This window comes from Pristiophorus japonicus, chromosome 4 (assembly GCF_044704955.1).
Source record: "Pristiophorus japonicus isolate sPriJap1 chromosome 4, sPriJap1.hap1, whole genome shotgun sequence".
NCBI lineage: Eukaryota > Metazoa > Chordata > Chondrichthyes > Pristiophoridae > Pristiophorus > Pristiophorus japonicus.
Window position 1 is genome coordinate 8,242,349 of NC_091980.1, and position 143,433 is coordinate 8,385,781.

Genomic DNA, 143,433 nt, shown 5'->3' on the forward strand with positions numbered 1-143,433 from the left:
AACTGCCCCCAAAGCAAGTACATCCTTTCGTAAATATGGAAACCAAAACTGCACGCAGTATTCCGGGTGTGGCCTCACCAATACCCTGTATAGCTGTAGCAAGACTTCCCTGCTTTTATACTCTATCCCCTTTGCAATAAAGGCCAAGATACTATTGGCCTTACTGATCACTTGCTGTACCTGCATACTATCCTTTTGTGTTTCATGTACAAGTACCCCCAGGTCCCGCTGTACTGCGGCACTTTGCAATCTTTCTCCATTTAAATAATTATTTGCTCTTTGATTTTTTTCTGCCAAAGTGCATGACCTCACACTTTCCAACATTATACTCCATCTGCCAAATTTTTGCCCACTCACTTAGCCTGTGTCCTTTTGCAGATTTTTTATGTCCTCGTCACACATTGCTTTTCCTCCCATCTTTGTATCGTCAACAAACTTGGCTCAAAGCCCATCAAGCCTCCGGCATTGCGGCACTCCCCTAGTACTGCCCCTCTGACAGTGCAGCAATCCCTCAGTATTGCCCCTTCGACAGTGCAGCACTCCCTCAGTACTGCCCCTCCGACAGTGCAGCACTCCCTCAGCACTGCCCCTCTGACAGTGCAGCACTCCCCCGGTTCTGCCCCTTCGACAGTGCAGCACTCCCCCAGTACTGCCCCTCCGACAGTGCAGCACTCCCTCAGTACTGCCCCTCTGACAGTGCAGCACTCCCCCAGTACTGCCCCTCCGACAGTGCAGCACTCCCTCAGTACTGACCCTCCAACAGTGCAGCACTCCCTCAATACTGCCCCTCTGACAGTGCAGCACTCACTCAGTACTGCCCCTCTGACAGTGCGGCGCTCCCTCAGTACTGCCCCTCCGACAGTGCGGCGCTCCCTCAGTACTGCCCCTCCGACAGTGCGGCGCTCCCTCAGTACTGCCCCTCTGACAGTGCGGCGCTCCCTCAGTACTGCCCCTCTGACAGTGCGGCGCTCCCTCAGTACTGCCCCTCCGACAGTGCGGCGCTCCCTCAGTACTGCCCCTCCGACAGTGCAGCACTCCCTCAGTACTGCCCCTCCGACAGTGCAGCACTCCCTCAGTACTGCCCCTCCGACAGTGCGGCGCTCCCTCAGTACTGTCCCTCCAACAGTGCAGCATTCCCTCAGCACTGCACTGGGGGTGTCAGCCTAGAATCATGTGCTCAAGTTCCTGGAGTGGGACATTGAACCTGCAATCTTCTGACTCAGAGGCGAGTGTGCTGCCCACTGAACCATGGCTGACAAGAAGGGGGACACGATCTTAAAATTAGAGCTAAGGTCGTTTAGGATTGAAATCAGGAAGCAATTTGTTTCATCTGACGGGTAGTGGAAATCTGAAAATCTCTCCGCTAAAATGCTGGGGGCCAATTGGAGCTTTGAAGACTGAGAACGACAGGATCTTATTAGGTATGGTTATCGAGGGGGTACGGAACAAAGACGGGTAAATGTAACTGAGGAACAGATCTAATTGAATGGCGGAACAGTCTCGAGGGGCTGAATGTGCTGCTCCTGTTCCCACGTTCCAATGTAATGGCAAGAGAAAGGCAATTTTGTTTTTGTCTTGCAAGATGTCCTGATCTTATACTGAACCCTTCCCCTACCCACCCACCCTAGAAGGGAAAATAGCGACTGGTACATGCTGTCCCCCCTGATACCGATTCTCACCCTGTGCCTTGACCATCGAGGAGTTACTGACTGCAAATGGAGGAACGAGTGACTGTTACTGGGCTAGAGTGGGCCAGTCATCGGCAGGATGGGCCGAATAGCCTCCTTCTGTGCTGGTATCTGATATCATAGAATCTTAGAAATTTACGGCACAGAAGGAGGCCATTCGGCCCATCGTGTCCACGCTGGCCAACCAAGAGCTACCCAGCCGAATCCCACTTTCCAACTCTCGGTCCGTAGCCCCGCAGGTTACGGCACTTCAGGTGCACATCCAAGTACTTTTTAAATGTGGTGAAGGTTTCTGCCTCTACCACCCTTTCAGGCCGTGAGTTCCAGACCCCCACCACCCTCTGGGTGTGAAGAAATTTCTCCTCAATTCCCCTCTAAACCTTCTACCAATTACCTAAGCCTTCTGGTTGTTGAACCCCGCTGCTAAGAGAAATAGGCCCTTTCTATCCACTCTATCCAGGATCCTCATAATTTTAGTAGTAATTGTAGATGGTGGAGAAGCTTTGTGGAGTCAGGAGGTGAGACACTCGTCGCAGAATACCCAGCCTCTGACCCTATGTGGCTGGTGCAGTTAAGTTTCTGGTCAGTGATGGCCCCCAGGATGTCGATGGTTGTTGCAACAGGCAGTCAACGTTTGCATGTGATCGGAGAGCAAATCTGTCGCACAGATGGGCAAATAAACGCTGCGTCTTCAGGCTCACAACTTAGACCCTGCAAATGCCTGCCACACAAACTGCTACAACTTGCTGTTTAGTACAAACGTTGTCAGAGGGATTGAAGGCCCACATCGCACATCTGTGGCAAATATGGCACTGTGTGCAATTAGCATTCAATCATCACCATCCCATTACTTGGTGATCAACATCACTAAAATAGGTTATCTGGGTCATTATCACATTGCTGTTTGTGGGAGCTTGCTATGCGCTAATTGGCTGCCGCGTTTCCCACATTACAACAGTGACTTCACTTCAAAACCTACTTCATTGGCTGTAAAACGCTTTGGGACGTCCTTAGGTCGTGAAAGGCGCTATATAAACGCAAGTCTTGCTTTTATTTATCGAGTCACAGAATGACACAGCACAGAAGGAAGCTATTTGGCCCATCATGCTTGTGTCGGCTCTTTGATCGAGTTCTCCAATTAGTCCCACTCCCCCCTGCTCTTCCCCCACAGCCCAACCAATTTTCCTTTTAAAGTATTTATCCCATTCCCGTTTGAAAGTTACTATTGAATCTGCTCCCACCGCCCTTTCAGGCAGCGCGTTCAAATCTCAACAACTCGCCGCGTAAATTAAAACATTCTCCTCCGATCAGCACTTTTGTGAATTATCTTAAACCTGTGTCCCTCTGGTTACCAACCCTCTGTCCAGACCCCTCATGATTTTGAACACCTCTGTCAAATTTTCTCTCAGCATTCTCTGCTCCAAGGAGAACAACCCCAGCTTCTCCATTCTCTCCCCGTAACTGAAGTCCCTCATCCCCTGGAACTGTTCTGGTAAACCTCCTCTGCACCCTCCCTAAGGCCTTCACATCCTTCCTACAGTGCGGGGCCCAGAATTGGACACAATACTCCAGCTGAGGCCTCGCCGGTGTTTTATACAGGTTTACAACAACACCTACTTAGAAACATAGAAACATAGAAAATAGGTGCAGGAGTAGGCCATTCGGCCCTTCGAGCCTGCACCACCATTCAATAAGATCATGGCTGATCATTCCCTCAGTACACCTTTCCTGCTTTCTCTCCATACCCCTTGATCCCTTTAGCCGTAAGGGCCATATCTAACTCCCTCTTGAATATATCCAATGAACTGGCATGAACAACTCTCTGCGGCAGGGAATTCCACAGGTTAACAACTCTCTGAGTGAAGAAGTTTCTCCTCATCTCAGTCCTAAATGGCTTACCCCTTATCCTTAGACTGTGACCTCTGATTCTGGACTTCCCCAACATCGGGAACATTCTTCCTGCATCTAACCTGTCCAGTCCCGTCAGAATTTTATACATTTCTATGAGATTCCCTCTCATCCTTCTAAACTCCAGTGTATAAGGGCCCAGTTGATCCAGTCTCTCCTCATATGTCAGTCCAGCCATCCCTGGAATCAGTCTGGTGAACCTTCGTTGCACTCCCTCAATAGCAAGAACGTCCATCCTCAGATTAGAAGACCAAAACTGAACACAATATTCCAATTATATAGCACCTTGAAATTATATAGCACCTTTAACGTAGAAAAAAGTCCCAAGGCCTTTCACAGGAGAGTCAGCAAACTAAATTTGACACAAAATTTTTTTTAAAGATTTGGATTTATATAGCGCTCACTAAATCACAGCCACTGGATGCCTCAAAGCACTTTACAGGCAATGAAGTACTGTCACTGAATGTAGGAAACGTGGCAACCAATTTGCACACAGCAAGCTCCCACAAACACCAATGTGATAATGACCAGATAATCTGTTTTCATTATGTTGATTGAGGGATAAATATTGGCCCCAGGATACCAGGGAGAACTCTCTAGCCCTTCTTCGAAATAGTGCCATGGGATCTTTTACGTCTACCTGAGAGCAGGCGGGGCCTCGGTTTAAAGTTTCATCCGAAAGACAGCACCTCCGACAGTGCAGCGCTCCCTCAGCACTGCCCTGGGAGTGTCAGCCTGGATTTATGTGCTCAAGTCCCTGGAGTGGGACTTGAACTCACAACCTTCTGACTCAGAGGCGAGGGAGAGAGAGCAGCCCACTGAGCCACAACTGTCACTGCATAAGGAGAAATTGTGACAGATGATCAAAAGCTTGGTCAAAGAGGTAGGTTTTAAGGAGTGTTTTAAAGAAGGAGAGAGAAGCAGAGAGACGGGGAGGTTTAGGGAGGGAATTCCAGAGTTTAGGGCCCAGGCAGCTGAACGCACGGCCAGCAATGCTGGAGTGATTGAAATCGGGGATGCTCAAGACACCAGAATTTGATGAGATCTCGGGGTGAGTTGTGGTGCTGGAGGAGATTACTGGGATAGGGAGGGGCAAGGCAATGGAGATATTTGAAAACAAGGATGAGAATGTTAAAATCGAGGCATTGCTTAACCGGGAGCCAATCAGCGAGCACAGTGGGTGATGGGTGAGCAGGACTTGGTGCGAGTTAGGACACGGGGCAGCGAGCACAGGGGGTGATGGGTGAGCGGGACTTGGTGCGAGTTAGGACACGGGGCAGCGAGCATAGGGGGTGATGGGTGAGCGGGACTTGGTGCGAGTTAGGACACGGGGCAGCGAGCACAGGGGGTGATGGGTGAGCGGGACTTGGTGCGAGTTAGGACACGGGGCAGCGAGCACAGGGGGTGATGGGTGAGCGGGATTTGGTGCGAGTTAGGACACGGGGCAGCGAGCACAGAGGGGTGATGGGTGAGCGGGACTGGATGCGAGTTAGGACACGGGGCAGCGAGCACAGGGGGTGATGAGTGAGCGGGACTTAATGCGAGTTAGGACACGGGGCAGCGAGCACAGGGGGTGATGGGTGAGCGGGACTAGATGCAAGTTGGGACACGGGGCAGTGAGCACAGGGGGCGATGGGTGAGTGGGACTCGGTGTGAGTTAGGACACGGGGCAGCAGAGCTTTGGAAGACCTCATGTTTGCGAAGGTTTAACATAATTTGTTTGCTTTTGGCCTCTATGCCTCTGTTTATGAAGCCCCAAGGATCCCATATGCTGTTTTAACAGACTTCTCAAAATAAGAACATAAGAAATAGGAGCAGGAGTCGGCCATTTGGCCCCTCGAGCCTGCTCCACCATTCAATACGATCATGGCTGATCTGACCTGATCAATTTGTTGTGCCACCTTCAAAGACTTGTGTACATACATCCTCTGGTCTCACTGTCCCTGCACCCGCTTTAAAATTGTACCTTTAATTTATAATGGGGGGAAAATTGGGGTCGGAGACGTCCTGCGTACGAACGCCTCCGTCCCAGAAAAAACCTACGAAAGTACCTGTTGGTCCCGGAGGAACGTAGGATCCCAGTCGGAGGCTGACATTCGCTGCGCAGCACACGGGGAGATACAGCGCACGGGGAGATACAACGCACGGGAGATACAGCGCACGGGGAGATACAGCGCAAGGGAAATACAGCACACGGGGAGATACAGCGCACGGGAGATACAGCGCACGGGGAGATACAGCGCACGGGAGATACAGCGCACGGGGAGATGCAGCGCACGGGAGATACAGCGCACGGGAGATACAACGCACGGGGAGATACAGCGCACGGGAGATACAACGCACGGGGAGATGTAGCGCACGGGAGATACAGCGCACGGGGAGATGCAGCGCACGGGAGATACAGCGCACGGGGAGATGCAGCGCACGGGAGATACAGCGCACGTGAGATACAGCGCACGGAGCCATACAGCGCACGGGAAGATACAGCGCATGGGGAGATACAGCGCACGGGAGATACAACGCACGGGGAGATATCTTTCAGGTGCATACGTACAAGCTGGAGTCATATGGGACTGGACCACCAATCACCATGCAGTATTCTCATTGATAAACATGGGAGCTCTGTTTGTCCGAGTCCCTATTACTATCGATGAGAATAACCCCCTAAAACACCCAAACACAGCACAACGAATCAATAAAGCACCTCACATATTTAACATTAATTGAAATTAAATGTAATGAAGTGTTTTAGAAACAAAAAATAATTTTTGGATTTTTTGTTAATGTGTTTTATATAGGGTTAAAAATAAACTTACTTTAATGGACGCGGTTTTGAATATAAAAATGAGTGTTTAAGTGTATTTTTTTACATGTTTTAAAACTCTTACGCTGGTAAAAGTAAGCTATGTGCCTGCTTTCACCAGGTGTAAGAGTTTGAAGGACATTTGCCCGGCATGTGTTGGGCAAATCTCCTGATCTCTCCCGCGCGGATGTCCTTCTCCCGGGGATGCGGAGGATCTGTGCGGTAAAACCTTGACCGGTCGGAGAAGCCGGCTTTCGGCGCGTGCGCCTCGCGCCCCCGAGAACCGTCCGCACTTCGTACAGACCCGGAGAGGCCGGAGACTTCGGCCGGTTGCCTCTCCTCGGTCTTCCGTCCACCGGGGGAAAGAAGGGAGCTGAGAATTTAGTTTCGGCCGTGAAACAAAAAACTCTCCTGGGCGGAGGCCTAAGCGGGAAACCATCTTGACTTTCACCAGCTCATCTCTTACCCCTTTGCTTTCAGGTGGCTGCACAGGAAGAGAAGGGGTGTGGCAGGAAAGAGGGGACAACTCGGATCGGACCCCACCGCACCTCCCCCCCGCCCCCCACCCCTGCGGAGCGACAGGCCAGCGGGAGAATGTGAGGGAATCCTGGGCCCCTCTCTCCGTCAGTGCCATCACACGCCTCCTTCGGCACTTCTGGCCGGGGCGGAGGTCCGCGTCGGGTGAGGACCGCACGCCATCGTCGCCGTGCCGTGCCAACCGGCGGACATCATTGGCCAGACTTGGAGCTTTGCCCTCTGTCGCGCGGGCTTCGGAGGTGGGGGGAGGGGGACGGCGGGGGGGGGGGGGGGCGGGGATCGGGGGAGGGGAGAAAAGCGTGACCCAGCGAGCTGAAACCTGAATAGTTGGATCGGCGCTTTACTATTTTCGGGGAGGGGGAGAAAAAGAGAGAAGCCGTTCCTCCGTTCGCTGGTCCCCTTGACGTGACTGGATCCGGCAGGCTGGTGAAAACATCAAGAAAATTAGTCAAACGCTGTTGTGGAAAGAAATTCTGGGACTTAATAAGCGGAAGTTTTGAAAGAGAAAAGACTCACACTCACACACACGCAGAATTTTCAATTGGGTTCTTGGGGGATAGAGACCTATTTTATTCAAACGCCGTTCCTTCCCTTTCCCGTCTCAACAGTTAGTCTCCGAAAGATACAGGAAGGAGAACCAACTCTTCTCGTTAAAGCAAAACCCCGAACCCGAAATCAAGTCGTTTCGAACAAGTAGGACTCAACTCTCCGCACTCCCTTTGAAGAAATGTTCTGACAAGGGGAAGCTGAACAGAGGCACGCATGTTAAAGATTAAAGTCAGTTTACGATTGCAAACACAGCGAGTGAGGAGGAACTTAATTCGTGCTTCAGGTCATCCGCTTGCAAGCCTCACGAAAGCCGAGGGGGAAACCCGACTCTCTGGGAAGCGGAGAGAGCCTTCGTTGTCCTAAGCGCCCCCCGCCCCCCCGGCACACTCACCAGATGCAGGTGGGCGCGGACGTGCGTTCCTGCGGTTACTTGGCGCGGGCCAGGGCCAGGTCGAGGCCCCGGTGGTCAACCGGGGAGGCCGGCCCACCTCCGTCCATCACCGACCAGCGCAGGCCGCACAACCACCTGGGCGGTTGGGAAGACCAGGAGCAATGCAAGGCCGGAGGCACGGGCGCGGACAGAGAGCATCACGTCAGCCCCTCTGGCAGTCCGTCGGACCAGCGCGCGCCGTGCCGTACGGAGCCAAGGGTCGCGGGGGAACTCGTGGCTCCAAAAGTCGTGCCACAAGTCCTCCCAGCTGAGGCAGCCCATCACAGACCAGCAAGTAAGCAGATTTACTATTACCCCTTCTTGGCCAACACTGAACTTTACAAGCTCATGGTATCATTTTATATTGTCGGTAAAAAACCCACAGGCCAGCTGCACTTATCGAATACTAGTACGTTCATAATAGAAGCCCCAGATCTGAATGTGAGCACATAATCCAGGTTGACACTCCCGGTGCAATTACTGAGGCAGCGCTGCACTGTCGGAGGGGCAGTACTGAGGGAGTGCCGCACTGTCGGAGGGGCAGTACTGAGGGAGTGCTGCACTGTCGGAGGGGCAGTACTGAAGGAGCGCTGCAATGTCGGAGGGGCAGTACTGAGGGACCGCCGCACTGTCGGAGGGGCAGTACTGAGGGAGCACCGCACTGTTGGAGGGGCAGTACTGAGGGAGCGCCGCACTGTCGGAGGGGGCAGTACTGAGGGAGCGCCGCACTGTCGGAGGGGCAGTACTGAGGCAGCGCTGCACTGTTGGAGGGGCAGTACTGAGGGAGCGCCGCACTGTCGGAGGGGCAGTACTGAGGGAGCGCCGCACTGTAGGAGGGGCAGTACTGAAGGAGCGCTGCAATGTCGGAGAGGCAGTACTGAGGGAGCACGTCACTCTGATCGAAGTTTTCAGGATATTAAAGGGAACAGATAGGGTAGTTAGAGAGAAACTATTCCCGCTGGTTGGGGAGTCTAAAACCAGGAGGCATCGTCTAAAAATTAGAGCCAGACCTTTCAGGAGTGAAATTAGGAAATACGTCTACACACACAGACTGGTAGAAGTTTGGAACTCAATTCTGCAAACGGCAATTGATGCCGGGTTAATTGTTAATTTTAAATCTGCGATTGATAGATTTCTGTTAACCAAAGGTATTGTGGGATATGGGCCAAAGGCGGGTCGATAGAGTTAGGTCGCAGATCAGCCGTGATCTCAGTGAATGGCAAAACAGGCTCGAGGGGCTGAATGGCCTCCTCCTGTTCCAATGTTCTTGTCGTCTGATCTGGCCTCAATTAGACAGCATTGGAGGTTACGTAGGAGGTGCTGGCTCACTGCTGACGTTTCTCGACAGATGTTCTGCGGCCTGTACTCGTCTTCATAGAATCATGGAAATCTGTGGCGCAGAAAGAGGCCTTGACCCTGAACCTGTCCCTGTCCCAAACAATAAACCTAATCGCAACACTGACCCCAACACTAATCCTAACCCTAACCCTAAACCTGACCCTAACCCTAACCCTGACCCTAACCCTGACCCTAACACTAACCCTGACCCTAAACCTGACCCTAAACCGAACCCTGACCTAACCCTAACCCTAAACCTGACCCTAACCCTAACCCTGACCCTAAACCTGACCCTAACCCTGACCCTAACACTAACCCTGACCCTAAACCGAACCCTGACCTAACCCTAACCCAAAACCTGGCCCTAACACTAACCCTGACCCTAAACCTGATCCTAATCCTAACCCTGACCCTAACCCCAATCCTGACCCGAACCCTAAACCTGACACGAACCCTAACCCTGACCCTAAACCTGACCCTAACCTTAACCCTGACCCTAACCCTAACCCTGACCCTGACCCTAAACCTAACCCTGACCCTAAACCTGACCCTAACACTAAACCTGACCCTAACCCTAACCCTGACCCTGACCCTGACCCGAAACCTAACCCTGACCCTAACTCTAAACCTGACCCTGACCCTGACCCTAAACCTAACCCTGACCCTAAACCTGACCCTAACCCGAACCCTGACCCTAAACCTGACCCTTAACCTGACCTAACCCCTAACCCTGACCCTGACCGTAAACCTGACCCTAACCCTAACCCTAACCCTAACCCTAACCCTGACCCTGACCCTAAACCTAACCCTGACCCAAACCCCAAACCTGACCCTGACCATAACCCAAACACTAACCCTAATCCTGATCCTAACCCTGACCCTGACCCTAACCCTAACCCTGACCCTGACCATAACCCAAACACTAACCCTAATCCTGATCCTAACCCTGACCCTGACCTTAACCCTGATCCTAACCCTGACCCTGACCTTAATTAACCCTGACACTAACCCTGACCCTGACCCTAACCCTGACCCTAACCCTGACCCTGACCTTAACCCTGACCCTAACCCTGACCCTGACCTTAACCCTGACCCTAACCCTAACCCTGACCCTGACCCTGACCCTAACCCTAACCCTGACCCTGACCCTAACCCAAACACTAACCCTAATCCTGATCCTAACCTTGACCCTGACCTGAACCCTGACCCTAACCCTGACCCTGACCTTAACCCTGATCCTAACCCTGACCCTGACCTTAACCCTGACCCTAACCCTAACCCTGACCCTAACCCTAACCCTGACCCTAACCCTGACCCTGACCTTAACCCTGACCCTGAACCTGACCCTGACTCTGACCCTAACCCTGACCCTAACCCTGACCCTGACCCTAACCCATCGCGTCTGTACTGGGATTGTGTTCGGAACAAACGTGTCACAGATTAGCCGCCAAGAGAGGAGGGAGATCTGGTTAAGTAAAAGGAAAGGAGTTTGATCCATCTCAAAGTCCGCCTTACCCCAGGAAGGACAGAACATGCTGCAATAATTGCTGCCCCTATTAGCGGAGAACGTCTACCTACGAGCTGCAGTGGTCGTTTGAACTCACGGTGTGCTGCATCGGTCCAACTCTCTCTAAATCAGGTCTTTTCCAATTGTATTTTTGAGGAAAGGATACGTTGCAGTTATATAGCGCCGAAGGCACTTTACAGCCAACGAAGTACTTTAGAAGTGTAGTCGCTGTTGTAATGCAAGGAAGACAGCAGCCAATTTTTGCACAGCAAGCTCCCACAAACAGCAATGTGATAAATGATCAGATAGTCTGTTTTTTGTGATGCTGTTTGAGGGATAAACATTGGTTCAGGACACCGGAGAGAACTCCCCCTTTTCTCCTCCGAAAGAGTGGATCATAGAATTTATCCCTTCAAATTCCCTTTTGAAAGTTGCTGTTGAATCTGCTCCCAACACCCTGAGGCAGCGGGTTCCAGATCTCAACAACTCACTGGTGCAATCAGCTTCAAAAACAACTTTCCAACAGGAAATTGGATAAATACGAGGCGGGGGGGGAAAATTAGCAGGGTTTTGGGGAAAGAGCAGGGTGGAGTGGGACAAATTGGGATGGGGGGATTGTCCTATGAGGAGAGATTGAGTAGACTAGGCCTATATTCTCTAGAGTTTGGAAGAATGAGAGGCGAACTCATTGAAACAGACACAATTCTTACAGGGCTTGACAGGGTAGATGCAGGGAGGATGTTTCCCCCCGGGCTGGGGAGTCTAGAACCAGGGGGCACAGTCTCAGAATAAGGGGTCGGCTATTTAGGACTGAGATGAGGAGGAATTTCTTCACTCAGAGGGTAGTGAATCTTTGGGATTCTCTGCCCCAGAGAGCTGTGGAGGCTCAGTCGTTGAGTATATTCAAGGCGGAGATCGATAGATCTTTGGACTCCAGGGGACTCGAGGGATATGGGGATCGGGCGGGAAAGTGGAGTTGAGGTCGAAGATCAGCCGTCATCGTATTGAATGGCGGAGCAGGCTCGAGGGGCCGAATGGCCGACTCCTGCTCCTAATTCTCAAGTTCTTAATTGGGATCGCTCTTTCAAAGAGCTGGCACAGGCCCGCTGGTCAGAATGGCCTCCTTCTTTGCTTTTGATATTCTGAACTTGTGACGTACCTTTTCGGGGCTTGGCTCCTGCGTGGGGTCAAAGGTCAGCTGCCTTTTCCTCTCGTGCTCCGTCTTTTAATCATTAAACTGGTCAACTAAAAAGATCGAAGCAGATAAACGTGCTCCACGGGCCACCGTTTATGACCCATGCTGCAAAGCCCGACTAAAGGTTGAAGGATCCATGCTCACAGCTTCAGGCTGGACATTTTTTATTTTAAAAGCAGGAGGCCCGGGTTTATCGTGGAAGAAATGAGAAAAGGTGAGATACGTCTAGAAACAATGGTCAGGTGACGATAAGCTTGGGTTTCGCAAATATGTAAAAAGAAAAAGACTTGCATTTAAATGGCGCTTTTCACGATCACCGGACGTCGCAAAGCACTTTACAGCCAATGAAGTACTTTTTGAAGTGTAGTCACTGTTGTAATGTAAGAAAGGCAGCAGCCAATTTGCGCACAGCAAGCTCCCACAAACAGCAATGTGATAATGACCTAGATAATCTGTTTTTTGTTATGTTGTTTGAAAGATAAATATTGGCCCTGGGATAAACACCCCTGCTCTTCTTTGAAATAATGGCAATGGGATATTTTAAGTCCACCTGAGAGAGCAGATGGGACCTCAGTTTAACGTCTCATCCGAAAGACGGCACCTCTGACAGTGAAGCACTCCCTCAGCACTGCACCGGGAGTGTCAGTCTAGATTTCTGTGCTCAAGTTCCCAGAGTGGGACTTGAACCCACAACCTGCTACCTCAGAGGCGAGAGTGCTGTCCATTGAGCCGCAGCAGGTAGGATGAAGGGAAAACTGAGAGACAGGAGGAATCACACAATTTTGGAGAGGAGACCGAGGGAGGGGAGGAGTCCCACAGTTTGGAGGGGAGACCGAGGGAGGGGAGGAGTCCCACAGTTTGGAGGGGAGACCGAGGGAGGGGAGGAGTCCCACAGTTTGGAGGGGAGATTAAGAGAGGGGAGGAGTCCCACAGTTTGGAGGGGAGATTAAGGGAGGGGAGGAGTCCCACAGTTTGGAGGGGAGACCGAGGGAGGGGAGGAGTCCCACAGTTTGGAGGGGAGACCGAGGGAGGGGAGGAGTCCCACAGTTTGGAGGGGAGATTAAGGGAGGGGAGGAGTCCCACAGTTTGGAGGGGAGACCGAGGGAGGGGAGGAGTCCCACAGTTTGGAGGGGAGACCGAGGGAGGGGAGGAGTCCCACAGTTTGGAGGGGAGATTGAGGGAGGGGAGGAGTCCCACAGTTTTGAAGTCCTGGCCAAGAATGAGTTGGGATGATGAATATTGATTGTCATACAGCGAGGGAGGGTGTGTTGGATGGGGCACTTGCAACTGAGGGGAATACGAGAGAGCAGGTGTGGAGAGGCTCAGTAGTAGTGATGAAGTAGAGACAAGTAGGGTTGGAATGTAAAGAGGATGGAGGCTAAGTTTGAAGGAAGGACTAGACAAAATGCTAAATCCTTCATTGTGTTGCAGTGAAATATTGTAGATTATTTTCAGGACAACGTTTCAACATTTCCACTTCATTTCTCGCTTATTTTTGCTTCAAGACCTCTTGCCCTGAGAGGCGATGCCAGCATGTCACGGCTTTGCCTTTGAATGTTTGCTTGTCCAGTGAATACCCTCCGCAAAGTGCCCCGCCTAGTGGCCTGGCAGAGAAGCAACCAGCAACCTCCCCACCAAGCCACCCAAACCCAACACACTTGGGTGAGTGTGTTACCACTGACCTAAGCTGACCCCTGGAGTATCGAAGAACGAGAAGTGAAGCGTATAAAATTCTGTAGAAGGATTGACAGGGTAGATGCAGGGAGGGTGTTTCCCCCCGGGCTGGGGAGTCTAGAACCAGGGATCACAGTCTCAGGAGAAGGGGTCGGCCATTTGGGACTGAAATGAGGAGAAATTTCTTCACTCGGAGGGTTGTGCATCTTTGGAATTCTCTGCCCCAGCGGGCTGTGGAGACTCAGTCGTTAAGCCTGAGATCGATAGATTTTTGGACTCTAGGGGAATCAAGGGATATGGGGATCGGGCGGGAAAGTGGAGTTGAGGTCGAAGATCAGCCATGATCTTATTGAATGGCGGAGCCGGCTCGAGGGGCTGTAGGGCCCACTCCTGCTCCCAATTCTTATCTTAAGATGGCCTGCAGATGTGTATTTTGTTTATTCATTCACAGGATATGGGCATTGCTGGCAAGGCCGGCACTTATAAGAAATAGGAGCAGGAGTAGAACATTTGGCCCCTCGAGCCTGCTCCGCCATTTAATACGATCATGGACTCAGCTCCACTTCCCTTCCCGCTCCCCATAACCCCTTATTCCCTTATTGGTTAAGAAACTGTCTATCTCTGTCTTAAATTTATTTAATGTCCCAGCTTCCACAGCTCTCTGAGGCAGTGACTTTCACAGATTTACAACCCTCCGAGAGAAGAAATTCCTCCTCATCTCAGTTTTAAATGGGCGCCCTCTTATTGCCCATCCCTAATTGCCCCTCGAGAAGGTGGTGGTGAGCCGCCTTCTTGAACCGCTGCAGTCCGTGTGGTGAAGGTGCTCCCACAGTGCCGTTAGGGAGGGAGTTCCAGGATTGTGACCCAGCGACGGTGAAGGAACGGCCGATATATTTCCAAGTCGGGATGGTGTGTGACTGGGAGGGGAACGTGGAGGTGGTGGTGTTCCCATGCGCCTGCTGCCCTCGTCCTTCTAGGTGGTAGAGGTCGTGGGTTTGGGAGGTGCTGCCGAAGAAGCCTTGGCGAGTTGCTGCAGTGCATCTTGTAGATGGTGCACACTGCAGCCAGGGGGCGCCGGTGGTGGGTCACACGGAGGCTGCGATTCGCTGCATGTTCACCTCTTCACTCCTGTTTTCTTTGGACAGCTGCGATGGTGGTTGCATTTTCCCCAACACTTTTCCCCTCCTGTCGTGCACGGGACCGAATCTAAAGCCAAAATCGCTTGTCCCATTACTCGGGGGGGTGTGGCGGAGATGGGGGGCTGCTGGCTGGGCACTGAGATGATTGTACTGAATAGGCTGATGTCCGCACACAGCGGCTTTGAACTCTCTGCCCTCCCTCTACACCCCCCCACCCCCCCCCTCCCCCTCCTCCCCCGCCCCCCCGGCCTGCTTTCTGAGGGTGAGCACTTGACCAGGAAGCCCATTCATCCATTGGGCGGTCAGGACCCCTCAAATACTTCCCCTGAAGGAACGCATTCTTCCCACAAACAAATTACCGACAGGGAGTTTCTGTAGTGTGCAGCTGAAGACGACATCTGTAACTAATTGAGGACACATCGGCTCAATGAGAATTCCAGCTGGTCTCTCCTCTCGGAAACCTCTTCATGTTAAACTGAAAGAGGCGGACGACTGACACGGCCCTGCTGTAACTCGTTAACAAACGTACCTACAGTAAGATGGAAACGCTTTAAAGAATATCAAACAATTTAATGAAAGAAAGACTTGCATTTCTATAGCGCCTTTCGCAACCTCAAGATGTCCCAAAGCGCTTTGCAGCAATGGTGGACGCTTTTGAAGTGTAGTCACTGTTGTAAATGTGGGAAACGCAGCAGCCAATGTGCGCACAGCAAGCTCCCACAAACAACAATGTGATAATGACCCAGATAATCTGTTTTAGACACCATGGAGAACTCCCCCCTTGCTCTTCTTCGAAATAGTGCCGTCCTCCAGTTGGTGTCTCATCCGAAAGACGGCACCTCTGACAACACATCTCATCCTCAGTGCTGCTCTGCGAGTGTCAGCCAGGATTTTGTGCTCAAGTCTCTGGTGAGAGAGAGTGCTGCCTGCTGAACCACTCGCTGGACAAATAAGTTGCTGCTAAATTCCCTATCGGATTTATTAGTGGCTATTTTTATATTTATGGCCCTTAGTCTGGTCTCCCCCACAAGTGCATGATCTTTATCAGGATACCACCATTGCCCCCACCCCCCACTCCCCACCACCTTTCCCCCCCACCCTTCCTCATCTTCTCTTTTCCAAAGAGAAGAGACCCAGCCTGTTCAATCATTCCTGATGGGTATGACCTCTCAATTCTGGTATCGTCCTTTGTAAATCTTCTCTGCACCCTCTCCATGCCTCTATACACTTTTTATAATATGGAGACCAGAACTGTGCACAGTGCTCCAAGTGGCATTTGGAAAAGCAAAATTTGGTCAGGCAGAGTCAGCATGGATTTATGAAGGGGAAGTCATGTTTGACAAATTTGCTGGAGTTCTTTGAGGATGTAATGAACAGAGTAGATAAAGGGGAACCAGTGGATGTGGACTTCCAGAAGGCATTTGACAAGGTGCCACATAAAAGGTTACTGCACAAGGTAAAAGTTCACGGGGTTGAGGGTAATATATTAGCATGGGTAGAGGATTGGCTAAATAACAGAGAACAGAGAGTCAGGATAAATAGTTAATTCTCGGGTTTACAAATAGTAACTAGTGTGGTGCCGCAGGGACCACAACTATTTACAATCTATATTAACGACTTGGAAGAAGGGACTGAGTGTAATTAGCCAAGTTTGCTGACGATACAAAGATGGGAGGAAAAGCAATGTGTGAGGAGGACACAAAACATCTGCAAAAGGACATAGACAGGCTAAGCGAGTGGGCAAAAAATTTGGCAGATGGAGTATAATGTTGGAAAGTGTGAGGTCATGCACTTTGGTAGAAAAAATCAAAGAGCAAGTTATTATTTAAATGGAGAAAGATCCCAAAGTGCCGCAGTACCGCGGGACCTGGGGGTACTTGTGCATGAAATACAAAAGGATAGTATACAGGTACAGCAAGTGATCAGGAAGGCCAATGGTATCTTGGCCTTTATTGCAAAGGGGATGGAGTATAAAAGCAGGGAAGTCTTGCTACAGCTATACAAGGTATTGGTGAGGCCACACCTGGAATACTGCGTGCAGTTTTGATTTCCATATTTACGAAAGGATATACTTGCTTTGGAGGCAGTTCGGAGAAGGTTCACTCGGTTGATTCCGGGGATGAGGGGGGTTGACTTATGAGGAAAGGTTGAGTAGGTTGAGCCTCAACTCATTGGAATTCAGAAGAATGAGAGGTGATCTTATCGAAATGTATAAGATTATGAGGGGGCTTGATAAGGTGGATGCAGAGAGGATGTTTCCACTGATGGGGGAGACTAGAACTAGAGGGCACGACCTTAGAATAAGGGGCCACCCATTTAAAACAGAGATGAGGAGAAATTTCTTCTCTCAGAGGGTTGTGGATCTGTGAAATTCGCTGCCTCAGAGAGCTGTGGAAGCTGGGTCATTGAATAAATTTAAGACAGAAATAGACAGTTTCTTAAACGATAAGGGAATAAAGGGGTTATGGGGAGCGGGCGGGGAAGTGGAGCTGAGTCCATGATCGGATCAGCCATAATCGTATTGAATGGTGGAGCAGGCTCGAGGGGCCGTATGGTCTATTCCTGCTCCTATTTCTTATGTTCTTATGTTAAGTGTGGTCTTAGCAATGTTCGATACAAGTTTAAAATAACATTGCTGCTTTTCAATTCCATCCCTCTAGAAATGAACCCCAGAGTTTTGTTTGCTTTTTTTTATTGGTGTTATTAACCTGCGTCACTGCATTTAATGATTTGTGTATCTCTACCCCGGGATCGCTCTGTTTCCCTACCCTATTTAGGTACTGATTTTCCAAGCGGTACTTGGCCTCCGTATACTTACTACCGAAATGTACCACCTCAAGCCGATCTATATTGAAGTTCATTCGTCAATCACACGCCCATTCTGCAAATTTATTCATGTCTTCCTGTATTTTGCTGCAGTCCTGCTCTGCATTGACGACAACCCAATTTGGTGTCATCCGCCAATTTAAAAATTGTACTTCCGATTCCGAAGTCCAAATTGTGTATGTAAATGGTGAGTAACAGTGGTCCCAGCAGCAATCCGTGAGAAAGACCATTTCCCAGCTGAATAACAATAACGGCATCGTGCACTTAGATAATCAACTTTCACGTAGCAAAATGTCCCAAGGTGCTTTACACAGCGATTATCAAAACAAAATTTGACACCGAGCCACATAAGGAGACGTCAGGGCACATGAACAAAAGCTTGGCCAAAGAGGTAGGTTTTAAGGAGCGTCTTAAAGGAGGAAAGAGAGGTAGAGAGGCGGAGAGGTTTAGGGAGAGAGTTCCAGAGCTTGGGGCCCAGGCAACAGAAGGCACGGCCACCGATGGTTGAGCGATTATAATCAGAGATGCTCAGGGGGACAGAATTAGAGGAGCGCAGAGATCTCGGGGGGTTGTGGGGCTGGAGGGGATTACAGAGATAGGGAGGGGCGAGGGCCACGGAGGGATTTGTAAACAAGGATGAGAATTTTCAAATCGGGGTGTTGCCTAAACAGAAGCCAATGTAGGTCAGCGAGCACAGAGGGTGATGGGTGAGTGGGACTTGGTGCGAATTAGGACATGGGGCAGCGAGTACAGGGGGTGATGGGTGAGCGGGACTTGGTGCGAGTTAGGACACGGGGGCAGCGAGCACAGGGGGCGATGGGTGAGCGGGACTTGGTGCGAATTAGGACATGGGGCAGCGAGTACAGGGGGTGATGGGTGAGTGAGGCTTGGTGCGAATTAGGACATGGGGCAGCGAGTACAGGGGGTGATGGGTGAGCGGGACTTGGTGCGAGTTAGGACACGGGGGCAGCGAGCACAGGGGGCGATGGGTGAGCCGGACTCGGTCCGAGTTAGGACACGGGGGCAGCGAACACAGGGGGTGATGGGTGAGCGGGACTTGGTGCGAGTTAGGACATGGGGCAGCGAGTACAGGGGGTGATGGGTGAGTGGGGCTTGGTGTGAATTAGGACATGGGGCAGCGAGTACAGGGGGTGATGGGTGAGCGGGACTTGGTGCGAGTAAGGACACGGGGGCAGCGAGCACAGGGGGCGATGGGTGAGCCGGACTCGGTCCGAGTTAGGACACGGGGGCAGCGAGCACAGGGGGTGATGGGTGAGCGGGACTTGGTGTGAGTTAGGACATGGGGCAGCGAGTACAGGGGGTGATGGGTGAGCGGGACTTGGTGCGAGTTAGGACACGGGGCAGTGAGCACAGGGGGTGATGGGTGAGCGGGACTTGATGTGAGTTAGGACACGGGGCAGTGAGCACAGGGGGTGATGGGTGAGCGGGACTTGGTGTGAGTTAGGACACGGGAGCAGTGAGCACAGGGGGTGATGGGTGAGCGGGACTCGGTGCGAGTTAGGACACTGGAGCAGTGAGCACAGGGGGTGATGGGTGAGCGGGACTTGGTGCGAGTTAGGACACGGGGCAGCGAGCACAGGGGGTGATGGGTGAGCGGGACTTGATGCGAGTTAGGACACGGGGCAGCGAGCACAGGGGTGATGGGTGAGTGGGACTCGGTGTGAGTTAGGACACTGGAGCAGCGAGCACAGTGGGTGATGGGTGAGCGGGACTTGGTGTGAGTTAGGACACTGGAGCAGCGAGCACAGGGGGTGATGGGTGAGTGGGACTTGGTGCGAGTTAGGACACTGGAGCAGTGAGCACAGTGGGTGATGGGTGAGCGGGACTTGATGCGAGTTAGGACACGGGGCAGCAAAGTGTTGAATGACCGCAGGGTAATGAAGGGTACTACTTGGGAGGCCAGCCAGGGGTGCGTTGGAATAATCAAGTCTAGAGGCAATAAAGGCATGGATGAGGGTTTCAGCAGCAGATGAGCCGAGGCTTATCTACTTCTATAAAATTTATTTGACTACCTTTGACCTCGGCTCTCTATTTGCTGTTTTCTAGCCAGCCTGCTATCCATGATAGCAAGACAAACATAATGTAGTCTCTTTAAAGAAAGAAAGAGAGAAAGACAGAAAGAAAGACTTGGATTTCTATAGCGCCTTTCACGACCACCGGACGTTCCAAAGTACTTTACAGCCAATGAAGTACTATTTGGAGTGTAGTCACTGTTGTAATGTGGGAAACGCAGCAGCCAATTTGCACACAGCCAGCTCCCACAGACAGCAATGTGATAATGACCCGATAATCTGCTGTCTGTATCATAAACTACGATCTCTTCATTACATTACAACAGTGACTACGCTTCAAAAAGTGTTCCTTTGGCTGTGAAGCGCTTGGGGACGTCCTGTGGTGAGGAAAGGCACTATAGAAATGCAGGTCCTCTTTCTCCTCCTTCCTTTAACAGTGGAAGTAATGAGAGCTCCTTACACGGTATGAACCTTTTTATACGAATCCAAGTTTACACAGGCCGTGCATTTTGTCCGCGGGCAGGAAACAAATAGAGCAACCTCGGGAAAATGACTTTGCCAGATGGGATTTTATGCTGCAGGAGAGCATTCCTTTTGAATTTTTCCGTCTTTATTGCGCCAAAAGCAGTTGAAAGGGTTGAGGGGTTGGATGGATTTAATGAGCGAGAGGAAGATAAGCTGCTGGGCTCTGACCCTGCCTCCCTGCTCCTTCGCTGCAAGAGATTGGGCAACCATTGTCCAGGTGAGTGTCAGCCGTGGCTCAGTGGGAAGCTCTCTCGCCTCTGTGTCAGGAGGTCGCAGGTTCGAGTCCCACTCCAGAGACCTGAGCACAAAATCCAGGCCGACACTCCCAGTGCAGCACTGAGGGAGCGCCGCACTGTCGGAGGGGCAGTACTGAGGGAGCGCCGCACTGTCGGAGGGGCAGTACTGAGGGAGCACCGCACTGTCGGAGGGGCAGTACTGAGGGAGCGCCGCACTGTCAGAGGGGCAGTACTGAGAGAGTGCCGCACTGTCGGAGGGGCAGTACTGAGGGAGCGCCGCACTGTCGGAGGGACAGTACTGAGGGAGCGCCGCACTGTCGGAGGGGCAGTACTGAGGGGGCGCCGCACTGTCGGAGGGGCAGTACTGAGGGAGCGCCGCACTGTCGGAGGGGCAGTACTGAGGGAGTGCCGCACTGTCGGAGGGGCAGTACTGAGGGAGCGCCGCACTGTCGGAGCGGCAGTACTGAGGGAGTACTGCACTGTCGGAGGGGCAATACTGAGGGAGCGCCGCACTGTCAGAGGGGCAATACTGAGGGAGTGCCGCACTGTCAGAGGGGCAGTACTGAAGGTGTGCCGCACTGTCGGAGGGGCAGTACTGAGGGTATGCTGCACTATCGGAGGGGCAGTACTGAGGGAGCGCCGCATTGTCGGAGGGGCAGTACTGAGGGAGTGCTGCACTGTCGGAGGGACAGTACTGAGGGAGTGCTGCACTGTCGGAGGGGCAGTACTGAGGGTATGCTGCACTATCGGAGGGGCAGTACTGAGGGAGCGCCGCATTGTCGGAGGGGCAGTACTGAGGGAGTGCTGCACTGTCGGAGGTGTTGTCTTTCAGAGGAGGCATCAATGCAAGACCCCTCTCTGTCCTCTCAGGTGGGTGTAAAAGATCCCACTGCTACTATTTCGAAGAGCAGGGGAGTTATCCTCGGGGCCAATATTTATCCTTTAACAGATTATCGGGTCATTATCACATTGCTGTGTGTGGGAGCTTGCTGTGCTGCCGTGTTTCCCATGTTACAACAGTGACTGCACTCCAAAAAAGTACTTCATTGGCTGTAAAGCGCTTTGGGAGCGCCTGAGGCCTTGAAGGGCGCTATATAAATGCAAGTCTTTCTTTCCTTAAGGGGCATGGTTCTGGTAGACTGTTTCACTGCCTGAAGGGAATAAATGGATTCAAAAACAACTCGGTGTGATACAACAATTCATCCCAAAGATGGCACAATGGGTATATTAGCATATGTGTCTTTAACGTAGTGAGATTAAAGGCACTTCACAGGAGTATTATGAGATAAAAATTTGACACCAAGCGCCATAAGTAGAAATTAACGCAGGTGACCAAAAACTTGGTCAAAAAGGTAGGTTTTAAGGAGCGTCTTGAAGGAGAAAAGAGAGGTAGAGAGGCGGAGAGGTTTAGGGAGGGAGTTCCAGAGCTTGGGGCCCAAGCACCAGAAGGCACGGCCACCAATGGTGGAGCGATTATAATCAGGGATGCTCAAGAGGGCAGAGTTAGAGGAGCACAGACATCTCGGGGGGTTGTGGAGCTGGAGGAGATTACAGAGATAGGGAGGGGGCGAGGGCCATGGAGGGATTTGTAAATAAGGATGAGAATTTTGAAATCAGGGTGTTGCTTAGCCGGGAGCCAGTGTAGGTCAGCGAGCACAGGGGGTGATGGGTGAGCAGGACTCGGTGTGAGTTAGGACACGGGGCAGCGAGCACAGGGGGTGATGGGTGAGCGGGACTCGGTGCGAGTTAGGACACGGGGCAGTGAGCACAGGGGGTGATGGGTGAGCAGGACTCGGTGCGAGTTAGGACACGGGGCAGCGAGCACAGGGGGTGATGGGTGAGCGGGACTCGGTGTGAGTTAGGACACGGGGCAGTGAGCACAGGGGGTGATGGGTGAGTGGGACTGGGTGTGAGTTAGGACACGGGGCAGCGAGCACAGGGGGTGATGGGTGAGCGGGACTTGGTGTGAGTTAGGACACGGGGCAGTGAGCACAGGGGGTGATGGGTGAGCGGGATGCGGTGCGAGTTAGGACACGGGGCAGCGAGCACAGGGGGTGATGGGTGAGTGGGACTTGGTGCGAGTTAGGACACAGGACAGCGAGCACAGGGGGTGATGGGTGAGCGGGACTTGGTGCGAGTTAGGACACGGGGCAGCGAGCACAGGGGGTGATGGGTGAGCAGGACTTGGTGCGTGTTAGGACACGGGGCAGCGAGCACAGGGGGTGATGGGTGAGCAGGACTTGGTGCGTGTTAGGACACGGGGCAACCGAGTTTTGGATCACCTCTAGTTTTCGTAGGTTAGAATGTGGGAGGCCAGCCAGGAGTGCGTTGGAATAGTCAAGTGTAGAGGTAACAAAAGCATGGATGAGGGCTTCAGCAGCGGATGAGCTGACGCAGAGTCGGAGATGGGCGATGTTACGGAGGTGGAAATAGGCGGTCTTAGTTATGCTGCGGATATGTGGTCGAAAGCTCATTTCAGGATCAAATGTGACACCCAGGTTGCGAACAGTCTGGTTCAGCCTCAGACAGAGGTTGGGGAGAGGGATGGAGTCAGTGGCTGGGGAACGGGGTTGTGACGGGAACCGAAAACAATGGCTTCGGTCCTCCCAATATTCAATTGGGGAAATGTTCTGCTTATCCAGAACTGGGTGTCGAACCATGGAGAGCAGAATATCTCATTAACAATGTGTATTTATATAGCGCCTTTAACATAGTAAAACCTCCCAAGGCGCTTCACAGGAGCGATTATCAAACAAAATTTGACATTAGAACATAAGAACATAAGAAATAGGAGCAGGAGTAGGCCATACGGCCCCTCGAGCCTGCTCCGCCATTCAATAAGATCATGGCTGATCCGATCATGGATTCAGATCCACTTCCCCGCCCACTCCCCTTAATCCCTTATCAGTTAAGAAACTGTCTCTCTCTGTCTTAAATTTATTCAATGACCCAGCTTCCATAGCTCTCTGAGGCAGCGAATTCCACAGATTTACAACCCTCTAAGAGAAGAAATTCCTCCTCATCTCTGTTTTAAATGGGCGGCCCCTTATTCTAAGATCATGCCCTCTAGTTCTAGTCTCCCCCATCAGTGGAAATATCCTCTCTTCATCCACCTTGTCAAGCCCCCTCATAATCTTATACGTTTCGATAAGATCACCTCTCATTCTTCTGAATTCCAATGAGTAGAGGCCCAACCTACTCAACCTTTCCTCATAAGTCAACCCCCTCATCTCCAGAATCAACCGAGTGAACCTTCTCTGAACTGCCTCCAAAGCAAGTATATCCTTTCGTAAATATGGAAACCAAAACTGCACGCAGTATTCCAGGTGTGGCCTCACCAATACCCTGTATCGCTGTAGCAAGACTTCCCTGCTTTTATACTCCATCCCCTTTGCAATAAAGGCCAAGATACTATTGGCCTTCCTGATCACTTGTTGTACCTGTGTACTAACCTTTTGTGTTTCATTCACAAGTACCCCCAGGTCCTACATAGGAAGATATTGCAGCAGGTAACCAAAAGCTTGGTCAGAGAGGCAGGATTTAAGGAGAAGAGAGGAGGCGGAGAGGTTTAGGGAGGGAATTCCAGAGCCTGGGGTCCAGGCAGCTGAAGGCACAGACACCCATGGAGGAGCGTAGGAAATCGGGGTGTTCGAGTGTCCAGAATCGGAGGAGCGCAGAGATCTCGGAGGATTGTCGTGCTGGAGGTGATAGGGAGGGGCGCGGCCATGGAGGGATTTGAAAACAAAGATAAGAATTTTAAAATTGAAACAGGAAACAAAAAGAGAGTAAGACCAAACCAAATAGAAGTGAAAGTTGAAAGTCAAGGCAATTATTGCAGGATTTTCTCAGAAATAAACCTAATACTTTTTTTTCTTAAAGCCACAAAAAAATACCCCCATAACTTCTTCATGACATGGTAGTGAGTCACATACAGTAACTGGAATTTCCAAGAAATATCCTTCAAGCGTTAAGACAGGTTGCACAATCTTTTTATTGATTTATTCGTTGACGGGATGTGGCGTCGCTGGCACTGCCGGCATTTATTGCCCATCCCTAAACTCTGAGAAGGTGGTGTGAGCCGCCTTCTTGAACCGCTGCAGTCCATGTGGGGAAGATGCTGACTTTGTCGTAGCGGTTCGATAACTGAGTGTCTCGCTGGGCCATTTCAGAAGGCAGTTCAGACTCAGCCACATTGCTGTGGGTCTGGAGTCACATATAGTCCAGACCGGGTAAGGACAGCAGATTTCCTTCCCTAAAGGGCCATTATTGAGCCAGATGGGTTTTTAACGACAGTCCGGTAGTTTCATGGTCAACTATTGCTGATTACTAGCTTTTTTCTTTAAATTCCAGATTTATTTAATCAACTGAATTTAAATTCCCCAGCTGCCGTGGTGGGATTTGAGCTCGGGTCTCTGGATTATTAGTTCAGGCCTCTGGATTCGTGGTCCAGTGACATAACCGCTATGCTACCTTGTCTCCTAACTTGCTTTCCTGTGAGTGTAGAAGGTTGAGTGGTGATCTGATCGAGGTGTTTAAGACGGTTAAAGGTTTCGATCGGGTAGATCGAGAGAGAAACTGTATCCTCTGGCAGGGGGCAGTCCAGAACAAGAGGGCCAGAACCTTAAAATTAGATCCAGGCCGTTCAGGGTGATGTCAGGAAGCACTTCTTCACACAAAGGGGGGTGGGATTCTGGAACTCTCTGCCCCAAAAGGCTGTGGATGCTAGTGGCAAAATGGAGCATTCAGGATTGAGATCGATATATGGTTGTAGGAATATAAGAATAAGGAAGTCTTGCTACAATTGTACAGGGCCACACCTGGAGTACTGTGCACAGTTTTGGTCTCCGTACCTAAGGAAGGATATACTTGTCTTGGAGGTGGTGCAACGGAGGTTCACTAGATTGATTCCTGGGATGGGAGGGCTGTCTTATGAGGAGAGATTGTGTAAAATGGTCCTATACTCTCTGGAGTTTAGAAGAATGAGAGGTGATCTCATTGAAACATACAAGATTCTGAGGGGGATTGACAGGGTAGATGCAGGGAGGGTGTTTCCCCCGGGCTGGGGAGTCTAGAACCAGGGGTCACAGTCTCAGGATAAGGGGGCGGCCATTTAGGACTGAGATGAGGAGGAATTTCTTCCCTCAGAGGGTTTTGAATCTTTGGAATTCTCTGCCCCAGGGGGCTGACGACGCTGAGTCATTGATTATATTCAAGGCTGAGATCGATAGATTTTTGGAGTCATGGGGAATCGAGGGATATGGAGATCGGGCGGGAAAGTGGAGTTGAGGTCGAAGATCAGCCGTGATCTTATTGAATGGCGGAGCAGGCTCGAGGGGCCATAGGGCCTACTCCTGCTCCTATTTCTTATGTTCTTAAGGTTACGAAGAAAGATAGAGCATAAGCGGGTAAATGGAGTTGAGGTGCAGGTCAGCCATGATCTAATTGGATGGTGGGACCGGCCCAAAGAGCTGCGTGGCTTCCTCCTGTTCCTATGGAGGAGCAGAGAGTGAGGGTAGGAGTAGATCAGTGAGGTAGCGGAACGACCGGAGATATGTGACATGTCTAATCATTTGTAAGATCTGGAACAAAAGCAGGGAGGTCCTGCTGCAACTGTACAGGGTATTGGTGAGGGCGCACCTGGAGTACTGCGTGCAGTTTTGGTCACCTTACTTAAGGAAGGATATACTAGCTTTGGAGGGGGTACGGAGACGATTCACTAGGCTGATTCCGGAGATGAGGGGGTTACCTTATGATGATAGATTGAGTAGACTGGGTCTTTACTCGTTGGAGTTCAGAAGGATGATGGGTGATCTTATAGAAACATTTAATATAATGAAAAGGATAGACAAGATAGAGGCAGAGAGGTTGTTTCCACTGGTCGGGGAGACTAGAACTAGGGGGCACAGCCTCAAAATATGGGGGAGACAATTTAAAACCGAGTTGAGAAGGAATTTCTTCTCCCAGAGGGTTGTGAATCTGTGGAATTCTCTGCCCAAGGAAGCAGTTGAGGCTAGCTCATTGAATGTATTCAAATCACAGATAGATAGATTTTTAACCAATAAGGGAATTAAGGGTTACGGGGAGCGGGCGGGTAAGTGGAGCTGAGTCCACGGCCAGATCAGCCATGACCTTGTTGAATGGCGGAGCAGGCTCGAGGGGCTAGATGGCCTACTCCTGTTCCTAATTCTTATGTTCTTATGGAACGCGCTGCCTGAAAGGGCGGTGGAACCAGATTCAGTAGAAACTTTCAAAAGAGAATTGGATAAATACTTGACGGGGAAAAATTTGCTGGGCTATGGGGAAGGAGCAGTGGGGAGTGGGACTAATTGGGCAGCTCTTTCACAGAGCCAGCACAGGCACGATGGGTTAAATGGCCCTCTTCTACGCTGTATCATTCTATGGTTCTGTATTACTCAGACAACCGGGTTTTTGGGGGAATTCTGCAGGCTAATTGTGTGTTACAAAGGGTGACCCCATTGTGCATAATTTCCCTGAAAGATCTGGAGTTTCATCAAAGTGGAACGAGCAAGTAAAGTCACAGCTTATCTAAGATGCAGCAGCCATTATCAGTATTATGTTCAGAATAAATCCACAGGACTATATCGCAAGCTCAAACTATTGTGACCTTGGCCTCTTTATTTCAGACTCTAGAGTGAGGAAGCAGCACGGTGAATCACCTGTTATACCTGCTTGCCCCAGGGTGCACAGATGACCCTTAGGTCTCCCACAGGTGTGTCCCCTGGTGGCAGGTCTTACATTTGGGTAAGGTCTACATACATACATAACGATCAAGGTACAGGAGAGATTTACTAGAATGGCTCCAGGTGTAATGTACGTACCGGTGACTCTGCTCACAGGTTGGTGGAGCTGTTGAGTTGGGAGTGGCTTAGCCAGTCACATGATGTTTGCAAGACTCAATAAAACCCCAGCCAGTTGGGTTTGGGGGATCCACGATAGGGCAGGTGGTTGTGAGCCTGGTGGATGAACTGGTAATGTATAGTGTGATTGTTAAACCTTTGTTAATAAACCAACTAGTTCTTAATAGCGATGTGTTGCTATGAATTCTTCAGCAAAGAATCCATGAAGCAAATACATTACAGGAGGGCTGAGGGAGTACAGTTACATTCATAGGCTGGAGAAGCTGGGGTTGTTCTCCTTAGAGCAGAGAAGGTTAAGAGGAGATTTGACAGCGGTGTTTAAAAACTTGAAGGACTTAGATACAGTAAATAAAGATAAACTTTTTCCAATGACTGAAGGTCGATAACCAGACGACACAGATTTAAGACGATTGGCAAAAGAACCAGAGGCGACATGAGGAAAAGCTTTTTACGCAGCGAGAGTTTAGGATCTGGAATGCACTGTCTGATAGGGCAGCAACCTTCAAAAGGGACCAGGATAAATACTTGAGGGAGAAAAAATTGCAGGGATATGGGGAAAGAGCGGGAGAGTGGGACTGACTGATTGCTATTCGAAAGGGCAGGCGCAGACTCGATGGGCCGAATGGCCTCCTTCTGTGTTGCACTGTTCTATAAGCCCTGTGCTCGCTGACCTACATTGGCTCCTGGTTAAGCAACACCCCGATTTCAAAATTCTCATCCTTGTTTTCAAATCCCTCCATGGCCCTCGCCCCCTCCCTATCTCTGTAACCTCCTCCAGCCCCACAACCCCCCGAGATGTCTGCGCTCCTCTAATTCTGCCCTCCTGAGCATCCCTGATTATAATCGCTCCACCATCGGTGGCCGTGTCTTCAGCTGCCTGGGCCCCAAGCTCTGAAACTCCCTCCCTAAACCTCTCCGCCTCTCTACCTCTCTCTCCTCCTTCAAGAAGCTCCTTAAAACCTCCCTCTCTGACCAAGCACTGCGCCAATTTCTACTTATGTGGCTCGGTGTCAAATTTTCATCGCATAATACTCCCGTGAAGCACCTTGGGACGTTTCACTACGTTGAAGGCGCTATATAAACACAAGTTGTTGTTGATTCTATGATCACAACCCAGGAGGTTAAGTCTTGACCAACAGGCCTACACTCCTGGATGAGATTGCGATCCGACTTCTCCCCCACTGCCTCAGGATTGGGATGGGACAACCCCCCTGAGAAAGACTTCCATTTATATAGCGCCTTCACAGCTTCAGGACGTCCCACAGCACTCAACAGCAATGAAGTGCTATTGATAAGTTTAGGCAAAGTTGGCATGCAGGATACGTGGCTGTAGAGCGCTATATAAATGCAATTTATTTCTTGCAATGGGTTAAAACCCATCTTGTCCAAAGTGTCGGGGCGAGCCGCACGGAGCAGTGAGATACCAGATTGAATGGCCAGGTCTGTGCTGCGTGTTCAGCTCGCGGCGGTGGCACTTTGGGTTAGGCCAGCTGGCGTTCCATTGCCTTGGTCACCATGCAGCGATCCCCAGCTACATGCGTGGGCACTGGGTGAGAGCACGGCCACAGGAACGTAGGAGCCTCTCGGCGATAAAAGACTAAGGGGGCCGAAATAGCCCACCGCTTGGAACGAGGTGCACCCACCGGTCTCGGTGTGTTCCGGCTGCCCCAAGCACTGCATAGGCCCAACTGCCGAAATTCAGCACCGCGGGGATTTTATCCGAGCGGGGTGCAGGTGGCCTGATCATGGGGGTGGAAGTGGGGGGGGAGTGGGACAGCGTGGCTGAGGCTGACAGTCATCAAGCTGGTGACATTGCTGGAGAAATACCACCAACGATGTCTCCGCAAGATCCTGCAAATCCCCGGGGAGGACAGACGCACCAACGTCAGCGTCCTCGACCAGGCCAACATCCCCAGCATCGAAGCGCTGACCACACTCGATCAGCTCCGCTGGGCAGGGCCACATTGTCCGCATGCCCAACACAAGGCTCCCAAAGCAAGCGCTCGACTCGGAACTCCTACACGGCAAGCGAGCCCCCAGGTGGGCAGCGGAAACGTTACAAGGACACCCTCAAAGCCTCCCTGATAAAGTGCAACAGCCCCACCGACACCTGGGAGTCCCTGGCCAAAGACCGCCCTAAGTGGAGGAAGTGCATCCGAGAGGGCGCTGAGCACCTCGAGTCTCGTCGCCGAGAGCGTGCAGAAACCAAGCGCAGGCAGCGGAAGGAGCGTGCGGCAAACCAGTCCCACCCTCCCCTTCCCTCAACCACTGTCTGTCCCATCTGTGACAGAGACTGTGGCTCTCGTATTGGACTGTTCAGCCACCTAAAGACTCATTTTAAGAATGGAAGCAAATCTTCCTCGATTCCGAGGGACTGCCTATGATGATGATGGCGCATCACAATGTCCCTGCCCTTCAGTTAATGGGGAGGGCCCGCTGTGAGCTCTGCATCCACTTTAATAACAAACACTGGGCCACCCGCGGCCTTAATTGTCAGACCGGCCTAAGCAGTCGGCCGACAAAAGAAAATAATAACACGGTGGCCGCGCAGCGCGCCCTTCCCTTTAAGGGCTGCCGCGCTGCCATGTACCGGCAGAAAAAGCTGCCGGGGTCACCGACCGGCGGTGGGGCTGCTCCCGCGGGGCGATACCGGGAAAGGGGCAATCTCCCGAGCGGCAGTTTTTGCGATGTTGGTCCCCGCCAGTCGGTGAAAGGTCAGCGTGCATAGGCTGAGGTGAGGAAACGGGCACAATGGTCCCGGGGACCGCTCCAAAACTCATGGAGGGCAATTTCCAAAAATGGCGGACCCACCCGCGGAGAGTCAGCGGCCATTCCGCGCCGCCCCGTGGCAGCCACATTCAGGGGTCAGAGGCCTTACCGGGACGGGCAATTTCGGCCCCGGGAGCATCCATTACACACAGTAAGGGTTGAATTCCCAAGAATTTTGAAGGTTGAGGGGTCCAATGATTGAATTTTTCACAATATTAAGGGGAACAGATTGGGTAAATATTTCTGCTGGTTGGGTATTCTAGGACTAGGGGTCATTGTCTAAAAATTAGAGCTTGGCCTTTCAGCTTTGAAATTAGGAAACACTTCTACACACAAAGGATAGTAGAAGTTTGGAACTCTCTTAAGAACATCAGAACATAAGAAATAGGAGCAGGAGTAGGCCATTCGGCCCCTCGAGCCTGCTCCGCCATTCAATAAGATCATGGCTGATCTGATCATGGACTCAGCTCCACTTCCCCGCCCACTCCCCCTAACCCTTTACTCCTTCATCGCTCAAATATCTGTCTACCTCCGCCTTAAATATATTCAATAACCCAGCCCCCACAGCTCTCTGGGCCAGAGAATTCCACAGGTTTACAACCCTCTGAGAAGTGAAATGCCTCCTCATCTCAGTTTTAAATGGGCGGCCCCTTAGTCTGAGACCGTCCCCAATAGCAGTTGGTGCTAGACCAATTGTTAATTTTAAATCTGAGATTGATAGATTTCTGTTAAACAAAGGCATTAAGGGATATCAGCCAAAGGCGGGTATATGGAGTTGAAATCACAGATCAGCCCTGATCTCATTGAATGATGAACAGGCTCAAGGGGCTGAATGGCCTCTCCCTTTTCCTAAGTCCCAATGTTCCAAGAGCCAGCTAGTTTGCCTTCTCATCATCATCATAGGCAGTCCCTCAGAATCAAGGAAGATGTAGTCCTTACTACTAGGGGGATCAAGGGGTATGGCGAGAAAGCAGGAATAGGGTACTGAATTTGCATATTCAGCCATGAACTCATTGAATGGCGGTGCAGGCTCGAAGGGCCGAATGGCCTACTCCTGCACCTATTTTCTATGTTTCTATGTTAAGACTTGCTTCCACTCTTAAAATGAGTCCTTAGGTGGCTGAACAGTCCAATACGAGAGCCACAATCCCTGTCACAGGTGGGACAGACAGTGGTTGAGGGAAGGGGAGGGTGGGACTGGTTTGCCGCACGCTCCTTCCGCTGCCTGTGCTTGGTTACTGCATGCTCTCGGCGACGAGACTCGAGGTGCTCAGCGCCCTCCCAGATGCTCTTCCTCCACTCAGGGCGGTCTTTGGCCAGGGACTCCCAGGTGTCGGTGGGGATGTTGCACTTTATCAGGGAGGCCTTGAGGGTGTCCCTGTAACGTTTCCTCTGCCCACCTTTGGCTTGTTACCAGCCTGGTAGTTACATGATACAGCGGTAATGGAGTTGCTGAATGATCGCGGCTATCGATCTCCGTCAATGGGTCTACAACAGACCCAGACATGAAGCAAGGAAAGCCCCCAATGGTGGTAACCTTCGGGAACCACAGGTATAAAGTCACCTGTTCCTCCCCAGCTCGCTACCCTCACCACACGTCACAGCTCACATTACTCACACACTGTATCCCACAGTGTTGTTTCCTGAAAGAAAGCATATCTAATTTGCATGTGAATGAATCAACACTAACTGCTTCCACCCTCTCCCGAGAGAGCCTATTCCACAGACTGAACTCTCGCTCACTGAAATATTATTTCCTTTGATTATTTCTGAATTAACACCCCTTCTAACACAGGCCGTGTCCTCTGGTTCTGCTGTTCACTTTTTTATTCGTTCCGGGATGTGGGCATCGCTGACAAGCCCGGCATTTATTGCCCATCCCTAATTGCCCCTTGAGAAGGTGGTGGTGAGCCGCCTTCTTGAACCGCTGCAGTCCGTGTGGTGAAGGTGCTCCCACAGTGCTGTTAGGGAGGGAGTTCCAGGATTGTGACCCAGCGACGGTGAAGGAACGGCCGATATATTTCCAAGTTGGGGTGGTGTGTGACTGGGAGGGGAACGTGGAGGTGGTGGTGTTCCCATGCGCCTGCTGCCCTTGTCCTTCTAGGCGGTAGAGGTCGCGGGTTTGGGAGGTGCTGCCGAAGAATAGACGAGGTCTGATCAAGGTGAAACAGCTTGTCACGGTCCACATTATCCAGTCCCTTTAGAATCCTAAAAACAGAATCACCTTACCACTCAAACTACTCTACTTCAATGAGAACATGTCCAACTTACATCATCAAACGTGACTCTGCTCAAAGACTCACTGACATAAGAAATAGGAGCAGGAGTTGTCCATTCGGCCCCTCGAACCTGCTCCGCCATTCAATAAGATCATGGCTGATCTTTGACCTCAACTCCACTTTCCTGCCCGATCCCCATATCTCTTGATTCCCCTAGAGCCCAAAAATTTATTGTCAAACTTTTAAACAATGGTCTCATAAGAACATAAGAATTAGGAGCAGGAGTAGGCCATTCAGCCCCTCGAGCCTGCTCCGCCATTCAATGAGATCATGGCTGATCTTCGACCTCAGCTCTACTTTCCTGCACTATTTCCTGCACTATCCCCATATCCCTTGATTCCCTTAGTATCCAAAAATCTAGCGATCCCTGTCTTGAATATACCCAATGACTGAGCCTCCACAGCCCTCTGGGGCAGAGAATTCCAAAGATTCACCACCCTCTGAGTGAAGAAATTCCTCCTCACCTCAGTCCTAAATGGCCGACCCCTTATCCTGAGACTGTGACCCCTGGTTCTATTCTCCTCAGCCCGGGGGAAACATCCTCCCTGCATCTACCCTGTCAAGCCCTGTGAGACATGGTTGAGGTCACGGTTTCAGGAGGACACTTGGCATGGATGAGAAACTGGAGGGGTTGCCTATTGATCGAATAGGAGACTTTCCCCTGTGCAATGAACGCTGGGATTGCTCCAGCTTTTTATTATTCGTTTACAGGATGTGGGCGTCGCTGGCTAGGCCGGCATTTATTGCCCATCCCCAACTGAGTGTCTCGCTGGGCCATTTCAGAGGGCAGCTAAGAGCCAACCACATTGCTGTGGGTCTGGAGTCACATATAGGCCCAGACCGGGTAAGGACGGCAGATTTCCTTCCCTAAAGGGCATTAGTGAACCAGATGGATTTTTACGACAATTTAATAGTTTCACGGTCACCATTACTGACACTAGCTATTTATTTAATTAACTGAATTTAAATTCCCCAGCTACCATGGTGGTATTTGCACTCGTGCCTTACTAACCCAGTAACATAACCACTATGTCACTGTTCCCTTAGCATGATTGACAAATCATAGAAAGAAAGACTTGCATTTATATAGCGCCTTTCACAACCATCACATGTCTCAAAGCGCTTTACAGCCAATGAAGTACTGTTGAAGTGTAGTCACTGGTGTATTGTGGGAAATGCAGCATCCAATTTGCGCACAGCAAGCTCCCACAAACAGCACTGTGATAATGACCAGATAATCTATTTTTGAGGGATAAATATTGGCCAGAGCACCGGGGATAACTCCACTGCTCTTCTTCGAAATAGAGTCCGTGGGATCTTTTACATCCACCTGAGAGAGCACACAAGGCCTCGGTTTAACGTCTCATCCGAAAGACGGCACCTCCGACAGTGCAGCGCTCCCTCAGCGCTGCACTGGGATTTTTGTGCTCTCTCAGTCTCTGGAGTGGGACATGAACCCACAACCTTCTGACTCAGAGGCGAGAGAGAGGGTGCTGCCCACTGAGCCACAGCTGACACTAGGAGAGTAGTCATGCATATATGGTGGCTTTTAAAGCTTAAATATGTCTGACTTGGGCTGAATGAGGCATAAGCTGAACACGTTTAACTGGGCTGAGCGGTGAACAGCATACTGGTGACCATGAAACCCGCTATATAAATCCAAGTCTTTCTTTTAGAACTGAATGTCGAAGTCTATCATATTATGGTCACCGTTTGCAAGCTGCTCAGTTACTGTCAGATTATTAATTAGTTTGTGACAACAAAAACAACAACGTGTATTTATATAGCGCCTTTAATGTAGTAAAATGCCCCAAGGCGCTATTATGAGACAAAACAAATAAATTTGACTCCAAGCCATGTAAGAAGAAATTAGGGCAGTGTTGGGCAAAGAAGTAGGTTTTAAGGAGCATCTTAAAGGAGGAGAGCGAGGTAGAGAGGTGGAGAGGTTTAGGGAGGGAGTTCCAGAGCTTGGGGACCAAGCAACAGAAGGCACGGCCACCGATGGTTGAGCGTTATAAGATTATAATCAGGGATGCTCAGGAGGGCAGAATTAGAGGAGCACAGACATCTCGGGCGGTTGTGGGGCTGGAGGACATTACAGAGATAGGGAGGGGCGAGGGCCATGGAGGGATTTGTAAAAAAGGATGAGAATTTCAAAATCGAGGCGTTGCTTAACTGGGAGCACCGGGGGTGATGGGTGAGTGGAACTTGGTGCGAGTTAGGACACGGGGCAGTGAGCACAGGGGGTGATGGGTGAGCGGGACTCGGTGCGAGTTAGGACACGGGACAGCGAGCACAGGGGGCGATGGGTGAGCAGGACTTGGTGCGAGTTAGGACACAGGGCAGTGAGCACAGGGGGCGATGGGTGAGCGGGACTTGGTTCAAGTTAGGACACGGGGCAGTGAGCACAGTGGGTGATGGGTGAGCGGGACTTGGTGTGAGTTAGGACACGGGGGCAGTGAGCACAGGGGGCGATGGGTGAGTGGGACTGGGTGTGAGTTAGGACACGGGGGCAGTGAGCACAGGGGGCGATGGGTGAGCGGACTTGGTGCGAGTTAGGACACGGGTCAGTGAGCACAGGGGGTGATGGGTGAGCGGGAGTTGGTGCGAGTTAGGACACGAGGCAGTGAGCACAGGGGGTGATGGGTGAGGGGGACTGGGTGTGAGTTAGGACACGGGAGCAGTGAGCACAGGGGGCGATGGGTGAGCGGACTTGGTGCGAGTTAGGACACGGGGCAGCGAACACATGGGGTGATGGGTGAGTGGGACTGGGTCTGAGTTAGGACACGGGGCAGTGAGTTCAGGAGGCGATGGGTGAGCGGGACTTGGTGTGAGTTAGGACACCGGGCAGTGAGCACAGGGGGTGATGGGTGAGCGGGACTCGGTGCGAGTTAGGACACAGGGCAGCGAGCACAGGGGGTGATGGGTGAGCGGGACTTGGTGTGAGTTAGGACACCGGGCAGCGAGCACAGGGTTGATGGTTGAGCGGAACTTGGTGCGAGTTAGGACACGGGGCAGCGAGTACAGGGGGTGATGGTTGAGCGGGACTCGGTGCGAGTTAGGACACAGGGCAGCGAGCACAGGGGGTGATGGGTGAGCGGGACTTGGTGTGAGTTAGGACACCGGGCAGCGAGCACAGGGTTGATGGTTGAGCGGGACTTGGTGCGAGTTAGGACACCGGGCAGCGAGTACAGGGGGTGATGGTTGAGCGGGACTTGGTGCGAGTTAGGACACAAAGGTTCAGAGATGATTTGATCGAGGTGTTCAAAAACATGAGTGGTCTGGACAGAGTAGAGAGAGAGAAACTGTTCCCATTGGTGGAAGGGTCGAGAACCAGAGGACACAGATTTAAGGCGATTGGCAGAAGAACCAAAGGCGACATGAGGAAAACGCTTTTTACGCAGCGAGTGGTTGGGATCTGGAATGCGCTGCCTGAGAGGGTGGTGGAGGCAGTCTCAATCGTGGCTTTCAAAAGGGGAATTGGATAAGTACCTGAGGGAAAATAATGTGCAGGGCTACGGGGAAAGGGCGGGGGGGAGTGGGACTGGCTGAGGTGCTCTTGCAGAGAGCCGGCACGGGCTCGACGGGCCGAATGGCCTCCTTCTGTGCTGTAACCATTCTCTGGCCCTGGGGACACTTGCCTGCTCTTCTCCGGTACAGTGACCGTGGGATCTTTTATATCCAACTAGGAGGGCGGACAAGGGCCTTGGTTTAACGTCTCATCTGACAGGCGACATGTCCGACAGTGCAGCGCTCCCTCAGCACTGCACTGGGAGTGTCAGCCTGGGTGATGGGCACGGGTCTCTGGAGTAGGGGGCCCGAAGCAGAGAAACGTATATATAAGAATATATAAGAAATAGGAGCAGGAGCAGGCCATACGGCCCCTCGAGCCTGCTCCGCCATTTATTAAGATCATGGCTGATCTTCGACCTCAACATCCACTTTCCTGCACTATCCCCATATCCCTTGATTCCCTTAATATTCAAAAATCTATCGATCTCTGTCTTGAATATACTCAAAGACTGAGCCTCCACAGCCCTCTGGGGCAGAGAATTCCAAAGATTCACCACCCTCTGAGTGAAGAAATTTCTCCTCATCTCAGTCCCAAATGGGCGACCACTGAGACTGTGACCCCTGGTTCTAGACTCCCCAGCCAGAGGAAACATCCTCCCTGCATCTACCCTGTCAAGCCCTGTAAGAATTTTGAATGTTTCCATGAGATCACCTCTCATTCTTCTAAACTCTAGAGAATATAGAAACATAGAAAATAGGTGCAGGAGCAGGCCATTCAGCCCTTCTAGCCTGCACCGCCATTCAATGAGTTCATGGCTGAACATGAAACTTCAGTACCCCCTTCCTGCTTTCTCGCCATAACCCTTGATCCCCCGAGTAGTAAGGACCACATCTAACTCCCTTTTGAATATATTTAGTGAATTGGCCTCAACTACTTTCTGTGGTAGAGAATTCCACAGGTTCACCACTCTCTGGGTGAAGAAGTTTCTCCTCATCTCGGTCCTAAATGGCTTACCCCTTATCCTCAGACTGTGACCCCTGGTTCTGGACTTCCCCAACATTGGAAACATTCTTTCTGCATCTAACCTGTCTAAACCCGTCAGAATTTATAGGCCTAGTCTGCTCAATCTCTCCTCATAGGATAATCCCCCCATCCCAGGAATTAGTCTGGTGAACCTTCGTTGCATTCCTTCAATGACAAGTATATCCTTCCTTAGGTAAGGAGACCAAAACTGTACACAATAATATAATATAATATACTCACCATAATATAATTGGCCCTTTATAATTGAGGAGATGGACATAAAGGGGATGTGGGGGTCGACTTATGAGGAAAGGTTGAGTAGATTAGGCCTCTACTCATTGGAATTCAGGTGACCTTATTGAAACGTATAAGATTATGAGGGGGCTTGACAAGGTGGATGCAGAGAGGATGTTTTCACTGATGGGGGAGACAAGAACTAGAGGGCATGATCTTAGAATAAGGGGCCGTCCATTGAAAACTGAGATGAGGAGGAATTTCTTCTTGTTATGTATGCAACACTATGTAACCAGCATTCTACCACCACCAGAGGGGGTATCTGTTGTAGTCCCAAGGGATCTCAGCATCCCTTGGGAGCACTGTATATAAGCCGGCCTCCTATGCTGTACCAACACTCTGGAGTAGAATAAAGAGACTAAGGTCACACTTAGTCACATCTGCAGTACTCAATCACATGGCTTTATTCAAGACCTAACACTTCTCTCAGAGGGTTGTAAATCTGTGGAGTTCGGTGCCTCACAGAGCTGTGGAAGCCGGGACATTGAATAAATTTAAGACAGTGATAGACAGTTTCTTAACCAATAAGGGAATAAGGGGTTATGGGGAGCGGGCGGGGAAGTGGAGCTGAGTCCATGATCAGATCAGCCATGATCGTATTGAATGGTGGAGCAGGCTCGATGGGCCGTATGGCCGACTCCTGCTCCTATTTCTTATGTTCTTAACAGATGAGGTCGTAAAGAGGGAGAGATATACGTGGAGCGAGAGAGAGAAAGGAGAAAGACGATCGCAGCTGCTAACTTGAGCCGTACGGCCTCATGTGACACTCACGGCGGCACTAATAGTAAACAGCGAGCTCCCTCATGGCCAGTTGGTGATTTACCCTGAGCGAGGAGCGTTGATGAGGAGAGAATCTTGGAGCAAATATATTCAACGGGCCACATGTGTCTCTTCTGACACAATGGTTCGATTTTCTCCCTGGCTCCGTCAGCCTGTCACTGGGGACGGGCTGGGAATTACAGGGATTTGTTCCTGTTAAACACGGGTCAGCGAAATGGCAACATTTTTGACTGTCAAACAAACAGGTCACATGCCCTGTATTTAGAAGGACGCAATTAAAGGGGCAGGGTCACGCGACACGTGGCTCGCAGTTAGCCGAGAAGTGAGTGATCTCGGGAGTGCTATTTTTACAGTCGTTCTTTTTATAAACATATAGAAGCAGGAGGAGGCTACACAGCCCCTCGAGCCCGCAACACCCTTGAATTAGATCCTGGCTGATCTGCACCTTAGCTCCAGCTACTCGCCTTTGCTCCTTAACTCTTAATACCCTTACCCGACAAAAATCTATCCTCTCACTTTTGGAATTTTCAACTGGCCCACAGTCTCAACAGCCCTTTGGGGAGAGAGAGAGCTCCCGGTTTCCTCTACCCTCTGTGTGAAGAAGTGTTTTCCCCTCATAACCCCTCAACGGCCTGGCTCTAATTTGAAGGTGATGGCCCCTTGTTCTGGACTCCCCCCTCCAGAGGAAACAGTTTCTCTCTATATCCTCCTGATCAAATCCTTTAATCGTCTTAAACACCTCAAGTAGATCATCCCTTAATCTTCTATACGAGAGGGAATACAAGTCTAGGTTGTGCAACTTGTCCTCATAATTCACGTGCCACCTCATGGCACCATAACGGTGATCAAGGGTGAGATTTATTTTTCTCCTCTGCCTAACTCAGGGAACTGAGGCTAATTGCAATGAATTACAGAATCCTACAGCACAGAGGAAGCCATTAGGTCCATTGTGCCTCTGCCTCCTCTTTGAAAAAGATGACCAATTTAATATCACACCCCAGCTTTTTCCCTATAACCCATAACCATCTACAAGGCACCAGTCAGGAGTGTGATGGAACACTCTCCACTTGCCTGGATGAGTGCAGCTCCAACAACACTTGAGAAGCTCGACACCATCCAGGACAAAGCAGCCCGCTTGATCGGCACCCCATCCACCACCTTCAACATTCCCTCCCTCCACCACCGGCGCCCCCTGGCTGCAGTGTGCACCATCTACAAGATGCACTGCAGCAACTCGCCAAGGCTTCTTCGGCAGCACCTCCCAAACCCGCGACCTCTACCACCTAGAAGGACAAGGGCAGCAGGCGCATGGGAACACCACCACCTCCACGTTCCCCTCCAAGTCACACACCATCCAGACGGGGAAATATATCGGCCGTTCCTTCATCGTCGCTGGGTCACAATCCTGGAACTCCCTCCCAAACAGCACTGTGGGAGCACCTTCACCACACGGACTGCAGCGGTTCAAGAAAGCAGCTCACCACCACCTTCTCAAGGGACGGGCAATAAATGCTGGTCTTGCCGGCAACGCCCACATCCTGTGAATGAATTTTTTAAAAACTAAAAATGAGTCCTCTTCTAGGAAGACAAAGGGCATGTTGTCCTTTATTGCAAGGGGGTTGGAGTATATGAGTAAGGACGTCTTGCTACAATTGTACATGGTGTAATCAAACCTGGAGTACTATGCACAGTTTATCTAAGGAAGGATATACTTGCCTCGGAGGTGGTGCACCAAAGGTTCACTAGACTGAGCCCTGGGATGAGAGGGCTGTCTTACGATGAGAGATTGTGTAGGATGGGCCCATACTCTCTGGAGTTTAGAAGAATGAGAGGTGATCTGATTGAAACATACAGGATTTTGAGGGGGATTGACAGGATAGATGCTGAGAGGATGTTTCCCCCGGGCTGGGGAGTCTAGAACCAGGGGTCACACAGTCTCAGGATAAGGGGTCGGCCATTTAGGACTGAGGTGAGGAGGAATTTCTTCACTCAGAGGGTGGTGAATCTTTGGAATTCTCTGCCCCAGAGGGCTGTGGAGGCTCAGTCTTTGAGTATATTCAAGGCTGAGATCGATAGATTTTTGGACTCTCGGGGAATCGAGGGATATGGGGATCGGGCGGGAAAGTGGAGTTGAGGTGAATGATCAGCCATGATCTCATTGAATGGTGGAGCAGGCTCGAGGGGCCGAATGGCCTGTTCCTGCTCCTATTTCTTATGTTCTTACATGTCCAATTGCCTTTTGAAAGTTCCTGTGGAATCGGATTGCCCAACCCTTTCAGGCACTGCGTTCCCGATCATAGTAACCCTCTGTGTGAAGATATTTCACATCCCACAAGCAGCTGAAATTAGCTAGCTCTACACACGCCAGTAATAAATCCTGACAGCTTGCGTGACCCTATCACTCAGTTGCACCAGTGAGCATATTGGTCACCTGTGGTTAATGGCCCTGGGCTAGTAACCCACAGTCCAGGAGTTCAAATCCCATCACGGCAAATTGTGAAAGTAACAAAAAACAATCGTGTGGGCTGGCACCAGAAATAAAATGTCCTTGAATATCTGCCATTGTCCTCGAAAATCCAACTGGCAACATTCACAAATGTCCTTCAGAAAGAAAGAACTTGCATTTAAATAGCGCCTTTCACTGGAATGTATTTAACCCCTTGTAACCTGCATGACATCTGACCACCAGAGGGCCTCCCTGTTGGAGTCCCAAGGGATCCCAGCATCCCTTGGGAGCACAGTATATAAGCAGGCCACCCACGAGGTGCCGACACTCTGGAGTCTCATTAAAAGAGCTAAGGTCACACTTGCTCATTGTACACAGGAGTCAGTCTGACCATTTATTATGAGTGTAACAGTCCCAAAGTGTTTCACAGCCAATTAAGTACTTTTCGAAGTGTAGTCACTGTTGCAATGTAGGAAACGCGGCAGCCAATGTTCGCACAGCAAGCTCCCACACACAGCAATGCGATAATGACCGGATAATCTGTTTGTTTTTTAATGATGTTCTGTTCCGCCACCTGAGAACTCACTTTTGGAGTGGAAGCAAGTCTTCCTCGATTTCGAGGGACTGCCGATGATGATGATTGAGGGATAAACAATGTCTCCAGCACACCAGGGGAGAAATCTCCTTGCTCTTCTGTATGACTCAGTTCCACATTTGTGCAAGCAGAACTGAAGCTTATTAACAAAAGTACCTACAGTTAGATGGACACTTGTTAAGGTGTAACACAATTTAATGAAACAAAGACTTGCATTCATACATCAGCCCAAGATGGCCCGAGCACTTTACAGTCAATGAAGTCCTTTGTGAAGTGTAGTCACTGTTGTATTGTGGGTAAGGCAGCCAATTTGCTCACAGCAAGCTCCCACACACATCAATGTGATTATAACCCGATAATCTGTTATGTTGATTGAGGGATAAATATTGGCCCCAGGACACTGGAGAGAACTCCCCCTGTTCTTCTTTAAAATAGTGGCTGTGGGATCTTTTACATCCACCTGAGAGAACAGACGGGGTCTCGGTTTAACATCCCATCCAAATTGAAGGCACCTCCGACAGTGCAGTGCTCCCTCAGTACCGCACCTCCGACAGTGCGGCGCTCCCTCATTACTGCTCCTCCGACATTGCGGCACTCCCTCAGTACTGCCCCTCCGACAGTGCGGCGCTCCCTCATTACTGCCCCTCCGACATTGCGGCACTCCCTCAGTACTGCCCCTCCGACAGTGCGGCGCTCCCTCAGCACTGCACCTCCGACAGTACAGCACTCCCTCAGCACCGCACCTCCGACAGTGCGGCACTCCCTCAGTACTGCCCCTCCGACAGTGCGGCACTCCCTCAGTACTGCCCCTCTGACAGTGCAGCGCTCCCTCAGCACTGCACCTCCAACAGTGCAGCACTCCCTCAGTACTGCCCCTCCGACAGTGCGGCACTCCCTCAGTACTGCCCCTCTGACAGTGCAGCGCTCCCTCAGCACTGCACCTCCAACAGTGCAGCACTCCCTCAGCACTGCCCCTCCGACTGTGCAGCACTCCCTCAGTACTTCCCCTCCGACAGTGCAGCACTCCCTCAGTACTGCCCCTCCGACAGTGCGGCGCTCCCTCAGTACTGCCCCTCCGACAGTGCAGCACTCCCTCAGTACTGCCCCTCCGACAGTGCAGCGCTCCCTCAGCACTGCACTGAGTGTGTCAGCCTAGATCTTTGTGCTCAAGTCTCTCTGGAGTGGGACTTGAACCCGCGATCTTCTGACTCAGAGGCGAGAGAGAGTACTGCCCACTGAACCACAGCTGATACCGTGACTCCATTTTGAAATTCTGGCAATGGTCAATCTCACACCCCAAGATGCCTTTCATGTAGGAACACGTCCAGCTCCCTTTTGAGTGGTTGTGAATGCTCACTCAGTTTACATCATCATAGGCGGTCCCTCGAATGAGGATGACTTGCTTCCACAAGAGTTCACAGATGTTTCGATGAAGGACTGGATGTTCCAGTCCTGAACTCCAGTTGAGGGGGTGGAAGATGCCTGTGCGTGGATTTTTTTAACGTGGGGTGACCGTTGCACACCAGCCACCACACGGACTTGACAGAGCGAGGTCTTGGTCCAGTGGCAAGGGTTAACCAGGACGACTGGAGACCTGCTCTGCTGCACGGGCCTAGTGCGCGCACATATCGCAGTGTGGGCTGGGCCCGTGCTGCCCCTGGGCCCTCGCCTCTCCTGGGCCCTGTATCCTTATTAACCGCACTTCCGTCACGATCCATCACTGCTCCTCCGTCACAAAACATTCGACACACCTCCGCCATGATCTCTCACCGCTCTTCCACCACAAAACATTGCAAGGCTGAGTCCTACCTCCTTTTGAAAGGCCCAGGAGCCTCTCAATTGTTCAAGATCAGTTTACCCATCATCCTCTCAGGCCAACTTGGAATGGGCAAGAAATGCAGCCACTTTCTGAGAATAGATTTATCATTCTCATTCTTGTGTTCAAATCCCCCCATGGCCTCGCCCCTCTCTATCTCTGTAATCTCCTCCAGCCCCACAACTCCCCGAAATATCTGCGCTCCTCTAATTCTGCCCTCCTGAGCATCCCCGATTATAATCGCTCCACCATCGGTGGCCGTGCCTTCAGCTGCCTAGGCCCCAAGCTCTGGAACTCCCTCCCTAAACCTCTCCGCCTCTCTCCCTCTCTTTCCTCCTTCGAGACGTTCCTTAAAACCTACCTCTGTGACTGTCATGTATTCACCTGTCGTTGTAACCCATGTATAAGCCGACCTAAGTTGTACACCTTGAGAACACTGACCACAGGGGGCGAACTTGTGGGAGACACTCCTAACCTGGACTTTCCGGTATAAAAGGGGAAGCTCCACCCACCGTTGGTCTCTTGAGGTCTCTTGGTGATCTTGTCTCAAGTATGGGCCTCATGTGCATTTATACTGTACAGTAAGGACATATTAGTGACCATGCTTTTGGTCACCTGCGCTAATTTCTTCTTCTATGGCTCGGTGTCAAATTTATCTGTTTTGTCTTATATCAGTGTAGTGAAGCATCTTGGGACATTTTGCTACATTAAAGGCGCTATATAAATACAAGTTGTTGTTGTTGTTGTTAAAACCTTTGACCAATCTATTGGTCACATGTTCTAATATCCCCTTATGTGCCTCGGTGGCACATTTTTTTTCATATTCGCTCCTGTGAAGCACCTTGGGACGTTTTCCTCAGTTAACTGTGCTATCTGTAAGTTGTAAAGTAAATAGTATTGTATTCACCCACCAGAACACGAGGTGGGACCAGATAACACTTTTAAAAGCTAAGACCAAAGTTTAAGCCTTTCTGCCCCTTGACATTCAACGGCATTACCATCGCCAAATCCCCCACCATCAACACCCTGGGGGTCACCATTGACCAGAAACTTAATTGGACCAGCCACATAACTACTGTGGTAACAAGAGCGGGTCAGAGGCTGGGTATTCTGCGGCGGGTGTCTCACCTCCTGACTCCCCAAAGCCTTTCCACCATCTACAAGGCACAAGTCAGGAGTGTGATGGAACACTCTCCACTGGCCTGGATGAGTTGCAGCTCCAACAACACTCAAAGAAGCTCGACACCATCCAGGACAAAGCAGCCCCGCTTGGTCAGCACCCCATCCACCACCTTCAACATTCACTCCCTCCACCACCGGCGCACCGTGTCTGCAGTGTGCACCATCTACAAGATGCACTGCAGCAACTCGCCAAGGCTTCTTCGGCAGCACCTCCCAAACCCACGGCCTCTACCACCTAGAAGGACAAGGGCAGCAGGCGCATGGGAACACCACCACCTCCACGTTCCCCTCCCAGTCACACACCATCCCGACTTGGAAATATATCGGCCGTTCCTTCATCGTCGCTGGGTCACAATCCTGGAACTCCCTCCCTAACAGCACTGTGGGAGCACCTTCACCACACGGACTGCAGCGGTTCAAGAAGGCGGCTCACCACCACCTTCTCAAGGGGCAATTAGGGACGGGCATTAAATGCCGGCCTTGCTAGCGACGCCCACATCCCCTGAATGCATTTTTTGAAAACTTGCTGCTTTAAGTACATAAGAACATAAGAATTAGGAGCAGGAGGAGGCCATTCGGCCCCTCGCGCCTGCTCTGCCATTCAATGAGATCATGTCTGATCTTCGACCTCAACTCCACTTTCCTGCACTATTCCCATATCCCTTGATTCTCTTAATATCGAAATGTCTTGAATATACTCAAAGACTGAGCTTCCACAGCCCTCTGGGGTAGAGAATTCCAAAGATTCACCACCCTCCGAGTGAAGAAATTTCTCCTCATCTCAGTCCTAAATGGCCGACCCCTTATCCTGAGACTGTGACCTCTGGTTCTCGACTCCCCAGCCCGGGGGGAAACATCCTCTCAGCATCTACCCTGTCAAGCCCTGTAAGAATGTTGTAAGTTTCAGGGCTGCCGCTGCAAGGTACAGTGCGAGCTGGTGCAGGAGGCCGACAGCAGCGAAGAGTGATGTCATCAAGGTCCAGGTCGGTGATTGGAGCGTGGGCAGGTACAGCAGGAGCGGCGAGGTCGGGGCGAAGGAGCAGGGAGAGATTGCAGAGCAATGTGATCGGGGCCCAGGAGAGGCGAGGGCCCAGGGGCAGCACGGGCCCAGCCCACACTGTGCGATATGTGTGCGCACTGGGTCCGTGCAGCAGAGCTGGTCTCCAGTCGTCCTGGTTAACCCTTGCCACTGGACCAAGACCTCGCTCTGTCAAGCCCCGTGTGGTGGCTGGTGTGCAACGGTCACCCCACGGTAAAAAAATCCACACACAGGCATCTTCCACCCTTCAACATGTAGTTCGGGATCTGGAATATTAGGTCCTTCATTGAACAGTTTGTGAACTCATCCCTTTTTGGTGTGGAAGCAAGTCATCCTCGATACGAGGGACCGCCTATAATGATGAGTCTACGCAATAGCTGGAGGAGGAGAGGAAGCCAGGCCATCAGTGGGGAAGGAAAGGTCCAGGTGCGGGGGAGGGGGGGGAGGAGATGGAGGCCCGATAGCCAGGTCCAGCCACCCAGTCGCCGCAGGAGGTCCAGTCGCTGGAGAAATACCAGCAACGATGTCTCCGCAAGATCCTACAAATCCCCTGGGAGGACAGATACACCAACGTTAGCATCCTCGACCAGGCCAACATCCCCAGCATCGCAGCACTGACCACACTCGATCAGCTCCGCTGGGCAGGGCAGCATTGTCCGCATGCCCCAGACACGAGACTCCCAAAGCAAGCGCTCTACTCCGAACTCGTCCATTGCAAGCGAGCCAAAGGCGGGCAGAGGAAACGTTACAGGGACACCCTCAAAGCCTCCCTGATAAAGTGCGACATCCCCACCGACACCTGGGAGTCCCTGGCCAAAGACCGCCCAAAGTGGAGGAAGTGCATCCGGGAGGGCGCTGAGCACCTCGACTCTCGTCGCCGAGAGCATGCAGAAACCAAGCGCAGGCAGCGGAAGGAGCGTGCGGCAAACCAGACTCCCCACCCACCCTTTCCCTCAACCACTGTCTGTCCCACCTGTGACAGGGACTGCGGTTCCCGTATTGGACTGTTCAGCCACCTAAGAACTCCTGCTAAGAGTGGAAGCAAGTCTTCCTCGATTCCGAGGGACTGCCTATCATGATGATGACTCAATCTCTCCACATAGGACAATCCCCCCATCCCAGGAATCAGTCTGGCGAACCTTCGCTGCACTCCCTCAATGGCAAGTATATCCTTCCTTCGGTAAGGAAACCAGAACTGTCAACACTTAAGAGGATGCGTGTAAGTTGGCGGGCACTATGACCCAGGAGAGGGGAATCCTTTCTGACTGGACTGGGTTGCAGGAGCCAGCTCTAAGCTCAGCACCGCTCTGTGCAATTCGCTGCTATTTAAACCCCTCCAGTGAGCTCATTCCGCTTTGCGGACAGTTAAAGATCGTTTGACAGACACATGCATTTGCTACCCGATATCTGATAGCGGGCTGGCACACACGAAAAAAGGCGTTGCAGTCCTTTACAGTTAAATTGCAGAAGAGCAGGGGGTAACTTTACAGTCTGGTCTCAGCTGTTGAGCAAACGGTAAGCGAAAGTATTCAAAGCATGAGAGTGAATAAGTAATCGTTATATTTTTTTTTAACTTTTCCACAAAGTCAGAGATTTTTGTTGTTGTTGGGGGGGGGAGCAGCGCAGATTTAAAAAGTAGAATTGTGTAATCGAAAAAAAACTGTCTGCGAAGTTAACAGAAAGTTTTGTATTTTGACCCAAACTAGAATGGGACTCAAACTGCTTAAAAATAAGTTCGAAAAAAGTTTTGAGAAAAGTTGAGTTGACCACGAGAGCCGTGCTCATTTGGGTTAAACATGTCAATAAATTTTAAGAGAGTGATTAAAACTCAGTTTCAGAATTCACGAGTTCCCTCCCAGATTATTGAGGTGGCACAGTGGAATTTAAATGGCTTTATTTTTAAAAGATAGTCGTATTCTGTGCTTTGCTGCACAGCCAGCAGCTGGGGTAATTCTCCAGAGAAATGGCGAGAGTGAATCTGATCCCGTTATTGTGTGTGTCCTCGAGACCTGTGTGTAGGTATTAAGAGTGGCGAGGTTGGAGATTTGACAGCTAACAGGTTAGTGGGATTATTGGCGTCAGGCTTGATGGCACTTAGTTCAATGTGAAGAACACCGGAGTCCAACTCTGAGCAGCTTCCGACAGCTGTGTTCAGCAGAATCCAGCGCCACCTCCTGACATGGTGACTCTTGCTGCAATGCTTCTGAGCAAGCCTTGCATTGATGTAGCGCCTTTCAGAGAAGAGTTCACGGGGTTGATTCTGGAGATGGAAGGGTAGTCTTGTGAAGAAAGGTTGATGGGTTATGGGGAGCAGGCGGGGAAGTGGAGTTGAGGCCAAAATCAGATCAGCCATCATCATCATCATCATCATCATCATAGGCAGTCCCTCGGAATCGAGGAAGACTTGCTTCCACTCCCAAAGTGAGTCCTTTGGTGGCTGAACAGAGAGCCACAGACCCTGTCACAGGTGGGACAGACATTCATCGAGGGAAGGGGGGCTGGTGGGGCTGGTTTGCCGCGCGCTCCTTCCGCTGCCTGCGTTTGGCCTTTTCACGCTCTTTGCGTCGAGACTCGAAGAGCTCAGCGCCCTCCCGGATGCACTTTCTCCACCTCGGGCGGTCTGCGGCAGGGTCTCCCAGGTGTCAGTGTTGATGTCGCACTTTACCAGAGAAGCTTTCAGGCTCGAGGCGGAGCAAGCTCGAGGGGCCAAACGGCCGACTCCTGTTCCTATTTCTTATGTTCCCATGAGCAGATTGGGCCTGTACGCATTGGTGTTGAGAAGAATGAGAGTTGATCTTAGTACATAAGATAAGTACACAAGAAATAGGAGCAGGAGTCGACCATACGGCCCCTTGAGCCTGCTCCGCCATTTAATACGATCATGGCTGATCCGATCATAGACTCGGGTCCACTTCCCTGCCCGCTCCCCATAACCCCTTAATCCCTTTTCAGTTAAGAAACTGTCTATTTCTGTCTTGAATTTATTCAATGAAATGTATAAGATTCTGAGGGAGCTGGACAGGGTGGATGCAGAGAGGATGTTTCCCCTCGTGGGGGAATCTAGAACTAGGGGGCATAGTTTCAGAATAAGGGGCCGCCCATTTAAAACTGAGATGAGGAGTAATTTCTTCTCTCAGAGGGTTGTAAATCTGTGGAATTCTCTGCCTCAGAGAGCTGTGGAGGCTGGGTCATTGAATATATTTAAGGCAGAGATAGACAGTTTATGAGCGATAAGGGAATCAAGGGTTATGGGGAGCGGGCAGGGAAGTGGAGTTGAGTCCATGATCAGATCAGTCATGATCTTATTGAATGGCAAAGCAGGCTCAAGGGGCCAAATGGCCGACTCCTGTAACTATTCGTTATGTTCTTATCTTGTGTTCACAGCCTCCGGATGTCCCTCATGATCATTTTAAATCAGAGATTGATAGCTTTCTGTTAACCAAAGGTATTAAGGAATTATGGGGTCAAAGGCGGGTATAGGGAGTTAGGTCACAGACCAGCCATGGTCTCACTGATTGGTGGAACAGGCTCGGGGCCGAATGGGCGCCTCCTGTTCCTATGTTCCAAAGCGCTTTACAGCCAATGAAGTACTTTTTGGAGTATAGTCAGCTATTGTAAGTGCAACAGCCAATTTGTGCACAGCAAGCTCCCACAAACAGCACTGTAGTAATGAGCCGAAAATCTGTTTTAGTGATGTTGGTTGAGGGCTATATATTTGCCAGGACACCGGGGTGAACTCCACCTGCTCTTCATCTTCGAAATAGTGCCTTGGGATCTTTTACGTCCACCTGAGAGGGCAGAGAGGGGCCTCGGTTTAACGTCTCATCCGAAAGACGGCACCTCCGGCAGTGCAGCACTCCCTCAGTATTGCAGTGGGATTGTCAGCCTGGATTTTGTGCTGAAGTCTCTGGAGTGGGGCTTGAACCCTTCTGACTCGGAGGCAAAAGCGTTACCCACTGAACCATGGCTGACGCCTTCCAACAGCTAGCTGTGCACAACCCTTCTCAAGTGACACTGAAGTCCAGCATTTATTGCCATCCCCCTAATTGCCCCTTGAGAAGGTGGTGGTGAGCCGCCTTCTTGAACCGCTGCAGTCCGTGTGGTGAAGGTGCTCCCACAGTGCTGTTAGGGAGGGAGTTCCAGGATTGTGACCCAGCGACGGTGAAGGAACGTCCGATACATTTCCAAGTCGGGATGGTGTGTGGTTTGGAGGGGAACGTGGAGGTGGTGGTGTTCCCATGCGCCTGCTGCCCTTGTCCTGCTAGACGGTAGAGGTCACGGGTTTGGGAGGTGCTGCCGAAGAAGCCTTGGCGAGTTGCTGCAGTGCATCTTGTAGATGGTGCACACTGCAGCCACGGTGCGCCGGTGGTGGAGGGAGTGAATGTTGAAGGTGGTGGATGGGGGGCCAATCAAGCGGGCTGCTTTGTCCTGGATGGTGTCGAGCTTCTCGAGTGTTGTTGGAGCTGCACTCATCCAGGCAAGTGGAGAGTGTTCCATCACACTCCTGACTTGTGTCTTGTAGATGGTGGAAAGGCTAAAGTTGCAGCACAACTGCTGAACGAGGTCTCACTACAACTGGGGAGCTGTCTCGCACCATTTGGGTGCAGTCATAACCCTAGAGGTCATGAGGTCACAGTGCCAAGTTGCGACATTAATTTTAGTAATGGGGTGATGTGTGGACTGGCATCAGAGAGAAACACGACCTTGAAGCTGTTAGATTGTCGTTAAAACACAACTGGGTCCTTGGTGGCCTTCAGCGGAGGAATCCTGCCGTCCTTACCCGGTCTGGGCCTACAGGTGACTCCATTCCCCACACTATCTGGGTGTCTGCCAATGCCCTCGGACCAGCTACTGATGGGAGTGTCATTAGGAATAGGAGCAGGAGTAGGCCATTCGGCCCCTCGAGCCTGCTCTGCCATTCAATGAGATCATGGCTGATCTTCTACCTCCACTCTACTTTCCTACCTGATCCCCATATCCCTTGATTCTCTAAATATCCCAAAATCCATCGATCTCTTGAATATACTCAACGACTGAGCCTCCACAGCCCTCTGGGGCAGAGAATTCCAAAGATTCACCACCCTCTGAGTGAAGAAGTTTCTCCTCAACTCAGTCCTAAATGGCCAACCACTTATCCTGAGACTGTGACCGCTGGTTCTAGACTCCCCAGCCCGGGGGAAACATCCTCCCTGCATCTACCTTGTCGAGGGTATTAAAAGAGATGGCGGAAGTTATAGCAGATGCATTCGTTATAATCTACCAAAATTCTCTGGACTCTGGGGAGGTACCATCGGATTGGAAAGCAGCTAATGTAACGCCTCTGTTTAAAAAAGGGGGCAGACAAAAGGCAGGTAACTATAGGCCGGTTAGTTTAACATCTGTAGTGAGGAAAATGCTTGAAACTATCATTAAGGAAGAAATAGTGGGACATCTAGATAGGAATAGTGCAATCAAGCAGACGCAGCATGGATTCAGGAAGGGGAAATCATGTTTAACTAATTTACTGGAATTCTTTGAGGATATAACGAGCATGGTGGATAGAGGTGTACCGATGGATGTGGTGTATTTAGATTTTCAAAAGGCATTCGATAAGGTGCCACACAAAAGGTTACTGCAGAAGATAAAGGTACGCGGAGTCAGAGGAAATGTATTAGCATGGATAGAGAATTGGCTGGCCAACAGAAAGCAGAGAGTCAGGATAAATGGGTCCTTTTCGGGTTGGAAATCGGTGGTTAGTGGTGTGCCACAGGGATCGGTGCTGGGACCACAACTGTTTGCAATATACGTAGATGACCTGGAAGAGGGGACAGAGTGTAGTGCAACAAAATTTGCAGATGACACAAAGATTAGTGGGAAAGCGGGTTATGTAGAGGACAGAGAAAGGCTGCAAAGAGATTTAGATAGGTTAAGCGAATGGGCTAAGGTTTGGCAGATGGAATACAATGTCGGAAATTGTGAGGTCATCCACCTTGGGGGGAAAAAAAACAGTAAAAGGGAATATTATTTGAATGGGGAGAAATTACAACATGCTGCGGGCAGAGGGACCTGGGGGTCCTTGTGCATGAATCCCAAAAAGTTAGTTTGTAGGTGCAGCAGGTAATCGGGAAGGCGAATGGAATGTTGGCCTTCATTGCAAGAGGGATGGAGTACAAAAGCAGGGAGGTCCTTCTGCAACTGTACAGGGTATTGGTGAGGCCGCACCTGGAGTACTGTGTGCAGTTTTGGTCACCTTACTTAAGGAAGGATATACTGGCTTTGGAGGGGGTACAGAGACGATTCACTAGGCTGATTCCGGAGATGAGGGGGTTACCTTATGATGATAGATTGAGTAGACTGGGTCTTTCCTCGTTGGAGTTCAGAAGGATGAGGGGTGATCTTATAGAAACATTTAATATCATGAAAGGGATAAACAAGATAGAGGCAGAGAGGTTGTTTCCACTGGTCGGGGAGACTAGAACTAGGGGGCACAGCCTCAAAATACGGGGGAGCCAATTTAAAATAGAGTTGAGAAGGAATTTCTTCTCCCAGAGGGTTGTGAATCTGTGGAATTCTCTGCCCAAGGAAGCAGTTGAGGCTAGCTCATTGAATGTATTCAAATCACAGATAGATAGATTTTTAACCAATAAGGGAATTAAGGGTTACGGGGAGCGGGCGGGTAAGTGGAGCTGAGTCCACGGCCAGATCAGCCATGATCTTGTTAAATGGCGGAGCAGGCTCGAGGGGCTAGATGGCCTACTCCTGTTCCTAATTCATATGTTCTTATTATGAGCCCTGTAAGAATTTTGTATGTTTCAATGAGATCACCTCTCATTCTTCTAAACTCTGGCGAATATAGGCCTAGTCTACTCAATCTCTCCTCATAGGACAATCCCCCCATCCCAGGAATCAGTCTGGTAAACCTTTGTTGCACTCCCTCTATGGCAAATATATCCTTCCTTTGGTAAGGAGGCCGGAACTGCACACAGTACTCCAGCTGTGGTCTCTCCAGGCCCCTGTATAACTGTAGTGAGACCTATATCCTGAGACCAGAAAACAGAACAATAAAAAATAATTACAGTGCAGTGCGAAGCTAGGCTGTGGTCTCGTGGACACTTCACCAACTTACTGAAAGTCCCTGAAATCCCTCCATAATCCCTCGCCCCCTCCCTATCTCTGTAATGTCCTCCAAATCTTTAACCCTCTCCCCGCCCCGAGGTCTCTGCAGTTCTCTAAATCTGGTATCTTGAACATCTCCGATTTGAATCGTTCCACCATTGGCGGCCGTGACTTCAGCTGCCTGGGCCCTATCTCTGGAATTCCCTGCCTGAACCTCTCCACCTCTCTCTCTCTCTCTCTCTCTCTCTCTCTCCTCCTATCAGACCTGGCCTAAACCCAATTGTTTGACCAAGCTTTTGATCACCTGCCCTAATATCTTCTCCTTTGTGCTCGGTGCCAGTATTGTGTTTGTTAATGGCTCCTGTGAAGGACCATGGGACATTTTATAGAGGCTGAGAAACTTGCAGCAGAGAAGGATGCCATTCGGCCCGTCGTGCCTGTGCCGGCTCTTTGAGAGAGCAGTCGTGCTCAGTTCCACCCCCTTTTTGCTTGTTGTCTGTAACCCTGTCCACCTCCCCTTTGAAATTATTGATAGAGTCAACTTACACCGACCTTTCAGGCAAAGCCTTCCAGATCCCGAAAACGCTCTGAGTGAAGAATGTTCTCCCCATCTCCGCACTACAACTTCGGCTGGTGATTGTCAATCTGTGACCTCTGGTTATTGACCCACTCGCTAGAGGGAACAATCTATAGAAACATAGAGATTTACAGCACGGAAGGAGGCCATTTCAGCCCATCGTGTCCGCACTGGCCAAGAGCTACCCAGCCTAATCCCACTTTCCAGCTCTTGGTCCGTAGCCCTGTAGCCTACGGCACTTCAGGTGCACATCCAAGTACTTTTTAAATGTGGTGAGGGTTTCTGCCTCCACCACCTTTTCAGGCAGTGAGTTCCAGACCCCCACCACCCTCTGGGTGAAAACATTTCCCCTCAAATCCTCTCCCAGGAGATCAAATGGCTCCGGTTGGGGTGGAGTGTAGAATGTTTCAGTATAAGGGGTGTCGCAGTTGTGTGAGGCGGACTGGTTGGGCTGGGTGCTCTTTGCCTTTCCGTCATTGTTCATAGGTTTATATGTAACCTTCAGGGCTGCTGACTGAGGGCCGTGCGGCTCTTTGTCGGCCGGCGTGGACACGATGGGCCGGAATGGCCTCCTTCTGCGCTGTAAATTTCTTTGTTTCTATGTTTCTAAACCTCCTTTAAATCTATACTCCCTGGTTGATGACCCCTTTGCTCAGCGGAATAGATCCTCTTTCCAAGGATAGCTCTTGGTCGGCCGGCGCGAACATGATGGGCCGAAATGGCCGCCTTCTGTGCTGTAAATTCTATGGTTCAAGTATTTATCCAATTCCCCTCGAGAAAGTTATATTGAATCTGCTCCCGCCGCCCTTTCAGGCAGCGCGTTCCTGATCACAGCAACTCGCTGTGTGAAGAAAATGTCTCCAACATAACCTATCGAGAACCAGTCACTGAAGCTGAGGGCCGCCCAAGTTAAAATCGCCTCCTCAGGGATACGGAGCAGAGCACAAACTGCGTACAGTTTTGGTTCCTTATTTAAGGAGGGATATACTTGCATTGGAGGCTGTTCAGAGAAGGTTCACTTGGTTGATTCCGGAGATGAAGGGGTTATCATATGAAGAAAGGTTGAGCAGGTGGGGCCTCTACTCATTGGAGTTTAGAAGAATGAGAGGTGATCTTATTGAAACGTATAAGATTCTGAGGGGGCTTGACAGGGTAGATGCAGAGAGGATGTTTCATCTCGTGGGGGAATCTAGAACTAGGGGGCATAGTTTCAGAATAAGGGGTCGCCCATTTAGGATGGAAATGAGGAGGAATTTCTTCTCTGAGGGTTGTAAATCTGTGGAATTCTCTGCGCCAGAGAGCTGTGGAGGCTGGGTCATTGAATAAATTTAAAGATGGAGATAGATAGATTTTTGAACGATAAGGAAGTAAAGGGTTATGGGGAGTGGACAGGAAAGTGGAGTTGAGGCCAAGATCAGATCAGCCATGATCTTATTGAATGGCGGAGCAGGAGTAGGCCATTTGGCCCCTCGAGCCTGGAGCAGGAGTAGGCCATTTGGCCCCCTCGAGCCTGGAGCAGGAGTAGGCCATTTGGCCCCCTCGAGCCTGGAGCAGGAGTAGGCCATTTGGCCCCCTCGAGCCTGGAGCAGGAGTAGGCCATTTGGCCCCGCGAGCCTGGAGCAGGAGTAGGCCATTTGGCCCCCTCGAGCCTGGAGCAGGAGTAGGTCATTTGGCCCCTCGAGCCTGGAGCAGGAGTAGGCCATTTGGCCCCTCGAGCCTGGAGTAGAAGTAGGCCATTTGGCCCCTCGAGCCTGGAGCAGTAGTAGGCCATTTGGCCCCTCGAGCCTGGAGCAGGCTCGAGGGGCCAAATGGCCGACTCCTGCTCCTATTTCTTATGTTCTTCTGTTCACGCGGAGGCAAACACATTCTTGGTTGGTTAAATAGTGAAGGGAATTTTGATTATGGGGGTTTCCTGTGCTGTACGTTTGTGCGATGGCCCAAGTAACAATCTTTTGCCTTCACTCTGCAGGGCTGTGTCGCAGTTTGAGCGCGAGCGAGCAAGAGACGAAGGAGGCCAGGCTGCAGAGCCAGAAGATCGCCGCCCAGTTGACCACCCCGCCCGGCGCCAACTCCAAGGGGGTGCTGCTCTTCAACAAACGCAAGAAGCGAGTCAACGAGTTCACCCTCACCAGCTACGGCAGGCGGGAGCCGGGAGGCCGGGCACCGGTTGATGGGGACGCCGGCGCTCCCGTGGACGGTCTAGCCGGGGAGCCGGGAGGGTCGTCCGACTCCCCGTCCTCGTCCTCCGAAGACCCGGGGGTGCCGTACTTCGAGCGGAGGGCCAAGGGCGACAGCATGGAGGCCGAGGACTCGGCGCCGGGGGAGACGCGGAACTGCGCGCCCGAGGGGGAAGAGGCGCCGCACCGACCGGCGGCAGGCGGACCGCCGGAGGCCAGCGACCTGGCGCGGCCGGCCAGGACCACCATGGAGGTGCGGTTGGCAGCTTCGCGCCCGCCCCGTGAGCCGGACGAGGCCTACATGGACCTCCCGGGAGACGGCGGTGAGGGCCGGGAGGCGGGCGTGGCGGAGGAGGAGGAGGAGGAGGAGGTGGGCACAGCCGAGGAGGAGGAGGAGGTGGGCACAGCCGAGGAGGAGGAGGAGGAGGAGAAGCAGGCGCTCGTAGTCAACAGGACGCCCAAGCCCTTCCTGTCCGAGGGGGCTGCCCCGAAACCTTACGTCGCTCCTCCCGCCGTCTCCCCTTGCCCGCCGGTATACTCCAACCCCCCGCCGGTTTGCCGGATGACCTCTCCCCCGCCGATGGCCCGCTCCAGCCCCCCAGCCGAGTCGCCGGTGGTGTGGTCCAACAAGACGGGCCTGCTGGAGGAATCGCGTATGCGGCGGGCGGCCAGGAAGCCGATGTTTACCTTCCACGAGAAGCCCAAAGTGACGCCCAACCCTGAGCTCCTGTCGCTGGTGCAAGGCATCGACGTCAAGAAGAGGAGCGGCCAGGCGGAAGGCCTGGCCGAGGAGGACTACCTGGGCCTGGGGGCGGAGGCCTGCACCTTTGCCCAGCAGAAGGCCTCGCCCCCCGCCGGCTCCAAGCCTGAGGCCCCCAGCCAGGACGGCGCGGCGGCACCGGAGTGGGCCTCGTGCCTGAAGCCGCCGGAGCTGAGGGCGCCTCACCGGTCGGGCGCCACGCAGGCCCTGGCGGAGGTCAAGGGCAAGGGGGCGGAGCTGTTTGCCCGCCGGCAATCCCGCATGGAGCGCTACACCTTCGAGTCGTCACCGGCCGCCCAGACCCGGCCCCGGGCCCCCTCGCCCACCGCCTCGCTGCCGCCGTCCTGGAGGTGCCGCGACGAGTCGGCGCTCGCCAACCGGGGCCTGCGCCCGGGGCCCCGGCCCCAGGCCTCGGCCTTCACGCCGCCGCCGCCGCCGGCGGACAGGGCCCCGGCCGAGCCCCCCCGGCGCCAGCAGCCGTCGCACCAGCTCAGCTCGTCGCTGTTCATCATCGCGCCGGACCGCGGGCCGCTCAACGCCCTGCCCAGGGCCGCTCCGTCGCCGCCCAGGCTGCTGCTGCCCGGGGCCCCGCCCTACCACCGGCAGACCTCCGCCCCGCCGGCCCAGCCCCGCCCGGCCGACAAGCCGCCCGCCGGGACCAACGGCTTCGGACACCACAGCCCCGCCGCCGATCTCCGAGGGCTCGCCGGGGCCTCCCCGGGGGGCGGAGCGACCTCCCCCAGGCTCAAGGAGGCGACGCAGGCCCCGAGACCCTCCTTCTCGGCGCGGAGAGCAGGACTGGAACCCCAGGTGTGGAAACCTTACGGTTTGTTCTTCTGAGACGGAACGCAGCGGGAGTGAAAAAAAAAAATAATCCAGAGACGCCCCCGGCTAGAAAACAAAACACACGTCTGCTCTTAGAATGAACCCTCCCGCCCCGCGCATCACTTAGCCACTAACTTGTAGCTTGGGACGAGGCCTCGAGTGGAGCATAAGTGCCATCGTAGACCTGAGCATGAATGGTGCCTTCTGGTGCTGTATGTCATTTGCTTTTTCTCCCGGCAATTTAATTCCCTTAGTTTTGTGCAGCTAGGCCAAAGCCTCATCTCCTTACCTCCGGCTTCAGGAGGCCAATCGCCAGGACATCCCACCTCTACCCCACTCCATCGCCCAATACCCCGCCACACCTCTCCACTCCAACCGGCTCACATTGGGGAAGCCTCCAATAGGACTGGCATCTCAAGGTGTCAGCCGTGTCTCAGTGGGCAGCACTGGCTCTCGCCGCGGAGTCAGACGGCGTGGGTTCATAGCATCGTTCATCGCCTTTCCCTCCTGCCCTTCCCCTTCCCTCCCTCCCAGTCCCTCCCCTTCTCCTCCACCTCTCGCTCTCTCTATCTCGCCCTCGCTCCCTCTCGCCCCTCTCGCCCTCGCTCCCCCTCGCCCCTCTCGCCCTCGCTCCCCCTCGCCCCTCTCGCCCTCGCTCCCCCTCGCCCCTCTCGCCCTCGCTCGCCCTCGCCTTCGCTCGCCCTCGCCCTCGCTCGCCCTCGCCCCTCTCGCCCTCGCTCCCCCTCGCCCCTCTCGCCCTCGCTCCCCCTCGCCCCTCTCGCCCTCGCTCCCCCTCGCCCCTCTCGCCCTCGCTCCCCCTCGCCCCTCTCGCCCTCGCTCCCCCTCGCCCCTCTCGCCCTCGCTCCCCCTCGCCCCTCTCGCCCTCGCTCCCCCTCGCCCCTCTCGCCCTCGCTCCCCCTCGCCCCTCTCGCCCTCGCTCCCCCTCGCCCCTCTCGCCCTCGCTCCCCCTCGCCCCTCTCGCCCTCGCTCCCCCTCGCCCCTCGCTCCCCCTCGCCCCTCTCGCCCTCGCGCCCCTCTCGCCCTCGCTCCCCCTCGCCCCTCTCGCCCTCGCTCCCCCTCGCCCCTCTCGCCCTCGCTCCCCCTCGCCCCTCTCGCCCTCGCTCCCCCTCGCCCCCCCTCGCCCCGTCCCCTCTCACCCTCGCCCGCCCTCGCCTTGCCCACCCTCCCCCTCGCCCCCACTCCCTCTCGCCCCCGCTCCCCCTCCTCCCCTTCGCCCCTCACGCGCTCGCTCTCCCTCCCCCCCCCGCCTCACCCCCCACACTCCTCTTCCCAATATCCATGTGGGACCCTAAACTCCGGCCGTGCCCTTTTAAAGGGACAGGCCAAGGCACCTCTACCGCGGTGAAAGACACCGCCAAGGGTGAAACTGAGGCAAATGAGCTCACGGGACTTACTCCGCCTGGTCCCCACCCGTCCCTTCCCCTCCCCGGTTTGAACCCTGATGCGCGCAGAGTCCGCCAAGCCCAGCCTGAAGCAGTGGCTCCGGGGGATGGCTGACGATGGGGACGTAAGGAGGGCCCATGGGCTGAGCAGGTGGTGAAATCAAGCGGCAGGGGTTTGGGGGAGGGAGTGGGGGAGAGACAGTTTTAGATGGAGAAACTCGGCCGTGGGGCGATTTCAAGTGAGGGTCAGGATCAATGGTTGAATCGTTTGCCTGGCATAGGCGGATTGGCGGCTGGTATATGTGATGCACCCAGTAGTGGAATAGCTCCCCCCCCCCCCCCCCACACACACACACACACACACCCCATGGCCTAGGTTGTGCATAGACAGACGCTCTTCCTCTCCCACGCCCACTGACGCCCGACAGTGTCCGTTAACACTCCTGCAAAGCACCTTGGGACATTTTCCAATGTTGGTGGTGTTATGTAAATATAAGTTGTTGTTGTTGAGCAGCGCCAGGTCCGGTGTGAAGTTTGCTGACACATCACCGCAGAGCCCCGGGGAGGTTGGAGGAGAGAGAGAGAGTGTTGGGGAAGAGGCTGCGGGGGGAGGTAGACATGGGGGGTGGGGAGTGTCGGGGAGGAGGCTGGGGGGGAGGAGACATGGGGGGAGGAGGCGTGGGGGGGTGGCGGAGTGTCGGGGAAGAGACGTGGGGGGGGGCGAGTGGGGCAGTCACCTTTCCGACAAGGCTGTCACCCAATCGGTTTAAAAAGTTGCCAAAGTGTGGGGCTCGGGATTGGGGGTGGGTGAACGGGGAAAGCGGGCTGTGAGTAGTGTGTCTGCCTTTCCCCTCCATACTATTCCTCCAGCCTGCTGGTCTCACTAACTCGAGAAGAGCACTGGAGGGCTACAGGAACTTTTACTATATTCCCCAGCAGCTACAGCAATGGTGTGGGGTGGTGCGGATAAATGGATTTTGCCGACTGGTTAGTCTGGGCATATGATGGTAGTAAATATCCTTGTTCTCTCTCTTGTCAGTGCCAGCTGTGGCTCAGGGGATAGCTCACTCTCGCCTCTGTGTCAGAAGGTTGTGGGTTCAAGTCACACTCCAGAGACTTGAGCACAAAAATCTAGGCTGGCACTCACAGAGCAGTGCTGAGGGAGCGCCGCACTGTCAGAGGGGCAGTACTGAGGGAGCGCCGCACTGTTGGAGGGGCAGTGCTGAGGGAGCGCCGCACTGTTGGAGGGGCAGTGCTGAGGGAGCGCCGCACTGTCGGAGGGGCAGTACTGAGGGAGCGCCGCACTGTCGGAGGGGCAGTACTGAGGGAGCGCCGCACTGTCGGAGGGGCAGTACTGAGGGAGCGCCGCACTGTCGGAGGGGCAGTACTGAGGGAGCGCCGCACTGTCGGAGGTACCATCTTTCCGATGAGAGGTTAAACCGAGGCCCAGTCTGCGCTCTCAGGTGGATGTAAAAGATCCTATGGCACTATTTCGAAGAGCAGGGGAGTTCTACCCGGCATCCTGGGTCAATATTTATCCCTCAATCAACATCACTGAAAACAGATTACCTGGCCATTATCACATTGCTGTGTGTGGGATCTTGCTGTGCGCAAATTGGCTGCCGCATTTCCCACATTACAACAGTGACTACACTCCAAACGTACTTCATTGGATGTAAAGCACTTTGAGACATACGGCGGATGTGAAAGGGGCTATATAAATGCAAGTCTGTCTTTCTTTTCATTTTCTTGTTTTCCTCTGTAATTTATTGCACATGTTATCAAAAATAATGCTGAGTTGCAAGCTCACTTCCTCTGTTCCTCTTGTAGCCTGTTGATATATTCTACTGTACCCTTGCTTGGATTGTGCTCTGCTCTTTAATAAAGCAACTTTTTCTTTCTGAACACTTCTCTATGCCTCTCTCGGTCTTTTCTACATTACGATGCTCTGTCACTCACAGCCAGCTTTGCCAGCCCAGCGTGGATGGGCCTCCACTTTTGGTCAACTGCTCAATATGGCCAAGGCAATCTTTATTGAATCACCCCTGAGTTTTGCACGCGATCCTGCCCATGAGTTGCATGAAGGGCGATTCGAGTACAGGGGCAGGGAGGTGTTACTACAGTTGTACAGGGCCTTGGTGAGGCCACATCTGGAGTATTGTGTACAGTTTTGGTCTCCTAACTTGAGGAAGGACATTCTTGCTATTGAGGGAGTGCAGCGAAGATTCACCAGACTGATTCCCGGGATGGTGGGATTGACCTATCAAGAAAGACTGGATCAACTGGGCTTGTATTCACCGGAGTTCAGAAGAATGAGAGGGGACCTCATAGAAACGTTTAAAATTCTGACGGGTTTAGACAGGTTAGATGCAGGAAGAATGTTCCCAATGTTGGGGAAGTCCAGAACCAGGGGTCACAGTCTAAGGATAAGGGGTAAGCTATTTAGGACCGAGATGAGGGGAAACTTCTTCACCCAGAGAGTTGTGAACCTGTGGAATTCTCTACCACAGAAAGTAGTTGAGGCCAGTTCACTAAATATATTCAAAAGAGAGTTAGATGAGGTCCTTACTACTAGGGGGATCAAGGGGTATGGCGAGAAAGCAGGAAGGGGGTACTGAAGTTGCATGTTCAGCCATGAACTCATTGAATGGCGGTGCAGGCTAGAAGGGCTGAATGGCCTACTCCTGCACCTATTTTCTATGTTTCTATGTTTCTATGAATGGTTCCAGTGATCAGGGACTTTTTTTTTCATTTTCGTGATTAAGTCATGGGATGTGGGCATCGCTGGCAAGGCCGGCATTTATTGTCCATCCCTAATTGCCCCTTGAGAACACAAGGACTTAAGAAATAGGAGCTGGAGTAGGCCATTTGGCCCCTCGAACCTGCTTCAGGCTCGAGGGGCCAAATGGCCTACTCCTGCTCCGCCATTCAATAAGACCGTGGCGATCTGATCCTGGCCTCAGCTCCACTTCCCTGCCCGTCCCCCATAACCCTTCACCCCCTTATCGTTCAAAAATCTGTCTATCCACCTTAAATATATTCAATGTCCCAGCCTCCACAGCTCTCTGGGGCAGAGAATTCCACAGATTTACAACCCTCTGAGAGAAGAGATTCCTTCTCATCTCCGTTTTAAATGGACGGCCCCTTATTCTGAGACTATGTCGCCCAGTTTTAGTTTCCTCTCTCAGTGGAAACATCCTCTCTGCATCCACCTTGTCGAGCCCCTTCATTATCTTATACGTTTCTATAAGATCACCCCTCATTCTTCTGAACTCCAATGAGTATAGGCCCAACCTACTCAACCTATCCTCATAAGTCAACCCCCTCATCTCCGGAATCAACCGAGTGAACCTTCTCTGAACAGCCTCCAATGCAAGTATATCCTTCCTTAAATACGAAGACCAAAACTGTACGCAGTACTCCAGGTGTGGCCTCACCAATACTCTGTACAGTTGTAGCAGGACTTCTCTGCTTTTATACTCTATCCCCCTTTGCAATAAAGGCCAACATTCCATTGGCCTTTCTGATCACTTGCTGTACCTGCATACCTGCCTTCTTGAACCGCTGCAGTCCGTGTGGTGAAGGTGCTCCCACAGTGCTGTTAGGGAGGGAGTTCCAGGATTTTGACCCAGCGACGGTGAAGGAACGGCCGATATATTTCCAAGTCGGGATGGTGTGTGGTTTGGAGGGGAACGTGGAGGTGGTGGTGTTCCTATGTGGTTCCCATGCGCCTGCTGCCCTTGTCCTTCTAGGTGGTAGAGGTCGCGGGTTTGGGAGGTGCTGCCGAAGAAGCCTTGGCGAGTTGCTGCAGTGCATCTTGTAGATGGTACACACTGCAGCCAGGGGGCGCCAGTGGTGGAGGGAGTGAGTGTTGAAGGTGGTGGATGGGGGGCCGATCAAGCGGGCTGCTTTGTCCTAGATGGTGTCGAGCTTCTCGAGTGTTGTTGGGCTGCACTCATCCAGGCAAGTGGAGAGTGTTCCATCACACTCCTGACTTGTGTCTTGTAGATGGTGGAAAGGCTTTGGGGAGTCAGTTGTGAAGAGACTGGAGAAGCTGGGTTTGTTGTGCTTAGAGCAGAGAAGGTTACGGGGAAAGTTAAGAGGTGTTCAAAATCTGGAGGGGTTTTGATAGAGTTGATAGGGAGAAAGTGTTTCCAGTGGCAGAAGGGTCGGTAACTGGAGGACACAGATTTAAGGCGATTGGCAAAAGAACCAGAGGGCGAGATGAGGAGGAATTATTTTACGCAGCGACTTGTGATCTGGAACGCGCTGCCTGAAAGGGCGGTGGGAGCAGATTCAATAGTAACTTTCAAAAGGGAACTGGATATATGCTTGAAAAGGAAACATTTGCAGGGCTGTGGGGTAAGAGCAGGGGGGAGTGGGACTGATTGGATCGCTCTGTCACAGAGCCGGCACAGGAACGATGGGCCGAATGGCCACCCATTTAAAATTGAGATGAGACAGAATTTCTTCTCTGAGGGTTGTAAATCTGTGGAATTCTCTGACCCAGAGAAGCTGGGACATTGAATAAATTTAAGACAGAAATAGACAGTTTCTTAACCGATAAGGGAATAAGGGGTTATGGGGAGCAGGCAGGGAAGTGGAGCTGAGTCCATGACCGGATCAGTCATGACTGTATTAAATGGCGGAGCAGGCTCGAGGGACCGTATGGCCAACTCCTGCTCCTATTTCTTATGTTCTTATGAGCTCCTGAATTCAGTCAAGCACTGGCCAAATGGAGCTGAGGCCCAGAGGGAGGATCAAGAACTAAATGGCCAATAGTCATATTTAAATGAAGCCCTGCCTCCTAATAACCTTCCTCTGGGGCCTTCTCTGGAGAGGGAACAGGCCTGAGTCCCAGACTGGCCCACAGGTTGTCCACGAGGCCGTGTTATGAAGATTAATCAACTAATTTATTTAAATGATGAGAAACTCTTAATTGTTGGTGTTCAGGGGGATATGGGGATCCTCGTGCATGAAACACAGAAAGTTAGTATGCAGGTACAGCAAGTGATCAGGAAGGCAAATGGAATGTTGGCCTTTATTGCAAAGGGGATAGAGTATAAAAGCAGAGAAGTCTGCTACAACTGTACAGGAACTTGGTGAGGCTACACCTGGAGTACTGCATGTAGTTTTGGTCTCCTTATCTAAGGAAGGATATATTTGCCTTGGAGGCGGTGCAGTGAAGGTTCACTAGATTGATTCCTGGGATTAGAGGGTGGTCCTATGAGGAGAGATTAAGAAGAATGGGCTGATACGCTCTGGAGTTTAGAAGAATGAGAGGTGATCTCATTGAAATATACAAGATTCTGAGGGGAATTGACAGGGTAGATGCAGGGAGGATGTTTCCCCTGGGTGGAGAGTCTAGAACCAGGGGTCACAGTCTCAGGATAAGGGGTCAGCCATTTAGGACTGAGATGAGGAGAAATTTCTTCACTCAGAGGGTGGTGAATCTTTGGAATTCTCTGCCCCAGAGGGCTGTGGATGCTGAATCGATGAGTGTATCGAAGGCTGAGATCGATAGATTTTTGGAGTCTCGGGGAATCAAGGGATATGGAGATCGGGCGGGAAAGTGGAGTTGAGGTCGAAGATCAGCCATGATCCCATTGAAATCAGGGATAGTATTAAAGCCAAGGAAGTGGCATACAAATTGGCCAGAAATAGCAGCGAACCTGGGGACTGGGAGAAATTTAGAACTCAGCAGAGGAGGACAAAGGGTTTGATTAGGGCAGGGAAAATGGAGTACGAGAAGAAGCTTGCAGGGAACATTAAGGCGGATTGCAAAAGTTTCTAAAGGTATGTAAAGAGAAAAAGGTTAGTAAAGACAAACGTAGGTCCCCTGCAGTCAGAATCAGGGGAAGTCATAACGGGGAACAAAGAAATGGCAGACCAATTGAACAAGTACTTTGGTTCGGTATTCACTAAGGAGGATACAAACAACCTTCCGGATATAAAAGGGGTCAGAGGGTCTAGTAAGGAGGGGGAACTGAGGGAAATCTTTATTAGTCGGGAAATTGTGTTGGGGAAATTGATGGGATTGAAGGCCGATAAATCCCCAGGGCCTGATGGACTGCATCCCAGAGTACTTAAGGAGGTGGCCTTGGAAATAGCGGATGCATTGACAGTCATTTTCCAACATTCCATTGACTCTGGATCAGTTCCTATGGAGTGGAGGGTAGCCAATGTAACCCCACTTTTTAAAAAAGGAGGGAGAGAGAAAACAGGGAATTATAGACCGGTCAGCATGACCTCAGTAGTGGGTAAAATGATGGAATCAATTATTAAGGATGTCATAGCAGTGCATCTGGAAAATGGTGACATGATAGGTCCAAGTCAGCATGGATTTGTGAAAGGGAAATCATGCTTGACAAATCTTCTGGAATTTTTTGAGGATGTTTCCAGTAAAGTGGACAAAGGAGAACCAGTTGATGTGGTATATTTGGACTTTCAGAAGGCTTTCGACAAGGTCCCACACAAGAGATTAATGTGCAAAGTTAAAGCACATGGGATTGGGGGTAGTGTGCTGACGTGGATTGAGAACTGGTTGTCAGACAGGAAGCAAAGAGTAGGAGTAAATGGGTACTTTTCAGAATGGCAGGCAGTGACTAGTGGGGTGCCGCAAGGTTCTGTGCTGGGGCCCCAGCTGTTTACATTGTACATTAATGATTTAGACGAGGGGATTAAATGCAGTATCTCCAAATTTGCGGATGACACTAAGTTGGGTGGCAGTGTGAGCTGCGAGGAGGATGCTATTAGGCTGCAGAGTGACTTGGATAGGTTAGGTGAGTGGGAAAATGCATGGCAGATGAAGTATAATGTGGATAAATGTGAGGTTATCCACTTTGGTGGTAAAAACAGAGAGACAGACTATTATCTGAATGGTGACAGATTAGGAAAAGGGAAGGTGCAACGAGACCTGGGTGTCATGGTACATCAGTCATTGAAGGTTAGCATGCAGGTACAGCAGGCGGTTAAGAAAGCAAATGGCATGTTGGCCTTCATAGCGAGGGGATTTGAATACAGGGGCAGGGAGGTGTTGCTACAGTTGTACAGGGCCTTGGTGAGGCCACACCTGGAGTATTGTGTACAGTTTTGGTCTCCTAACTTGAGGAAGGACATTCTTGCTATTGAGGGAATGCAGCGAAGATTCACCAGACTGATTCCCGGGATGGCGGGACTGACCTATCAAGAAAGACTGGATCAACTGGGCTTGTATTCACTGGAGTTCAGAAGAATGAGAGGGGACCTCATGGAAACGTTTAAAATTCTGACGGGTTTAGACAGGTTAGATGCAGGAAGAATGTTCCCAATGTTGGGGAAGTCCAGAACCAGGGGTCACAGTCTGAGGATAAGGGGTAAGCCATTTAGGACTGAGATGAGGAGAAACTTCTTCACTCAGAGAGTGGTGAACCTGTGGAATTCTTTACCACAGAAAGTAGTTGAGGCCAATTCACTAAATATATTCAAAAGGGAGTTAGATGAAGTCCTTACTACTCGGGGGATCAAGGGTTATGGTGAGAAAGCAGGAAGGAGGTACTGAAGTTTCATGTTCAGCCATGAACTCATTGAATGGCGGTGCAGGCTAGAAGGGCTGAATGGCCTGCTCCTGCACCTATTTTCTATGTTTCTATGAATGGCGGAGCAGGTTCGAGGGGTCGTATGGCCTACTCCTGCTCCTATTTCTTATATTCTTATGTTCAAACAGCAACGGGAGACACAATCTAATATGGCCACGGGAAAGTGGGGGTGATAATTGCAGAATCTCCGCCAACTGTCCTTCCCCTGACACTCCCAGCATTTGTCGGAATCTTTACCCTCAGCGAGTTCCTCGCAGGCCACAAGAACCAAATTATTTTAGTCACAAAACGGGTTCCACGGGTTTAATCCTGAGATTGACGAGAGCAGACTATTGCAGAGTCTGTGAATCAGAGTCACTGCTGTTCAAATATTTACACAACAGTTTAAAAAAATAAGGAAACACATACTCCTGCAAACACAGGGTTAAGTTATGAGGAGAGATTAGACAAACTAGGGTTGTATTCCCTTGAATTTAGAAGGTTAAGGGGTGATCTGATCGAAGTTTTCAGGATATTGAGGGGAACGGATAGGGTGGTTAGAGAGATACTATTCCCGCTGGTTGGGGAGTCCCGGACTAGGAGGCATAGTGTGAAAATTAGGAGAGAAATTAGGAAACATTTCTACACACACAGCGTGGTAGAGGTTTGGAACTCTCTTCCACAAGCAGCAATTGATGCTGGGTCAATTTTAAATCGGCCATTGATAGATTTCTGTTAACCGAACGTATTAAGGGATATGGGCCAAAGGCGGGTTGATGGAGTTAGGTCACAGATCAGGCATGATCTCGGTGAATGGCGGAACAGGCTCGAGGGGCTGAATGGCCTCCTCCTGTTCGTATGTCCCTCTGTAAATGGGGCAGAGGAGTAGAGCAAATGTGGGCTACAGATACACAAATCATTAAAAGTTGCGACGCAGGTTAATAAGTTCATAAAAAGTGCAAACCTAGTACTGGAGTTCTAAATGGTTGGAAATGAAATGCAAAGAAATGAAATTAAATTTGTATAGAAGGTTGGTTAGACCATACTTGGAGCATTGTGCACTGTTCTGGTCTCTAAAGTATAAAAAGGATATAGAGACACTGGAGAAGACACAAGGAATATTTTCTAGACTGATACCAGCTCTGACAGCTTATAACTATCAGAAAATTCAACGGGCCAGGGCTGTTTTCTCCAGAAATGAAAAGGCCGAGGGGTGACCATATAAAGGAGGCGTAGAGAAGATGTTTCCACTTGTCGGAGAGACCGGAACTAGGGGCCATAAATACAAGACAGTCAGTAATAAATCCAATGGGGAATTCAGGAGAAACTTCTTTACCCAGAGAGTGGTGAGAATGTGGAACTCGCTGCCACAGGGAGGGGTTGAGGCGAATAGTATCGATGTATTTAAGGGGAAGCTGGATAAACACATGAGGGAGAAAGGAATAGAAGGATATGGTGATGGGGTGAGACGAAATAGGCCTAGAATGGCCTCGTTCTGTGCTGTAAATTCTATTTACTGCACGGGTTAGATACAGAGTAAAGCTCCTTCTACACTGTCCCATCAAACACTCCCAGGGCAGGTATAGCACGGGGTTAGATACAGAGTAAAGCTCCCTCTACACTGTCCCATCAAACACTCCCAGGACAGGTATAGCACGGGGTTAGATACAGAGTAAAGCTCCCTCTACACTGTCCCATCAAACACTCCCAGGACAGATATAGCACGGGGTTAGATACAGAGTAAAGCTCCCTCTACACTGTCCCATCAAACACTCCTAATGGGCAGGTACTGCATGGGATTAGATACAGAGTAAAGCTCCCTCTACACTGTCCCATCAAACACTCCCAGGGCAGGTACAGCATGGGTTCGATACAGAGTAAAGCTCCCTCTACACTGTCCGATCAAACACTCTCAGGGTAGGTACAGCATGGGGTTAGATACAGAGTAAAGCTCCCTCGACACTGTCCCATCAAACATAGTTTTTGTTTTGCAATGTAAACTGGATGAGAACTCTCCACCCAGTTCACCTACAGCCTTCATAATCATTCGAAAGGGGAAAGCTTGATCCAGTCAGACCACAATCGGTTAAACACCGATTCCAAAGGTGACCGTTAATGTGTAACACACTGTAACAACCCGCGAGGCATAATAACATCTCAGTCAGGCGTGTTATGTCTCTGTACTGCCACTTTAAATAACAACAACAACTTGAATTTATATAGCGCCTTCAACATAGTAAAACATCCCAAGGCGCTTCACAGGAATGTTTTTAAAACAAAACAAATAAATTTGACACCGAGCCACATAAGAAGAAATTAGGACAGGTGACCAAAAGCTTGGTCAAAGAGGTAGATTTTAAGGAGCGTCTTGAAGGAGGAGTGAGAGGCGGAGAGGTTTAGGGAGGGAGTTCCAGAGCTTAGGGCCCAGGCAGCAGAAGGCACGGCCACCGATGGTGGAGCGATTATAATCAGGGATGCTCAGGAGGGCTGAGTAAGAGGAGCGCAGATATCTCGAAGAGGGGAGGGGTTGTTGGTTGTGAGGCGGAAGGAAATTAGAGAGATAGGGAGGGGCGAGGCCATGGAGGGATTTGTAAATAAGGATGAGAATTTTGAAATCGAGGCGTTGCTTAAACCAAAGCCAATGTAGGTCAGTGAGCACAAGGAGTGATGGGTGAGCAGGACTTGGTACGAGTTAGGACATGGGGCAGCCGAGTTTTGGATCACCTCTAGTTTACGTAAGGTAGAAGGTGGGAGGCCAGCCAGGAGTGCGTTGGAATAATCAAGTCTAGAGATAACTGCAATAGAATCCCCACAGGATAGCACAGATGCAGCCAGGAACAAGCCTGCTCACTGGGTCCATCTAGTTCCAGCAGATAAATCAATGTTGTATCCTGCATTGTAATAAATTATCCGACTGAATCTTATTATAGAACATAAAGGGTTGTAGAATTTTCCATTGCCACGGTCCCTTGGTGCTAGATATAAATCCCAGAATCTCTTCCTCTTTCTCTTCCACATTAAACCGAGGCCCCGTCTGCTCTCTCAGCTGGATGTAAAAGATCCCACGTCCAATAATTTGTGTTCTCCCCGGTGTCCTGGCCAATATTTATCCCTCAACCAACATCATATTTTTTTCACTTGCTGATAGTGGGGCATGCAAATCGACTGCCTCATTTGCAACAGGGCAACTTTTGAAGTGTAGTCACTGCTGTAATGTAGGTAATATGTGCACAGCAAGCTCCCACAATCAACATTGTGATAATGATCAGATAATCTGTTTTAATGAACGAAAGATTTGAATTTCTATAGCGCCTTTCACGACCACCAGACGTCTCAAAGCGCTTTACAACCAATGGAAGTACATTTGGAGTGTGGTCACTGTGGTAATGTAGGAAACCCAGCAGCCAATTAGCGCACAGCAAGCTCCCACAAACAGCAACATGACAATGACCCGATAAACTATAGTCAGTGATGTTGATTGAGGGATAAATATTGACCCCAGGACACCGGGGATAACTCCCCTGCTCTTCTTCGAAATAGTGCCATGGGATCGTTTGTATCCGCCTGAACAAGCATATTGCAAAATGGATATAGAGGCACTGGAAAAGATGAAAAAAAGATTTACAGGGATAATAACAGAGGTTATAATTATCAGGAAAGATTGAACATATTGGGGATCTTTTCTCTTTTTTAAAAAAAAAAGAGAATGTCTTTAAAATAGAGGTCTTTAAAATTATGAACGACTTTAAATCAAGAAATAATGGAGGCTTGTAAAAAAGGAACGGCAATAATCATGGGCAATTTGAACCTTTGTATTGATTGGAAAAAACAAATTGGCCAGGGTAGCCTTGAGGAAGAGTTCATAGTGTGTATCCAGGATAGTTTCCTTGAACAGTACGTTGCGGAACCAACCAGAGAGCAGGCTATCTTAGATCTGGTACTGTGTAATGAAACAGGATTAATAAATGATCTCCTAGTAAAGGACCCTCTAGGAAAGAGTGATCATAGCATGGTTGAATTTCAAATTCAGTTGGAAGGTGAGAAAGTTGGATCTCTAACCAGGGTCCTAAGCTTAAATAAAGGAGACTACAAAGGTATGAGGGCAGAGTTGGCAAAATTGGACTGGGAAAATAGATTAAAGTGTGAGACGGTTGATGAGCAGTGGCAGACATTTAAGGAGATATTTCATAACTCGCAACAAAAATATATCCCAATGAGAAGGAAAGACTGTAAGAGAAGGGATAACCATCTGTGGCTAACTAAGGAAATAAGGGATGGTATCAAATTGAAAACAAGGACATACAATGTGGCCAAGACTAGTGGGAGGCCAGAGGATTGGGAAACTTTTAAAAGCCAGCAAAGAATGACTAAAAAAATGAGAGAGAGAGAAGATAAATTATGAAAGTAAACTAGCATGAAATATAAAACCAGATAGTAAGAGTTTCTGCAGGTACATAAAAAGGAAAAGAGTGGCTAAAGTAAATGTTGGTCCCCTGGAGGATGAGACTGGGGAATTAATAATGGGGAACAGGGAAATGGCAGAGACATTGAACAAATATTTTGTATTGGTCTTCATGGTAGAAGACACTAAAAACATCCCAATAGTGAATAAGAGAGGGAGGAACTTAATACAATCACTATCACTATAGAAGTAGTACTCGGTAAAATAATGGGGCTAAAGGCGGACAAGTCCCCGGGACCTGATGGCTTACACCTAGAGTCTTAAGAGAAGTAGTGGCAGGGATAGTGGATGCATTGGTTGTAATTTACCAAAATTCCCTGGATTCTGGGGTGGTCCCAGAGAGTTGGAAAACCGCAAATGTAACGCCCCTATTTAAAAATGGAGGCAGACAGAAAGCAGGAAACTATAGACCAGTTAGCCTAACATCTGTGGTTGGGAAAATGTTGGAGTCCATTATTAAAGAAGCAGTAGCAGGACATTTGGAAAAGCAAAATTCAGTCAGGCAGAGTCAGCATGGATTTATGAAGGGGAAGTCATGTTTAACAAATTTGCTGGAGTTCTTTGAGAATGTAACGAACAGGATGGATAAAGGGGAACCAGTGGATGTGGTGCATTTGGACTTCCTGAAGGCATTTGACAAGGTGCCACATAAAAGGTTATTGCACAAGATTAAAGTTCACGGGGTTGGGGGTAATATATTAGCATGGATAGAGGATTGGCTAACTAACAGAGAACAGAGAGTTGGGATAAATGGTTCATTCTCTGGTTGGCAATCAGTAACTAGTGGGGTGCCGCAGGGATCAGTGCTGGGACCCCAACTATTTACAATCTATATTAATGACTTGGAAGAAGGGACTGAGTGTAACGTAGCCAAGTTTGCTGATGATACAAAGATGGGAGGAAAAGCAATGTGTGAGGAGGACACAAAACATCTGCAAAAGGACATAGACAGGTTAAGTGAGTGGGCAAAAATTTGGCAGATGGAGTATAATGTTGGAAAGTGTGAGGTCATGCACTTTGGCAGAAAAAAATCAAAGAGCAATTTATTATTTAAATGGAGAAAGATTGCAAAGTGCCGCAGTACAGCACGAAACACAAAAGGATAGTATGTAGGTACAGCAAGTGATCAGGAAGGCCAATGGTATCTTGGCCTTTATTGCAAAGGGGATGGAGTATAAAAGCAGGGAAGTCTTGCTACAGTTATACAGGGTATTGGTGAGGCCACACCTGGAATACTGCGTGCAGTTTTGGTTTCCATATTTACTAAAGGATATACTTGCTTTGGAGGCAGTTCAGAGAAGGTTCACTCGGTTGATTCCGGGGATGAGGGGGTTGACTTATGAGGAAAGGTTGAGTAGGTTGGGTCTCTACTCATTGGAATTCAGAAGAATGAGAGGTGATCTTATCGAAACGTATAAGATTATGAGGGGGCTTGACAAGGTGGATGCAGAGAGGATGTTTCCACTGATGGGGGGAGACTAGAACTAGGGGGCATGATCTTAGAATAAGGGGCCGTCCATTTAAAACAGAGATGAGGAATTCGCTGCCTCAGGGAGCTGTGGAAGCTGTGACATTGAATAAATTTAAGACAGAGATAGACAGTTTCTTAAACGATAAGGGAATAAGGGGTTATGGGGAGCGGGCGGGGAAGTGGAGCTGAGTCCATGATCAGATCAGCCGTGATCTTATTGAATGGCGGAGCAGGCTCGAGGGGCCGTATGGCCGACTCCTGCTCCTATTTCTTATGTTCTTATGCTCTTATGAGGGAGTTGACTTATGAAGAAAGGTTGAGTAAGTTTGGCCTATACTGATTGGAATTCAGAAGAATGAGAGGTGATCTTATCGAAACATATAAGATAATGACGCGGCTCGACAAAGTGGATGCAGAGAGGATAGTTCCACTCATAGGGGAAACTAAAACTAGGGGGCATAGTCTCAGAATAAGGGGCTGTCCATTTAAATTGGAGATGAGGAGGAATTTCTTCTCTCAGAGGGTTGTAAATCTATGGAATTCTCTGCCCCAGAGAGCTGTGGAAGCTGGGACATTGAATATATTTAAGGTGGAGATAGACAGATTTTTGAGCGATAAGGGAGTCGAGGGTTATGGGGAGCGGGCGGGGAAGTGGAGCTGAGTCCATGATCAGATCAGCCGCGATCTTATTGAATGACGGAGCAGGTTCGAGGGGCCAAATGGCCTACTCCTGCTCCTATTTCTTATGTTCTTATGTAGTCCAATAGGGCAGACTAGAGAAGATGTTTCCACTTGTGGGGGAGAACAGAACTAGGGGCCATCGATATAAGATAGTCACTGATAAATCCAATGGGGAATTCAGGAGAAACATCTTTACCCCGAGAGTGGTGAGAATGTGGAACTCGCTGCCACAGGGAGTGGTTGAGGCGAATAGTATCGATGCATTTAAGGGGAAGCTGGATAAATACACGAGGGAGAAAGGAATAGAATGTGCTGATGGGGTGGGATGAAGAGGGGTGGGAGGGGGCTGGTGTGGAGCACAAACACCGGCACGGACTGGTTGGGCCAAATGGCCTGTTTCTGTGCTGTACATTCAGTGTCATTTTGTGTAATAATTCCCCTCCATGTGCAACTCCCAGCCAGCAGTTTACACTCCGAGTCCACTGGAGGGCGTCAGGGACACATGCTTCATTCCGACACCTCTGATGGATTAACGCTTCAAAGCCTCGCTGTAATCAGTGGGGACAGTACCACTGCTCGGCGTAGACAGAGTTCCACATGTCCAGTCTATTCAGTGAGCAGCACTCCCACCTCTGAGTCAGAGGGTGGTGGGTTCAAATCCCACTCCAGGGACTTGAGCACATAAATCCAGGCTCACACTTCCAGTGCAGTACTGAGGGAGTGCCGCACTGTCGGAGGGGCAGTACTGAGGGAGCGCCACACTGTCGGAGGGGCAGTACTGAGGGAGCGCCACACTGTCGGAGGGGCAGTACTGAGGGAGCGCCACACTGTCGGAGAGGCAGTATTGAGGGAGTGCTGCACTGTCGGAGGGGCAGAACTGAGGGAGCGCCGCACTGTTGGAGGGGCAGTACTGAGGGAGCGCCACACTGTCGGAGGGGTAGTACTGAGGGAGCGCCGCACTGTCGGAGGGGCAGTACTGAGGGAGCGCAACACTGTCGGAGGGGCAGTACTGAGGGAGCGCCGCACTGTCGGAGGGGCAGTACTGAGGGAACGCTGCACTGTCGGAGGGACAGTACTGAGGGAACGCTGCACTGTCGGAGGAGCAGTACTGAGGGAGTGCTGCACTGTCGGAGGGGCAGTACTGAGGGAGTGCTGTATTATCGGAGGGCCAGTACTGAGGGAGCGCTGCACTGTCGGAGGGGCATTACTGAGGGAGTGCTGTATTATCGGAGGGCCAGTACTGAGGGAGCGCTGCACTGTCGGAGGAGCAGTACTGAGGGAGTGCTGTATTATCAGAGGGCCAGTACTGAGGGAGCGCTGCACTGTCGGAGGAGCAGTACTGAGGGAGTGCTGTATTATCGGAGGGCCAGTACTGAGGGAGCGCTGCACTGTCGGAGAGGCAGTGCTGAGGGAGTGATGTAATGTCGGAGGTGCCATCCTTGCAATGAGGCGTTAAACCGAGGCCCCATCTGCCCCCTCTGGGGTGGGGGTGGGGGGGATCTAAAAGATTCCATGGCACTATTTCGAAGAAGAGCAGGGGTGTGTTCTCCCTGAGGACCTGGGGCCATTATTTATCCTTTAACCAATAGCACTAACAAAGCAGATTATCTGATCATTTACTGTTTGTGGGAGCTTGCTGTGCACAAATTGGCTGCTGCGTTTCCCTACATTATAGCAGTGACTGCACTTCAAATTTCTTTGGGACATGAAAGGCGCTATAGAAATGCATGTTAGTTGTCCTTGACAGAGACAAAAGGGGGGAAACGACCGAGGCGGGCGAGAGCAAATCCAGCCAATAGAGCATAAGAGCCAGGAAGATATGGTAAACCGATATAAAGCACTAGTTCGGCCCCAGCTGGAGTATTGTGTCCAATTCTGGGCACCACACTTTAGGAAGGACGTGAGATCTTAGGAGAGGGTGCAGAGGAGATTTACCAGAATGGTTGCTGGGACGAGGGACTTCAGTTACGTGGGGAGACTGGAGAAGCTGGGGTTATTCTCCTTGGAGCAGAGAAGGCTGAGAGGAGATTTGATCGAGGTGTTCAAAATCATGAGGGGTCTGGACAGAGTCGAGAGAGAGAAACTGTTCCCATTGGTGGAAGGGCCGAGAACCAGAGGGCACAGATTTAAGGTGATTGGCAAAAGAACCAGAGGCAACACGAGGGTTAGGATTAGAATGCACTGCCTGATTGGGTGGTGGAGCTGATTCAATAGTAGCCTTCAAAAGGGAGTTGGATAAATATTTCAAGGATAAATATTGCCTCTACTCATTGGAATTCAGAAGAATGAGAGGTGATCAAAACGTATCGAAACGTATAAGATTATGAGGGGGCTTGACAAGGTGGATGCAGAGAGGATGTTTCCACTGATGGGGGAGACTAGAACTAGAGGGCATGGTCTTAGAATAAGGGGCCGCCCATTTAAAACTGAGATGAGGAGGAATTTCTTCTCTCAGAGGGTTGTAAATCTGTGGAATTCGCTGCCTCAGAGAGCTGTGGAAGCTGGGTCATTGAATAAATTTAAGACAGAGATAGACAGTTTCTTAAATGATAAGGGGATAAGGGGTTATGGGGAGCGGGCGGGGAAGTGAACCTGAGTCCGTGGTCAGATCAGCCATGATCTTATTGAATGGCGGAGCAGGCTCGAGGGGTCGAATGGCCGAGTCCTGCTCCTATTTCTTATGTTCCTATGTATATGGGGAATGAGCGGGGCTAGTGGGACTGACTGGAGTGCTCTTCGAAAGAGCCGGTGCACTCGATGGGCCGAATGGCCTCCTTCTGTGCTGTACTGTTCTATAGCGCCTTTCACATCCCAAAGAGCTTCACATCCAAATTTGAAATGCAGTCACTGCTGTAATATAGGGAAACACGGCAGTCGATTTGTGCACAGCAAGCTCCCACAATCAGCAGTCAAATAATCAAATAATCTGTTGTTGGTGCTGTTGGTTGAGGGATAAATATTGGCCCCAGGTCATCCGGGAGAACTCCCCTGCTGTACCTCCAGCGCGAGCTGCTCCAAGTGTGCGACGTTTTTGAGATGGGCGACTGGGTGACGTCATCAAAATCCTGTTCGCCGTTTTGGCGCGTGGGCAGGAACATCGGCGGGGCCCAGGTAACAGAGGAGTGGGAAGGCCGGGGAGGATGAGCGGCGAGCGCTTGTGCCGAGATGCGGTGAATGCTTTTGTGGCGGAGGAGCGGCGCGAGATCGTGGCGGGGGTGCGGCAGATGAGGGTACGGAGCGTAGAAGAGGCGAGGGCCCCAGGGGGCAGCACGGGGCCCCAGCCCACACCGTGCGATATATGTGTGTGCGCGCACTGGGTGCGTGCAGCGGAGCTGGTCTCCAGTCGCCCTGGTTCAACCCTTGCCACTGGACCGAGACCTCGCTCTGTCGAGCCCCGTGTGGTGACCGGTGTGCAGCGGTCGCCCCACGTTAAAAAAAATCCACGCACGGGTATCTCCCACCCCCCCCCTCAACTGGAGTTCAGGATCTGGGACATGGGGGTCCTTCGTTGAAACATCTGTGAACTCTTGTGGCAGCAAGTCATCCCCGTTCGAGGGACGGCCTGTGATGATGATGACTGTTCAATTATGCTGTGATATATCGTGCTTTTCTTCCTCCACAGGGTTGGATGTCCCCCACCACGCCACCCTGGAAGCCCAGCTTCGAGCGGAGACTGAGCAGCCCCCGAATGTACACGGGCATCATTCGCTCCCCGCCGGGCAACGAATGTCGGCCCTGCAACCCCGGATCGCCCTTCTCCCCCGTCAGTCCGCCGGCGGGCGTCGCCACGCCCAACAGCTGGTCGCCGCTGCGGACCCCCAAGACCGGCTCGCCCGCCCAGCCGTCGGCGGGCGGCTCCGAGGGCCGGCGCCTCAAGGACCTGCTGGCCAAGAACGTGGTCAGCGCCGCCCGAAGGAAGAAGCTCTCCGGCCCCGGCCCCGGCCCCTCGCCCACACCGGGCCCCTCGAGCCGCCGCCGCCGCCGCCGCCCTTCCCCCCCGGCCCCCGGACCTCCCGCCTCTCCCCGCCTTCCTCCCCGCTGCTGCCCGGCCTCGCCGCCGTCGCCTCCCCGCCGGGCGCCTCGCCGGCCAGGTCCGCCCGCTCGCCACTCCGGCTCTACCGCCGCTCGCTGACTGACTCCGAGTTCTCGCTGGGCTCCGACGACTCCGGGCCCAGGTCCCCCAGTTACTACAACTTCTGCCCCCGGGGCTGGAGCGGCAGCAAACTACGGCAGAGCGACCAATTATAAAGAAGCGGGGGTGGGGAGAGGGTTGTAGCGAGGTGGTGGGGGGGGTGGGGGGGCGGGGGAGCAAGAGAGAGAAAGGCAACCAGCTTTTACAAGACACGCTCTTCAATTTTCTTTTTGCACAAGACACCACCCCGACGCCCGTGTTTTACAAACTCTGACGGGACGGCGTTTTCTGAGTCTCGGACTGGAGTGGATGGACTCACTGTGACTAAAGGTCGGCAGGACAGTATCCTGAAGAGCAGGTTCCGGAACAGCGGCGGTCCAGAGCGCAATCACTTGGGACTTTATATTTGAGGGGGGGGGGGGGGGGGAAACATTGTATTTCCGTTTTGCTTTTGTTCTCCTTTCGAAGCACGCAACAAGGCGAGGTCGCCAACTTTGTTTGGGCGTATTCCCGGAGGTTGCGTCACATGACCACTTCCCCCTCCCACTCCCACCATTGGTCCATCCTCCGAGCGCCACGGCCAATCGGAAAGTGAACAGCCTTGTGGATTAACCTTGGCTCCTTTGGCTGAATAGATGTCGACCGGTTACGTAGATGGAATGCTCTCACTGACCTACCCTGGTCTCCCCAGTCCGCCAGTGTCTCGATTTTAAAGTTCTCATACTCGTGTTCAAATCCCTCCATAGCCTCGCCCCCCCCCCCCCCCCCCACCCTCCTATCTCTGTAACCTCCGACAACCCTCTGAGATCTCTGCGTTTCTCCAATTCTGCCCTCTTTTAATATCCCCCGATTTTCATCGCTCCACAATCAGTGGCCGTGCCTTCAGCTGCCTGGGCCCCAAGCTCTGGAACGCCCTCCCTAAACCTCTCCGCCTCTCTACCGTTCTCTCCTCCTTTAAGACGCTCCTTAAAACCTCCCTCTTTGACCAAGCGGTTGTTCACCTGTCCCTAATAGCTCCTTTATGTGGCTCGGTGTTTGATAACATAGAAACATAGAAAATAGGTGCAGGAGTAGGCCATTCGGCCCTTCGAGCCTGCACCGCCATTCAATGAGTTCATGGCTGAACATGCAACCTCAGTTCCCCATTCCTGCTTTCTCGCCATCCCCCTTGATCCCCCGAGTAGTAAGGACTACATCTAACTCCTTTTTGAATAACCGCTCCTGTGAAGTGCTTTGGGGCAGTTTACCACGTTGAAGGCAAGTTTTTGTTGTTATTGTTGAATGTCCTGCAGTAGCCAACGTGACTGCTGCAGGTTGGTCCACCAGAGATCTCGGCCAGGGTGCTCCCAGGAGGGTGGGAGGTTGTGGGGTGGGGTGTGGGGGGGGGGTCGGGGGGTCACTATTTGAGTCCCGTTCCCTGGTGGAAAAAAATCCCAATTCCCCCCAACATGAGACCACTTCTATCCCACTGCCACCAGTATGTGAGGGATCCAGAGGTGTTGCTTCACCAACAATGTGTGCAGTCAGACCTGATTTGAAAGGTTGCGCGAGTGAGTTAGCCCTGGCCACTGGGTACACTCGCCTCTGACCTACAAACATTGCCTGTAAAGCGCTGTCGGATCGTGAGAGGTGCTATAGAAATGCAAGTTTTTTGTCTGTCTGTCTTTCTTACTGTATTTCTTTATCCCCATCTTTATCTCGTTCTCTTCTCTTCCTTTCTCTTTATGCACTTCTTTCTCTCCCTTTCTCTTTTTTCCTTTTTCTCTCCCTTTCTATCTTTCTCACTTTCTCCCTTTCTTTCTCTCGTTTTCTCTTCCTTTCTCTCTTTCTCCTTTTCCCTTTCTCTCTTTCCTTCTTTCCTTCCCTTTTTCATTGTCTCTTTCTTTCTCACTTTCTCTCTCTCTCCCTTTTTCTCTCTTGCTCACTTTCTTTCTTTTTGTCCTTCCATCCTTCCCTTTCTTTCTCACTGTCCCTTTTCCTCTCTCTCTCTCTCTGTGTCTCTCTGTCTCTCTCTCTCTGTCTATCTCTCTCTCTGTCTCTCTCTCTGTCTCTGTGTGTCTCTCTCTCTCTCTCTGTCTCTCTCTCTCTGCCTCTCTCTCTGTCTCTCACTCTCTCTCTCTCTCTGCCTCTCTCTGTCTCTGTCTCTCTCTCTCTCTCTGTCTCTCTCTCTCTCTCTCTCTCTCTCTCTGTCTCCCTATCTAAGAGTAGCAGGAGAGGACAGTCAGGCCGAACAGTACTCGCCCTGTCACGTCAGACGGTACGAGGTTACACAGCTGCCTCTGTGACCTGTCACTTATGGGGTGAGGCCCGTGAGGCCTTTGACCAGTTTCGGAAGAGGTTCCTCTTGAGTCCATCAGACAGTCAGACAATCTCCAGGAAACCATGGTTACAGAGAATGCAGCACCTAACAACGATAACGAGCTAACTCCATCTCCCGGATCCCCCCCAGTGCCCACAATGTATTACCCTCGGTGTACGATGGGCGACTGATGATGGGACATTATGAAAAGAGTCGTTCATTCTTTTTTAATATAAAAAGAGGATGGAACAACCACGAGGATATGTGGGCGTATTACTAAACACACTCCCTGTTCTAGACCGTGTGTCCTGTCAATACACTCTGAACTGTAGCACGGTTTAGTGTAGCTACAACTGTTGGTGAGACCACACCTGGAGTACTGCGTACAGTTTTGGTCTCCGTATTTAAGGAGGGATATACTTGCATTGGAGGCTGTTCAGAGAAGGTTCACCCGGTTGATTCCGGAAATGAGGGGGTTGTTTTATGAAGAAAGCCTGAGCAGGTTGGGCCTGTACTCATTGGAGTTTAGAAGAATGAGAGGTGATCTTATTGAACTGTATAAGATTCTGAGGGGGCTGGACAGGGTAGATGCAGAGAGGATGTTTCCCCTCATGGGGGAATCTAGAACTAGGGGGCATAGTTTCAGCATAAGGGGTCACCCATTTAAGACGGAGATGAGGAGGAATTTCTTCTCTCAGAGGGTCGTGAATCTTTGGAATTCTCTGGCCCAGAGAGCTGTGGAGGCTGGGTCATTGAATATATTTAAGGGGGAGATAGACAGATTTTTGAGCGATAAGGGAGTAAAGGGTTATGGGGAGCGGGCAGGGAAGTGGAGCTGAGTCCATGATCAGATCAGCCATGATCTTATTAAATAGCGGAGCAGACTCGAGGGGCCGAATGGCCGACTCCTGCTCCTATTTCTTACGTGGAAGTGAGTTGCTCGATGGGCGCGGGTCCCTCGGTCCAGCCCCGTCTGTGGGGACTGAGCTGATCTCAGCTAGGGCAGCAGTTGGTTGGTGACCTACTGTTGGCCTCAGTGCCCGGCCCTTCCCCAACCGCCCCCCCCCCCCCACCATCTAGAGATGAGACGGGGAGGGGAGGGAAGGGGAGAGAATCAGTGGGGTTCCTGTCCCTGATTGGTGAAACCTCTTGATTGGTGTGCGCAGGCATGCAAATGCCAGGTGGAGGACAAAGATCGGGCTTGGGTGCGATGCCTCTACAGTTGAACAGTCAGCCGGCGGTTATGTAAAAAATTCCAGAGTGGGGGTGGGGCGGGGGGTGGGGGGGGAATTAAGCCAAAAAAAATTGTTTCTCCCTATACACGCCCGCAGCTAAACCCAAACTCTAATCTTAGCAGCTCTGAAATGGGGCTGCTTTAAATCACGGCAACACATCTTATACACTTAATTCTGCTTTCATCAGTTAATCAGCAAGAAAGAGTCTGTATGAAAAGCGTTCCTTTATACACACCTGGCTCTCTAGCAATTTTTGAATTATAATAGATTGCAATCCATTTTTTTTATATATATATATAATAATAATGTAAATGAAATGCAATTGCTATTGGTATATGTATAAAAACTCGTGCGGATGTGAAATGCTTCGATGTGATCTTTCTTTCTTTCAAAGAGCCGGCACAGGAACGATTGGCCGAATGGTCTACTCCCATGCTGTATCGTGCCATGATTGCTTCACCAGTTGGGCCGTCTATTGCGATTCGTGGATGTTTTCGAAGCGTCGTCCGGGGTCCCTTCCGAAAACACGGGCAGCCAGTAGAGTTGGGGCTTTCACAGAGTCAGCCGTGGCTCAGTGGGTAGCAACCTCGCCTATCGGTCAGAAGGTTGTGGGTTCAAGTTCCACTCCAGGGACTTGAGCACATAAACCCAGGCTGACACTCCCAGTGCAGTACTGAGGGAGCGCTGCACTGTCGGAGGGGCAGTACTGAGGGAGTGCTGCACTGTTGGAGGGGCAGTACTGAGGGAGTGCTGCACTGTCGGAGGGGCAGTGCTGAGGGAGCGCCGCACTGTCGGAGGGGCAGCGCTGAGGGAGCGCCGCACTGTCGGAGGGGCAGTACTGAGGGAGCACCGCACTGTCGTAAGGGCAGTACTGAGGGAGTGCCGCACTGTCGGAGGGGCAGTACTGATGGATCGTCGCACTGTCGGAGGGGCAGCGCTGAGGGAGCACCGCACTGTCGTAAGGGCAGTACTGAGGGAGTGCCGCACTGTCGGAGGGGCAGTACTGATGGATCGTCGCACTGTCGGAGGGGCAGCGCTGAGGGAGCACCGCACTGTCGTAAGGGCAGTACTGAGGGAGTGCCGCACTGTCGGAGGGGCAGTACTGAGGGAGCGCCGCACTGTCGGAGGGGCAGTACTGAGGGAGTGCCGCACTGTCGGAGGGGCAGTACTGAGGGAGCGCCGCACTGTCGGAGGGGCAGTACTGAGGAAGTGCCGCACTGTCGGAGGGGCAGTACTGAGGGAGTGCCGCACTGTCGGAGGGGCAGTACTGAGGGAGCGCCGCACTGTCGGAGGGGCAGTACTGAGGAAGTGCCGCACTGTCGGAGGGGCAGTACTGAGGGAGCGCCGCACTGTCGGAGGGGCAGTACTGAGGAAGTGCCGCACTGTCGGAGGGGCAGTACTGAGGGAGTGCCGCACTGTCGGAGGGGCAGTACTGAGGGAGCGCCGCACTGTCGGAGGGGCAGTACTGAGGAAGTGCCGCACTGTCGGAGGGGCAGTACTGAGGGAGCGCCGCACTGTCGGGTGGGCGTAAAAGATCCCATGACACTATTTAGAATATGAGCAGGGAGTTCTCCCCGGTGTCCGGTTCATTATTTATCCCTCAATCAAAATCACTAAAAACAGATTATCTGGTCATTATCACATTGCTGTGTGTGGGAGCTTGCTGTGCGCAAATTGGCTGCTGCGTTTCCCACATTACAACAGTGACTACACTCCAAAATGTACTTCATTGGCTGTATTTGACTCTGAAATGAGCTCTCGACCACCTATCCACCACATAACTAAGATCTCCGAAACATCGCACCACTCCACCCTCACCTCAGCTCATCCGCTGCTGAAGCCCTCATCCATGCCGTTGTTACCTCTAGACTTGACTATTCCAATGCACTCCTGGCTGGCCTCCCACATTCTACCCTACATAAACTAGAGGTGATTCTAAACTCGGCTGCCCCATGTCCTAACTTGCAGCAAGTCCCGCTCACCCATCACCCCCTGTACTCGCTGCCCCGTGTCCTAACTTGCAGCAAGTCCCGCTCACCCATCACCCCCTGTGCTCGATGCCCCGTGTCCTAACTCGCACCAACTCCCGCTCACCCATCACCCCCTGTGCTCGCTACCCCGTGTCCTAACTCGCACCAACTCCCGCTCACCCATCACCCCCTGTGCTCGCTGACCTACATTGGCTCCCAGTTAAGCAATGCCTCGATTTCAAAATTCTCATCCTTGTTTACAAATCCCTCCATGGCCCTCGCCCCTCCCTATCTCTGTAATCTCCTCCAGCCCCACAACCCCCCGAGATATCTGCACTCCTCTAATTCTGCCCTCCTGAGCATCCCTGATTATAATCGCTCCACCATCGGTGGCCATGCCTTCTGTTGCCTGGGCCCCAAGCTCTGGAACTCCCTGCCTAAACCTCCCCGCCTCTCTACCTCTCTTTCCTCCTTCAAGACGCTCCTTAAAACCTACCTCTTTGGCTATGCATTTGGTCATCTGCCTTAATTTCTTCTTATGTGACTCGGTGTCAAATATATGTATTTTATTTTGTCTTAAAACACTGCTGTGAAGTGCCTTGGAACGTTTTACTATGTTAAAGGCGCTATATGTATACAAGTTGTTGTTGTTGTTGCCAGTCCAAGAATCATCCAATCGGGTAACCAAGAGCCTTGTTCGCTTCACGATTGGCCGCGTGAGAAGGCGGGGCTCCACAAGGATGGACGTGTCGACAGACCAATGGCAAGTCGGAGGCGGGAAGTCATGTGATGAAACTGCCAGGAATAGGCCCAACTGGAGTTGGCAACCTCTATACCTAAAGCGGAAAAGTAATGTTGATTCTTGAGATGTGGGCATCGTGAGCAAGGCCGGCATTTATTGCCCAATCCCGAGTGGCCCAGGATTGAGTGAAAAGCAAGACTTGCATTTCTATAGCGCCTTTCACGACCACTGGACGTCCCAAAGTACTTTGCAGCCAATGAAGTACTTTTTGAAGTGTCGTCACTGTTGTAATGTGGGAAACGCGGCAGCCAATTTGCGCACAGCAAGCTCCCACACACAGCAATGTGATAATGACCCAGATAATCTGTTTTTAGTGATGTTGATTGAGGATAAATATTGGCCCCAGGACACCGGGCAGAACTTCCCTGCTCTTCTATGAAATAGTGGCCATGGAATCTTTTACATCCACCTGAGAGAGCAGACGGGGCCTCGGTTTAATGTCTCATCTGAAAGACGGCACCTCCGATAGTGCAGCATTCCCTCAGTACTGACCCGCCAACAGTGCGGCGCTCCCTCAGTACTGTCCCTCCGACAGTGCAGCACTCTCTCAGTACTGTCCCTCCGACAGTGCAACACTCCCTCAGTACTGCCCCTCCGACAGTGCGGCGCTCCCTCAGCACTGCCCCTCCGACAATGCAGCGCTCCCTCAGCACTGCCCCTCCGACAGTGCGGCGCTCCCTCAGCACTGCCCCTCCGACAGTGCGGCACTCCCTCAGTACTGCCCCTCCGACAGTGCGGAGCTCCCTCAGCGCTGCCCCTCCGACAGTGATGCGCTCCCTCAGCGCTGCCCCTCCGACAGTGCGGCGCTCCCTCAGCGCTGCCCCTCCGACAGTGCGGCGCTCCCTCAGCGCTGCCCCTCCGACAGTGCGGCGCTCCCTCAGCGCTGCCCCTCCGACAGTGCGGCGCTCACTCAGCGCTGCCCCTCCGACAGTGCGGCGCTCCCTCAGCGCTGCCCCTCCGACAGTGCGGCGCTCTCTCAGCGCTGCCCCTCCGACAGTGCGGAGCTCCCTCAGCGTTGCCCCTCCGACAGTGCGGAGCTCCCTCAGCGTTGCCCCTCCGACAGTGCGGCGCTCCTTCAGCACTGCACTGGGAGTGTCAGCCTGGATTTATGTGCTCAAGCCCCTGGAGGAAGACTTGAACCCACAACCTTCTGACTCAGAGGCACGGATTTTTATGAGAGGGAAGTTAAGAACACACCACGTTGGTGTGGGGACTGAGGCACTATTCAATGGTGTCCCGGACAACATACATCCCTCAGTCATCGTCACACATTCATTTTATTATGTGCATCGCTAGCAAGGCTGGCATTTATTGCCTGTCCCTAGTTGCCCTGAGAATGTAGGCCTTCTTCTCGAATGACAGCAGCGTGATAAAACTAAGGGCTGAGAGATAGACTCGGGCCTCTCGGAGAGGTAGGTATCAACACCGGCACGGATCTGTTGGGCTGAATGTCCTGTGTCTGTGCCGTGCACTCTGTGTATGTAATTCTATATGTAGTGAACTCCTTGAATAACGAGCTGAATGATTAGAAGTGGCAATTGAGGGGGTCGTAAGGATATTAATAACCCAAGCAGTTCGACATGTACGGTGATATTTCTGGAGGAAATTGTCAATAGAATCATTGAATCATGGAAATTTACAGCAGGGAAGGAGGCTATTCGGCCCATCATGTCCGTACCGGCCAACCAAGAGCTACCCAGCCTAATCCCACTTTCCAGCTCCTGGTCCATAGCCCTGTCGGTTACAGCACTTCAGGTGCACATCCAAGTACTTTTTAAATGTGGTGAGGGTTTCTGCCTCTACCACCCTTTCAGGCAGTGAGTTCCAGACCCCCACCACCCTCTGGGTGAAGACATTTCCCCTCAAATCCCCTCTAAACCTCCCACCAATTACTTTAAATCTATACCCCTTTGTTATTGACCTCTCTGCCAAGTGAAATAGATCCTTCCTATCTACTCTATCCAGACCCCTCAGAATTTTATACACCTCAATAAGGTCTCCCCTCAGATCCCATGGCCACTATTTCGAAGAAGAGCAGAGGCGTTATCCCCGGTGTCCTGGGGTCAATATTTATCTCACAAACAACAGATTATCTGGGTCATTGTCACATTGCTGTGTGTGGGAGCTTGCTGTGCGCAAATTGGCTGCCCTGTTTCCCACATTACAACAGTGACTACACTCCAAAAGTACTTCATTAGCTGTAAAGCGCTTTGAGACGTCCGGTGGTCGTGAAAGGCGCTATATAAATGCAAGTCTTTCTTTTGCTTTCTCCGCCTCCTCTATTTCAAATAAAACAAAGCCAAGCCTATCCAATCTTTAGCTGCGTTTCGGTTTAGCTTGAGTGTGAGTTTTAGTCCATCGTCTTTAACATTGAAACATAGAAAATAGGAGCAGTAGGAGACCATTCGGCCCCTCTAGTCTGCACCGCCGTTCAATGTGATCATGGCTGATCCTCCATCTCAACACCATATTCCCGCTTTTTCCCCATTCCTCTTGCTGCCTTTTGTGCCGAGAAGTCTATCTGTCTCCCTCTTAAATATATTCAGTGACTTGGCCTCTCTCGGGAAATATGAGTGAAGCTAAGGCCTCCCAGCGTAAACCGGAGGTGGTTGACGGAAGGGAACAGGAGCGATGGGCTGGAGTCTGCCATTGCTGAATATCCCCCACCCCACCCCCGCCATCGTCCTGCTTTTTAGGCCCTCGATTCCCCCACCGCCCCCCCACTCCACCCCGGCACCACTCCCACATGCCAACACTCGCTTTCTCTAAACAGCCAGCTGCAGTTTTCACTCGCAGTCGGAGACCAGCTGCTGGAACATGTCGCAGGCCAGGGATGGAAGAGACGCCTTCAACTAAATATAAGTCAATGATGTAGGCTGGAGAAGCACTTGGAATCTGCTTGGTTCCCCCGCTCTGGGCGGGGAGGGAGAAGTGGGAGAGAGAAGGTATCAGGGCACACTCCACACACACACACACACACACACACACACACATACACACTTCACGGGGAGCGATCGGCACTGACTTTTCAGCAGTGTTAGAAGACGAGACAAAGGGGAGCTGCAAAGGCAACCGACCCAGGTAGGAGAATCGGGAAACCTTCCGATTGCAAGATGTTTCCGTGTTGCGTTATTAACACTTTAACCGGAGTAATGTTGGCATAATCTAAAATCATCATCATAGGCAGTCCCTCGGAATCGAGGAAGACTTGCTTCCATTCCTGAAGTGAGTCCTTAGGTGGCCGAATAGTCCAATACGGGAATTACAGTCCCTGTCACAGGTGGGACAGACAGTGGTTGAAGGAAAGGGTGGGTGGGGAGTCTGGTTTGCCGCACACTCCTTCCGCTGCCTGCGCTTGGTTTCTGCACGCTCTCGGCGACGAGACTCGAGGTGCTCAGCGCCCTCCCGGATGCTCTTCCTCCACTTAGGGCGGACTGGTCTTTGGCCGGGGACTCCCGGGTGTCGGGGTGGGGATGTTGCACTTTATCAGGGAGGCTTTGAGGGTGTCCTTGTGACGTTTCCTCTGCCCACCTTGGGCTCACTTGCCGTGTAGGAGTTCCGAGTAGAGCGCTGGCTTTGGGAGTCTCATATCTGGCATGCGGACACTGTGGCCCGCCCAGCGGAGCTGGTCGAGTGTAAAATAGAGACACAAGGAAAGACTTGCGTTCATATAGCGCCTTTCACAACCACTGGACGTCGCTTTTCAGCCAATGAAGTACTTTTTGGCGTGTAGTCGCTGACGCAATGTGGGAAATGCCTCAGCCAATTTGCGCACAGCAAAAACTAGAGACCCATCAATGCAAGATAGTCACTAATTAACCCAATGGGGAATTCAGGAGAAACTTCTTTCCCCAGAGAGTGGTGAGATTGTGGAACTTACTGTCACAGGGAGTGGTTGAGCCAATAGCTTAGAGGCTTTCAAATGGGAACTAGATGAGAACATGGGAGAAAAGGGGATAGAAAGATAGGCTGAAAGGCTGAGGTGAGGCGGATGGACAGGGAGAAGGCTGGTGTGGAGCATAAACACCGGCACAGACTGGCTGGGCCGAATGGGCTGTACATTCTATGGAATTCACATACACACAGGCTCAATCTGTTACACTCGGGAAATGGAAATCTCAGCTGATTTTTCTCTTTCACGTTCCTAGATTTGGATCAGCTGGGGTTAGGGTTAGCAACACAGGAGGCTGAGGAGAGATTTAATTGAAATAAAGAAAGATTTGCATTTATATAGCGCCTTTCATGACCACCGGACGTCTCAAAGCGCTTTGCAGCCAATGAGGTACCTTTTTGGAGTGTAGTCACTGTTGTAATGTGGGAAACGCGGCAACTAATTTGCGCACAGCAAGCTCCCACACACAGCAATGTGATAATGACCTGATAATTTGTTTTAGTGATGTTGATTGAGGGATAAATATTGGCCCCAGGACACCGGGGGTAAATATTGGCCAGGACACCGGGGTCCCCTGCTCTTTCTCAAACTATGGACCATGGGATCTTTTACGTTCACCTGAGAGGGCAAACGGGGCCTCGGTTTAACGCCTCATCCGAAAGATGGATAATTGAAGTGTTTAAAACTATGAGGGGCCTGGATAGAGTGGATAGGGAGGACCTATTTCCCTCAGCAGAGAGGTCAACAACCAAGGGGCATAGATTTAAAGTAATTGGGGGGAGGTTTAGAGGTGAGTTGAGGAGAAATGTTTTCACCCAGAGGGTGGTGGGGGTCTGGGGTGGAACTCACGGCCTGAAAGGGTGGTAGAGGCAGAAACCCTCACCACATTTAAAAAGTACCTGGATGTGCACTTGAAGTGCCGTAACCCACAGGGCTACGGACCCAGAGCTGGAAAGTAGGATTAGGCTGGGTAGCTCTTGGTCAGCTGGCGCAGACACGATGGGCCGAATGGCCTCCTTCCGTGCTGTAAATTTCTATGGAACCCTGGGAGATTGAAGTTAATTGCAGGGCCCGAGCTGAGTCGAGATAACTCAGCGGTCCTTAATCTGGGATCTTCTCGGGTCTACGCTGATTATTGCCTTGTTCACATTGGGAGTGTCAGGCTGGATTACCTGCTCAAGTCCCTGGAGTGCGGGTCTCGAACCCTCGACCTCCTGACTCCGAAGCGAGAGGGGGAAAGCTACCCACCGGGCCACGGCTGACACAAAGCGAGCTACGCCCATTGCTGGGGTAATTTCCACCTCAGCTACCAGCTGCAGTGGGGGAGTTCGATGCAGAGTAAAGCTCCCATTGCATTGGAACACAGACATGGGGGGTCATCGGACCGGCTAACTTCAACCTTTCCACCAACTATTGCGTTGGCCAAAGCATGGTATTCCTGCGTCCTCGTCACTGAGGTTTTAGTTTGCAATTCACAGCCTATCATTTGCCCCAATGCGTCTGTCTGCAGAATGCCAATGCTTCAAAGAACATAAGAATTAGGAGCAGGATCCGTCAGACAGCTCCTCAAGCCTGCTCTGACATTCAATAGGATCATGGCTGATCTTCCACCTCAACTCCACCTTCTTGCCCGATACCCCATAACATCATTGAGTATATTCAAGGCTGAGATAGATAGATCCTTGAACTAATGGGGAGTCAAGGGTTATGGGGAATAGGCAGAAAATTGAAGTCGTGGCCTGGAATGTCTGTAGCTCCACACTCTGGCCACCTGTGTTACTGCAGCTAGTGCTGTTTAATAAAGAGCAGGTCACCTGACCAACAGGTCGGCAGATTCCGGAATCTGCAACCATCTTACAGGTTGTGTGTTGTGTGATCTCAGAAGATATGACACTTGGCGACGAGAATGGGATGTAATCGGATAATACAAAGCTGAGATATTTGTTGGTGAAGGATTCAGCCAGCCGACAGAGAGACTTTGAGAGCTTCTCTGTTTTTGGAAACAGCTACAAATCCGAGGTAAATTACGAGCACACTTGGTTAAACTGGCAGAGGCAAAATGGCTGCCCAATGGGAGTTATAGGGCATCTGGGGGCATTTGAACATGACCGTGAAAGTTTCAGAGCGTATGTGGATCGGCTATAAATGTTTTTCATTGCAAATAACATCATCGAAACCATCGGTAATGAAGACAATAACCGGGCGGTGTTGGAATGAAAAAGAGCTATATTCTTTACTGAGGCCGGGCCCGAGTTGTATGAAACGCTGATAAATTTGCTTGTGCCTGACAAGCCAAAGGATACAACACTGAAACAGATTCTAACTAAGCTAGAATAACGTAACAGCCCCATTCTGTTAGAAATTGCTGAAAGTTATCATTTCGGAATACGAAATCAGAATGCCGAAGAAAATATCAGTGAGTACATTGTAGCATTAAAAAAGCTTTCTATTCACTGTAATTTTGGAGACTTTCAGAACCAAGCATTGCGAGACCACTTTGTTTGTGGGATGAAAAATGATGCAATCAGAAGAAATTTGTTAATGACGCCTAATTTGACTTTTAATTTAGCTTGTCAGACAGCTAGGTCGATGAGAATGGCTGACCAATATTCCCAAGAATTTCATACTAATTTCAGTCATCAGACAACCGAGGTGAATCGCCTGCAGGTTCAGAGTAAAAGGTGGGGCCCCAAAGTCTCAGAAACTGGAAATGGGAACAGAGCATGGACGTCCTGGTTTCGGTGCCTGGGACAACACATTGCTCAAAGTTGTCCATATGTGAAGGCAGAGTGTTTTGTCTGCAGGAAAACTGGGCATCTTGCGAAGGCATGCCGACTGAAGGGTAAACCAGCTTTCAAAGCTATGAGTAGAAATTCCCAGAGACTACATAGCATGGAAGAACAACAACAGGACGAGGAGATGTTAGAGTTAAACATCATCAGGAGCACGAGGTTAACAGACGGCAATTCAAAAAGTATCATAATCCACATCGATGCTGCAGGATTCAAGATACCCACGGAAATCGACACTGGTGCATCCGTGAGTGTAGTACCGGAGTCGCTATACCTCGACAAATTGTGGGATTTCCCATTGGAGAAAGCCAAGATAGAGCTGCTGGGCTACTCGGGAAAGAACATTCCGGTGGTAGGTTGTATCACCGTACCGGTGAAATACACGGATCAAGTTTAGAGCTTGCCTCTAATAGTAGTGGCAGGAGACAAGCTCTGAACTTGAGTTCTGAACTCGTAAGTCTGCCTTACTAGGAAGAAATTGGTTGGGATCACTGAAGCTGGATTGGAGTGAGGTTTTTCCTGTTAAAACGAGATTTGCATCCAACATTGATGTCATCAAGAAGTATCCGAAGGTGTTCTGCAAAACGGGCAGTCCGATCAAAGGCTTCAAGGTGAGTGTCAGGGTACAGAAGGACGCTAGACCAGTTTACTACAAGCCACGTTCCGTACCATATGCACTCAAGGAGAAAGTTGAGCAAGAACTCAAAAGACTAGAGACTGAGAACATTATTTGTAAGTTAGATCGATGTAATTGGGCTACACCCATTGTTGTTGTACCTAAGTCCGATGGTAAGGTAAGATTGTGTGGTGATTATAAAGTAACCGTAAACCAAGTTCTAGAGGGTAATGTCCCCAATACATTGCCAAATATAGAAGATTTGTTCACAATGTTGACAGGTGGTCAGATTATCTCAAAGTTGCCTACTACGAATGTCTACTTACAGCTTGAACTAGATGAGGAGTCCAAGTCATGCTTGATTATAAATACTCATCTAGGCTTATATCAATTTAATAGGGTACCATTTGGAGTGTCTTCCGCCCCTGCCATATTTCAAGGGGTGATGAACCAGATTTTGAAGAGGTAGTAGGTTATTTAGATGACATACTAATTTCAGCACCTTACAGGCAAATTCATAATAACATATTGAATGAAGTGCTCAATGACTAGAGAAGCACAGAGTACGAGTGACTGCTCGCAAATGTGAGTTATTTCAAAACTCAGTGGAGTACTTAGGGTACAGAGTAGACAAAGATGGTTTACATCCAACCATGGGAAAGCTGGATGCAATCAGAAATGCACCCACTCGCAAGAATATCACTGAACTTCGATCATTTTTGGGTCTTTTGAACCATACCATTCTGGGAAGTTCCTCCCAAGTTTGGCTACAGTATTACATCCACTGAATGACCTATTGAAAAAACAGGTTCATTGGAAGTGGTCCAAAGAATGCGATATAGCATTCAAGGAGTGTAAAAGCAACTTGGTAGAGAGCATCATGTTAGTTCACTATGACGTATTTCAGGAGATCAAGCTAGCATGTGATGCATCTCTGTATGGAGTTGGGGCAGTAATCTCTCATGTATTACGTAGTGGGGAGGAGAGACCAATTGCTTTTGCTTCATGCACTCTCAGTGCCAGTGAGCATAATTATGCACAAATCGAAAGGGAAGCTTTGGCATTAATTTTTGGGGTCAAGAAGTTCCACAAATACTTGTATGGTCATAAATTTACTCTCGATATGGACCATAAGCCCCTAACAGCAATCCTTCATCCAAAGACCCCAGTTCCAACATTAGTTGCAGCCCGAATGCAGAGATGGGCTATGACTTTGTCAGCGTATATATATATGATATAGAATACAGACGATCAGCTGATCACAGTAATGCTGATGCTATGTCTAGATTGCCTTCCCCATCACAAGTTACACCCGATAGGTAAGAGGTGTTCTATTTTTCATACATTGATGAACTGCCAGTCACTGCTGAAGAGATTGGTAGAGCAACCAAATGTGACCCAGTTATGTCAAAGGTGTATGAGTATATTGCAAACGGATGGCCAAATCAGGTAAAGATATTCATCCATTCTTCATTCGTAGGAATGAATTATCAGTCGATAAAGATTGTATCATGTGGGGTGCAAGAGTGTTATACCAAATAAATTCAGGTCCAAATTATTAGAAGACCTCCATGACTAGCAACTGGGAATGTGCTTGACCAAGAGTTTTGCATGCAGTTACTTATGGTGGCCAGGTCTTGATAAAGATATAGAGTACATCGTAAGTCAGTGTACAACATGTCAATCGGTAAGCAAGCAACCACTATCAGTACCATTACAGCCATGGAAATGACCTCTGAGGGTATGGCAAAGGCTACACATTGATTTTGCTGAGTTAGAAGGACAACAATTGTTCATTGTGATTGATAGTCATTTGGTGGGTTGAGCTATTTCCAATGTGGAAAATAACAACAAGTAAAACATTAGATATTTTGCGAAGATTATTTTCTTCATTTGGCCTCCCAGAAGAAATTGTTTCGGATAATGGACCACAATTTCGTTCAGAAGAATTTGCACATTTCACGGACAAAAATGCTGTGAAACATACCAAGGTTCCACCAGCAGAGCGCACTGTACAAATTGTAAAACGTGCCCTCATCAAACAAATGTTGGATCCAAATCCAAAGAAACGACAGTTGTCATTGGACCACAAATTGGCTAATTTTCTAATAACGTATTGTAATACTCCTCACACAACTACTGGTAGAACACCAGCAGAGTTGTTTCTCAAGCGACAGCCATGAACCAGATTCTCGTTGTTAAAACCAAACTTGGTACAGTCCGTAGAAGAGACACAATTAGGACAGAATCATGATAGAGGTAAAGTAAAAGAGAGAAGTGTGAAATTGAATCAGAAGGTGAGAGTGAAGAACCATCACCATAAATGGTTAAAGTGGTTACCAGGAAGAGTGGTGAAGATATGTGGTCCTTGCACATATTTGGTCAAGATATTTGATCATGGACAGGTTAGGTTTGTTCACATTGATCATATTTTACCTACAGACATGGAAGTAGTTGAGAGTGAGAGTGATTCAATTATTTCTGACGCATCAGATAGTTTTGATACACCAGTAGCATATCCTACATCCAATGTACTGGAAATAAATCCAAGAGAAAGTCAGAATTTAGGTCTGAGTCCGAGTCAGGAAAACAAACAGTCCGAAGTTAGAGAATTCAAATGGAAATCAAGGGCATCCCTTGGAGGAAAACTTCCCTCAGGATCAGCCTCGAATGAGTTTCAATTCGACACCATGTTTGGAAGGTTTTGTTCGATTGCGAAAGTATCCTCTTTGAAACAGAAAACAACTGGTTAAACTTGATTTGTAAATGGCCAAGATCAGATCAGCCATGATCATATTGAATGGCGGAGCAGGCTCGAGAGGCTGAATGGCCAATTCCTGCTATTTCAGATGTTCTTAGTTTCATATCCCTTGATTCTCCTAGAGTCCAAAAATCTATCGATCTCAGCCTTGAATATACTCAATGACTGAGCCTCCAGAGCCCTCTGGGGCAGAGAATTCCAAAGATTCACCACCCTCTGAGTGAAGAAATTCCTCCTCATCTCAGTCCTAAATGGCCGACCACTTATCCTGAGACTGTGACCCCTGGTTCTAGACTCCCCAGCCCGGGGGAAACATCCTCTCTGCATCTACCCTGTCAATCCACCTCAGAATCTTATATGTTTCAATGTGATCACCTCTCATTCTTCTAAACTCCAGAGAGTATAGGCCCAATCTTCTCAATCTCTCATCATAGGACAACCCTCTCATCCCAGAGATCAATCTAGTAACATAAGAACATAAGAAATAGGAGCAGGAGTCGGCCATTTGGCCCCTCGAGCCTGCTCCGCCATTCAATAAGATCATGGCTGATCTGACCATGGACTCAGCTCCACTTCCCTGCCCGCTCCCCATAACCCTTGACTCCCTTATCGTTCAAAAATCTGTCTATCTCCACCTTAAATATATTCAACGACCCAGCCTCCACAGCTCTCTGGGGCAGAGAATTCCAAAGATTCATGACCCTCTGAGAGAAGAAATTCCTCCTCATCTTTTTAAATGGGCGACCCCTTATTCTGAAACTACGCCCCCTAGTTCTAGATTCCCCCACGAGGGGAAACATCCTCTCTGCATCCACCTTGTCAAGTCCCCTCAGTATCTTATACGTTTCAATAAGATCACCTCTCATTCTTCTAAACTCCAATGGGTACAGGCCCAACCTGCTCAACCTTTCTTCATAAGACAACCCTTTCATCTCAGGAATCAACTGAGTGAACCTTCTCTAAACTGCCTCCAATGCACCAACTGAAAAGAATAGATGCCTTTGAGAAGGTACATGTTGAGTACACAACATATGGAACGACGAGCGTTCTCTCCATGATACAATAAACAATCGGATCTGAGTCCATGATGTCAAGGGGGATAGAGTCTACATGCGTTAGTTAGCTGCCCCACAGAGCATTCACAATTTAGTAGGATCACCCTTCTATCACCCCTGCTGTGAATGAATGAAGCATTTCTCAAACTGCTGTCTCACTATTGCTAGTCGAGGCTTGAATTTGGATATAGATATCGCTGATGGTGATGCAATCTGTCTGAGAGTGGTTGACCCACTTCTGACCAGTCCTGTTGTGCCACTGAACACATGGTGTTCAGGTCTCACATGATGGAGTCTACACTTCAGGGACCCGCTCAGTCTGGTTAACTCCCCACCCACCCACCATGAAGCTGAGGGCACGAAAAGTTAGCTGGCAATTTAGTAGCGTAGATGGATTGATCTCTGATAAGCAATTCCCCCTCCAACCTTTCTCACTCTCTCTCTCTCTCTCTCTCCCTCACCCCTGAGTCGGAAGATTGTGGGTTCAAGTCCCACTCCAGGAACTTGAGCACAAAGTCTAGGCTGACACTTTCAGTGCAGTGCTGAGGGGGCGCTGTACTGTCGGAGGTGACGTCTATCGGACGAGACGTTAAACTGAGGCCCTGTCTGCCCTCTCAGGTGGACGTAAAAGATCCCACGGCCACTATTTCGAAGAAGAGCAGGAGAGTTCTCCCCGGTGTCCTGGGGTCAACATTTATCCCTCAATCAACATCGTTAAAACAGATTATCTGGTCATTTATCACGGTGCTGTTTCTGGGAACTTGCTGTGCGCAAATTGGCTGCTGCGTTTCCCACAATACTGCAGTGACTACACTCCAAAAGTACTTCATTGGCTGTAAAGCACTTCGGGTGGACCTGAGGTTGTGAAAGGCGCTATGTAAATGTAAGGCTTTCTTTACTTCTCTATTGTCTTGATGTTGCTTAATGTTCCTCTGAATATTCCTTTCTAGTTCTGCCTCAGCTCCAAATATCCCTGCCTCGGCTCTCTTCTTCTTCGCTGCATTCTTGCTGCTGAAATCAGGACTCATTGCACCTAATCTACCTCAAAGAGCGGTTAACCACTTTACCTCCGGTAGTCTTCGTCCTGCAAGCTACAGTAATGGTGTCCAAACCTTCATGTTCATCTGTGCCATCGGCTGTTAACAGAGGCGTACCACCAGCCACCAATAAACTGTAGCCATGAATACCATTGAATTCCAGCGATGGTTCACTGAGGCTGCCAGGAACTAAAAGATCCTACATGATTACACTGAATCAGATTGAAATCTGAGTATTGAGGATGTAACTTGTAGAGTGGACAAGGGCGAATCAGTGGATGTGGTGTATTTAGACTTTCAAAAGGCATTTGACAAGGTCCCAAACAAGAGATTAGTATGCAAAATTAAAGCACGTGGTATTGGGGTAATGTATTGACGTGGATAGAGAACTGGTTGGCAGACAGGAAGCAGAGAGTCGGAATAAACGGGTCCTTTTCAGAATGGCAGGCAGTGACTAGTGGGGTGCCGCAAGGTTCAGTGCTGGGACCCCAGCTACTTACAATATACATTAATGATTTAGATGAAGGAATTGAATGTAATATCTCCAAGTTTGCAGATGACACTAAGCTGGGAGGCAGTGTGAGCTGTGAGGAGGCTGCGAAGAGGTTGCAGGGTGACTTGGACAGGTTAGGTGAGTGGGCAAATACATGGCAGATGCGGTATAATGTAGATAAATATGAGGTTATCCACTTTGGTGGTAAAAACAGGAAGGCAGATTATTATCTGAATGGTGGCAGATTAGTAAAAGGGGAGGTACAACGAGACCTGGGTGTCATGGTACATCAGTCATTGAAAGTTGGCATGCAGGTACAGCAGGCAGTGAAGAAGGCAAATGGCATGTTGACCTTCATAGCGAGAGGATTTGAGTATAGGAGCAGGGAGGTCTTCCTGCAGTTGTACAGGGTCTTGGTGAGGCCTCACCTGGAATATTGTGTTCAGTTTTGGTCTCCTAATCTGAGGAAGGACATTCTTTCTATTGAGGGAGTGCAGCGAAGGTTCACCAGACTGATTCCCAAGATGACAGGACTGACATATGAAGAAAGATTGGATCGACTAGGCTTATATTCAATGTAATTTAGAAGAATGAGAGGGGATCTCATAAAATTCTGAGGGGATTGGACAGGTTAGATGCAGGAAGAATGTTCCCGATGTTGGGGAAGTCCAGAACCAGGGTCACAGTCTAAGGGTACGGGGTAAGCCATTTAGGACCAAGATGAGGAGAAGCTTCTTCACTCAGAGAGTTGGGAACCTGTGGAATTCTTTACCACAGAAAGTTGTTGAGGCCAGTTCGTTGGATATATTCAAAAGGGAGTTAGATGTTACGGCTAAAGGGATCAAGGGGTATGGAGAGAAAGCAGGAATGGGGTACTGAAGTTGCATGATCATCCATGATCATATTGAATGGTGGTGCAGGCTCGAAGGGCCGAATGGCCTACTCCTGCACCTATGTTCTATGTTTCTATGTTTCTATGTTTCCACATTTGCTCATTAAGTATTTCACATGGCGAGCGTCTTTGCGAACATCCAATAAGGCCACAGGTTTTTGCAAGTCGCTGAAGAACATAAGACTAAGGAGCAGGAGTTGGCCATTCACCCTCGAGCCTGCTCCATCATCCAATATGATCATGGCTGATCTGCTATCTCAACTCCACCTTCCCACCCAAACCCCATATCATCATTAAATATATTCAAAGCTGAGATAGATAGATTCTTAAACTATAGGGGAAACCTAGAAACATAGAAACATAGAAAATAGGTGCAGGAGTAGGCCATTCAGCCCTTCGAGCCTGCACCACCATTCAATAAGATCATGGCTGATCATTCCCTCAGTACCTCTTTCCTGCTTTCTCTCCATACCCCTTGATCCCTTTAGCCGTAAGGGCCATATCTAACTCCCTCTTGAATATATCCAATGAACTGGCATCAACAACTCTCTGCAGCAGGGAATTCCACAGGTTCACAACTCTCTGAGGGAAGAAGTTTCTCCTCATCTCAGTCCTAAATTGGCTACCCCTTATCTTAAGACTGTGTCCTCTGGTTCTGGACTTCCCCAACAGTGGGAACATTCTTCCCACATCTAACATCTAACCTGTCCAGTTCCGTCAGAATGTTATACGTTTCTATGAGATCCCCTCTCATCCTTCTAAACTCCAGTGTATAAAGGCCCAGTTGATCCAGTCTCTCCTTATATGTCAGTCCAGCCATCCCAGGAATCAGTCTGGTGAACCTTCGCTGCACTCCCTCAATAGCAAGAATGTCCTTCCTCAGATTAGGAGACCAAAACTGAACACAATATTCCAGGTGAGGTCTCACCAAGGCCCTGTACAACTGCAGGAAGACCTCCCGGCTCCTATACTCAAATCCCCTAGCTATGAAGGCCAACATGCCATTTGCCTTCTTCATCGCCTGCTGTACCTGCATGCCAACCTTCAATGACTGATGAACCATGACACCCAGGTCTCGTTGCACCTCCCCTTTTCCTAATCTGCCGCCATTCAGATAATATTCTGCCTTCGTGTTTTTGCCACCAAAGTGGAGTCAAGGGTTATGGGGAATAGGCAGAAAATTGAAATTGTAGCCAAGACCACATCAGCCATAATCTCATTAAATGGCGGAGCAAGCCCGAGTGGCCGTAGGACCTACTCCTAATCCTATTTCTTATGTTCTTAATTTCATTTCCCTTGATTCCCTTAATATCCAAAAATCTAGCGATCTCAGCCTTGAATATACTCAACAACTGAGCATCCACAGCCCTCTGGGGCAGAGAATTCCATTTCTCCTCATCTCAGTCCTAAATGTCCGACCCCTTATTCTGAGACTGTGCCCCTTGGTTCTAGACTCCCCAGCCCGGGGGAAACACCCTCTCAGCATCTACCCTGTCAATCCCCCTCAAAATCTTGTATGTTTCAATGTGATCGCCTCTCATTCTTCTAAACTCGAGAGAATATAGGCCTAGTGTACTCAATCTCTGACCGCCTATTTCCAGCTCCGTAACATCGCCTATCTCCGCCCTTGCCTCAGCTCATCCGTTGCTGAAGCCCTCATCCATGCCTTTGTTACCTCTAGACTTGACTATTCCAACGCACTCCTGGCTGGCCTCCCACAATCTACCGTACGTAAACTAGAGGTCATCCAAAACTCGGCTGCCCGCGTCCTAACTCGTACCAAGTCCCACTCACCCATCACCCCCTGTGCTCGCTGCCCCGTGTCCTAACTCGCACCAAGTCCCGCTCCCCCATCACCCCCTGCGCTCGCTGACCTACATTGGCTTCCAGTTAAGCAATGCCTCGATTTCAAAATTCCCATCCTTATTTTCAAATCCCTCCATGGCCCTCGCCCCTCCCTATCTCTGTAATCTCCTCCAGCCCCAAACCCCCCCCCCCCCCCCCAAGATGTCTCCGTTCCTCTAATTCTGCCCTCCTGAGCATCCCTGATTGTAATCGCTCAACCATCGGTGGCCGTGCCTTCTGTTGCCTGGGCCCCAAGCTCTGGAACTCCCTCCCTAAACCTCTCCGCCTCTCTACCTCTCTCTCCTGCTTCAAGACGTTCCTTAAAACCTACCTCTTTGACCAAGCTTTTTGTCACCTGCCCTAATTTCTACTTATGCGGCTCGGTGTTAAATGTTTTATCTCATCGTACTCCTGTGAGGCGCCTTGGGATGTTTCACTATGTTAAAGGTTAACGTTATTGTTGTTGTTGTTGTTGTTCACACTACACCCCCCCCCCCCCCCCCCCCAGGTCAGTGTGTCTTCAGTTTAACACGTTTAACTCTCAGTCAGCAGGTTGTGGTTTCGATCCCAACTACAGGCTATGAAGGCCTTAGAGAGGGTGTGGAGGAGATTTCCGAGAATGGTGCCAGGGATGAGGGACTTCAGTGACGTGGATAGACTGGAGAAGCTGGGGTTGGTCTCCTTGGAGCAGAGAAGGTTGAGAGGAGATTTGATCGAGGTGTTCAAAATCATGAGGGGTCTGGACAGAGTAGATCGAGAGAGAAACTGTTCCCATTGGTGGAAGGGTGGAGAACCAGAGGACACAGATTTAAGGTGATTGGCAGAAGAACCAAAGGCGACATGAGGGAAAACGTTTTTACACAGCGAGTGGTTAGGATCTGGAATGCGCTGCCTGAAAGATTCAATCGTGGCTTTCAAAAGGGAATTGGATAAGTACCTGAAGGAATATAGTTTGCAGGGCTACGGGGAAAGGGCGGGGGAGTGGGACTGGCTGAGGTGCTCTTGCAGAGAGCCGGCACGGGCTCGACGGGCCGAATGGCCTCCTTCTGTGCTGTAACCGTTCTCTGATTCTGCAGCACATAGTCTAGGCTGATATTTCAGTACGGTACCGAGGGAAGACTGCACTGTTGGAGGTGGCAACTTCTGGATGAACTATTGGACTAAGGCCCTATCGACCTCTTCAGGTAGATGATAAAGGTCCCTTGACCATACCAACAATGGCGGACAGGCAAAGGTCCATCTGGTCTATTCAACCTGCCCTACAGAACTGCGATGCCTTGTGTATCACAATATGCACAATCCCCACCCCACTCAAAACTGCATGGTATCCTAGGAGAGGCAAAAAACAGATAGAGACCCAGCTCAATTTGGGGGTGGGGGGGGGGAATTCTGGGAAATTCCTCTCTGACCTCCACCCTCCCCCCTCCCCACTGTCACCCTCCCCCCCCCCACCTGCTCCCTTCCAGCCCAGTCAATCAAATTAGTCCAAAAGGTCACTCTGGCCTTGACTGAAGAACATAAGAATTAGTAGCAGGAGTAGGCCATTCGGCCCCTTGATCCTGCTCCGCCATTCAATGAGATCATAGCTGATCTTCTACCTCAACTCCACTTTCCTGCACTATCCCCATATCCCTTGATTTTCTTACTATCCAAAAATCTATCGATCCCTGTCTTGAATATACTCAGCGACTGAGCCTCCACAGCCCTCTGGGGCAGAGAATTCCAAAGATTCACCACCCTCTGAGTGAAGAAATTCCTCCTCACCTCAGTCCTAAATGGCCAACCCCTTATTCTGAGACTATGACCCCTGGTTCTAGACTCCCCAGCCCGGGGGGGAAACATCCTCCCTGCATCTACCCTGTCAAGCCCTGTAAGAATTTTGTATGTTTCATTGAGATCACCTCTCATTCTTCAAAACTCGAGAGAATATAGGCCTAGTGTACTCAATCTCTCCTCATAGGACAATCCCCCATCCCAGGAATAAGTCTGGTGAACATTTGTTGCACTCCCTCAATGACGAGTATATCCTTCCTTAGGTAAGGAGATCAAAACTTTGCACAATACTCCAGGTGTGGTCTCACCAGGACCTGATATAATTGCAGTAAGACATCTTTACTCTTATACTCAAACGCTTTTGTACAAGTTGATCACCGCCCCGGCCAGAAACAGGCCCAACTTTCGCTCAAAAAGGAATTCAGCGGTCCACTATTTTCTGGGAAAAGAACCACATCTTGACACCTAACCTTGATCCGGCCGTGTCCAACTTAATTGAAGAAGAGCAGGTGGAGATCTCCCCATTCCCTGGTCAACATTTATCACGCAAACAACACCAATATTTATCTCATCACTGTTTGTGGGAGCTTACTCATCATCATCATCATAGGCAGTCCCTCGGAATCGAGGAAGACTTGCTTCCACTCTTAACATGAGTCCTTCGGTGGCTGAACAGTCCGGTACAAGAGCCACAGTCCCTGTCACAGGTGGGACAGATAGTCGTTGAGGGAAAAGGTGGGTGGGACAGGTTTGCCGCACGCTCCTTCCGCTGCCTGCGCTTGATTTCTGCATGCTCTCGGCGACGAGACTCGAGGTGCTCAGCGCCCTCCCGGATGCACTTCCTCCACTTAGGGCGGACTGGTCTTTGGCCCAGGGACTCCCAGGTGTCGGTGGGGATGATGCACTTTATCAGGGAGGCTTTGAGGGTGTCCCTGTAACGTTTCCGCTGCCCACCTGGGGCTCGTTTGCCGTGAAGGAGTTCCGAGTAGAGCGCTTGCTTTGGGAGTCTCGTGTCGGGCATGCGGACAATGTGGCCCTGCCCAGTGGAGCTGATCGAGTGTGGTCAGTGCTTCGATGCTGGGGAGCTTACTATGGGCAAATGGGCTGCTGCGTTTCCCATCAAAAAACTACAGTACCCACACTTTAAAACTAATTCATTGGCTGTAAAGACCTTTGAGGCATCCTGAGAGAGTGAACATCTCTACGTAGATGCAAGGTTATTCTTTAACCACTACATCTTGACCTATCTTATCTCCTCTCCTCCTCTTTAAGGCCATGTGAGTTCTTGGTGTTGAAATTTCCCTTTATTTGCGCCCCGTGGGTATCACGGTTAGGGGCTAACGGGGCGGGGCGGGCGGGTTTAATTGACCCCGAGATTTTGGGGGCGATTTACCGTTTTCGCCGCACCCCGCGACTTGATCCCTGGATCGGCGCACATCTGGCAGTGATGTCATCAACGTGCGCAGACCCCTCCCCCTTTGCGCCCCGCGGGGGAAATCGCCCCGTGGTACGCGAGGCTGGTGCCGGCCCGTTGGCCGCGCACGCTTCGCGGGGAGCCGACAGCCGCCCGGGGCGCCCCTTAAACGACCGGCCAAGTGCACCCCGGGCCGCCATTTTTTTTTTGTCGGGCGACTTTTCCGTCGGCCCGACAATGGCGGCCCTCGTATCGACCAGGCCGTCATCGTGTAGCCCGGCACCTCCTCTGTGTGCGCTGATCCACCGGCCCGGTCCAGATTGTCCTCGGTGTCCCAGTGGTGGCCACTAAAGGCTCATTCAGAGTCCGCAGCGGCCCTCCCCTTTAATTGGAGGTGCATCGAGACCTGGGTGTCATGGTACATCAGTCATTGAAAGTTAGCATGCAGGTACAGCAGGTGGTGAAGAAAGCAAATGGTATGTTGGCCTTCATAGCGAGGGGATTTGAGTATAGGAGCAGGGAGGTCTTAATGCAGTTGTACAGGGCCTTGGTGAGGCCTCACCTGGAATATTGTGTTCAGTTTTGGTCTCCTAGTCTGAGGAAGGACGTTCTTGCTATTGAGGGAGTGCAGCGAAGGTTCACCAGACTGATTCCCAGGATGGCAGGACTGAAATATGAGGAGAGACTGGATCGACTGGGCCTATATTCAATGACGTTTAGAAGAATGAGAGGGGATCTCATAGAAACATATAAAATTCTGACGGGACTGGACAGGTTAGATGCAGGAAGAATGTTCCCAATGTTGGGGAAGTCCAGAACCAGGGGTCACAGTCTAAGGAATAAGGGGTAAGCCATTTAGGACAGAGATGAGGAGAAACTCCTTCACTCAGAGAATTGCGAACTTGTGGAATTCCCTACCGCAGAGAGTTGTTGAGGCCAGTTTGTTAGATATATTCAAGAGGGAGTTAGATGTGGCCCTTACGGCTAAAGGGATCAAGTGGTATGGAGAGAAAGCAGGAAAGGGGTACTGAGGGAATGATCAGCCATGATCTTATTGAATGGTGGTGCAGGCTCGAAGGGCCGAATGGTCTACTCCTGCACCTATTTTCTATGTTTCTATGTTTCTCAGCACTACGCGTAATGCTGACCTGTTCAGCCGGGCGCTGATCTCGGCTCCTCGCTGACGCCTCGGGACCGTTCCTCTAGCGAGCTGGAGCCCCCTCAGACAGCGCTGCGCCCCGTTTGTGGGGTGCTAAAGGACAATTTCACACCAGGGGCAGGAATTCTGCCCCGAGCATTAACTGACCCCGGCCCGGAAGGTTACTGCTCCCCCGGACCGGCTTCGGGACAATCGCGTCCCCCGTTTGTCCCTGCCTTGTGTTGAGCTAAAACAGTTTATTGGAAGACACACTGTCCCTTGCAGAGTGTCCCATGGCTGTGGAAGACTGAGGTTCACTGAAGGCTAAAAGAAAGAAGACAACATTTTTTTTATTTATATAGAGCCGTTCACGATCACTGGGCGTCTCAAAGCACTTTACAGCCAACGAAGTACTTTTTGGAGTGTAGTCACTGTTGTAATGTGGGAAACGCCAATTTGCGCACAGCAAGCTCCCACAAACAGCAATGTGATAATGACCAAATCATCTGTTTTTGTTATGTTGATTGTGGGATAAATATTGGCCCCAGGACACTGGGTTTAACCCCCCTGTTCTTCTACAAAATAGTGCCATGAGATCTTTTACGCCCACCTGAGAGAGCAGACAGGGCCTCGGATTAATGTCTCATCCGAAAGTCAGCACCTCCGACAGTGCAGCACTCCCTCAGTACTGCCCCTCCGACAGTGCGGCACTCCCTCAGTACTGCCCCTCCGACAGTGTGGCGCTCCCTCAGTACTGCCCCTCCGGCAGTGCGGCGCTCCCTCAGTACTGTCCCTCCAACAGTGTGGCGCTCCCTCAGTACTGCCCCTCCGACAGTGAGGCGCTCCCTCAGTACTGCCCTCCGACAGTGCGGGGCTCCCTCAGTACTGACCCTCCGACAGTGCGGCGCTCCCTCAGTACTGCCCCTCCGACAGTGCGGGGCTCCCTCAGCACTGCCCCTCCGACAGTGCGGCACTCCCTCAGCACTGCCCCTCCGACAGTGCAGGGCTCCCTCAGTACTGCCCCTCCGACAGTGTGGCGCTCCCTCAGTACAGCCCCTCCGATAGTGTGGCGCTCCCTCAGTACTGACCCTCCGACAGTGCGGCGCTCCCTCAGTACTGCCCCTCCAACAGTGCGGGGCTCCCTCAGCACTGCCCCTCCGACAGTGCGGCACTCCCTCAGCACTGCCCCTCCGACAGTGCGGCGCTCCCTCAGTACTGTCCCTCCGACAGTGCGGCGCTCCCTCAGTACTGTCCCTCCGACAGTGCGGCGCTCCCTCAGTACTGTCCCTCCAACAGTGTGGCGCTCCCTCAGTACTGTCCCTCCGACAGTGCGGCGCTCCCTCAATACTGCCCCTCCGACAGTGCGGCGCTCCCTCAGTACTGTCCCTCCGACAGTGCGGCGCTCCCTCAGTACTGCCCCTCCGACAGTGCGGCGCTCCCTCAGTACTGCCCCTCCGACAGTGCGGCGCTCCCTCAGTACTGTCCCTCCGACAGTGCGGCGCTCCCTCGGTACTGCCCCTCCGACAGTGCGGCGCTCCCTCGGTACTGCCCCTCCGACAGTGCGGCGCTCCCTCAGTACTGCCCCTCCGGCAGTGCGGCGCTCCCTCAGTACTGTCCCTCCAACAGTGTGGCGCTCCCTCAGTACTGCCCCTCCGACAGTGAGGCGCTCCCTCAGTACTACCCCTCCAACAGTGCGGGGCTCCCTCAGTACTGACCCTCCGACAGTGCGGGGCTCCCCCAGAACTGACGCTCCGACAGTGCGGCGCTTACTCAGTACTGCCCCTCCGACAGTGCGGCACTCCCTCAGCACTGCCCCTCCGACAGTGCAGGGCTCCCTCAGCACTGCCCCTCCGACAGTGCGGCGCTCCCTCAGCACTGCACTGGGAATATCAGCCTAGATTTCTGTGCTGCAGTCTCTGGAGTGGGACTTGAACCCACAACCTTCTGTTTCTGAGCTAAAGAAAGAAAGTACTTGCATTGCATTGCTATAGCGCCTCAGGATGTCCCAACGCGCTTTACAGCCAATGAAGCACTTTCGGAAGTGTAGTCGATGTGTTGCAGGGAACCCGGCAGCCAATTCGAGCACAGCCTGGGTAGGAGCACTGTCACTGAGGCAAGCCTGACGGAATAAAAATATGACAAGTGCGAGCTGCCTATTTTCAGCCTGTTTTAAAAAATAAAAGTGAGTTTAGAAATAAACGCGCGTGCTCATCAGTATCAGGGCCGGAAACTGCTGTTCAACGTCAGAGCAAATTTATAGCCCTTGTTCCAAACCTTATTTTATATTTTGCTGACTGTGAGAAACTGGAGCTGGCCAGACGGAATCGCTTGCATTGACGCTGTCATGACCTTAGAACAGGGGAGACTGCGGGGAGATTTAATTGAGGTGTATAAGATTAAGAGGGGCCTGGATAGAGTGGATAGGACGGACCTGTTTCCCTTGGCAGAGAAGTAAATGGGGGGGAGCCTTGAGGTCGGAGGCTTCCATCGTACGAACACCTCCGACCCAGAAAAACTCTACGAAAGTACCCGGTGGTCCCGGAGGAAAGTAGGATCCCGGTCAGAGGCCGAAATTGTCTGCGCAGCACACGGGGAGACATGCTGGAGTCACGTGAGCCTGGACCACCAATCACCATGCAGTATTCTCATTGATAAAAATGGGAGCTCTGTTTGTCCGAGTTCCCAATACTATCGATGAGAATAACCCCCTAAAACACCCAAACACAGCACAATGAATCAATAAAACACCACACATATTTAACATTAATTGAAATTAAATGTTTTAGGAAAAAAAAATATTTTTTTGAATTTTTTTTTAAAAATAGGGTTAAAAATAAACTTACCTCAATGGGCAGGGGTTTTTTTTTAAATGTAAAAATGAGTGATAAATTTATTTTTTTTACAGGTTTTAAAACTCTTACGCTGGTAAAGGTAAGCTCTACGCCTGCTTTTACCAGGAGTAAGAGTTTGAAGGACATTTGCTGGGCATGAGTTGGGCAAATATCCTGATCTCTCCCGCGCGGATGTCCTTCTCCCGGGGATGCGGAGGATCCGTACGGAGAAATCTTGACCGATCGGAAAAGCCGGTTTTCGGCGCGTGCGCCTCGCGCCCCAAGAACCGGCTTTTGCGAGACCCAGCTGGGTCCGTGCGCACTTCGTACAGACCCGGAGAGACCGGGATTTTTGGCTCAATAACTGGGTGGCATCGATTTAAAGTCAGTGGGGGGAGGTTTAGAGGGAACTTGAGGGGAATATCTTCACCCAGAGGGCGGTGGGGGTCTGGGGTGGATCTCACGGCCTGAAAGGGTGGTAGAGGCAGAAACCCTCACCACATTTAAAAAGTACTTGGATGTGTGCCTGAAGTGCCGTAACCTACAGGGCTACGGACCGAGAGATGGAAAGTGGGATTAGGCTGGGTAGCTCTTGGTCGGCCAGCGCTGACACGATGGGCCATAAATCTCGATGATTCTTTGATAACAGTGCATTTACAGCAGTCTGATCTATTTCCCCCCTGAGCAGGGACCCAGGGCTACCTTGTAATCTCCTCCACCCCTCCACCCTCTGATATCTCTGCGCTCCTCTAATTCTGCCCTACTGAGCATCCCTCATTATAATCGCTCAACCATCGGTGGCCGTGCCTTCAGCTGCCTGGGCCCCAAGCTCCGGAACTCCCTCCCTGACCCCGTCTACTTCTCTCTCGCCCTTTATGACGCTCCTTAATGACACCTGTCCCTAAAATCTCCTTATGTGGCTCAGCGATAATTGCTGCTGTTGTTGTTATAGTCTTTGTTGTTGGCTCTTTCTAGGCAGCGCCCTCTTAAACCAGAGAGTGAAACTATAAACTAAACACGCAAGAATGACAGCAACATCTGCAACAACTTGCATTTATATAGCGCCTTTAACCTAGTGAAACGACCCAAGGCATTTAACAGGAGGATTATGCAATAAAAATTTGACATCGAGCCGCAAAAGGAGATATTAGGGACAGGTGACCAAAAGCTTGGTCATAGAGGTAGGTTTTAAGGAGCGTCTTGAAGGAAGAAAGAGAGGTAGAGAGGCGGAGAGGTTTAGGGAGGGAGTTCCAGAGCTTGGGGCCCAGGCATCAGAAGGCACGACCACCGATGGTGGAGCGATTATAATCAGGGATGCTCAGGAGGGCAGATTTAGTGGAGCGCAGGCATCTCGGGGGGTTGTGGGGCTGGAGGAGATTACAGAGATAGGGAGGGGCGAGGGCCATGGAGGGATTTGTAAACAAGGATGAAAATGTTGAAATCGAGGCATTGCTTAACTGAAAGCCAATGTAGGTCGATGAGCACAGGGGGTGATGGGTGAGCTGGACCTGGTGTGAGTTAGGACACGGGGCAGCGAGCACAGGGGGTGATGGATGAGCGGGACTCGGTGCGAGTTAGGACACGGGGCAGCGAGCACAGGGGGTGATGGGTGAGCGGGACTTGGTGCGAGTTAGGACATGGGGCAGCGAGCACAGGGGGTGATGGGTGAGCGGGACTCGGTGCGAGTTAGGACACGGGGCAGCGAGCACAGGGGGTGATGGGTGAGCGGGACTTGGTGCGAGTTAGGACATGGGGCAGCGAGCACAGGGGGTGATGGGTGAACGGGACTCGGTGCGAGTTAGGACACGGGGCAGCGAGCACAGGGGGTGATGGGTGAGCGGGACTCGGTGCGAGTTAGGACACGGGGCAGTGAGCACAGGGGGTGATGGGTGAGCGGGACTCGGTGCGAGTTAGGACACGGGTCAGCCAAGTTTCGGATCACCTCTAGTTCACAGAACTTTGTTGGCACCAGGGCTCTATTTCAGATCCAATGTGGTGGGATATGCGCACTGATTATACACTGGGGTGCACGGCTGCCATATTGGTGAAGGCAGAAAATGAGAGGTCCAGAGCCTGCGCCTGAAATAGGCATTACCCCTCCTGGTATCTGCAAATTGGAGGGCCCAGCATATGTTTGATGCCCCATTTGTAAAAATTGGTCTGCTCTTGCTTGTAAATCAGGCCCGAGGCCCAATATTGGGTGTGCCGTGGGCCTGGAATCAATTTTACTCGAATATAGCTCCACCTAGTGGGCTTCTGGGGTAATGCAACTGCTGCTGTAACTTACAGTAAAAGTCGCACGATGTAATGGGGCCATCTTGTGTGTGTGTTCTTCAGTGATGTTAGGAATATATCACATTCATGTCAGCATTTTCTACACTCTCGTCACTGAACAGGCCGACAGGAGCCATGTCATACGCTTCGCTGATCAAGGAGCGGAAACAGAACGCGTCGGCCATGGCCAGAGAGGCCCATGGATTGACAGGAGGTAAGGGCAGCTTTATCAGTAATGACAACCTATTTCACACCACCCTGTTCACTATGTTCATCTCCAAGTGTCTCCCTCAGTACTGCCCCTCCGACAGTGCGGCGCTCCCTCAAAACTACCCCTCCGGCACTGCAGCACTCCCTCAGTACTGCCCCTCCAGCAGTGCGGCATTCCCTCAGTACAGCCCCTCTGACAGTTCGGCACTCCCTCAGTACTGCCCCTCCGGCAGTGCGGCACTCCCTCAGTACTGCCCCTCCGGCAGTGTGGCACTCCCTCAGTACTGCCCCTCCGGCAGTGCGGCACTCCCTCAGTACTGCCCCTCCGGCAGTGCGGCGCTCCCTCAGTACTGCCCCTCCGGCAGTGCGGCGCTCCCTCAGTACTGCCCCTCCGACAGTGCGGCACTCCCTCAGTACTGCCCCTCTGACAGTGCGGCGCTCCCTCAGTACTGCCCCTCTGACAGTGCGGCGCTCCCTCAGTACTGCCCCTCCGACTGTGCGGCTCTCCCTCAGTACTGCCTCATATTAAATTGTCCCTCCCTATAGCCCCTTGATTATCCACTATTGGGATGTTTTTAGTGTCTTCTACCGTGAAGACCGAAACAAAATATTTATTCAAAATCTCTGCCATTTCCCTGTTCCTCATTACTAATTCCCCCGTCTCATCCTCCAGGGGACCAACATTTACTTTGGTCCCTCTTTTCCTTTTTATATACCAAAAGAAATTCTCACTATCTGTTTTTATATTTTGTGCTATGTTCGCGCACTAGGTCCGTGCAGCAGAGCTGGTCTCCAGTCGTCCTGGTTAACCCTTGCCACTGGACCAAGACCTCGCTCTGTCAAGCCCCGTGTGGTGGCTGGTGTGCAACGGTCACCCCACGTTAAAAAAATCCACACACAGGCATCTTCCACCCTTCAGGATGTAGTTCGGGATCCGGAATATTAGGTCATTGAAACACCTGTGAACTCATCCCCTTTTTGGCATGGAAGCAAGTCATCCTCGATACGAGGGACTTCCTATGATGATGATGATGGCTCCCTCAGTACTGCCGCTCCGACAGTGCAGCACTCCCTCACTGACAATGCAGCGATCCCTCAGTACTGCCCCTCCGACAGTGCGGCGCTCCCTCAGTACTGCCCCTCCAACAGTGCGGCGCTCCCTCAGTACTGCCCCTCCGACATTGCGGCGCTCCCTCAGTACTGCCCCTCCGACAGTGCGGCACTCCCTCAGTACTGCCCCTCCGACAGTGCGGCTCTCCTTCAGTACTGCCCCTACGACAGTGCAGCGCTCCCTCAGTACTGCCCCTCCAACAGTGCGACGCTCCCTCAGTACTGCCCCTCCGACAGTGCGGCGCTCCCTCAGTACTGCCCCTCCGACAGTGCGGCGCTCCCTCAGTACTGCCCCTCCGACAGTGCAGCTCTCCCTCAGTACTGCCCCTCCGACAGTGCAGTGCTCCCTCAGTACTGCCCCTCCGACAGTACAGCGCTCCCTCAGTACTGCCCCTCCGACAGTACAGCGCTCCCACAGCACTACACTAGATTATCAGCCTTGATGTTTGTGCACAAGTCCCTGGAGTGGGACTTGAACCCACAACCTTTAGACACAGAGGCGAGAGTGCCACCCACTGAGCCATTGCTGTCTCGTGTGTCAAGGTGGGAAGGACAACTGCCATTGTCGCCTGAGTTTAGGAATCGGGTCTTTTTGGCCAGAACTAGGAACTGACAACCAACCTCTCCAGACACTAGCGGACCAGATGTACGTTTCTGAGAATCTGTCTGTCACCGTTATATGAGCTGCACTTAAATCCCAGCTAGATCTAGCCTTTCAACAACACTGGCTTGGCATGTTAGACAGTTGTAGAGTCTGATGAATTTACCCCTCTGTGCTTAACCATTACTCTAATATATAGCTGCAGTCTTCTTAAGTGACAGCTCCCACAATCTATTTCAATTCCTGTTTTGATTGGCAATGGAAGGTGCTGTTTATCTGGGTGGCCAAGGGTTGAATGCTAAACATTGGAATCTCTTGTGACATTTATATTTCAAAACAAAAAAGGTTTCGGAACTTGCGTCAGATAAAGAAATGTAATAAAAAAATATAGTAGGCAAGGGAACTATTAATATTGTGGGTGTAGATCTCCATCAGAAATGCAAACTCGAAGAGCGGAGATGCTATCTCATATGCTATGTTGGCCTTTATTGCAAGAGGGTTGGAGTATAAGAGTAAGGAAGTCTTGCTACAATTGTACAGGGCCTTTGTGAGACCACACCTGGAGTACTGTGCACAGTTTTGGTCTCCGTACCTAAGGAAGGATCATCATCGTAGGAAGTCCCTCGTAACGAGGATGACTTGCTTCCACACCAAAAAGGGATGAGTTCCCAGGTATTTCAATGAAGGACCTAATATTCCAGATCCCGAACTACATCCTGAAGGGTGGAAGATGCCTGTGCGTGGATTTTTTTTAACGTGGGGTGACCGTTGCACATCAGCCACCACACGGGGCTTGACAGAGCTAGGTCTTGGTCCAGGGGCAAGGGTTAACCAGGACGACTGGAGACCAGCTCTGCTGCACGGACCTAGTGCACACATATCGCAGTGTGGCTGGGCCCGTGCTGCCCCTGGGCCCTCGCCTCTTCTGGGCCCCAGACTCAGGCCTCTCCTGGAAGGAGATACTTGCCTTTGAGGAAGTTCGCTAGATTGATCCCCGGGATGAGAAGGTTGTCCAATGAGGAGAGATTGAGTAGATTGGGCCTATACTCTCTGGATTTAGAAGAAGGAGAGGTGATCTGATTGAAACATATAAGATTCTGGAAGGGGATTGACAGAGTAGATGCAGGGAGGATGTTTCCCCTGGGCTGGGAAGTCTAGAACCAGGGGTCACAGTCTCAGGATAAGGGGTCGGCCATTTAGGACTGAGATGAGGAGTAATTTCTTCACTCAGAGGGTGGTGAATCTTTGGAATTCTCTGCCCCAGAGAGCTATGGAGGCTCAGTCATTGAGTATATTCAAGGCTGAGATCAATAGATTTTTGGAGTCTCGGGGAATCGAGGGATATGGAGATCGGGCGGGAAAGTGGAGTTGAGGTCGAAGATCAGCCATGATCTTATTGAATGGCGGTGCAGGCTCGAGGGGCCGAATGGCCTACTCCTGCTTCTATTTCTTGTATTCTTATTTTCTTAGAGCCCCTTAATAGGGCTCAATAAAATGAAGGGGTGGGAGATACAATAGCAGATAAGAAAAAAGAAATTCACCCAGAGGGCGATGGGGGTCTGGAACTCACGGCCTGAAAGGGTGGTGGAGGCACAAACCCTCACCACATTTAAAAAGTACTTGGATGTGCACTTGAAGTGCTGTAACCTGCAGGGCTACGGACCGAGAGCTGGAAAGTGGGATTAGGCTGGGTAGCTCTTGGTCGGGCGGGGCGGACACGATGGGCCGAAATGGCCTCCATCCGTGCTGTAAATTTCTATGATTCTATGAAGAGTTAGGTAGATCAAGGTTGGAGACCCCAATCAGCACTGGTTACACAGAGGGTTGGGGAAAGAGCTTGGAAGAAACTCTCCCACACAATGCTTCGTTGGCCACAAATGGTGATCGATCGGAAATCGAATCGAAGCATTCAGAAAGGTGTTAGATAGAAACATAGGAAATAGGTGCAGGAGTAGGCCATTCGGCCCTTAGAGCCTGCACCGCCATTCAATAAGATCATGGCTGATCATTCAACCTCAGTACCCCTTTCCTGCTTTCTCTCCATGCCCCTTGATCCCTTTGGCCGTAAGGGCCATATCTAACTCCCTTTTGAATATATCTTACGAACTGGCCTCAACAACTTTCTGCGGTAGAGAATTCCACAGGTTAACCACTCTCGTCTCGGTCCTAAATGGCTTACCCCTTATTCTTAGACTGTGACCCCTGGTTCTGGAACTCCCCCAACATCGGGAACATTCTTCCTGCCTCTAACCTGTCCAATCCCGTCAGAATTTTATATGTTTCTATGAGATCCCCTCTCATTCTTCTAAACTCCGAAGGATACAAGCCCAGTTGATCCAGTCTCTCCTCATATGTCAGTCCTGCCATCCCAGGAATCAGTCTGGTGAACCTTCGCTGTACTCCCTCAATAGCAAGAACATCCTTCCTCAGATTAGGAGACCAAAACTCCAGGTGTGGCCTCACCAAGGCCCTGTACAACTGCAGTAAGACCTCCCTGCTCCTATACTCAAATCCTCTCACTATGAAGGCCAACACTTAAAAGATGGGACTGTAAAATCGGCATGGATTACCCCCTTTCCCCACGCTGAGGGTAACCGCTGGTTCCTTCAATCGCTCGTGTATTTCCTTGTCTTTTTTTCATGGTCTTTCTGTTTGGAGAAGGGCCGCACTTTGACCTTGGGAAGAAGGTCAGTCTCCCGCGGGATGTGATGATGGAGGAGCTGTCGCTGCACTCCAACAAAGGGTCAAAGATGTTCCAGATGCGGCAGAAGAGGGTCGACAAGTTCACGGTGGAAGGGACAGCGCGAGCTCCAGCAGTAAGTGCCGGCTAGTTTCCATGGAGACGTTAGCCGCTTAGAGCACGTGTTAATGCCAAATCCGTGTTGGATTCTGTTGCATGTTGAGAGGGTTCACTGTGATCTGGGCGGAGCTGGACTGATGGTCTCTGGGCGGAGCTGGACTGATGGTCTCTGGGTGGAGCTGGACTGATGGTCTCTGGGTGGAGATGGACTGATGGTCTCTGGGTGGAGATGGACTGATGGTCTCTGGGCGGAGATAGACTGATGGTCTCTGGGCAGAGATAGACTGATGGTCTCTGGGCAGAGCTGGACGGATGGTCGCTGGGCGGAGCTGGACTGATGGTCTCTGGTCGGTGCCGGACTGATGGTCTCTGGTCGGAGATGGACTGATGGTCACTGGGCGGAGATGGACTGATGGTCTGTGGGTGGAGATGGACTGATATCTGTGGGCGGAGATGGACTGATATCTGTGGACGGAGATGGACTCTGGGCGGAGATGGACTGATGGTCTCCGGGCGGAGATGGACTGATGGTCTCCGGGCGGAGATGGACTGATGGTCTCCGGGCGGAAATGGACTGATGGTCTCCGGGCGGAAATGGACTGATGGTCTCCGGGCGGAGATGGACTGATGGTCTCCGGGCGGAGATGGACTGATGGTCTCCGGGTGGAGCTGGACTGATGGTCTCTGGGCGGAGATGGACTGATGGTCTCTGGGCGGAGGTGGACTGATGGTCTCTGGGCGGAGGTGGACTGATGGTCTCTGGGCGGAGATGGACTGATGGTCTGTGGGTGGAGATGGACTGATATCTGTGGGCGGAGATGGACTCTGGGCGGAGATGGACTGATGGTCTCCGGGCGGAGATGGACTGATGGTCTCCGGGCGGAAATGGACTGATGGTCTCCGGGCGGAAATGGACTGATGGTCTCCGGGCGGAGATGGACTGATGGTCTCCGGGCGGAAATGGACTGATGGTCTCCGGGCGGAAATGGACTGATGGTCTCCGGGCGGAAATGGACTGATGGTCTCCGGGCGGAAATGGACTGATGGTCTCCGGGCGGAGATGGACTGATGGTCTCTGGGCGGAGATGGACTGATGGTCTCTGGGCGGAGGTGGACTGATGGTCTCTGGGCGGAGGTGGACTGATGGTCGCTGGGCGGAGATGGACTGATGGTCTCTGGGCGGAGATGGACTGATGGTCTCTGGGCGGAGATGGACTGATGGTCTCTGGGCGGAGATGGACTGATGGTCTCTGGGCGGGGATGGACTGATGGTCTCTGGGCGGAGATGGACTGATGGTCTCTGGGCGGAGATGGACTGATGGTCTCTGGGCGGAGATGGACTGATGGTCTCTGGGCGGAGATGGACTGATGGTCTCTGGGCGGAGATGGACTGATGGTCTCTGGGCGGAGATGGACTGATGGTCTCTGGGTAGAGATGGACTGATGATTTCTGGGCAGAGCTGGACTGATGGTCTCTGGGCGGTGATGGACTGGTGGTCTCTGGGCAGAGATGGACTGATGGTCTCTGGGCAGAGATGGACTGGGTCGCTGGGTGGAATTAGAGCGATGGTCTTTGAATCATAAAATCACAGAATGTTACAGCACAAAAGGAGGCCATTCGGCCCGTCGAGCCCGTGCCGGCTCTCTGCAAGAGCACTTCAGCCAGTCCCACTCCCCCGCCCTTTCCCTGTAGCCCTGCAATTTTTTTCCCTCAGATATTTATCCAATTCCCTTTTGAAAGCCACGATTGAGTCTGCCTCCACCACCCTCTCAGGCAGCACATTTCAGATCCTAACCACTCGCTGCGTAAAAACGCTTTTCCTCATGTCGCCTTTGGTTCTTCTGTCAATCGCCTTAAATCTGTGTCCTCTGGTTCTCGACCCTTCCACCACTGGGAACAGTTTCTCTCTCGATCTACTCTGTCCAGACCACTCATGATTTTGAACACCTCGATCAAATCTCCTCTCAACCTTCTCTGCTCCAAGGAGAACAACCCCAGCTTCTCCAGTCTATCCACGTAACTGAAGTCCCTCATCCCTGGAACCATTCTCGGAAATCTCCTCTGCTCCCTCTCTAAGGCCTTCACATCCTTCCTAAAGTGTGGTGCCCAGAATTGGACACAATACTCCAGTTGAGTTCGAACCAGTGTTTTATACAGGTTCATCATAACTTCCTTGCTTTTGTACTCTATGCCTCTATTTATGAAGCACAGGATCCTGTAAGCTTTTTTAACCACTTTCTCAACCTGCCCTGCCACCTTCAACGATTTGTGCACATATACCCCCAGGTCTCTCTGTTCATGCACCCCCTTTAGGATTGTAGCCTTTAGTTTATATTGCCTCTCCTCATTCTTCCGACCAAAATGTATCACTTTGCACTTTTCTGGGTTAAATTTCATCTGCCACATGCCCGCCCATTCCACCAGCCTGTCTGTGTTTCTGGAAGTCTATCTCTATCCCCCTCACTGTTCACTATACTTCAAAGTTTGGTGTCATCTGCACATTTTGAGATTGTGTCCTGTACACCCAATGCCAAGTCATTAATATACATCAGGAAAAGCAGTGGTCCCAGTACCGACCCCTGGGGAACAACCGTTCACCACTACTTTCTGTTTCCTGTCACTGAGCCAATTCCGTATCCAAGCTGCCACTGCCCCTCTGAGTGGAGTCAGACTGATAAGTCTCCGTACCATGACCACCGTACATCTCAAGGCCACTATTTCGAAGAAGAGCAGGGGAGTTATCCCCGGTATCCTGAGCCCAATATTTATCCCTCAATTAACATCAGTAAAACAGATTATCTGGTCATCATCACATTGCTGTGTGTGGGAGCGTGCTGTGCGCAAAGTGCCTGCCGCGTTTCCCACTTTACAACAGTGACGACACTCCAAAAGTACTTCATTGGCTGTAAATCGCCTCGAGACGTCCGGTGGTCACGAAAGGCGCGGCAGATTTAACCTTACAACCAGAGCAGGACATTCAAGAGAGATGTTCGGCAAAGTGTGGTAGAATTGAGGAACTCATTCCCTCGAAAAACAGTCGATGCTAGTTCAAGTAATCATTTTAAATCTGAGATCAATAGATTTTGGCTAGACACGGGTATAAAGGGATATGGAGCCAATGTGGGTGGATGGAGCTAGATCTGCCATGATGAGGAACTTAATACAATCACTAATGACGTAGTTCTCAGTAAAATAATGGGACTAAAGGCAGACAAGGCCCCTGGACCTGATGGTTTACATCCTAGGGTCTTAAGAGAAGTGGCTGCAGAGATAGTGGATGCATTGGTTGTAATCTACCAAAATTCCCTGGATCCTGGGGCGGTCCCAGCGGATTGGAAAACCGCAAATGTAATGTCCCTATTTTTAAAAAGCAGGCAGACAAAAAGCAGGAAACTATAGACCGGTTAGCCTAACATCTGTCACTGGGAAAATGCTGGAGTACATTATCAAGGAAGCGTTAGCGGGACATTTGGAAAAGCATGATTCAATCAAGCAGAGTCAGCATGGTTTTATGAAAGGGAAATCATGTTTGACAAATTTGCTGGAGTTCTCCGAGGATGTAACGAGCAAGATGGATAAGGAGGAGACAGACAGATTGTTGAGCGATAAGGGAATAAGCGGTTATGGGGAGCGGGCAGGGAAGTGGACCTGAGTCCATGATCAGATCAGCCATGATCTTATTGAATGGCGGAACAGGCTTGTGGGGCTGTATGACCTCCTCCTGTTCCTATCTTCATCCAAACTGACCTTGTGATGTGGTAAACAAGTATGATGGGTTAATGTTTGCGGTTTGACCCCTGATGTTGCGATAGAGGAACACTCCCGAGCCATCAAGCCATCTCTTCCCCCGCAAACTGGTGGACCCGCCCTGTCACTCCCTTCACCGTGTGTTGTCGTACATTGCTGTGATTAAGTGGAGCTGTGCTGCGAGGGAGTTTCAGCATCCCAAACGTTCCTTCTCTTCCCCTACAGAATGTCGCCGGGTCCATGCCCCAGGACGGCACGAAGGAGAACTACAGGTCGGAAATCTACATCACGCAGAAAGGTGGAAAAGTAAACGGTCCAAGTGTGGCCCCAAAACCCTTTGGCAAATTGTCTGCCGCCAAAAACATCAACGTCATCGTGAATCCCAGCATCATTGCTCCAGGTAAATGTCCCCCGATTGTCTTGTTATGTCTCACGGCTCAGTATTGCAGCTTACTCTCTCACCTGTCGCTTCCTCGCCCGTCTAACCTTTACTGGCCATGCTTTATCTTTGACCACTGGGTCACAATCCCTGGAACTCCCTCCCGAACAGCACTGTGGGAGCACCTTCACCACACGGACTGCAGCGGTTCAAGATGGCGGCTCACCACCTCCTTCTCAATTAGGGAATGGGCAATAAATGCCGGCCTTGCCAGCGATGCCCACATCCCAAGTATTAATTTTTTTTTTAATCGTAAGACTGAACGGGCTGGGTCTGTTTTCCCTAGAAAATAGAGAAGGCTGAGGGGTGATCTGATAAAGGATTATGAAAGGGGTTCGATAGGGTGGATGTAGAGAAGATGTTTCCACTTGTGGGAGAGACCAGAACTAGGGGGCCATCAATATCAGACAGTCGCTGATAAACCCAGTGGGGAATTCAGGAGAAACTTCTTCACCCAGAGAGCGGTGAGAATGTGGAACTCGCTGCCACAGGGAGGGGTTGAGGCGAATTGTATCGATGCATTTAAGGGGAAGCTGGATAAACACATGAGGGAGAAAGGAATAGAGGGATATGGTGATGGGGTGAGATGGAGAAGGGTGGGAGGGGGCTGGTGTGGAGCAGAAACACCGGCACGGACCCGTTGGGCCGAATGGCCTGTCCTTGTGCCGTACGCTCGATGTAAGATTCCACTTTGACTCGTTCTAAGTTCAAAAAAGTCTGCGGTTATTCGTTCTTCATTTACAGCAAACACAGCAGAAGTTAAGGTTATTATATAATCGGGCTGAATGCTTTATCCTTAGAGGACAGGGATTGGTTGAAGTGAGGGGCAGAGCGTTCTACAACAACCTGCATTTTTATAGCGCCTGTAACGTGAATCAGACAAAAGTTTGATACCGAGTCACGTAGGAGATATTAGGGACAGGTGACCAAACAGTGGGTCAGAAGAACATAAGAAATAGGAGCAGGAGTCGGCCATTTGGCCCCTTGAGCCTGCTCCGCCATTCAATAAGATCATGGCTGAACTGATCATGGACTCAGCTCCACTTCCCACCCGCTCCCCATAACCCTTTACTCCCTTGTCACTCAAAAATCTGTTTATCTCCACCTTAAATATATTCAATGACCCAGCCTCAAAGAGGCAGATTTTAAGGAGTGTCTTGGAGGAAGAGGGGGGAGAGGCAGAGAGGTTTAGGGAGGGAATTCCAGAGCTTAGGACCCAGGGAGCTGAAGGCAGGGCCGACAATAGTGGGACAGTGAAAATCGGGGATGTTCAAGAGGCCAGAATTGGAGGAGCGCAGAGATCTTTTGGGGGTTGCAGGACTGGAGGAGGTTACACAGATGGACAGGGAGCGATTTGAACACGAGGAAGAGAATTTTAAATTCAAGTCGTTGTTAGACTGGGAGCCAATGTAGGTCAGCGAGCACAGGGGGTGATGGGTGAGCGGGACTCGGTGCGAGTTAGGACACGAGGCAGTGAGCACAGGGGGTGATGGGTGAGCGGGACTTGGTGCGAGTTAGGACACGGGGCAGTGAGCACAGGGGGTGATGGGTGAGTGGGACTCGGTGCGAGTTAGGACATGGGGCAGTGAGCACAGGGGGTGATGGGTGAGTGGGACTCGGTGCGAGTTAGGACACGGGGCAGTGAGCACAGGGGGTGATAGGTGAGTGGGACTTGGTGCGAGTTAGGACACGGGGCAGCGAACACAGGGGGTGATGGGTGAGTGGGACTCGGTGCGAGTTAGGACATGGGGCAGTGAGCACAGGGGGTGATGGGTGAGTGGGACTCGGTGCGAGTTAGGACACGGGGCAGTGAGCACAGGGGGTGATGGGTGAGTGGGACTCGGTGCGAGTTAGGACACGGGAGCAGCGAGCACAGGGGGTGATGGGTGAGTGGGACTCGGTGCAAGTTAGGTCATGGGAGCAGCGAGCACAGGGGGTGATGGGTGAGCGGGACTCGGTGCGAGTTAGGACACGGGGCAGTGAGCACAGGGGGTGATGGGTGAGCGGGACTCGGTGCGAGTTAGGACACGGGGCAGTGAGCACATGGGGTGATGGGTGAGCGGGACTCGGTACGAGTTAGAACACGGGGCAGCGAGCACAGGGGGTGATGGGTGAGCGGGACTCGGTGCGAGTTAGGACATGGGGCAGCGAGCACAGGGGGTGATGGGTGAGTGGGACTCGGTGCAAGTTAGGGCACGGGGGCAGCGAGCACAGGGGGTGATGGGTGAGTGGGACTCGGTGCGAGTTAGGACATGGGGCAGCGAGCACAGGGGGTGATGGGTGAGTGGGACTCGGTGCGAGTTAGGACACGGGTCAGCGAGCACAGTGGGTGATGGGTGAGTGGGACTCGGTGCGAGTTAGGACACGGGGCAGTGAGCACAGGGGGTGATGGGTGAGTGGGACTCGGTGCGAGTTAGGACACGGTGCAGCGAGCACAGGGGGTGATGGGTGAGCGGGACTCGGTGCAAGTTAGGACACGGGGCAGCGAGCACAGGGGGTGATGGGTGAGTGGGACTCAGTGCAAGTTAGGACACGGGGCAGCGAGCACAGGGGGTGATGGGTGAGCGGGACTCGGTGCGAGTTAAGACACAGGGCAGTGAGCACAGGGGGTGATGGGTGAGCGGGACTCGGTGCGAGTTAAGACACGGGGCAGCGAGCACAGGGGGTGATGGGTGAGCGGGACTCGGTGCGAGTTAAGACACAGGACAGCAGAGTTTTGGACGAGTTCAATTTTGCGGATAGCTCATTGCAAGTAGCCATTTTTCATGGTGCTCAAGGTTCGGCTACTCAACCACGAGAGTTATCGCAACCAGCCCTGAGCGCAGAGATCTGGGAGGGTTGTAGAGCTGGGGAAGGTTACAGAGTTAGGGATAATGAGGCCGTGGAGGGGCTCTATTCCATTACCAAAGCAAAATACTGCGGATGCTGGGAATCTGAAATACAAGCAGAAAATACTGGAAATACTCAGCAGGTCGGGCAGCGACTGTGGAGAGAGAGAAACTGAGTTAACGTTTCAGGTCGATGACCTTTCGTCAGAACGGGAAAAGGTTAGAGATGTAACAGGTTTTTAAGCAAGTGTAGGGACAGGGGAAAGGGGGAAGGGGTGTGAACAACAAAAGGAGAAGGTCTGTGACAGGGTGGAAGGCAGGAGAGATTAGAGAGACAAAAGGGATGATGGTGCGAGGCAGAAGGAGATAGTAATGGGACCAGTTAAGAGACAAAAGATGAGTCTCGAGAGGGTGTAAATGGCAGAGTCATCAAAGAGAGAAACACAGGCAATATATATAATAAAATAATAAATAAACGTAGGAGCAGAGATTCTGGACTGCAATTTTTGAACTCGATGTGTACAGAAGGCTGGATTTCATTTTTCTGTTTCCTCACCAAACAGGATACTCCGGACCCTTGAAGGAAATCCCACCCGAGAAGTTCAACATCACAGCTGTCCCCAAGTCCTACCAATCACCGTGGGCAGAAGCGTTGGGTGACCAGCCCAATCTCCTGGAAACCATGATCAACCAACTGCCTGAGGCCCCACCTCAAATTCAATCGCAAGCCTACAGGTGCTTCAACAGGTAAACGCAGTCTGCTTCGCAACATAAGAGCGTAAGAAATAGGAGCAAGAGTCGGCCATTCGGCCCCTCGAGCCTTCAGGCTCGAGGGGCCGAATGGCCTACTCCTGCTCCAGGCCCGAGGGGCCAAATGGCCTACTCCTGCTCCAGGCCCGAGGGGCCAAATGGCCCACTCCTGCTCCAGGCCCGAGGGGCCAAATGGCTCACTCCTGCTCCAGGCCCGAGGGGCCAAATGGCCCACTCCTGCTCCAGGCCCAAGGGGCCAAATGGCCCACTCCTGCTCCAGGCCCGAGGGGCCGAATGGCCCACTCCTGCTCCAGGCCTGAGGGGCCAAATGGCCCACTCCTGCTCCAGGCCCGAGGGGCCGAATGGCCTACTCCTGCTCCAGGCCCGAGGGGCCAAATGGCCCACTCCTGCTCCAGGCCCGAGGGGCCAAATGGCCCACTCCTGCTCCAGGCCCGAGGGGCCAAATGGCCCACTCCTGCTCCAGGCCCGAGAGGCCAAATGGCCCACTCCTGCTCCAGGCCCGAGAGGCCAAATGGCCCACTCCTGCTCCAGGCCCGAGGGGCCAAATGTCCCACTCCTGCTCCAGGCCCGAGGGGCCGAATGGCCCACTCCTGCTCCAGGCCATTCAATAAGGTCACGGCTGATCTGATCCTCGCCTCAACTCCACTTCCCATAACCCTTCACTCCCTTATCGCTCAAAAATCTGTCTATCTCCGCTTTAAATATATTCAATGACCCAGCCTCCACAGCTCTCTGGGGCAGAGAATTCCACAGATTTACAACCCCCTGAGAGAAGAAATTCTTCCTCATCTAAATGGGCGACCCCTTATTCTGAAACTATGCCCCCTAGTTCCAGATTCCCCCACGAGGGGAAACATCCTCTCTGCATCTACCCTGTCCAGCCCCCTCAGAAACTTATACGTTTCAATAAGATCGCCTCTCATGTTTCTCCAACATGAAGTTCGGTGCCAGCAGAATATTCCTGCAAACTCCTCCTTATGTGTCAACTGTGGCTCAGGAGGTAGCACCCTTGCCTTTGATGTAGAATAATTAAAATTAAACAGATGATCTGGTCATTGTTTGTGGGAGCTTGCTGTGCGCAAATTGGCTGCCACGTTTCCCACATTACAACAGTGATATCGAAACATAGAAAATAGATGCAGGAGTAGGCCATTCGGCCCTTCGAGCCTGCACCACCATTCAATATGATCATGGCTGATCCTCTATCTCAACACCATATTCCCGCTTTTTCCCCATACCCCTTGATGCCTTTTCTGTCTAGAAATCTATCTGTCTCCCTCTTAAATATATTCAGTGACTTGGTCTCCACAGCCTTCTGTGGTAGAGAATTCCACAGGTTCACCACCCTCTGAGTGAAAACATTTCTCCTCATCTCAGTCCTAAATTTCCTACCCCGTATCCTGAGACTGTGACCCCTTGTTCTAGACTTCCCAGCCCCAGGGAAACATCCTCCCCGCATCCAGTCTGTCCAACCCCGTCAGAATTTTATACCTTTCGATGAGATCCCCTCTCATTCTTCTAAACTCCAGTAAATACAGGCCTAGTCGACCCAATCTCTCCTCATACGGCAGTCCTGCCGTCCCAGGAATCAGTCTGGTGAACCTTCGCTGCACTCCATCGATGGCAAGTATATCCTTCCTTGGGTAAGGAGACAAAAACTGCTCACAATACTCCAGGTGACTACACTCCAAAAAATACTTCATTGTCTGTGAAGCACCTTTGGGATGTCCAGGGGTCATGAGGGGGCTATAGAAATGCAAGTATTTCTTTTAGCATGTCGTGGATTCAAGTCCCACTCTAAGGACTCAATCACAAAATCCAGGCTGACACTCCCAGTGCAGTACTGAGGGAGTGCTGCACTGTCTGAGGTGCCGTCTTTTGGATAAGGCGTTAAACCGAGGCCCCATCTGCCCTCACAGATGGATGTAAAACCACAAGTAAAGTCACACGCCATCCCGACTTGGAAATATATCGGCCGTTCCTTCATCGTCGCTGGGTCACAATCCTGGAACTCCCTCCCTAACAGCACTGTGGGAGCACCTTCACCACACGGACTGCAGCGGCTCAAGGAGGCGGCTCACCACCACCTTCTCGAGGGGCAATTAGGGACGGGCAATAAATGCCGGCCTTGCCAGCGACACCCACCTCCCCTGAATGAATAAACAAAGATCCCACAGACAAGTTTTGAAGAGCAGGGGAGTTCTCCCAGGAGTGTCCTGGGCCAATATTTATCCCTCAATCAATATCACAAAAGCAGATTATTTGCTCATTATATCATTGCTGTTTGTGGGAGCTTGCTGTGTGGAAATTAGCCGCTGCGTTTCCTACATTACAACAGTGCCTATCCTTCAGAAGTATTTCGTTGGCTGTAAAGCACTTCGGGATCCCCCGAGGTCATGAAAGGTGCTATATAAATGCAAGATCTTCCTTCTTTCAATGCTCTTGTCATTTTTCAGAACTCCACATTAAATAAACTTTAACGCATCAGTCACTCAAGCCCTCCTCCACTAACCTGACTCTCAAAGTGATTCACGCTGATTCTGTGCTGATTACCACATACCACCACCACTTGGAAGAAGCACTGAGAGTAGCAAGGGTACAGAACGTACTCTAGGTGGGGGACTTCAATGTCCATCACCAAGAGTGGCTCGGTAGCACCACTACTGACCGAGCTGGCCGAGTCCTGAAGGACATCGCTGCCAGACTGGGCCTGCGGCAGGTGGTGAGAGAACCAACACCAGGGAAAAAACTTACTTGACCTTGTCCTCACCAAGCTACCTGTCGCAGATGCATCTGTCCATGACGGCATTGGTAGCAGTGACCACCGCACAGTCCTTGTGGAGACAAAGTCCCGTCTTCACACTGAGGACACCCTCCATCACGTTGTGTGGCACTACCACCGTGTTAAATGGGATAGATTCAGAACAGATCTAGCAGCTCAAAACTGGGCATCCATGAGGCATTGTGGGCCATCAGCAGCAGCAAAATTGTATCCCACCACAATCTGTAACCTCATGGCCCGACATATCCCTCACTCTAACATTACCGTCAAGCCAGGGGACCAACCCGGGTTCAATGTTGAGTGTAGAAGAGCATGTTAGGAGCACCACCAGATGTACCTAAAAAAAGAGGTGCCAACCTGGGGAAGCTGCAACACAGGACTACATGCATGGTGAACAGCAGGAGCAACATGCTATAGACAGGACGAGCGATCCCACAATCAACGGATCAGATCAAAGCTCTGCAGTCCTGCCACATCCAGTGGTGAATGGAGGTGGACCATTAAACAACTAACGGGAGGAGGAGGCTCCATGAATATCCCCACCCTCAACGAGGGCGGAGCCCAGCACACGAGTGCAAAAGACAAGGCTGAAGCGTTTGCAGCCATCTTCAGCCAGCAGTGCCGAGTGGATGATCCATATCGGCCTCCTCCTGAGGTCCCCACCATCACAGAAGCCAGTCTTCAGCCAATTCGATTCACTCCACGTGATATCAAGAAACGGCTGAGCGCACTGGATACAGCAAAGGCTATGGGCCCCGACAACATCCCGGTTGTTATGCTGAAGACTTGTGCTCCAGAACTAGCCGCGCCTCTAGCCAAGCTGTTCCAGTACAGCTACAACACTGACATCTACCCGACAATGTGGAAAACTGCCCAGGTATGTCCTGTCCACAAAAAGCAGGACAAATCCAATCCGGCCAATTACCGCCCCATCAGTCTACTCTCAATCATCAGCAAAGTGATGGAAGGTGTCATCGACAGTGCTATCAAGTGGCACTTACTCACCAATAACCTGCTCACCGATGCTCAGTTTGGGTACCGCCAGGACCTCTCGGCTCCAGACCTCATTACATCCTCGGTCCAAACATGGACAAAAGAGCTGAACTCCAGAGGCGAGGTGAGAGTGACTGCCCTCGACATCGAGGCAACATTTGACCGAGTGTGGCATCAAGGAGCCTGAGTAAAACTGAAGTCAATGGGAATCAGGGGGAAAACTCCCCACTGGCTGGAGACATACCCAGCACAAAGGAAGATGGTTGTGGTGGTTGGAGGTCAATCATCCCAGCCCCAGGACATCGCTGCAGGAGTTCCTCAGGGCGGTGTCCTAGGCCCAACCACCTTCAGCTGCTTCATCAATGACCTTCCCTCCATAGAATCACAGAAATTTACAGCACGGAATTTCGGCCCATCGTGTCTGCACCGACCAACAAAGAGCTACCCAGCCTAATCCCACTTTCCAGCTCTCGGTTCGTAGCCCTGTAGATTACGGCACTTCAGGTGCACATCTAAGTACTTTTTAAATGTGGTGAGGGTTTCTGCCTCTACCACCCTTTCAGGCCGTGAGTTCCAGACCCCCACCGCCCTCTGGGTGAAGACATTTCCCCTCAAATCCCCTCCAAACGTCCACCCAATTACTTTAAATCTATCTCCCCAGGTTGTTGACCCTTTTGCTAAGGGAAATCGAGGCTCCTCATAATTTTATACACCTCACTATGGTCTTCACTCAGCCTCCTCTGTTCCATCGAAAACAAACACAGCCTATCCAATCTTTCCACATAGTTAAAATTCTCCAGTCCCGGCAACATCCTCGCAAATCTCCTCTGTACCCTCTCTAGTGCAATCACATCTTTCCTGTAATGTGGTGACCAGAACTGCACGCAGTACTCCAGCTGTGGCCTAAGGTGGAATCTAAGGACAGAAGTGGGGATGTTCGCTGATGATTGCACAGTGTTCAATTCCATTCGCATCTCCTTAGAAAATGAAGCAGTCCATGCTCGCATGCAACAAGGCGGACAACATTCAGACTTGGGCTGATAAATGGTAAGTAACATTCGCACCACACAAGTGCTAGGCGATGACTATCTCCAACAAGCGAGAGTCTAATGACCTCCGCTTGACATTCAACGGCATTACCATCGCCAATTCCCCCACCACCAACATCCTGGGGGTCACCATTGACCAGAAGCTTAACTGACCAGCCACATAAACACTGTGGCAACAAGAGCGGGTCAGAGGCTGGGTATTCTGCGGCGAGTGTCTCACCTCCTGACTCCCCAAAGCCTCTCCACCATCTACAAGACACAAGTCAGGAGTGTGATGGAACACTCTCCATTTGCCTGGATGAGTGCAGCTCCAACAACACTCGAGAAGCTCGACACCATCCAGGACAAAGCAGCCGCTTGATCGGCCCCCCATCCACCACCTTCAACACTCACTCCCTCCACCACCGGCGCCCCCTGGCTGCAGTGTGCACCATCTACAAGATGCACTGCAGCAACTCGCCAAGGCTTCTTCGGCAGCACCTCCCAAACCCGCGACCTCTACCACCTAGAAGGACAAGGGCAGCAGGTGCATGGGAACACCACCACCTCCACGTTCCCCTCCAAGTCACACACCATCCCGACTTGGAAATATATCGGCCGTTCCTTCATCGTCGCTGGGTCACAATCCTGGAACTCCCTCCCTGACAGCACTGTGGGAGCACCTTCACCACACGGACTGCAGCGGTTCAAGAAGGCGGCTCACCACCACCTTCTCGAGGGGCAATTAGGGACGGGCATTAAATGCCGGCCTTGCCAGCAACGCCCACATCCCAGGAACGAATAAAAAAATAAGACGGTGAACTAGTTTTGCTGCACAGTGTTACAGCAACAGCCCATAAATAACCAATAGAGGAGTGATGTGATTTTTTTGGTTATTCAGAATGAGAAAGAGCATTGGACAAGATACCACAGACTCTTCCGCATCCAACGCAATCATAGCACAGAAAGAGGCCATTCGGCCCATCGTGCCTCTGTGCTCGTTCTTTGAAAGAGTTATCCAGTTAGTCTTGTTCTCCTGCTCCTTCCCTATAGCTATTTTGAAGAACACATTCAATTCCCTTGCACAAAGCATATCTGATTTCAAATACCCACAAATGCTTTGCGTAAATATCTTATTAGCAAAATATCTTGAATCCTGGGAAAAGAGGGTTGTCCTATGACGAGAGATTGAGCAGGTTGGGCCTATACTCTCTGGAGTTTAGAAGAATGGGAGGTGATCTCATTGAAACACAAGATTGAGGGGGATTGACAGAGTAGATGCGGGAAGGGTGTTTCCCCCGGGCTGGGGAGTCTAGAACCAGGGGTCACAGTCTCAGGATAAAGAGTCGGCCATTTAGGACTGAGATGAGGAGAAACCTCTTCACTCAGAGGGTGGTGAATCTTTGGAATTCTCTGCCCCAGAGGGCTGTGGAGGCTCAGTATATTCAAGACTGAGAGTGATAAATCTTTTACACTGAGGGAATCAAGGAATATGGAGGAAAGTGGAGTTGAGGTCGAAGATCAGCCAATGATCTCATTGAATGGCGGAGCAGGCTCGAAGGGACGAATGGCCTCCTCCTGCTCCTAAATTCTATGAGCAGTTAACTTTGAATACATGAAAATTAAATAGTACAGATCCGATTCCAGATCTGTTGGTTGCTGACAGGCAATTTGTTCAGTGACAGTTTTGAGTAATGAGATCTCGGGAGTTATCAGCCCTGCCTCACTTTCCTATTCTAAGCCCAAACTAGACACTCCATCCGCTCTGGCTGGCTGGCAGCTCTTCAGCCCATTGGCAGATGCACACGTCGTCGAATAAGCAAACTCCACAGATTCACCTTGCCCCCCTTATAGGGACATCTGACTAGATCAGCTCGGCTGGCTTGGCCGCCACCTCTCAACCCTTGCGTCAGAAGGTCGCTAGGGAGTCAGGCACCTCTGCCGGTGACTGGCTCACCTGGGCCGGGCCGGTAACCCGGAGCGAGAGCGAGGGAGTGTCGCCTTGTCGGAGGCGTCGCCCTTTGGGCGAGACGTTTGGGTCGATACCAGCGGGTCCCACGGCGCTGATTGCTGAAGGTCAGGGAGGGGAGGGGGCGAGAATTCTCCAAGTGCCCCGGGGCCAAGATTTAATCCGTTGTGGAACATCACCAATAGCAGAAGATCTGAGCACGTATTGCACGACTGTTTCTGGGACCTTGCGTGTGAAAATTGATAGCCGCATTTACCTGCACAACACACTATTGGAGAGTAAATCTTAGAGAGTAAAGTGCTTTGGTACATCATATCTTGGGGTTGGTGGGGGGGGGGGGGGGGGGGACAGTTTAATTGTAAATGCTCCTTCTGAACACAGCACCGGTGCAATATTTAAAGCTCGGATCTATTCCGGGACTGGGATGATTTCACGGCCCAGCAATGTGGTGAATATATGATCCGAGGACGACTACACCCACCAGCATGCCCCCATGGCATAAATAGAACGTTGTCACATCAGTAACCCATTGCTGGAGGTCACTGCCTGAACGGGGAAACCAGCATCAAGTCTCTGCTGAGGGCCGGCCCCATCTCAAGTACCCTGTGAAACATGGCAGGGAATTCTGGCAGATCCGTGAAATTGATCCCCAGCCTCCGAGTTCATAGAATCAGACAGCACTGAAACAGGCCGTTCGGCCCACTGGGCCTGTACTGGTTTTTTGAAAGAGAGATCCAATTAATCCCACTCCCCCTGCCCTTTCCCCACAGCCCAGCAAACTTCTCCCCTTCAAGCATTTATCCAATTTCTTTATTAGTCGGGAAATTGTGTTGGGGAAATTGATGGGATTGAAGGCCGATAAAACCCCAGGGCCTGATGGTCTGCATCCCAGAGTACTTAAGGAGGTGGCCTTGGAAATAGCGGAAGCATTGACAGTCATTTTCCAACATTCCATTGACTCTGGATCAGTTCCTATGGAGTGGAGGGTAGCCAATGTAACCCCACTTTTTTTAAAAAGGAGGGAGAGAGAAAACAGGGAATTATAGACCGGTCAGCCTGACATCGGTAGTGGGTAAAATGATGGAATCAATTATTAAGGATTCATAGCAGCGCATTTGGAAAAAGGTGACATGATAGGTCCAAGTCAGCATGGATTTGTGAAAGGGAAATCATGCTTGACAAATCTTCTGGAATTTTTTTGAGGATGTTTCCAGTAGAGTGGACAAGGGAGAACCAGTTGATGTGGTGTATTTGGACTTTCAGAAGGCTTTCGACAAGGTCCCACACAAGAGATTAATGTGCAAAGTTAAAGCACATGGGATTGGGGGTAGTATGCTGACGCGGATTGAGAACTGGTTGGCAGACAGGAAGCAAAGAGTAGGAGTAAATGGGTATTTTTCAGAATGGCAGGCAGTGATTAGTGGGGTACCGCAAGGTTCTGTGCTGGGGCCCCAGCTGTTTACATTGTACATTAATGATTTAGACGAGGGGATTAAATGTAGTATCTCCAAATTTGCGGATGACACTAAGTTGGGTGGCAGTGTGAGCTGCGAGGAGGATGCTATGAGGCTGCAGAGTGACTTGGATAGGTTAGGTGAGTGGGCAAATGCATGGCAGATGAAGTATAATGTGGATAAATGTGAGGTTATCCACTTTGGTGGTAAAAACAGAGAGACAGACTATTATCTGAATGGTGACAGATTAGGAAAAGGGGAGGTGCAACGAGACCTGGGTGTCATGGTACATCAGTCATTGAAGGTTGGCATGCAGGTACAGCAGGCGGTTAAGAAAGCAAGTGACATATTAGCCTTCATAGCGAGGGGATTTGAGTACAGGGGCAGGGAGGTGTTGCTACAGTTGTACAGGGCCTTGGTGAGGCCACACCTGGAGTATTGTGTACAGTTTTGGTCTCCTAACTTGAGGAAGGACATTCTTGCTATTGAGGGAGTGCAGCGAAGATTCACCAGACTGATTCCCGCGATGGCGGGACTGACCTATCAAGAAAGACTGGATCAACTGGGCTTGTATTCACTGGAGTTCAGAAGAATGAGAGGGGATCTCACAGAAACATTTAAAATTCTGACGGGATTGGACAGGTTAGATGCAGGAAGAATGTTCCCAATGTTGGGAAAGTCTAGAACCAGGGGTCACAGTCTAAGGATAAGGGGTAAGCCATTTAGGACCGAGATGAGGAGAAACTTCTTCACCCAGAGAGTGGTGAACCTGTGGAATTCTCTACCACACAAAGTAGTTGAAGCCAATTCACTAAATATATTCAAAAGGGAGTTAGATGAAGTCCTTACTACTAGGGGGATCAAGGGGTATGGCGAGAAAGCAGGAATGGGGTACTGAAGTTGCATGTTCAGCCATGAACTCATTGAATGGCGGTGCAGGCTAGAAGGGCTGAATGGCCTACTCCTGCACCTATTTTCTATGTTTCCCGTTTGAAAGTTACTATTGAATCTGCTCCCACTGTCCTTTCAGGCAGAGCGTTCCCAATCATAACAACTCGCTGCGTAAAAACATTCTCCTCATCTCCCCCTCCCGGATCTTTTGCCAATCGCCTTACATCTGTGTCCTCTGGCCACTGACCCTCCTGACACTGGAAACAGTCGCTCCTTATTTACTCTGTCAAAACCCCTCGTAATTTCGAACATCTCTATTTAATCTCCACTTAACCTTCTCCGCTCTAAGGAGAACAATCCCAGCTTTGCCAGTCGATCCACATGACTGAAGCCCCTCATCCCTGGAACCATTCTGGTCAATCTCCCCTTAACCTTCTCCAAGGCCTTGACATCCTTCCTGCAGTCAGGAGCTCAGAATTGGGCACAATACTCCAGGCAAGGCCCAACCAGTGATTTAGGAACGTTCAGCATAACTTCCTTGCTTCTGAGGAAAAGTTGGAGAGATTTGATGTTTTAGAAACATAGAAAATAGGTGCAGGAGAAGGCCATTTGGCCCTTCGAGCCTGCACCGCCATTCAATATGATCATGGCTGATCCTCTATCTCAACTTTGGCAGAAAAATTCAAAGAGCAAGTTATTATTTAAATGGAGAAAGATTGCAAAGTGTTGCAGTACAGCAGGACCTGGGGGTCCTTGTGCATGAAACACAAAAGATTAGTATGCAGGTACAGCAAGTGATGAGGAAGGCCAATGGTATCTTGGCCTTTATTGCAAAGGGGATGGAGTATAAAAGCAGGGAAGTCTTGCCACAGTTATACAGGGTATTGGTGAGGCCACACCTGGAGTACTGCGTGCAGTTTTGGTTTCCATATTTACAAAGCGATATACTTGCTTTGGAGGCAGTTCAGAGAAGGTTCACTCGGTTGATTCCAGGGATGAGAGGGTTGACTTATGAGGAAAGGCCTGTGAGCCCGTGAACCGACTTAAACATTTATTGCACGGGACTGCTCCGTGCACCACCCTCCAGGGCAAATCCCCAATAAATAAGGGGAGGAACGAGTTGTCGACTTCTGCGATTCTGTTTTTTTAATTTAAAAAAAAAATGAATTCCATCTTTTTTTCCCCCCCCCCCCAGAGCTCCCATCCCGTTCGGTGGCCCTGGCGTCCACAGGAGGTTGCTGGATTTGCCGGGATACGAGCCCACGGAGATACAAGAGGAGCCGGTCGTGGTCGACCCGGAACGCTTCACAAACAGGCCGAGCTTCAACCGGCTGGCACAGGGCTGGACTGGCCCCCCGCTCCCCGAATCCGCAGAGTTGTGAGACAGCCCCCAGTCGTGAGGGAGGCTCCATCAACAAAGGGCGCCAACTCTCGGGAAGCCTGAAGCACTCCCAGCCAGAAAAAGAACCAATAGAGATTATTAACACAGCGACCGAGAGGGAAGGGTGGGTGAGGGGCTGCCCCCTTGTAAGATTAAAGCAGAATTTGCCTTCACAATGACTTCAAACGCTTTAAATTAGTTCTGCACCGCGATGTTTCCACGGGACTGCGTTGAACACAACTGCTTTACGCAGAGCGAACAGTCTCGCCGCGTTAAATGCGAAGTCTCACACTGAAGTTGTGAATCAGATTACATACATTAAAGAAAAAACATACTAGATACAGGGGATTCTTTTTTTGGGGGGACTGTGATCACATCAAATTTTATAGCATGAAAGCAGGCCAGTCATTCGGTGTTTATACTCCACACAAGCCTCCTCCCACCCTACATCGGTGTCAGCTGTGGCTCAGTGGGCAGCACCCTCGTCTCGGAGTCAGTAGATTGTGAGTTCAAGTCCCACTCCAGGCTGACACTCCCAGTGCAGTACTGAGGGAGCGCTGCACTGTCGGAGGGGCAGTACTGAGGGAGTGCTGCACTGTCGGAGGGGCAGTACTGAGGGAGCGCTGCACTGTCGGAGGGGCAGTACTGAGGGAGCGCCGCACTGTCGGAGGGGCAGTACTGAGGGAGTGCTGCACTGTCGGAGGGGCAGTACTGAGGGAGCGCTGCACTGTCGGAGGGGCAGTACTGAGGGAGCGCCGCACTGTCGGAGGTGCCGTCTTTCGGATGAGACAATAAACCGAGGCCCCGTCTATTCTCTCAGATGAACATAAAAGATCCCAGCGCACTATTTGGAAGAAGAGCAGGGGAGTTATCCCCGGTGTCGTGGGCCAATATTTATCCCTCAATCAACATCACAAAAGACAGATTATCTGGTCATTATCACGTTGCTGTGTGTGGGAGCTTGCTGTGCACAAATTGGCTGCTCCGTTTCCCACATTACAACAGTGACTACACTCCAAAAGTACTTCATTGCATGTAAAGCGCTTTGAGACATCTGGTGGTCATGAAAGGCGCTATATAAATGCAAGTCTTTCGCTTTTTCGTCTAACCCCATCAACATAGCCTTCCATTCCTTGTCCCCTCGAGTTTATCTGGCTTCCCCTTTAAAGAAAAGCTGGATAGCAAACATTTTCCTTTCAGTCGGTCTAAACTCTCTTCACACGTGTACATCTGGATCACGGAGATCTTTTAAAAGAACATAAGAACATAACATAAAAGAATAAGGAATAGGAGCAGGAATCGGCCATTCGGCCCCTCAAGCCTGCTCCGCCATTCAATACGATCACGGCTGATCTGATCTTGGACTCAGCTCTACTTCCCCGCCCGCTCCCCATAACCCTCGACTCCCTTATCGTTCAAAAATCTGTCTATCTCCGCCTTAAATATATTCAATGACCCAGCCTCCACAGTTCTCTGGGGCAGAGAATTCCACAGATTTACAACCCTGAGAGAGAAGAAATTCCTCCTCATCTCAGTTTTAAACGGGCGACCCCTTATTCTGAAACTATGCCCCTAGTTCTAAATTCTCCCACGAGGGGAAGCATCCTCTCTGCATCTATCCTGTCCAGCCCCCTCAGAATCTTATATGTTTCAATAAGATCACCTCTCATTCTTCTAAACTCCAATGAGTACAGGCCCAACCTGCTCAATCATTCTTCATAGGACAACCCCTTCATCTCAGGAATCAACTCCGTTCACATTCTCTGAACTGCCTCCAATGCAAGTATATCCCTCCTTAAATACGGAGACCAAAAGTGTAAGGGAATGTGCAGAATTGCAATTAAAAAACTTCTCCCTTTTAAGAGGTGGTGATTTGCGCTGGTGAAATACGCCGTAAGTACTGGCAGAACCTCCATTATCGCACCATTCTCCCAGCCACATGGAGGGCAATTCAACCATGGGGGTAATCGTGCCCTCGACCGACGGCCGCTCTCCCTGGAAACACACGGCACAACGAGCGTCCGTGGGACGCACGGTCCATGGGAACCGGCTGGTGGGCAGGCAGAACCCGGCAAGGACAGCGGCTCCCGTTCCCAACGAGGAAGCAACTCCACGCGGGTGAGACAGACGCTGACTCCGGCACTGGTCTCAGTGCTCGGGGCAAGGCGATGGACGCCATGCCACGGAGGAAGGGAGTTACTTACGTTCCGAGCATTACGACTCTGGCAAAGCGCCGATCCCTCATTCTGCTGCACCCTAAGGGTGTGCTCTCGGGCTCCCGAAGCTCAGCAAAGCTTCTCCTTCATCTCCATTTTCCCCCACGGAATAGAGACAGTTCTGGAGCAATGGACAACTTTAAACAAGGAGCTGGATCAACATCTGCTGAGAAGGTGGACTGTGGGAGGGAAGGGGTCCTTCTGCTTAGGCAGTGCCCCAGAGCCGAGGATGACTTGCTTATGGTCTACAGGGCTGTAGTGATACCCGCCCTCCTATATGGCTTAGAGACGTGGACCATGTACAGTAGACACCTCAAATCGATGGAGAAATACCACCAACGATGACGCCGCAAGATCCTGCAAATCCCCTGGGAGGACAGAGGCACCAACGTCAGTGTTCTTGCTCAGGCCAACATACGCAGCATTGAAGCACTGACCACACTCGATCAGCTCCGCTGGGCGGGCCACATTGTCTGCATGCCCGACACGAGACATAGAAACAGAGAAATATAGAAAATAGGTGCAGGAGTAAGCCATTCGGCCCTTCGAGCCTGCACCACCATTCAATAAGATCATGGCTGATCATTCCCTCAGTAACCCTTTCCTGCTGTCTCTCCATGCCCCTTGATCCCCTTAGCCGTAAGGGCCATATCTAACTCCCTCTTGAATATATCCAATGAACTGGCATCAACAACTCTCTGCGGCAGGGAATTTCACAGGTTAACAACTCCGAGTGAAGAAGTTTCTCCTCATCTCAGTCCTAAATGGCCTACCCCTTATCCTAAGACTATGTCCCCTGGTTCTGGACTTCCCCAACAGTGGGAACATTCTACCCGCATCTAACCGTAGTCCCGTCCCGTCAGAATCTTATATGTTTCTATGAGATCCCCTCTCATTCTTCTAAACTCCAATGTATAAAGGCCCAGTTGATCCAGTCTCTCCTCATATATCAGCCCTGCCATCCCAGGAATCAGTCTGGTGAACCTTCGCTGCACTCCCTCAATAGCAAGAATGCCCTTCCTCAGATTAGGAGACCAAAACTGAACACAATATTCCAGGTGAGGCCTCACCAAGACCCTGTACAACTGCAGTAAGACCTCCCTGCTTCTATACTCAAATCCCCTAGCTATGAAGGCCAACATACCATTTGCCTTCTTCACCGCCTGCTGTACCTGCATGCCAACTTTCAATGACTGATGTACCATGACACCCAGGTCTCGTTGCACCTCCACTTTTCCTAACCTGCCGCCATTCAGATAATATTCTGTCTTCGCGTTTTTGCCGCCAAAGTGGATAACCTCACATTTATCTACATTATACTGCATCTGCCATGCATTTTGCCCACTCACCTAACCTGTCCAAGTCACCCTCACAGCTCACACCACCACCCAGTTTAGTGTCATCTGCAAACTTGGAGATATTACACTCAATTCCTTCATTCAAATCATTGATGTATATTGTAAATAGCTGGGGTCCCAGCACTGAGCCCTGCGGCACTAGTCACTAGTCACTGCCTGCCATTCTGAAAAGGACCCGTTTATCCCGACTCTCTGCTTCCTGTCTGCCAACCAGTTCTCTATCCACGTCAGTATATTACCCCCAATACCATGTGCTCCCAAAGCAAGCGCTCTACTTGGAACTCCTACATGGCAAGCGGGCCCCAGATGGGCAGAGGAAATGTTACAAGCCTCCTTGATAGAGTGCAACATCCCCACTGGCACCTGGCGGTCCCTGGCCAAAGACCACTCTGTCCTAAGTGGAGGAAGAGCATCCGGGAGGGCGCTGAGCACCTCGAGTCTTGTCGCCGAGAGCATGCAGAAACCAAGCGCAGACAGCGGAAGGAGCGTGCGGCAAACCAGTTCCACCCTTCCCTTCCCTCAACCACTGTCTGTCCCACCTGTGACAGAGTCTGTAATTCCTGTATGGGACTGTTCAGTCACCTGAGAACTCACTTTTAGAGTGGAAGCAAGTCTTCCTCGATTTCGAGGGACTGCCGAGGATGATTTGCTTCCACATTAAGATCAGTTATAAGGTGAGTGATGAGACCAATGTGGGACCTACAGTCTCGGTCACAGGTGGGGCAGACGGTGGTTGGAGGGACGGGTGGGTGGGGGGGGCTTGGTTTGTCGTGCGCTCCTTCCGCTGTTTGTACTTGGTTTCCGTGTGCTCCCGGCAAAGAGACTCGAGGTGTTCGGTGCCTTCCCGGATGTTCCTCTTCCACTTTGAGCTGACCAGTGACAAAGTTACACAGGGATTCCCAAGAGTCGGTCGGGATGTTACATTTTTTCAAAGAAGCTTTGAGGGTGTCCTTGAAGCGTTTCCGCTGCCCTCCTGGGGCTCGCCTGCCGTGTTGTAGCTCGGAGTAGAGTGCGTGAGTGCTCAAAAACAACTTGTATTTATATAGCGCCTTCAACAAAGTGAACCATCCAAGGGAGTGTTTTGAGATAAAAAATTTGACACCGAGCCACATAAGTAGAAGTTAGCGCAGGTGGCCAAAAGCTTGGTTAAAGAGGTAGGATTTAAGGGCCGTCTTGAAGGAGGAGAGAGAAGTAGAGAGGCGGAGAGGTTTAGAGAGGGAGTTCCAGAGCTTGGGGCCCAGGTAACAGAAGGCACGGCCACCAATGGTTGAGCGATTATAATCAGGGATGCTCAAGAGGGCAGAATTAGAGGAGCGCAGACATCTTGGGGGGTTGTGGAGCTGGAGGAGATTACAGAGATAGGGAGGGGCGAGGCCACGGCTGGATTTGAAAATAAGGATGAGAATTTTGAAATTGAGGCATTGCTTAACCGGGAGCCAATGTATGTCAGTGAGCACAGGGTGTGATGGGTGAGTGGGACTTGGTGCAAGTTAGGACACGGGGCAGTGAGCGCAGGGGATGATGGGTGAGCGGGACTTGGTGCGAGTTAGGACACAGGGCAGCCGAGTTTTGGATCACTTCTAGTTTACGTGGGGTTGAATGTGGGAGGCCGGCCAGGAGTGCGTTGGAATAGTCAAGCCTAGAGGTAACAACGGCATGGATGAGGACAGAGATGCAAATAGGCAGTCTTAGTTATGCTCTAATCCAGCTATACCCCAACTAAGGCTCATTGGCCCCTTCTTCTTTCGTATGATAGTAGCAAAGCAAATCAAATGTCAATATCTAAGTCAAATATCCAGGCCAAAGCTTCCGGTGTAACAGCGTGGATATCGTGTAGGCTGCCTGTGAATTCCCTCTGAGGGCAGTGCTCAATGATGTGCTCCAGGGTCTGATTAGGAGCTCCACAGTCACATGATGAGGAGGCTTTAATCTTCCCCCTGTGGCGAGGGTAACAGCATCGACCGTGACCGGTTCTGAGGCGGTCAATGATTGTCCACTGTTTGCGAGGAAGGTTTGATCCTTCAGGTTGTACTGTGGGGTCCGCTATAAGGAATCCATTCCGTATGTCGCAGTTCTTCCAAGCATTTCGCCGTCGGTCATCAAGGGAGATGGCTGAAGGGCTTCGGCGACAGCCCAAAATGGCCGTCTAGATTTGAGACGGGTTGGTGGTAGGTTGTTCAAGTCGGCCTGGATCGGCATGTCTGTGCTGGTGTCGTGGTTGTATTCTCTGGGGACTGCATATTCGCAGCGTAGGTGTGGTGATGCGATGTTCGCAAGCACAGGCAGCCAAGCTGTTGGTGTCGATAAAAGCATACTGGTGATAATTTTCATAGCAGAATTGCTCTGTGGGCATTCTGCGTCTCGGGGTCATCAAGGCACGCCAGCTTAGCTGTGAGGCGCTGACTGTGAAGGGCTCTCTTAGCTGGGTCCTTAACTGCCCCGGCATTGACTTTTTTGCCACACTGCTTCTGCTGCCCCCTTCACTTTGGGGCGATGTTGATGTCGATGATGGATTGGATTAGATGGTGGTCCGTCCAGCAGTCGTCAGCTCCTGTCATGGCACGGGTGATGCGCACATCCTTGCGATCCCTGGCTCGGACAATGACATAGTCGAGCAGGTGCCAGTGTTTGGAGCGAGGGTGTTGCCACGATGCCTTGTATTTGTCTCTCTGGCGGAACAAAGTGTTGGTGATGACAAGTTCATACTCTAGACACTTTGTTAAGAGTAGGGTACCGCTGGAGTTGGTTTTCCCTACACCCTTTCTGCCAATCACGCCTCCCCAGAGGTCTGTGTCCTTGTCGACCCTGGTGTGGAAGTTGCCGAGGAGAATCAGTTTGTCGCCCACGGGGACGTGAGACAGGGATTTTGAGAGGTTGGAGTAAAAACCCTCTTTGGCCTTATCTGTTACATCGAGTGTTGAGGCGTACGCACTGATGACCTGGTGACTGTGGCGCACTGGTTCCAGGATAAGTCGAAGCGTCATGAGGCGTTGAGGCAGTCGACCAGCTCATTTTTGATGGCGAAGCCAACTCCGTGAAAGCGGCGTTCTTCCTCTGGTTTCCTTTTCCAGAAGGTGGTGTAACCTCCAACTTGTACCTTGAGCTGGCCTTCCCCTGCCCGCCGGGTCTCGCTTAGGGCAGCAATGTCGATATCAAAGCGTCTAAGTACTTCATTGCATGTAAAGCGCTTTGAGACATCTGGTGGTCATGAAAGGTGCTATATAAATGCAAGTCTTTCTTTCTTTCGTGGAATTGTACAGGACAGAAGGAGGCCATTCGGCTCATCATGCCTGTGCCGGCCCTTTGAAACAGCTACCCACCAGTCCCACTCCCCCTGCTCTTTCCCCACAGCCCTGCAATTTTTCCCCTTCAAGTAGTTATCCAATTCCCCCTTTGAAAGTTACTATTGAATCTGCTCCCACCGCCCTTTCAGGCAGCGCGTTCCAGATCACAATAACTCGCTGCATAAAAACATTTCCCTTCAACTCCCCTCTGGCTCTTTTGGCAATTACCTTGAACTATTCATGATCTTGAACACCTCTATTAAATCTCCCTTTAACCTTCTCTGCTCCAAGGAGAATGACCCCTGTTTCAACAGTCTCTCTCTCCACATAACTGAAATTCCTCAGCCATGGTACTGTCACCCCGAAGCTGCACGCCCGCGGGACGATCGAGAGGTGCCATGCAGGGCTGTTCGCCAGCTGTAATGTAGGATTACATACAACATAAGAAATAGGAGCAGGAGTCGGCCATTCGGCCCCTCGAGCCTGCTCCGCCATTCAATACGATCATGGCTGATCTGATCTTGGACGATCTGATCTTGGACTCAGCTCCACTTCCCCGCCCGCTCCCCATAACCCTCGACTCCCTTATCATTCAAAAATCTGTCTATATCCACCTTAAATATATTCAATGACCCAGCCTCCACAGCTCTCTGGTGCAGAGAATTCCACAGATTCACGGCTCTGAGAAGAAATTCCTCCTCATCTCAGTTTTAAATGGGCAACCCCTTATTCTGAAACTATGCCCCCTAGTTCTAGATTCCCCTACAAGGGGAAACATCCTCTCTGCATCTACCCTATCAAGCCCCCTCAGTATCTTATATGTTTCAATAAGGTCACCTCTCGTTCTTCTGAACTCAAATGAGTAGAGGCCCAACCTGCTCAACCTTTCTTCATAAGACAGCCCCTTCATCTCAGGAATCAATCGAGTGAACCTTCTCCGAACTGCCTCCAATGCAAGTATATCCCTCCTTAAATAAGGACACCAAACATGTAAGCAGTACTCCAGGTGTGGTCTCACCAACCTGTGCAGTTCCAGCAAGACTTCCTTACTTTTGTAATGCATCCCTCTTGCAATGAAGGCCAACATTCCATTTGCCTTCCTGATCACTTGCTGTACCTGCATACTAACTTTTTGTGTTTCATGTCCAAGGATCCCCAGATCCCCGTATGCCACAGCATTTTGTAATCTATCTCCATAGGATATACAACACAGAAACGGGCCATTCAGCCCAACCAGTCCACACCGGCATTTGTGCCCCACTCAAGCCTCCTCCATCCTTCCTCATCTAAATCTATCAGCATAACCCTCTATTCCCTTCTCCCTCATATGCTTGTCTAGCCTCCCCTTAAATGCATCGATACTATTCACTTCAACCACCCCGTGGTAGAGAGTTCCACATTCTCACCACTCTCTGGGCAAAGAAGTTTCTTCTGAATTCCGTATTGCATTTCTTGGTGACTATCTTATATTGATGGCCTCTAGTTATGCTCTTCCCCACAAGTGGAAACACTCTCTCTGCATCCACTCTATCAAAACCTTTCATCATTTTAAAGACCTCCATTAAGTCACCTCTCAGCCTTCTTTGTTCAAGAGAAAAGAGACCCAGCCTGTTCATCCTTTCCTGATATGTATACCTTTGCATTTCTGGTATCACCCTTGTAACTCTTCTCTGTACCCTCTGCAGTGCCTCTATATCCTTTTTATAATATGGCGATCAGAACTGTATGCAGTATTCCAACAAGTGTGGTCTAACCAAGGTTTAGCATAACTTCCCTACTTTTCAATTCTATACCTCTAGAAATAAACCCTAGTGCTTGGTTTGCATTTTTTATGGCCTTGCTAACCCGTGTCACAACTTTTAGTGATCTGTGTATTTGTATTCTGAGATCCCTTTGTTCCTCTACCCCACCCAGACTCTCAACCTCCAAGTAATAAGTGATCTCCCTATTCTTCCTACCAAAATGTAATACCTCACATTTATCTGTGTTGAACTTAATTTGCCAATTATATGCCCATTCTGCAAATTTATTAATGTCCTCCTGAAATTTGTTGCAGTCTTCCTCAGTATTAACTGTCTCCCCCAATTTGGTATCGTCCATAAATTTAGAAATTGTGTTTTGGATTCCAAAGTCTCAATTGTTAATATAAATTGTATCCTTGGGCAACACCACAACCCACCTTCTGTCACTGTGAATAGCTACCCTTTTACTCCTACACTCTGCTTTCGGTCTTGAAGCCAGCTAGCTATCCATTCTCTGACCTTGTTCATCAGTCTATTGTGGGGTACCTTATTGAAGGCCTTTTGAAAATCTAGATAAATTACATCTACTGTATTACCCTGGTCTACTCTCTCTTCAACAAATTCAATGAGGTTGGTCAAGCAAGACTTTCTCTTTTGAAATCCATGCTGACTATTCATTATTATAATTTTGGTTTCTAGATGTTATTCTGTTTTCTCCTTTAATAGGGATTCTATTATCTTTCCTACCACCGATGTTAAGCCGTCAGTCTATAATTCCCATGACATGTTCTATCCCCCTTCTTAAATATAGGTATTACGCTCGCTATCCGCCAGTCCTCGGGCACTACACCTTTTTCTAACAAAGTATTAAATGTGTGTAGTAATGCCTCGGCTATCTCTGCCCTCGATTCTTTTAAAATGCGCGGATGCAATCCATCGGACCAGGGGTTTTATCTTGAGTTTAATATATCCACTCTTTTTATTTTAAATGCACTTATCTCATCATCCAATGTCATGTCCACCTGTTCTATCTCCCTGGTAAATAGTGAAGCAAAATAATGATTAAATATTTCTGCCATCTCTCTATCGTTACCTGTGGTATTATCTTGTCTATCCCTTAATGGCTCTATTCCCATCCCAACTTCCTTTTGTTATTGATAATAGATTTTATTGACAGCATCTTTAAATATTTTACTATTTTATTTTGTTACTTCATAAGTTCATTTCATAGTCCATCTTTGCCTTTTTAATTTTTTTTTTTTACTTTCCTAAACTTTGTATTCTCCCTTATCATGCACTCCCCTGCTGTCTATGTACTTAATGTATGCCTCTTCCCATACCATCACTTGTTCCCTTACGGCTTTAATCATTCATGGAGTCTCATTAGTGTTTAGTTTGTTCTTTCCTTTTAGCAGAATATATGGTTCCTGCACTCAGTTTTAAATGTTTCCTATTGCTGTTCTACATCGTTGTTTGCCAATATTATCGCTCATTTTATTTTCCCAAGTTCTATTCTCAGACCCTCAAAATCAGCTTTTCTTCAATCTATTACCCTGGTTTTCGTCATACTTCTATCCTTCTCATCTTAAAGCGTATTATATTATGGTCACTATTACCTAGATGTTCCCCGACTTTTACTTCTCTTATGGTTCATTCCCCATTACTAGATCCAATAGCGAGTCTTCCCTTGTTAGGGTTTTTACATATTGGGTTCAAAAGGAGTCTTGTACACATCGTCGGAACCCCTTTACCTACCTCTTCTGTCCAATTAGTATCAGGGTAGTTGAAATCCTCCATGATTATTACTCTATGCTTTTTTACTCAGTTCCATAATTTGTCTGCATATTTCTTCCTCCACCTCCCTTCCATAGACTACACCCATTAGTGTGATTAATCCTTTATCTCTATCCATATGGATTCTATTTTTGTCTTGCTGATAGCTGCATTACTTTTTTCTACTGCCATTATATTATCCCTAATAAGTGCAGCTAGTTCACCTCCCCTTTATCCCTCTCTATCTGTTTTAAATATGTTATACCCAGCAATGTTTAATTTCCAGGCATGATTTTTCTGCAACCATGTCTCAGTAATCCCTACTATGTCTGGTGCCTCACAACGCACGATTGCCTCCAGCTCCCTTGTTTTATTACGGACATTGCTGCAGTTTCACTCATTTTTATAAGATTTTCTCTCTCTTTATGTTGAACCATCTTTTCAGACTCCTGTTCTATAACTATTTATTCCCTTGCCATCATAGTCCTCCCTTACTTTATTCTTTCCAATGCGCTCTTTTCCTATTGTGTTTATATTTAGGCTGGCTACGTTTCTTGTAGATCCCTCCTCCAAACTTACTAGTTTAAAGCCTTTGCCACCTCCCTATTTATGAAGCACTGACCATACTCGACCAGCTCCGTTGGTCAGGCCACACTGCTCGCATGCTTGACACAAGACTCCCAAAGCAAGCGCTCTACTCGGAACCCCTACACGGCAAGCGATCCCCAGGTGGGCAGAGGAAACGTTACAAGGACACCCTCAAAGCCTCCCTGATAAAGTGCGACATCCCCACCGACACCTGGGAGTCCCTGGCCAAAGACCGCCCTAAGTGGAGGAAGTGCATCTGGGAGGGCGCTGAGCACCTCGAGTCTCGTCGCCGAGAGCATGCAGAAAGCAAGCGCAGGCAGCGGAAGGATCTTGCGGCAAACTACTCCCCACCCACCCTTTCCTTCAACCACTGTCTGTCCCACCTGTGACAAGAGACTGTAATTCTCATATTGGACTGTAGTCACCTGGGAACTCACTTTTAGAGTGGAAGCAAGTTTTCCTTGATTTTGAGGGACTGCCCATTATGATTGACCTTTTCCGCTAGGACACGGGTCCCATCACGGTAACGCTGGAAGAGATACCGCGCAAATTTAAAGGGACCCTGCACCTAAAATAAAAATTTGGTACCATTCTAGCAAATCTTCTCTGCACCCTCTCTAAAGCCGAGGCCTCGGATGAGACGTTAAACCGAGGCCTCGTCTGCTCTCTCCGGTGGACGTAAAAGATCCCATGGCACTATTTCAAAGAGCAGCAGGGCAATTCTACCCGGTGTTCTAGGGCCAATATTTATCCCTCAATTAACATCATTATCACATTGCTGTTTGTGAGAGCTTGCTGTGCGCAAATTGGCTGCTGCGTTTCCCACATTGCAACAGTGACTACACTCCAAAAAGTACTTCATTGGCTGTAATAAAAACAGAAAATGCTGGAAATACTCAGGCCAGGCAGCATCTGTGGAGAAACAGTTAACGTCTCAAGTCCTTCATCAGAACTGAAAAAAAGAGATGCAACAGGTTTTTAAGCAAGTGTTGGGGCAGGGAAAGGGGAGGAGGGAAGGAAAGAACAAAAGGGAAGGTCTGTGATCGGGTGGAAGGCAGGAGAGATTAGAGAGACAAAAGGGATGATGGTGCAAGGCAGAAGGAGATGGTGATGGGACAAGTTAGGAAACAAAAGACGAGTCTAGAGAGGGTGCAAATGGAGATGGCAGAATCGTCTACAGTTGCCATGGGAAAGAGAGAAAATCAGAAAATAGGGGCAGGGTTATGGTCTGAAATTGTTGAATATGATGTTGAGTCCAGAAGGCTCAAAAGGTAAAGAACCAAAGGCAACGCAAGAAAAAACTGTTTTTTACACAGCGTGGGTTAAGACGTGTGATGCACTGACTGAAAGGGGTGGTGGAGGCAGACTCGGTTTTATCTTTCAAAGGGGAGTTGGATAAGTATCTGCAGGAAAAGAAATTGCAAGGCAACGGGGAAAGGGCGGGGAAGAGGAACTCGCTGAGAGTTGGCACGGGCTCTCGATGGCCGAATGGCATCTTCCGTGCTGTAACCATTCTATGATTCTATGAAAGTGCCCAAACGAAAGAGGAGGTGCTGTTCCTCGAGCTTGCATTGTGCTGCGTTGGAACAGTGTCGGAGTCCGAGGACGGAGAGGTCAGAGTGAGACTGGAACGATGGATTAAAGTGACAGGCGACCGGAAGCTCAGCGTCACACTTACAGACTGAACGCAGGTGTTCCACAAAGTGGTCACCTAATCTGCATTTGGTCTCCCCAGTGCCCCAGGGGACACCGCATCATGAGCAGCGAATACAGTATACTAAATTGCAAGGAGTACAAATAAATCGCTGTTTCACCTGGAAGGAGTGTTTGGGGCCCTGGACAGTGGGAAGGGAGGAGATAAAAGGGCAGGTGTTGCATCGACTGGAGACGGTTGGGGCCAGGAAACTGTTAAAAGTGACGGAGGGTATCGGAGGAGTCGCGGATGTAGGGACTGGACAAGGGGAGAAAAAAAGTCAAGATAGGAAGAAATCAGTTCCGTGGGACAGCTACCTGGACTACTTTGAGATGTCCGGTGGTTGTGAAAGGTGCTGTAGAAATGCGAGTGTTTCTTTTGTTTACGCGTGGTGGCCAGAACGGGACACAACATTCCAGCCTCACTTGCGTTTTTATAAAGGGTGAGCGTAACCTCCTTGTTTTTGTACTCTGTGCCTCTATTAATAAAGTCCGGAATACCGTGTGCATCTTT

General features: G+C 50.8%; 3 protein-coding genes across 4 annotated transcripts; all 3 read left to right on the plus strand.

The window, feature by feature from the left end:
* Positions 1-7,249: 7,249 nt before the first annotated feature.
* On the plus strand, positions 7,250-76,258 carry LOC139262824 (synaptopodin). 2 transcript variants are annotated; one of them, XM_070877992.1, is made up of 5 exons: positions 7,250-8,210; positions 54,645-55,222; positions 55,280-56,422; positions 75,633-76,066; positions 76,102-76,258. In XM_070877992.1, the coding sequence occupies exons 1-5, from the start codon at positions 7,880-7,882 to the stop codon at positions 76,256-76,258; spliced, it is 2,643 nt and encodes an 880-aa protein (XP_070734093.1). In that variant the 5' UTR covers positions 7,250-7,879. The 2 variants fall into 2 exon arrangements, 1 of the variants encoding a protein (XP_070734093.1); XR_011592978.1 differs by lacking the exons at positions 7,250-8,210; positions 55,280-56,422; positions 75,633-76,066; positions 76,102-76,258 and adding an exon at positions 46,329-46,518 and having other exon boundaries at positions 54,645-54,732.
* On the plus strand, positions 56,632-58,443 carry LOC139261919 (uncharacterized). Its single transcript, XM_070877097.1, has 2 exons — positions 56,632-56,649; positions 56,706-58,443. The coding sequence occupies exons 1-2, from the start codon at positions 56,632-56,634 to the stop codon at positions 57,801-57,803; spliced, it is 1,116 nt and encodes a 371-aa protein (XP_070733198.1). The 3' UTR covers positions 57,804-58,443.
* Positions 76,259-85,260: 9,002 nt separating the features above from the next.
* On the plus strand, positions 85,261-130,605 carry LOC139262825 (myozenin-2). Its single transcript, XM_070877993.1, has 6 exons — positions 85,261-85,529; positions 107,384-107,475; positions 111,844-111,998; positions 115,956-116,130; positions 119,561-119,744; positions 130,081-130,605. Exons 2-6 carry the CDS (start codon positions 107,397-107,399, stop codon positions 130,265-130,267), a joined length of 780 nt encoding a protein of 259 aa, XP_070734094.1. The 5' UTR covers positions 85,261-85,529; positions 107,384-107,396; the 3' UTR covers positions 130,268-130,605.
* Positions 130,606-143,433: the final 12,828 nt, after the last annotated feature.

What these genes read in the sequence shown, in the direction of transcription:
- LOC139262824 (XM_070877992.1), top strand. Translation starts at nt 7,880, where the DNA reads ATGCAGGTGGGCGCGGACGTGCGTTCCTGCGGTTACTTGGCGCGGGCC. An exon ending in AGGAGGAGGAGGAGGAGGAG is followed by an intron (nt 55,223 to 55,279) that starts GTGGGCACAGCC and finishes GAGGAGGAGGAG; the next exon opens with GAGAAGCAGGCGCTCGTAGT. An exon ending in CGCTGCTGCCCGGCCTCGCC is followed by an intron (nt 76,067 to 76,101) that starts GCCGTCGCCTCC and finishes CTCGCCGGCCAG; the next exon opens with GTCCGCCCGCTCGCCACTCC.
- LOC139262825 (XM_070877993.1), top strand. Translation starts at nt 107,397, where the DNA reads ATGTCATACGCTTCGCTGATCAAGGAGCGGAAACAGAACGCGTCGGCC. An exon ending in GGCCCATGGATTGACAGGAG is followed by an intron (nt 107,476 to 111,843) that starts GTAAGGGCAGCT and finishes TGTTTGGAGAAG; the next exon opens with GGCCGCACTTTGACCTTGGG. An exon ending in GGACAGCGCGAGCTCCAGCA is followed by an intron (nt 111,999 to 115,955) that starts GTAAGTGCCGGC and finishes CTTCCCCTACAG; the next exon opens with AATGTCGCCGGGTCCATGCC.